Source organism: Pinus tabuliformis, chromosome 3_2 (assembly GCF_031772625.1).
Source record: "Pinus tabuliformis cultivar Carrire ecotype Pingquan chromosome 3_2, CPIR1, whole genome shotgun sequence".
Taxonomy (NCBI): Eukaryota; Viridiplantae; Streptophyta; class Pinopsida; order Pinales; family Pinaceae; genus Pinus; species Pinus tabuliformis.
The window spans coordinates 872,163,918-872,308,096 of record NC_142302.1 but is presented as its reverse complement, the minus strand read 5'-3'; positions in this window follow the sequence as shown (position 1 = coordinate 872,308,096).

The following is a 144,179-nucleotide window of genomic DNA, read 5'->3' as shown; positions in this document are numbered from 1 at the left end:
TCTAGTGGAAGTAGGTGGAGTGATTGAGTCCTTATAAGAATAACTCGACTAAGGAAAAGCATATGAATTAGCTTGTGTGGTCACATTCACGTCTTCTTTGCACATAAAGACAAAACATTTGTTGGTGGGATAGGAAAATGGCCCCTCATTGCCCCTTGAAGAGGTGGAGGAGGCTGGGAAACCATTTGTTGCTAAGGTTGTGTAGGAAATGGATGCGTTAAAATAATAGATTTTTGGGTAGACTATGGTGGTACAAGGAGCCTATGAACTTCATCCATCCAAGGCCATTCGTAAGTAAGATGTTCACCTTGACAAATTTTCCAATGGATTTTTATATTTTCACGATGCTCACTGATGCCCCCTCTCTCATTCTAGCGAGATGGTTTAGATTCTTGAAGACTTTTATTATTTTTTTGATTCATCTTGTTATTATTTCTACCACTACTTTGTTGGTTGTTCTTAGGTGTTGTGGACTTCACCATTAGAACATCGGTGGACTACTTAGAAGAGGTTCTTTAGTAGAGCTAGAGGCACTTTCTTGGGCTTGATATTTAATGATGAAGTGCCCAAGGTGGGTAACAAGTTGGATCATAGAATCAGAAACATACCCAATCACAGCATTAGCATGTGGTCCTAGAGTAGATTTCGGTGGGTCAATGGAAGGCCTAAGAGCATTAGTAAGAACTTCATATAGTGTGCCTGACTACGAATAAATTAAATCAAGTTGTTGGGTATCTAGAATAGGTTTCTCCTTAGTAACGGCTCAGAACATAGGCACATCCTTGACAATCTTAGTTCTTAAGGATCGAATGAGCCATTTACGTAAGATTTCATCCAGAAGATTGGCTCGAACCAACCTCTTGCGACAATGTCACTCATGAATATGGTCAGAAATTAGTGTTGCATCAACTTGTTTAAAGTTTGACAAGATGTTAGAATCGATATCATATCATGTGGGAAACTAGAAGTGTGTCAAGAATCTCTCAGCTAAAAAAGAGAAGTCACTGTAGGATTTTGTATCCAATTCAATGTACCATTTTGCAGCATCCCTAGTTAAAGTATGTTGGAACAACCGAAGCTTAATTGAATCATCTACAATAGAGTTGGATTAACATCACAAATTATATGTTATGATATGAGTGGACATATTCTCTCCAGGATTTCCTTCGAATTTTGGAATATCAAATGGAAACTTGGCAGGCATAGGTGGCCACTAAGGATCATATCTGATGGGGTCGCTAGTCAACTTAGCCAAATATGGTAAATCAAGAGAAGATAAAAATGGATTGTGAAGTTGATTGAATAGATCATAGGCAAGAGAAGGCACTAACCAACATTGCGGTCCCCCTATATAGGGATTATGATGCATGGATTGTTGGTGAAGGTATGGGTTTGCCCTAACATATGACTGTTACATGCTAGAGTAATAGGTGAAACGATCCCCCCCCAAGGGAGGAAAGGGACCCTAAGAGCATGATTTCTCATAAGGTTATAATCAAGAGGATAAGATGGACCAACCTATGTAATAAGACCATCATAAGATGGACCAGCATGGTTTCCTCTAGGTAAACTAGCCCCTCCATAAAAAGTATTGTTGGGTGGCATCCCTCCAAATAGTGAACGATACCAAGCTTGTGACATGCTAGAAGCAGAGTTTCCCCTAGGATGACTAGGAACAACTGATGATGCCACCAAAAAATTTCCAAAAGTAACCACACCTAACTAAGGAATAAGAATCATTGGTTGAGCAAAGTTAGGTGAAAATAATCCTGAACCTATCATCTCATTAGGAGAAATAACCATGGTCAGCATAGAAGCTGGAGTAGGCATGGAAACATTCAGGAAATTTCTGGGAGCAATAGATGATATTGTTGGGATTCCCGAAGAAGATGTGATAGGTGTATGTAGAGGAGTAGGTATGGCCCCACTAAGACGTGGCAATGATGAGATGGAAGCTGACACTGCCAATGGAGAAGGTAAATAAGTCTCAGACTCTGCCATAGGACAAATAAGTGATAATGGTAAAAAAGTATAAGCAGTTGTGGAAATGTCAGGGTTCAATTGCAACAACATAGGTCCTGCTAGATCGGTCAAAGGTGGATTCGTAGGAGCAAGAAACTTGTATGCCAAATTTTTAATAGAAATTAAGTCACTACTAGAAGTACCAGGTATAGAATCCAAAACTATGTGTTGATCTAAGTCTTGAGCACTAACAGGAACTCTCTCTGTAGGAGTGATGAGTCCACCTCATTTAGGAGGTAAATCATGAATACGATGTGACTGACGGTGAATAAATTTATGTAGGTTTAAAAATTATAAATTAACACAATTATGTTGATGCAAACACCCTAAGACCAAAATTATTGACTTGGTCCAAACAACACACATTAGAAACGTCCTTAAATATAGTCACACACAAACCAAAGTAAAAAGAAGCTAGCGGTGGAACAATTATACTAGTGACCTACGTCCCAACCCATTTAACTATGAATTCAGTCCAAGTGCCCTCACAAGTCGAGGAACAACCCCCCAAGAGGACTGAGAGAGTATGAATAATATATGTCCCAGGTACAAAGAAGAGGACCCCAACCCTACACCTGTGTGTGAGCCCTAAACAACATGCCAGTGTGGTCACCACCGACAATAACACGACTTGGGGGGACAGTCATAGGACAAGTCCAAACACATGGTTGGGACACTTAACTCAGTGAGATAAGACCGAAACTCCCTTGATATTTTCAACCCAAGTGATCCCCAACTGCTACAAAAAATGCTAATAACAACATTTGTATGCATGAAAATTACGTTATATCGCACCACCCGAAACTAGGCAAAATTGGTCATGTCACCCTGCCTAGCCCAAGTGTGAGCTCATGCTTAAACCTCCTTTTAGAATAGATTCCCAAACCACACTATTTCAAATGGATTTATCTCCCTACCGCAAGCTACTAAATTTGTTTTTTAGCCTTGAAGTAGTTGACTTACACACCTATCTCCAAGACCCTAGCCTAAGCTAGTGTTGGTGTACTATCAGTAAAAAAATAAGACGAGTCTAGTTTCTTATATTATCACATTAATTTTAAGTGGCTATTATTTACACAGTTGGGATATGGCATGAAAATTAGATGGTGTGAATGACTCTTGTTAGTAACCTTCATGCGGGTATATGCAAATTTTTCTTTTCACTTCAATGAATTGTAACTATAGGAGGGTAAGCGTTTTTCACAACACACCAATGCCTATGATAATGCACCTCTGATTAAATTCTTAAACATAAATACCCCAAATTTATAACAATGTTGACCTAAGAATCAAACCAAAAAGGAAGAGATAACCCAAAAGAGGCCAAAAAAGAGTCCCTAAGCTAGAACGTGAAGCACTTCAAAAGTGACAAAACAAGAAAACAAAGCCAAAGAATAAACCACACTGAAGCAATAAAAAGAAATCTACAAGTGAAAAAGTAAGGCAATGTAAACAAGCTAGGGCGATAATACAATGGCTCAGAAAAGGCCAATGTATACAAAGGTCAAAGCTAGACCCTAGACAAAGGAAGGCCTAAACAAGGTCAAATCAAAGTGATAAAAATCAATGGAAACACAGTCAGAAGAAAAATTTATAGATGAAAACTGCTCAACCAATCACAAAACTACCAATTGTGACAGGAGAAAATAAGATAAGAAAGATGTCACTTGAAAACAAGTGACAAAATCACACGAAGGCCAAATGGATATGGAAGTGAAACATGAAAAAGGTCTAAACAGTCACTGAAAGAAGCCAAATAGATATGAAAATGAGATATAGAGGCAAAATCCAAGCCTCAATCAAAAGCACATCAAAAATATTCAACAACGATCTGAAAGAAAAGGGTGATGGAATACCCCAAATAGAATGATCCATGATGGATCAAATCAGACCTAAGTAGTTGTTGATCAACAATAGAAAACCATAGATATAATAAATCTCCGATCGATCGGAAAAAAATCAAGAAATCAATGTTAAAAACAAGACAAAAAATTATTTCAGAGAAAGAAAATACAAGACAATGAGAGACCAGAAAATAGATCTATGTCAGAACCAGTAAGCAGACAAAAATCCAACTTAGATCCACAACAGAGAAACAAATTTCATAGGGTAAATATCAATTTTTCAGAACTAGAATTCCAGTCACTCGGATGTAAGGGAAAGGGAGTAATCGATCACTCAGATGTAAGGGCAAGAGAGTGACTCGAAAGCTACAACTGCTCAGATACAATGTTGTGCAAGCGATTGGGAAAAAAGACTAAACATTATGAAGAAAACACATTCAATTAGAGAAAAATAATGAATATCAAGCCAATTAAGCCCTGAAAATAGCCACAAAGAGTTAGAAAAATTTAAAGAAGGTTAGAAAATCAGAATAAGAGAGAAATCATCAAAAACCTAAGACAAAGCAGACAAGAACAATAATACTCTCATTACAAGCACTAGATCTGTTTCATTTAATTATGTGAAAGGATTACTGGAGAGTAAAAGGAAGATGGCTAATGGATCGATAGAAAATTCCCAACCCAATGCTCACATATGTAACACAAAAATAGATTTAGATGTTATGAGGAAAAGTGTGCACCTAGCCTCCTCGCATATCAATGAAACATTTTGAGCTTGATGTAGAATCCCATCGCTCTAATCGAATGATCTACTTTGTCCACACCTGATCTCAATCCCTGCATACAATCAAAAACATGCAAATATGACAAGGGATCTTCCTTGGAATATCATTAGCTCAAAACATCATATATATAGTAAGAAATATTGCTGCAAATATTTAGATACATAAAATGAACATGAATTTCTATTAAGTCAAAATCAAAGGATAAGTATATCTTTGCCTAAGGCCTCCTCTCCAAAAAATAGTACAGTCTCCCTACTACAAGAGGAAAAATATGGACTCCAACAGCATAACCCTCATAAGCTTTGTCTCACTTAACAACAATCTAAATCTGAAGCATAAACTCAGTATACCCAAGACTCTAACTCTCTATGTCTACCCTGACATTCTCAAGTGGTCCAATATAAACAGGATGAATACAAGTCCTAAGAGGATGAATGTGGATGCTCAGGATGATGAGAAGTTATGGAAAATTATTCATGATAAGCCCTGGCCACCTCAAATAAGTGATGAGTCAGACTGATCTCCTAGGAACCATGAAACTATAGAAGGATCCCTCAGTTGCAAGCATGTAATAGAGGGGAAAGGACTGTAGTCACTCCCATAATGTGGTCTTGTGAATGAATGAAAGATTCTAGTCGCTCTCACAGAGTCATCAGCTGTGTGACTGAGTGTCATGAGTAGGAAAGGAAGGTATAAGGCCCAAGTAAAAGGTCAATCATCATAATGTCTCGAAGTTAGAAACCATAGGGAGAAAAATAGGCTAATAACACCCTTAAATAAGCAAGTAAGTTGACATTGTGTAGCACCAATTCCAATTTCTAAAAGGAGACCTTCACGAGAGTTTGACAAGAGTGATCCTTTGGAGGGAAGTAGTAGTACTATCCAAAGGAGGCACGCGATAGAAAGGAAAGATTCGTTGATTAACCTACAAATTAGTTTACATGATAACAACAATTCACAGAAGCAAATACAACATAGATTCAGTCAAGATTAGTACCAAAGCCAATGAAGCGGTTCAATTTCCTTAGTACATATTAATATAGAATATAACACAAACATCCAAATAATAGTCTCAAAACATTTGCAATACATGCATGAAATTATGTTGGATCAATGAGCTTAAATATAAGGTGAAATATCCAAGCACATAGCTACAATGGTGAGGCACTAGTTCTAGTAGTGGAATATTGAGTCACTTATTGCTTCTCCAAAGAATATTTTTTCTCTCCTATGGAAAGTTAGAGAAGCCAAGACTATCTCTCCAAAGCCTAATACCCCAAAATCCCTTTGCTTGAGTTATGAGGTTTCTTTTATAATGAGAGGAATAATATTTCATATCCTCGTGACTCTTGGACTACCCTCCTGGTGCTTAGACTTCTAATATGACCTTTGGACTTCCAAATAACTCTTGAACTTCTAAATGAATTTTGGACTTCTCCTAAAGACATTTTTGTCCATAAATGAACCACACATTAGTTTTTGTCATTCTCTTAAGAATATATCGTTACATTCCACATGATTATGTGGTAAGCAACATGGACACATATGACAAAGTGATGACACTTGTACAAGTTACAACTTGACAATGATGCGAGGAGCTCATGATGAGGTGGTAATGCCAAGCAGCTCTCTTTATTGCTTTGACTTGCATTCTTGACGGAAACTCTAATATATGCTTCATATTCAATTAGAGATCCACTTTCTTGCTTATCTTCACCCTCCAAAGGGTCTTGGATTAGTATTGAAATATTTTGACTGATTATACAATGCCTTATTTTGTCATAGTCTAGGATCTACCTCACATCTTCATGACAGTTCTCTTTTCTACTTATTCTTTGCAAGTGCTTCTTTGTATCTCCTCCTTGACATCTTCCTTGAGCTCCTCCTCACTAGCTGGGATGATACACCTACCAATAAAAATCGCTTATGACATGGTAAAATAAATCTTGAATCTATATATCCTACCTCTAACTAGCTCATGGTATAAATTGTTTATGATAGGCCTATGTGGGAGTTGAAATAGAAAGGCTTAATAACAAAGGTGCATTTCAACTCAACAATTGCCTTAGAAGGCTGCACTATTCACTGTTACAGCATTATGTGTTATAAAGAGGGTTTGTTCTTGTTCCAACACATTAGTGAAGCTCAAGGGACAATGTGATGAGCTTGTTGCTTGAGGTTGCACCATGTACAAAGAAAGAAAGAGAGGAAGACTATGCCAACGTAGTTTGATTGGTCAAGGATTGAGAGGAGGCCTCCATGAGCCTTATTATTGCACCATGCCCTAAGAGAGAGAGGCTTGAGAAAGGGTTCAATGCAGAGGGGAATAATAAGGAACAAGGTTGAGGGCTTGAGGCTTGAGAGTATGATATACGCTAAAAGGAAGAGGAATCCTTAAGGAAAGCATAGTTTTTGTCAAGAAGGAGTCACTATTAATATGGAATGTGATTTTCCTCTTATGCTAGTGTTTTTTGGCCCAACAATGGCTGACTGTTCATCTGGAATGTGCTTTTCAATGAGGGAAACCATATAAGGGATGTCACTTTTCCTAGGAGGGTTTTCAATACACTATGAGAATAAGAGGGCCTTTGCGATGGATATATTTCTTTGTAAAGGGGATTGAAGGGGTCCTTACTGTTAGCTAGGAGTGATCATTATTCCATCCAAATCAGAGGTGATCAAAACTCAGTGCAATGAGTGAGTGTGAACAACAAGGGTTTGGTGACATTTCTTGCAAAGTTCTTAATGTGTACCAGTTTGAGGTGGCCATGAGAAGAAATTAATTCACAAGTATTAGTGATTAAGCATTCATAATTGATGCTTATGAATGGGATAATATATTCACCTAATAAGAGGGTTAATTCCTTCACAACTTTCCCTGGGAAGGAGGACCAAGAAGAGCTCCAAAATGCCTAAGTGTGGGACCAATAGAGTAAGAAAAGGAAATACATTTGAGGATGACTAAAACTTGGATCACACACCTAAAAGACATCAATAAAATATAGAAGGATACACAAGACTCATGGATAGAAATTGCACCTTGAAATGATAACAAAGTGACACTTATTTCTAAGTGCGACAGTTGAAATGACACATTACGACACTCAGAACAAAAGTTGTGACAAAATTGTTGATTGTGATAAAAAAGTGTGCTAAGTTTTAGGAATGTGCTTAGTGCAGATTCTAATGATATATAGAACCATGTAATGTATTTGTGTGCACTAGAACTAATTCTATTTATGTGCAAATGTTCGACACATACTGTAGTGAAAACCACAAAAACAACATTTGTGATAGGAAGAACACATGAAAACAAAGCTTGAAAATGTGAATGAAATTTAGAGCGACACATTCAAAAGTGAAGATACCATGAAAAATTAGTTATTAAAGTTTAAGTAAGAAAAAAGTGAAAACCACAAATGTGAAAGTGACACGTGTGAAAGCAAGGATGTGCCAAGTGACAACTAAGAAGGCTCACCGAAATAGAAGTAGAATTGCAATCTAAGTGAGGGAGACTGTAAATGGAAAATGTGCATTGACTTTTGATATGATTTGAACATTGCATCAACACTATCCTTATGAATCATGCTATGATTTTTCAAGTTTTCATAAAAGAAGCACACTTTTAGATTTAAAAAGGACTCAGCATGTGTTAGCAAGTGACTTTGACCATTAGAATCCAAGAAGAAGACTTAAACACTTTTCATAGCATCAATGGACAATGTAGTGACCATAGACAATATATTGTAAGATCCTCGGTAGGCTCCAAAATTCAAGAGTAGGCAAAATTTTGGAGGGCATTGATTGCAGCGTTAACACTTTCCAACACACTGGTAGAACTCCAACTTCTCTATTCAGGTTCCAACTCTATGTGCAAGGCCTTAGTCTTTCTATAAATATTCATTCACCATGTTGATTGCTTTGGATTTGATACTTATCCTAGTTAGTATCTCCTATTTCTTTCTCAACTTGAAACATGTTAGCATAGACTAGTCATACATCAACTATTTCGATAAGGGAAAGGATAATACGTATACCAATATTTTAAGCATATTCCCCAATGTTTCTCTACTACTAGCGAGCTTGAAAAGCTCCCCGATGGAGTCACCTCAAGGAACCATAAGCATTGCTTTGCTTCTAGTGAGCTTGAATAGTACCTAGGTGAAGTTTATTACTTCACCTCTTTACACAGGAATGCTTTCTCTTCTTCACCTCTTTATTTACTTACTAATACAATGTGAAAAGGCACTTATTTGTTTTGAAGGTGGAAGAGGGATCCAAACTTACTCAGAGTAGGAGAGGTTGTTTATGTATTTAAGGGATTCCAAAGATAACTAAAGTTAATATGCCTGTTTAAATTTTTTCTCTTTCCCTTCTCTACTTGGTTGAGTCGATAAGTAAAAACACCATTCAATACAAGTCTAAGTCATAATGAGGATACTAATAAAGATATATGCTTTGTAGTTTGACCAAAGGATCCTAATAAAGATATAGGCTTTGTAGTTTGACCAAAGGCTTTCCATCCAAAACAAATCCTATTTTCCATTCTGACATCATTGACTTTAAAGAGATATAAATCCAAGATACAGAAGAGGTAACATATTAGCCAAGCATTATTCATCATCACAATTTCCCTTTTAAAATTTTCCACATTTTCTTTTGAGCCAAAAGGAGCATATTTCATGTAGAGTGTTATTAATCAAAACATCAAAGAAAAACACGATAAAACAATGAAACAAAACAAAACAAAAAACACAACGAATGGAGGTTGAACTCAAAGCATCATGTAAGACAACAATAAGAAAGCACGGGAAAGGCTAAAGGGAGGAAATACATGATAAATGTGTAAAGACACTAAAATGTAGTTATAACATAGCTAGACCTACTTCTAACCTAACCAGCTAAAAGGTCGGGGCTAAGTGTAATGACATTTCCAACATATCCATCATAGTTCCTGACATGCAAACACAAATATACAAATAATTAAAAACAATATAACACATTGTGCAAAAGAAATGATAATAGATTGAAAAACTTGGACAATCAATTGAAGGTCCTCGAAAATGTGAGAATGGTATGCCATAGGAACTAACTCTAACCATTTCACAACTTTACCTTTTCTCTTAGAACCATAAACAAATAAACATGGAAAGCTTTTTGTGAATGTACTTGAATATGTGTTATCTTTCTTAGCAAAGATCAGAAAAGATCAAAACTTGTTAGAGATTTCCAAGTAAGACTTCTCTATCCATTCAATAATTGGATCATGATATTCATAACAACATAATTGAAAACCATGAAATTCTTGAGATAATGAACTTGCAATCAATCATTCAAATCACAAAGAGAACCTGCTGAGGGGAATTTAATCTGATCTTTCTTAGAAATATTGTTAAGATGGTGAAGAAAAATAAGTATCCGACAAACATCTGAACAATGAAAAGATGAATGAAAGAAATCAATGGATTTTACAAAATCAACCACTATAAAACAATTATCAACAACTATGCTTATAAGAAAATAATTAAGTGGGTGATAGTTGTTAGTAGCGGTATTATGATCATAATGGCTGGCTAACACATAATATTCTTTATTTTCCATTGGTTTCATTTGTATATGATTCTATACCATGCGAATAGTATGAAAGCTTAAAGTGTTTAAAAAATTTGTTGATATCGTAAATCCAAAAAACCAATCAGTGTTCTAAGTTGACAAGAGATTAGAAACATGTGTCAAATCAAACCTAATATTTGTACCAACACAAGGGTTTTGGTCTTCTAAATGATTGAAGCATTTACAAACACTTCATATGAGGAAATGTGCCATGAAATTGATTAGCTTCATGACATATACAAGAGAGATGAGAAGGTAATTGATCTTAGAAAGCTTAAACAGAGAGAAAGCTTCCAACCCAGAATGACCTTTATTTTGACATGATTTATGGCTATAAGGATCTACAAATGATGTTCTCCAATCCTTGGTCTGATGCCAGGGATTCACATGAAAAGGGACTAACCAAACAAGAATCCTTTATCAGATCATAATGTATATCTTGACGATTGGGAATATTGACCTTGAAACACTGAATGTCCTTTATGAATGATCTCATAACTAGTGGGTGAACGTCAAAGAAATATCTATGCATGAAACTATAGATCCAACTTATTTTGGAGAACTAAATAGGATGGTGTGATAAACTAACATAAGCATCAGCATGGGTTGAAGTGCCATGACTTCCTAAGAAGACTTTGAACATTCTAATGCTGGATTATCAAATCTGGGTGGCTTGGAAAAATTAATAGGTAGACATGCACTAGTACCATCATATGTATCAATGAAGACAATGTTAGTGCCACTGGTTTGATCATATTTGAGATGAGGCATATTAGACTGTTAATGGATAGATAATTTAAATACATTGATTAGATAATTCCCTCGATTAGATAGAGTTGGGACATCTTCCACCCGACTTATAAAATATTTGTAGTTCAGAAAATAATGAATAACATATTCAAGTTTTTGATCCTCTAATTGCAAGATCACACCATCCTATACATGATTGCAACCAAAATCACCTAGATAATGATCTAAAGGATTTATAAGGGCTCCTAGTATGACATGCTTATCAAACATATATGGGTACAATAAACAATGTGCTAAAAATAATGAGGGATTAAAAGACTCACGAGGAGGAGCACTAGATGTAACTAAATCATACTCAACTTGTAATGATAAAAAATAAATATCATCATCTTAAGTATAATGGTCAGAGATAGGCATACCAATGTGACACTTATATTGAGTAGGATATTCCAAATATTCAAAAGCCTAAATTCACCTCTTCATAATTGATATCTAAAGATGTATGAATTATAGGATATTCAAGGTCATTATGAATTGAAAGAGCATCACAATTCACAAATGGAGATTGTGAATTGTGAGAAACATATTCTGACTCAATACCTTGCAAATCCAAGTCTTGTGAAGAAGGAAAAACATCATCTAATGTATTTGGATATTCATCACCATATGTGTTATTGGAAATGGGGATTTCATGGTGATTTTTTTCCAAGTTCTTGACTTCAATGAAACATTTAGAATCACTTGACAAGTTATCAAGATTGTCTAATTCGTGATCAACTAAGAGTATATGATCAACACTCTGAAAGAGGGCAGAATGTCGAAACATATTTCAAACACTTTTCTCCTCTTCATATGAAATACAACTACTTTGCTCTTCATTACTTCTTTAAACAACCTGTTGAACACCATTATGAGTTGAAGTAGGTGAAACAAGAGGATCTTGAATTCAGGAATCATGACAGATAAGTGGTAAAGGTTTGGAGTATCCCTGAAGGAAACCAAGTTTACATTTGGATCAAATTCAAGATTGGACTTATGTACATTAATATGATCTTGAAAACCCAATGGACTAGATTTTACTTTAGGTTCCATGCATTTATTGAACCATTCCAAGTTTTCCTCAATAGGATGTGGATCTTGAGAAGTGGGTGGAGGTTGAATGGATGGATCAAAAGTTTGATTTTCAGGTTTTAGAACTTGATCATTATTACATAAAAGCACCCTGATCGATGTTAGAAAAGGAGGAGGACAAGTAACAAAAGGAATAGTAGGTTCCTCCTCATGGATTTGGAACATTCCATGATTCATGTAAGTTGGAATAGTGGAATCTGTAGGTTTTAAACCCGTACAGAAATTACCTGCATATGAATTCTAAAACACAGAAAATAAACAATGCGAGAGCATAACACATAAAACACATATACACAGAGATTTTCCCCTAGATCCAAAAACCAAGACTACCAGCTTGATTTTTCATTATGTTCCTTTCAATGTTACAATACATATTTATACATGTTGAAGCATCCAATACCATGGACCGAAAACCATCGCGTCCAAAACCATGGACCGAAAACCATCATGTCTAAAACCATGTGCGAAGATCATGCACAAAACCATAGGTGCATCTGCCCAACCTAACATAGGGTCCAAAACCAAAATTTTCCAAGGCGCTACCCCAGACCCCATAGAGTGGGGTTACCTGCACCCATCAAACCCCCTGTGACCCCCTCGCTATGCAATCGATGCAACGAAGGGGGGCTCCACTGCCCTTCTAACCCCTCGGTTAACTAAATGGGCTAGTCATGGAAAGAATATAACACAACCCAACATTCTCCCACTTGTTGTTTTCTTTCCATAGGGGGCCACAAGATAGCTTAGTCATTTATTCAGCCCTACAACACCCATTATTTCTCTACACCAAGAGAACTTCTCAGAGCTCATAGATTTTGTCAATGCATCTACAATATTCTTCAAAGTGTCCACCTTTACCAGAAACACCTTTTTGTCTTCTATCATATCCCTCAAAAAGTGATACTGAACATCAATGTGCTTTGTCTTTGAATGATATGCAGGGTTCTTTGCCAAAAAAATTGCACTTTGGATGTCACTGTCTATCCTTATAGTTCCCTATACTAACCCCATACTTGAACACAATCTCTGCAACCAAACTGCTTCCATGCTTACATGAGTGGCTACCATGTATTCTGCCTCTGTAGTTGATAGTGCCACTACAGATTGTTTCTTACCCTTCCAACTGACTACACCTCGAAATAGGTTAAAAACAAACCCACTTGTAGATCTTCTCTGATCCAGATCTCCAGCCTATTCTGCATCAACAAAGCCATGAATATCCAACACTCTGTCTAATCCTAGTCTTCCTTGGTACCACAAACCGTAATCACTAGTGCCATGCAAATACCTGAAATCCTACTTCACTACTGCCCAATGCACCTTTCCTGGTTTTGACATAAAATTTCTCAATACTCCCACTGCATGTGCAATGTCTAGTCCAGTATAGACCATTGCATACATCAGACTATCGACTGCACTTGCATATGGAGCACGGGACATGTCCTCTTCCTCTTCTTGTGTCTTGGGACACTGTTCAACAGATAACTTTACACCTACATGAATAGGAACCTTCACTGGTTCACTATCCTGCATATTAAACCTCTGCAATATTGTCTCGACATACTTCCTGTGGTTTAACCAGAGCTTCCTCCTTTCCTGGTCTCTTTTAATTTCCATGCCCAAAATATAGTTTGCAGCACCAAGATCTCTCATGTCGAATTTGGAGGATAATTGGGTCTTCAAATCTTGGATAATTTCTTTGTCATTTCCAACCAGCAACATATCATCCACATACAAGACCAGATAAATAACACGGTAACCAATTAATTTAAAACACACACAGTGATCTACATTGCTTTTGCTGAAGCCAAGTCCCCGTATAAATGTATCAAATTTCTGGTACCACATCCTTGGTGACTGTTTTAACCCATACAGAGACTTCTTTAACTTGCATACCAATTCTTTCTTACCCTTCACCGAAAAGCCTTCAGGCTGCTTCAAGTAGATCTCCTCTTCTAGATCCCCATGAAGAAATATTGTCTTCACATCCATCTATTCTACCTCAAAATCAAAAGCAGCAACAAAAATAAAAGTAATCTAATAGAAGTTACCTTGGCAAGAGGAGAAAAAATATCACCAATATCATTTCCCGGCACCTGGGAATAACCTTTTGCTACCAACCGAGCTTTGCACTTCTGTTATAGACATTTTTGTGCCTTACAGCATGAAGCATGAAATGTCAATAATATCAGGGATCCAAAGTCCCTAAACATGTTGTTCCTACCCCTAGAGGAACAAGGTCAGCAAACCACAGCACTGAATATCAGTTCTCCACCTGAAAACACTCAAAAACAAGCAAATTCTGGATCATGTCAACTGCTCCACTGAGCATCTGCGCTAAATGTCAACTGCTCCTCTCTGTACCTGCACTGAATGTCAACTGCAAAGAAGGCCACCTGCGCTGAGCGTACTTGGACAAGTGGCACAGTCATTCCTCAAGGTGTCAATGCCCAGGAAGCTTCCAAAATGACACTTGGATCAGGGAATTCGCCTAGTGATGAGTAAGAGGTTCTTAAACTCCAAGTGGAAGCAAGGATCTCCAAGTGGATTCAAGAACTGAAGAATAACTGAAGTGGGAGAGGACACTAGTCAGCGTCATGCCAGCCTCAAGCTGACTCATCCTTTCTCCAAAACTCCTATATATAGAGCTCTCTCATGAGGTCTAAGGAGGCTGGAATCTTGTGAATGTAAGGAAGTGTTGTTGGTTTGAGTTTAGAGCTATTGGGTGATTTGCTTTGAAGGAGGTGAAGAGGAGATTTCTTTCTGTTGGGAAGGTGATGCTGGATTGGGCCTCTTATGGTTGTATCACTTCCTGAACTTTAATTCTTCCATTAATAAAGCATTTGAGGTTCTTATATATGCATGTGTCTCAATGATGTATTGTCATACTTGTGTATTTGATTTATTCTAATCCTTGAATCAGTTATGAATGTATGCTTCTTGTAGTTTCCCTCTCTTGCCATTTTGCAGGATCTTGGTGTAGCTGGGCCAGTGAAAGAGCAAGGAGCTGGGAGCAAGCAGCAAGGAGAGAAGATTGGATCAACCATTAGCAAAAGACATCAGTTAGTGGATCTCTTTCTCCCCTATTTTACTTTCATAAAGAAGAAATCTTAGATAGCTTTGCTTCGATTGTTGCTGAGGTACTATCACCCTTAGAGTGGGATAGGGTCATTCTGTATTGGATACTTTTCCCTACAACAAATTGGCGACTCCACTGGGGACCGTATCTTGTTGGTTGTTTGTGTTTTTGCCATTCATTTCCTAAACACAGGGAGTACCGAATCGAACTGCATTTGGATCATTCAAATGCAAAGTAGAGGGCAGCTACTCTAGCTCAGTTTTTGGGCATGTTTATGATTTGAAGAGCTGATCCACAAGGACTCTGAATAGCTCTTAGTGATAGCTTTTCATCCTCCTAATTACCCTTTAGTGTGTACTTGACTGATAGCTTTTGATTTGGCCAAAAACTGTGAATTTTTGAGCAATCTGTGACCCGGAAACCAAGAGAAACGAGAGTTTCTCTCTTCATTGCAGGCACTGTGAAGGCAGTCTGTATTTCATCACAGGTCCCGAAGGGGCTACCTGCGCTGAATTTCAAACTGACAGTGTACTACCTGCGCTGAACCAGTTTTGCCTTGTGCAACTGGGGTTCCCTGCTGTTTATCGCCCTGTTTTCATCTTTGTTTTTGCAGCCTGTTATCAGTCAATGTACCTATCTGAAACCAACTTTCCTTACCACTATTCCGCCTCGGTTGTATAAATAAACTGTATTAGTTCTTTGTGTATTTCTTACATCATTTGCAGTTTCCCATAACGAAAGTGAACTAGTCTTGTTGTGGCCTTTTAGATCTAGACCTGTGATAAGTGTCGTTCTGATCTTAAGAGTTAGTTTGTTTGTTGTTCATAGCTGATTGAGCTTTTGCTTTCATCATATGGTTTGAATTTATGTATTTCTAGTGTTGAAACAAGTAAATCTTAAGGTGTCTTTTGATTTTGGACAAAGCTTGTTTGCTTTCACTTGAAATTGAATTCAAAATTATACAACAGCTTTCTTTTTGTAATACATCAACATTAAGAAAGAGAAAAGAAATACCTGCATTGTGCATGTGCATTTTGACAATTTGTATGTTGATTGAGGGAAAAGTGCATTAGTGTGTGCTCTATGATCTGTGTGAAAAGATGATGTCTTTCTTTTCCCTCAGTAGTTAAGATTTTCAAAGTTGAAAGATTGAAAAGCTTGCTTATCATCTTAGACTGCATTTAAGAAGTTGTATTATACATCTCGTGGTCATCCATAAAGGCAAAATGCTAAACAAGATCAACTTAAAATGAATTGAATTTACATAACAACGCTTTGAAACATAACGCAAACACATAGAGGTCTAAGCTAGAGACGTGTTCCGGCATCGTTAAACGTGATATCTTAGCGTTGAGTGGTTGGGTGATTCCTCCACGGTGAAGCGATAAGTATCAATACGGACTTGTGCTCCCACGTACCGCCGCGTATATATTGGGAGACCCCTATAGGAACAAAGCCTTTATCCATAGGAAGCCGTGTCGGCCACCCTACTGATCGCAATGCAGTGAACACAGCGTTCACGAAGATCGACCACCCGTACCGTAAAACGTATTCTGTGGTTTTGCGAAAGGTTTGGCACACCCTCTGCCTAGATCTCCAGAGCAGTTTCTTTTGGCCTTTTTCAAACTCTATAACTGAAAAAGTCCATCCGAGCATTCGTCACTTCGGGCTCGTTAAAACATCGAAGGAGACTAGAGTCATCTTTAGCTTTTTCTCGACTCTTAAAAAGTGAAAAAGCAAGTTGTGTCTAAAGCGTCGTTATAAAATTTATTTTAAATGGAACATAATCACCTCCTATTCCTGCGTTGATCTGTAGGTTGAGAACATGGAACGCCCCAACCAAGGAATTCCCCATGATGGAAATCCTAGTCCTTTCTCCTCTTGGGGAGAAGTTGGTGCACCCCACATGGCCACATTGTCGCTTCCAGGACTGACAATTGGCCTGCTAATTTGGCTATTCTCAACCAATGTAGTTCAGAACACCATGGTTCCTGAACAGTCGAGTCAACAGTTAGATCAGTCTAGAGCTGCCCACCAGCCTTCTACTTCCTATAACTCTTCCTCCAATCCCTCATCTTAGCAAGGCAGAGCCGGCAAAAGCCAAGCTCCCATGGAGAAGAAGGAGAAGAAGAAGAGAGAGAAGAAGAAGAAGGAGCCTAAGGCGACTGGGGGCAAGCAAAAGACATCTGACAAAAATCCACACACAGCACAGACCGGGTCTAAATCGCCATGTGTCATATGTAGAGGAGACCACTTCCATAGAGATTGTCCCTGTATTCCTTGGATACTAAGGGACTGGTCCCCTTGTTTGCACAATTCGGGAGCATCAACCTCTGATAGCCATGTTGAATGCTTACCGTCAACCAGCGAAAGTGAAGGTTCAAGACAAAGAGGGGGAGTAAGATCCCCCTGCAGACTGTGTGAAGGTGATCACGCCATCCACCGTTGTCCCTTCTTAGACGAAGCGAAGAGAGTTTTGGAAGATCGTCCGGTTTCACCGTTGAGACTTCCTCCTGGATACAAAAAACTCGTGCCAAGTCCTTTGTTGGTTGAGAATACAGCTGGCCCACTCAAGTGGTCGGCTGAAGCGTCAGTCACTGAAAATGAACCTACTGAATCCAGACCGGACGAAAGTCCAAAGGTTGAAATGGCAGTTGACCCGGTTCTCCCTTCAGAAGTTTCATCTTCAAATGACACCGTCACTGAAGACTCATCTTCAAATGACACCCTCACTGAAGAGAATAAGGATGACACCATCCAGATTCTTTTCATCAACACAGACTCTGATGAGCATCAGGGCAATGCGCCCATTCCTTTATCGCAGGAAGGAACATCGTCAGGGTCATATCCGGCCGTATATTCGGTCCCACCACCAAGCAACCTGGTTGTATCCTTTGATTGGAATCAACTAGGCAGACCCCGGTTGCCAGCCAGTATACCATTCAGAATCATAGTCCAAATATACAGAATGGTAATGGCTGGCACTATCATTGATGAAGGGGCATCTGTGAGTATCCTTTCCTCTATTGCTTGGAAAGCACTGGGTTCCCCGGCGCTTTTACCTGAGATAAGAAATCTCTCGGGTTTTGATAAAGGAACCAGTCGACCATTAGGGATCCTCCCCAATGTGCCTATTACATTGAAAGGGAAGACCGTTCAAATGAACGTGATGGTCGTTCAAGGACCCTTGGATTATAACCTACTCCTTGGATGAGACTATATATATTGCATGGGAGCAATAGTCTCCTCACTCTTTAGAGTAATGTGTTTTTCACATGAAGGAAGGATGGTCAAGCTCGTAGACCAACTTTCATTTTCGGGATCACGCATCGCAAATAGTCACATACCAACCCTGAATGGTCTATTCAATCAAGAAATGTCTCCACCCCCAGTCCTTCTTCCCGATGAGTGCGAGTGATTCAGAAAGATGGGACTGGAACCCTGGGGGCATGCATCCTGGTCTGCTTCGGGCAGAGAAAACCTTGGGTATAAGGTAGAATTTCCGTGAGAGAGTATGACTAGTCCGTACCCCGTCCGTGGATGGAAGAGGGGTTGTTCTGGAATAGGATTCTTTTGTCAAGGTTACGTGTTTGACAACAGTCATTCACCCTTGTCTATTTCGGTAGACAGTGCCGAGGAAATGTTTTGTTTGAAAGATTAACGAAACAATCTTTGGGTAACCAGAAAGAGGTAAGCCTCACCCTTTAAAACAGATGTTTTGATGGATAAGTAGGGGCAGCCTTGAAATTGTACTTTATACCTGGGGGCATGCAAACCTTTTGGAGTGCAAGCAAAGAGTGGTTATTTATCTATTTTTTGGATTAGTCATTTCTGAACTTGCATGAAGAAAGGATGAGATGGAGTAAAGCTTAGTGAAGATGAAACTCCTTAAAAAATAGAGATCTCACAGGAGACATTTCTTATCTTATGACTGGTATATCGAGCAGTTTTAGCATAAAGTTCATGCTCGTTAAAAAATAAACGCAAGATCCGAGCAGTTTTAACGCGGTCTTCATGCTCGTTAAAAAATAAATAAAAGCAGTGAGCAATGTTTCCCCCAGAGTTTAAGCTCATTTTTATCTAAAAAATGAACCTATCCCGGTAAATAACCATTGTGATCGTAAATTTATCAGCCATAAAAGCCTTGGTCTTGTTTGCACCTGCCACCTCCACCATCATTTGGCCGATCATTCACCTCCATATGATTGTTTACCCTTTTTGAGGAATAGCTGCGAAGAGTGATTTCACTTAGCCATCCTTGTGACACTGCCGTGATTGGAAAATTCCAACCTATACCTGGAACCTGCTGCTATCCCTGTTTATCACTCGTTCCTCAAAAGACGAGTCTTCTTTGAGCTCTTTTCATCTGACTCGTAAAATATGAAAAGTTTGCTAAGTTTTGGCCTTCCAGCTCGTTAAAGTGACCGGAAGAGCTATCCCTCCTCTAGATTTTAATCTTTTGGACCCGAGGGATTATTGCACAAAAAGATCGAGCGCTTGTTTTGTTCGGCTCGTTAAAAGTACCGAAAACTCATCCCTTCTGTATGGTTTTATACTTTTTCAGACTTAAGGGATTAGATGACGAAAAAGGAAGTTTGGAGTTAACTTTCTGTAGCTTTTCAGACTCTCTAAAAATGAAACGGACCGAGTTTTCCTTGTTGTTAGACTCGTTAAAATGATTAAATAGCGACAAACTTGTCTTTAGACGAGAACGAGTTTCCCTATCGCTAGGCTTGTTAAAACATAGCGATGGGCTTGCCCGAAGGGTAGGTTATAGAACAAGCATATGTTATCCTCCTCAAGCTTGACAAAAATAAAGAGGTACTGGTCAGAAATGACTGGGGAAAAATTGGGAGAACCTCAAAGCTTTAATGGTAGTAAGTCGCTCTTGAACATGACGCTTTTCCTCCGTACCACATCGGGTTGGGTTGTTTCATTCACCGGTCTCATCACCATGGTCTCGCCAAACCATCCATTTGGGGTAATGCTACCAATCCATCGCATCAGTGTCGTTATTTGTTCAAGAGATGTTGTTCAGAAAGAGTCAACCGTGTCCCATCCACTGCCATACATTATCCTTCATCCATCCATGACCGCCTCCCTGAATCATATGTCACAGATTGTTTTCACCTCCACTAAAATCATTAGCTCCGTTCCGTGTCACTGATGTGGGATTCATTAAGGCCCTCCTTTGACGGATCGCTTTTTGTCGACTTCAGCTCATTATCCAATAAGTTGATCTAGGAACAACCCCCTCAGTACTTTGAAGCTTGCATGCCTCAATGGCAAGTTTCTCACTTCCGGCGACAGGTATACATCAATGACCTTCGACCGAAAGATTTTACGTGGTGTTTGACGCCAAGTCCTTTATTCACACCACGTGAATTGTACTGCAGTACCTTGAGGGTCATTATCATTATCGGTGATTCCTCTCGCGCTTGTTAGCGGTTTACATCATTGACCGGTAATCAAGCGATGTCTTTCCATGTTCGACTTCAGCGCAATTCTCACATGGATCGACTTGTACTTAGAGTGAAGATCGAACAAGTTTGAAGACCCCAGATCTAGTTTCATCCATCTGGGTTGCGATATATATTCAGGAAATATAAAGACATTTGACACGTACATCATTGCAGCAGATGGTCATCCTACTCAAAGGATGATAATTTCAGCAGAGAATTATCAGTCTACCATCAGACGATCATCTATTCTATGTACCAAAATGAATTTATAAAGCTGAGCATGGGAATGCCCGCCTCAGCTAGATCATGAAAGCAGAATGAAAAATAATGTATTGTATTGTATTTTATTACAGGTCACCTCTCAGCGATTGAATGAACTTCGGATCCTCCGGATAAAGCATTTCACCCGATAAACGACCTCATACATTAGGGGGCAACTGTTATAGAAATTTTTGTGCCTTACAGTATGAAGCATGAAATGTCAATAATATCAGGGATCCAAAGTCCCTAAACATGTTGTTCCTACCCCTAGAGGAACAAGGTCAGCAAACCACAGCACTGAATATCAGTTCTCCACATGAAAACACTCAAAAAAAAGCAAATTCTGGATCATGTCAACTGCTCCACTGAACATCTGCGCTGAATGTCAACTGCTCCTCTCTGTACCTGCGCTGAATGTCAACTGCAAAGAAGGCCACCTGCGCTGAGCGTACTTGGACAAGTGGCACAGTCATTCCTCAAGGTGTCAATGCCCAGGAAGCTTCCAAAATGACACTTGGATCAGGGAATTCACCTAGTGATGAGTAAGAGGTTCTTAAACTCCAAGTGGAAGCAAGGATCTCCAAGTGGATTCAAGAACTGAAGAATAACTGAAGTGGGAGAGGACACTAGTCAGCTTCATGCCAGCCTCAAGCTGACTCATCCTTTCTCCAAAACTCCTATATATAGAGCTCTCTCATGAGGTCTAAGGAGGCTGGAATCTTGTGAATGTAAGGAAGTGTTGTTGGTTTGAGTTTAGAGCTATTGGGTGATTTGCTTTGAACGAGGTGAAGAGGAGATTTCTTTCTGCTGGGAAGGTGATGCTGGATTGGGCCTCTTATGGTTGTATCACTTCCTGAACTTTACTTCTTCCATTAATAAAGCATTTGAGGTTCTTCTATATGCATGTGTCTCAATGATGTATTGTCATACTTGTGTATTTGATTTATTCTAATCCTTGAATCAGTTATGAATGTATGCTTCTTGTAGTTTCCCTCTCTTGCCATTTTGCAGGATCTTGGTGTAGCTGGGCCAGTGAAAGAGCAAGGAGCTGGGAGCAAGCAGCAAGGAGAGAAGATTGGATCAACCATTAGCGAAAGACATCGGTTAGTGGATCTCTTTCTCCCCTATTTTACTTTCATAAAGAAGAAATCTTAGATAGCTTTGCTTCGATTGTTGCTGAGGTACTATCACCCTTAGAGTGGGATAGGGTCATTCCGTATTGGATACTTTTCCCTACAAAAACTTCTCCACCTTTCCTTCCACATTTGTCTTCTTCTTGAGCACCTATTTGCTGCCAATGAGTTTCCTTCCAGCTGACAACTCCACTAGATCCCAAGCCTCATTTTTGTGCAAAGATGCCATTTCATTAACCATGGCCTCTTTCTAGAGTTTTCCATCCTTTGAATTTACTACTTCCTTCACAGTTCTGGGATCATCATGAGTAATAGATAAAGAGAAATTTGAAAAGAAAGCAGATGGACTATACCTTTTTGGCTGCCTTCTTTCTCGAACCGATCTTCGCACACCCGGAGTTTGTGGCTCTTCATCTTCTAATTCCTCCTCTGCTGTAGAGTCTAATTCTTCCTCCTTTAGCACAAACTCTATCTTCTCAAGTTCCTTTAGTTGGACTTCATGTTTAATAACATCTTTCACCTCTCTAAACACCACATCTTGGCTATACACAACCTTCCTTGTTACTGGGTTCCAAAGCTTATAACCCTTTAAACCATCCTGATACCCAATAAAGATGCACTTTTCAGATTTACTATCCAACTTGGTTCGTTTCTCCTTTGGAACATGTACATATGCATCACATCCAAATACCCTGAGATGTGAAACAGAGGGTTTCTTACCAGTCCATACCACTTGTGGAGTTTTATCCTCCAACATTGATGAAGGTGATCTGTTGACCAGGTAACATGTTGTCTCCACCGCTTCTGCCCAGAATTCTTGTCCTAACCTGACACCACTAAGCATCCTTCTTGCCCTTTCCATCAACATCTTATTCATTCTTCCTGCAACTCCATTTTGTTGAGGTGTATATGGAGTAGTCTTCTGTCGTGATGTACCACACTTCTTATATAATTCTTCAAATTCCTTACTACAAAGCTCTCCACCGTTATCTGTCCTCAACACCTTTATTTTCTTCTCTGTCTGGTTTTCCACCAGAGCCTTGAATTATTTAAACCTGTCAAAGACTTTAGATTTCTTCTTAAGGAAATATATCCATGCATTCCTTGAGAAGTCATCTATAAATGATATATGGTACACAGACTTACCCGGTGATGGAACCTTCACAAGTCCAAACACATCACTATGCACAAGCTCTAATATATGTTTCACCCTCTTACCACCAATGGGGAAACTCAACCAATTGTGCTTCCCATATACACAATTTTCACAGAAAGAAAAATCCAGAGAGCTATTACTCATACCTTCTAGCATACCTTTACGATGAAGTATTCAAAGGCCCTTCTCTCCAATATGTCCAAGCGTTTGATGCCATAGCATGGTCTTCTCTCCAGAGACCACTAGATTTTCTGCTCCACTTTGGGGAACCACAGAAATGTTGCACCCATCAACAACCATGCTACCTTATAGCTTGTACAGAGTTCCAATCTGAACTCCTCGCATCAATAACAGTTCTCCCCAAACCATCTTGCAGGTATCCTTCTCAAACATTGTTTTAACACCTACATCATCCAACTTGCTTACAAAAATCAGATTTTTGGCCAATGCAGGAATATGCAGAACAATAGGAAGTGTTCTAACCCTTCCACCTTGCAACTTCAACTTTACTTTTCCGCGGCCAATGATTTTAGTGTTCCTATCATCCCCTAAGAAGACATCACCACCATCGTATTTCTCATACTCACAGAACCACTCTCTATGTAGAGTGAAGTGAAAGGATGCACCTGAGTCAATCAACCATGCCACATGATCTACATGTGTACTTGAAGAAGCCAAGTACACATCCCCACCTTCATCTCAGGTGGTTTTTGCCTCTGCAGAAAGAGCATCATCAGATCCCTTTCCTTTATCAGGAGCTTTAGACTTACAGTCCCTTTTGTAGTGCCCTTCCTTTCAGCATTTCTAGCACACCACCTTTATAGGTTTTCCTGGAGATTTATATCTCCCTCTAGATTTAGATCTCCCACTCGATGACTTAATTTTGTTTCTGTTCTAGGACCGTCCTCATATAGAAAAGGCATAACCATTCTAGCTCTCTATATTTTTCCATCTCATCACCTCTGTTAGCAAGGATGAGACTATTTCATCAAACTGCAAGGTAGTTTCATTACTACGTATTGCAATAACCAGACTATCCCACGAATCTGGTAGAGAACACAACAAACCAATGCACCTATCTTCATCTGAAATTTTAATATCAATATATGCTAACTGACTTGCCATAGTATTAAATGCATTCAGATGCTCTTTCACTGAGTCTCCATCTTTCATCCTCAGGTTATATAGCTTTTTCCGCAGGAACAGTTTATTCACCAGAGACTTAGATTCATACAAAGTACCTAACTTGTCCCACAAAGCCTTCGGCATAGCTTCCCCTGATACATTTAGAAATACTGAATCTGAGACACACAATCGTATTGTTCTGTTTGCCTTCCAATCCAACTTCTTCCATTCTTCATCAAACACTCCCGTTTGTTTAGTACCCAGATATATTGCAATCCCATGATCTTTATCCACCAATAGATCCTCCATCTTAAGTTTCCACAACACAAAAATATGACCATTAAATTTCTCGATCTCTATCGTTCCACTGCTCGCTATCTTCTTTCACCACCAGAATTGATCTTGCAAATCTCCCACTAAACAGGGTCTACCATAGGCCCGAGCAAAACCCCTCAGTAGCCAAGGCGTCCCCTTAAAACCAAAACAACTCTGATACCAAATGTAGGTTTTAACCACGTACAAAAATTACTTTCATACGAATTCTAAAACATAAAAAATAAACAATGCGAGAGCCTAACACATGAAACACATATACACAGAGACTTTCCCTTGGATCCCAAAACTGGAACTACTAGCTTTATTTTTCATTATGTTCCTTTCAATGTTACAATACATAGTTATACATGTCGAAGCATTGAATACCATGGATTGAAAACCGTCGTGTCCAAAACCATGGACCGAAAACCATCGCATCTAAAACCATGTGCAAAAATCATGCACCAAACCATAGGTGGGTCTGCCCAACCTAACATAGGGTCCAAAACCAAAATTTTCTGGGGCGCTGCCCCGAACCCTATAGAGTGGGGTTACCTGCACCCCTCAAACCCCTTGTGACCCCCCCACTACGGAATCGGCACAACGAAGGGGGGGCTCTACCCCTCTTCTAACCCCCCGGTTAACTACGTGGGCTAGTCATGGAAAGAATATAACACAACCTAATAGAATCATCTGGGGGTTCAGATACAAATGATTTGACCAAGAAAAAAATTAGGATTTGAAACATTTTGCTCATAAAATCATAGTCAAAATACTCTTTAGGAAACTAACAACATAGGTGAAGAAAATGACTAAGGAAACCATCTAAAGATTCATCTAAATTCCCTCTAAGCTGATCGATTCTATCACATACATCTTGATAATCATATATGTCAAAAGCTTCATGAATATGCTTAACAAGTTGCTCAAATGAATGGATAGAAGCAACATGTAATGTATGACACCATTTCTTGACTCAACCTCTAAATGTGAGGGTGAACAACCTTCCCATGACATATTTACAATGTATTCCATTAGAAAGATAGAAATAAGAAAATTGGAACATATGCACAAGCATTGTTAGTTCACCCTTGCCATCAAAATTAAAAGTAGACAAATTATGAATAATTTCTGTGGGGATGGTAAGACCAATATCTTTAGAAAACATCTTGGAATTATAATTTGGGAACGATCCATTTAAGATAAGCGATTCAAAATATATACAATGGACACAACTTGTCTCTTGGAACTCCTTCTAGTGCTAGAATGTTGACAGTGTTTGATACTGCCAACATATAGGGGGTCTCCTTGATGTGAAGTCCCAATCTGAACTCCCACTATTTGGAGTAGGATCCTCATCTGTAGTATCACCGACCACCATAACACAAATGTTCACCTTGGTTTCCATGAATAAGATAAGAGATTATATACATAACCCTTGAACAAGCTAGTAAGTTGACATTGTGTAGCATCAATTGCAATGTGTAAAAGGAGGCCTTCATGAGAAGGAGACAAGAGTGAGCCTCTGGAGGGAAGTAATAGTACTACCCAAAAGAGACATATGATGAGAAGGAAAGATTTTTTGATTAAACTATAAATTAGTTTACATGATAACAATGATTCAAAAAAATAAATAGAAAATGCATTCAATTAAGATTAGTACCAATGCCAAAGAAGTTGTTCAATTTCCTTAGTACATATGAATATAACATATATTGAAAACATCCAAAGAATAGTCTCAAAACATCTACAATACATGCATGGAAGTATGTTGGCTCAATGATCTACAATATTAGATGAAAGATCCAAGCACACAGTTACAATTATGAGGCACTAGTTCCAATAGTTGAAGATTGAGTCACTTCTTTCTTCTCCAAAGAATAGTTTTTCTCTTTTATGCCAAGTTAGAGAAGTGAAGACTATCTCTCCAAATCCTAAGCCTCTGAAATCCCTTTTCTTGAGTTATGAGGTTTCTTTTATTACATGAGGAATGAACTTTCATATCCCCATGAATATGGGAATAACCTCATGAATCTTAGTCTTATAATATGCCCTTTGGACTTCTACACAACTCTTGAACTTCTAAATGACTTTTTGACTTCTCCTAAATACTTGTTTCTCCATACATGACTATGTGACTCTTCATATTCCGCATGTGACTCTTGGACTTCCACACATTACTTTTTTTCCTTTTCTTGAAAATACATCACTACATTCCACATGATGATATGGCAAGACACATGGAAACATATAACAAAGTGATTACACTTTTACAAGTTAGAACTTAACAATGATTACATGGAGCTCATGATGAGGTGTAAATGCCAAGTTTATCTCTTTGTTCCTTTATATTTTATTCTTGATGGTGTATCTGATCTATGCTTCATCTTCATATAGAGATCCACTTTTTTTTTATCTTCATGCTCCAAAGGTTCTTGGATCCATATTGGAACATTCTAAGGGACCATGCAATGTATTATTTCTATCATTGTCGAGGATCTACCTCATCTCTTCATGATAGTTCTCTTTTGTGCTTCTTATCTGCAAGTGCTTCTTTGTGTCTCCTCCTTAACATGTTCCTTGAGCTCCTCCTTGCCATGCTAGGATGATACAATTTCCAATGAAAATCAATCTTAACAAGGTAAAATCAATCTTGAAACCATCTATCCTACCTCTACCCACCTCATGGAATGAATTTCTTATGATAGGATTGTGTGGGAGCTTAAAGATAAAGGCTTGATAAGGAAAGAGTAACTCAACTCAAGAGTGGTCTGTGAAGGATTCACTATTCATTATTACTATGATATGTGGTGTAAAGAGGGGCTCTTCTTGGTCCACCACAATGGGGAAGATCAAGAGACAAGGTGACAGACTTGTTGCTTAAGATTGCACCATGTGCCAAGAAGGAAAGAGAGAAAGATTATGCCAGCACAATTTAACTAGTCAAGGATTGAGAGGAGGCCTCCGTGATCCTTATTAATACACCATGCACTAAGAGAAAGATTCTTGAGCAAAGGTTCAATGTAGATGGGAAGAACAAGGAACAAGGTTGAGTACTTGTTTCATGAGCCTTGAGGGATGAGGCTATGTGCTGAGAGTATGATGAATCCTTAAGGAAAGAAAAATTTTTGTCAACATGGGGTCACTATTCACATAAAATGCACTTTTCCTCTTATGCTAGTGAAATATGGCCCAACAGTCGTTGACTGTTCATCTGGAATGCACTTTTCACTGAGGGAAACCCTAGAAGGGAAGTCACTTTTCCTAGGAGGGTTTTCACTACATTGTGATAATAGGAGAGTCTTTACATTGCATATTTTTCTTATGTAAATGTCATGGAATGGGTCCTTGATATATTATAATATTGCTTCATATTCCATGTAAATCAGAGGTGATCAAAACTTAGTGCAATGAGTTAGGATGAAAAACAAGCGTTGGGTGAATATCCTTGGAAAGTTATTAATGTGCATTGGTTTGAGGTGGCCTTAAGAATAAAATAATGAACAAGTTTTGGTGAGTAAGGTTTCATCATTGAGGTTCATCAGTCGGTTAATATCTTCACCTAATAATAGAGTTAATTCCTTCACAAGTTTCACTGGGCAGGAGGACCAAGAAGAGCTCCAAAATGGTTAAGTGTGGGACCAGTAGAGTAAGAGAGGGAAATGCATCCGAACATGACTGAAACTTGGATCCACACCTAAAATCCATAAATAGAGACCAAGATGATACAAAATACTCATGTATAGCAATCACACCTTGAAATGACAACAAAATAACACTTATTTTTAAGTGCAATAGTTTAAGTGAGACATTACGACACTTTGAACATAAGTTGCAAGAAAAGTGTCAATTGTGATCAAAAGGAGTGCTAAGTTATATGGAGGATATTATCACATATTGTAAGTATTTTTAGAACCATGGAATGCAAATGAGAGCGCTAAAAATAACTCTAGCGATGTATTAAGTGGCAACACATATAGGAGTGAAAACAATAAAAGCTACACCTGTGACAAGAAGAAAACATGAAAACGACACTTGGAAATGTGAGTGAAATTGAAAGTGGCACATGGTAGAGAAAATATATCATGAAAATGACACTTATTAAAGTGAAATTAAGCAAAAGAGACAACTACGAATGTGAAAGTGACACTTGTGAAAGCAATGGTGCTAAAAAACAACAGTTGAGAAAACTCACATAAATATATGTACAATTGCAATCTAAAGGAGGGATACTATTAATGGAAAATGTGCACTGACTATTGACATGAGTTGAACATTGCATTGAAATTGTCTTGATGGATCATGCTATGATTTTTGAAGCTTGCATAAAAGAAACACACTTGTATATTCAACAAGGACTAAGCATGTGTGAGTAAGTGACTTTTACCATTAGAATCCAAGAACAAGACTTAAACACTTATCAAAACATTAATTGACAATGTAGTGACCATATATGATAGATCATAAGATCCTAAATTGGCTCCAAAATTCAATTGTAGGAAAAATTTTGTAGGGTGTTGATTGCAGCATCAACAAAACACTATGACTTTGGGCTTATGATGTAATTCTCCATAGGTTTACAATATAATGCTGTGACTAGACACTAACCTTAACCAATATAACACTCCAGTGAGCCCTCTTTGGCCTATAAAGTATCACACAACATTGATCCTTGAGTCAAACACTATGACCTATGCAAAATAGTAAAAAAAAATTAAAAAATCAAGTGGGCTTATAATATAACACTATACCGAGCCTCCCTGCAGACTTGAACCAAAAACCACCACTACAAAACAATCCACTCATAGTCAATAAACACAGAGCCTCATAATCCACACTTGTTTTCCAATTCACCAATACTTATAATACTTATTTCTTGGAGTGAATTGTTTGATGATTTGGTCATGAGCTAACCTTAAGTGCCCTAACCGACCATAGAACCTTGCCACATGACCTTGGTCTTAAGGATCAATGGGCACTGACATGTTGATATGAACATGATGTCATCACACCATGTCGTGTCATGTGATTCAGCCACATGTCACCTAAATTCATGCTTATTGGAAGACCAAAATAGCCTTGTTTGAATTCCACATTGCAAGATGCCATGGCATCATCATTATGCCACATCATCATTCACTGCCATGTGAACCTATCACAAGTCATCAAGTGTATTGTCATTCCACATCATTAGGCTTAACTATATTCAAACTTCCACTTGTTGATAAATCATAGGTTCAAAGGGAGCATGCTCTACAACCTATATGAGATCTATATTGGTAGAGGTTCAATATTGTAACCTGTCGGTGACACTCACACCTCAAAATTTGTAGGTAATTTTGGGGTTTGGAAGATAGTTGAAGGCTTACATAGGTATACATATTTTCCTAAAATGTAAAATGATATAGGTTGATTTGTTAGAGGTTTCATACTTTTTTTTTATGAGTAATCCTAGTAACATAAAGAAATGTTTATTACTTCCTCTCTGTTTACATACAATAACTTTGGAGATATTTGTTTCTAGTAGTTGAAAGGATTAGAAGGATGTGGATTGTTATGTTTTATAAAGTGGATTTCATGGAATAAAGTGTAGACAACATGTTATTTGAAAATTTTTGGGTGCACTACAACATACCAAATATCATCATATATGATAGAGATACTAGATCTTTTAGTTCTTTTTGGTCTATGATTTGGGAGAATATGAAATCCAAGCTAAACTAATCAATAGAGAAATTGCTAGATAGAAGTAGTGAACCTGGAATTAGTAACATTTTAGAGTAGATAAAATTAGAAACATCCAAGGAATCTGGATGAAATTTTTTATTTATATTCCACACCATTATGATTAGTCCATACTTCTACTAATAAATTCCATTTTGAATTTTTTTTTATGTATCCACCAACTTCGCCCTTAGATGATGTTTATGGATAATTAGGAGAAGTGAGGGAGAACACCAAAGGAGAAGCATAGAAGGATGAAAAGTATTTTGATAAGATTAGGAAGATCCATTTTAAAGTAAATTATCCATTTAAGAAGTCATAATAGAACTACAATACCTCACATTATTAATGTAAATTTGTAAAAACCTTCAATGTGGGGGATAAATTTTAATTTTATCATAATAAAGAAAGGTACAAGGTTCTAGTGAGAATATTAAGGATATATAATGTGGCCTTTACGAAGTGTTGGGGATAATTCCTATGGATTTATTGTATTCCAATATGAAAATTTACTTAGGTGTGAATGTTAAGAATCCAAAACTATAGGTGTCTTCCATGTTTTAATAAGAAACTAATGATAAATTCTTGTGTAACATAAAGTATGTAGCACCACAATCTTAGACGAAGTTAACAAAACATATCATTTTGTAGAAGAAGTTAAGAACAAGTAGATGGGGTTAATACAAACTCTAGTAGGTAGGGTTAAAGTACAAATTCCAAGCAAGAAAAAAGGGTACTCTATACTAAATATAGAACAAAAAATTCCTCACCACCTTTAGTAGAAAATATTGGGAGCCAAAAGCCTCCCTAAATGTAGAGGGCATGATATACATGGATCATTATATACTTTTTCATCCATTTTGGTAATTTTTATGTTGAAAAGATGGATCTGTTGGCTTATAGGACCTATTTCAAGGGTAGATCCCACCATCGTGATTTGGGTTCCAAAAGAATGTAGAGAATACTTGAGGAATTAAGAAACAAAATTTCAAGTCAAATATTTGTGAAAAAACATTTTATCCTCTCATTAATGTTCTACAAATTGAGAGACTTCCAATATCAAGAAGATTGCCTCAAACCGAGTTTTTTTGCCAAGTTTATGACTCTCCCAACTTAACCCATCCCATTGACCACCATGACACTAAATGGAAACCAACTTAGCTCACATTACTCTAACATGTAGAGTTGGTCAAGTGTGGTCACTGAAGAAGATTCTAGAAGGTCCAAAACTCTAAAATGAATGGGGTTTGTGGTATAAAAAACCATATCCCTAATCTTAGACAACCATATGGCTCTTTAAATATTGGACTTCTATTATAGTAAAGGGTTCCATTTTAATTGTATTATTTAATATTCCATATCTAAATAAAACATATGAGACTAAGATATTGAAGAAAAAAGGGGAATTAAAAGATAGAATACCATGTTGACCATAATGCCCATGGTCAATATTGGTTCTGGTAAGAATATTAAGGCTCTATAATATAATATTTTTAAAGTGTTTGGGAATGTTGGTGATTATGCCTATATACTTAGAGCCTTAGTGTATTTCCATATATGAACATTTACTTATTTATGAATGAAAATAATCCAAAGCTCCGTGAGCCTTCCATATTTGACCAAGAAACTAATGAGAAAGTTTTACTTGCCATACATTATATGACACCATAAGATCATGAAAAACGATAAAAGGTATTAATTTATAGAATAATTTGATAACAACTAAATGGAGATAAAAAAAATCTAATAGTTAGGGTTGAAAGGACAATTTCGAGACTCGATTAGATGATACTCTATAATGAAGATAGAGGGAAAACGTTTTGTCCTTGTTTAGTAAAATATTTTGGGGAACCAAAATCCTCCTCTATATGGGGGGTATGATCATCAATGGATCATTATATACTTTTTCATCCGTTGTTTTACTTTTTGAGTTGAAAAATGAATCTATTTTCCATTATAGGAACATTTTAGGGATATATTACGCTTAGTGATTTGGTGTCCAAAACCATATAGAAATTAATGAATGGCTTAAAAGTTTTTCTCTTGGGTCTACGCTCTATCAAAATAAAGTTTTCATCTTCTCATCAATGCTCTATATGTTGACATCCTTCCAATAATGTGAATATTTCCTCCATTTGTGTTTGTAAGCCAAATTTATGCCTTGGGAAACTTGACTTGTTCCTTTGGCCACCATGACACTCTATTGATTCTATATTAGCTTAAATTACTCTCACATGTGAATTGTCAACAAGATTCTACAGGGTCCATCTCACTAACCCCAACACTACAAAAATATAAATCACTTTTAAATATTGGTCTATTAGTAAAGGAAAATGGTTCTATGTTAATTGTATTCTTTATTATTCACAGTTGTGAAGAGAATATGCGACTAGCTATTACTGTAATAAAATGAAGTAGAATATCTTGGAACAACTAAATTGGCCATCATGTCTATGTAAACTCCATAACACGAGGATTCATCTTTTTGACCAATATCTTACCACTTTCATTCATAAATGGTGTTTTAAAATTGTGAAAAATGGACTCCACATATTATTCTAGTTATTGGGGAAATATGGGTTATGGGGGTTTTAAAGTTATTGATGGTATAAAATAAAGTATTTATTAAAGTTACAACATATCTATAAAAAATAGAGCTTAATTTTATTAGAAATATATATTTGGAGCTTAAACAAAAGAATTTTGGGAGAATTTTATGCAGAAGTAATGAGATTAGAGGTACTCTTTAGACCCGATGCTATTTTCTTAATGCTCCATAACTAGTGGCTTTGTTTGCATTTTCTTTTCATAATTCAGGATAAAAGACCAAATCACGAGCATCATATTCTAGGTTGTATTTTCTCTATTGTGTTTCCCATGAAACATATTGTATTCATTATGCGGAAAATGTATTATTTTCTTAGCTGATTTGATTTCAATTCATACTTTTTTAGGTTTTTAATGCATTAATGGAGTAACATTAAAATGTAAAATGCAAGGTAAATAAGGAATAATAGTTATATATACCATAAAATTGTAACATTTGTTATGTCAAACAATTCTTCTTGACTAGCAACAATAGATTACACATTAGTGAATGTAATATAATTTAATGACCCACTGATGTTTATTACGGGAATATAATTCCAATACCTTCATTATTTATATGTGAAAAATAGTAACCCTTGATGAATCTAAAGGAAAACAATATTTAGTTACCCTCTTTCCTTATGTTTAAGAAATATAATCTTTTAACCAATCAAAAGCAATATTAAATCATACTCCAAAACAAGAACAAAAACAATAAATTGCTATGCTTTGCATTTCAAATGAAAAAGAGTCCTTAAATATTACCGAGCTTGTAAAACTAGAGTCCAAATGCTTTGAATTGACATAAATAGTGTAATCCATCTAATGAAATCATAAATTCAATAGAAATAGCTTCTAATTCATAGAAATAATTTTTAGAAAGGAGAAGTAGACATTATTGTTCACCAAAATTATGGTTAGTTATCTATTAGTTCAATGTTATAGTAAACATATAAATACAATAATGATGTCTCAAACACAAAGAATATCTTAATCATGTCGTGAGAAAATATCTCTACCTCACACCAATCTCACAAAACCAATTATATCTAACCATCTCCTAGAAACTAGGAAATGGGTAGAGATGAATTCTACCTAATCATGACCAATAATCATAAAAATCAAATAAGATAACACACATGACATATACGAGTTACATACTCTAAAAATCCACCTTAATCACTTCTTGTCACAATTTTTAATGTTGATCATATGAGGTGTTCTCCAATATGTTCTCTACAACAAAATATCCACTATGAACTAAAGAACCTCCTCATTGGAAATTATATATTTGGTCCAACCTAGCATTTATAAACATTGCCAAGTTGTTGGTGTAAATATAGAAGAACCGTCACTCATTAGACTACATGTCTAACCAATGCTACAAACTTCGGTCTAATAGGATATCCATTCATGTACATGGTTCATTCACCAATCATATCTTCATAATTGTACATATACCTTTAACTCCCACTACATTGTCATCATTAATTATCATCTTGGGTTTTCTATGCTTACCTGCAACTATGCTTGATGCATCATAGCCCTAAAGAACAAAAAATCCAGATGAACCCATATCCATGTGTTCCATATCACTTTCAAAAGTGTGTTTCTTCAGCATATCCTTAATGGTCACCTTGCTCCTAAACAAACCCTTTTTTCATGAATTGAATATTCTTGACTACATTCAATTGTGTTGTCAATATTTATGCATGTGAATAACCCTACATATTCATGTGGTTTCTTCTTACAAAAACAAAGCATGATGAAAAATGGTTATTAGCTTAAACTTGAACTACAAAGTGAGTTTTATATTATCAAAAAAATTGTGGGGGTGTACTTGCACCTCATCAAGCTTACATCATCATTTTACTTCAGTACATAAAATTGCAAGCTCTACTCATAGAGAAATAAGGTGCATACTCAAACATTCTAGGACTAATACATCAACTCAAACATGGCATCATATATTTTCTTGTAGACACAAATTCTTAGCATATTCTACAACAATCAGAAACATTTTACATTATTGACCATCATAATTTTACTTTCCTTTTGGGGCGCTAAATATAACATCTACGTCTTCTCATTTTACCTACATAAAAGTCATTATTACATTAAATTTCTGCTTATTCATGAAAACAATTTATAAATGTTATTCATGTACAAAGGAATAGCCAAGTTTGTTCCTAATTTGTAAGTGGTTGACGAACTTGTGAGATGTGAGAGATTTTCTAGAACAAGATATTTACTTCACTGGTGTGAGAGGTTGAGCTATTTTCTTAATTTTGGAACCAAAATAGCTTCTCTATATTGACATAATACTCATGTATTTATATATGTAACATTATTTTGCTTGGTAGAAAAGGATTTGGCATTTTTAATTTGGTATTACAATGGGTCAAGGCAGAGTCAGTCTAATGATAGGAAAATCCACTTTTCCTACACCTCCATCCTCTCTACTTTTGTAATTTCAATGAACTAGTGACATTAAGGTTCCCATCCATCTGTAACCACATCTTGATCTATTTCTCTGATGCTTCAATAAAAAACACACAAAATATCTACGCATTTACCAAATTATTCCATTATTCAATTGTCTCAAATCCCATATTAGGAATTACCTCCTTCATATGATAGATTTCCAGTATCTACCATTCATTCTAAATTCATACATTGAAGTTGAAGTTACAAAATCATGCAAACACATTCATATAATGAAAAATTAATTTCATTAACATAATTTGTACATATATCTTCTCAAAGCCTCTCCTTCCTCTCTATGGCCCAATTTCACATCCATTTGGCCATTATCTCTTTTTCTCACACTTACTCTCCTTTTCATTGCTCATAGACTTACAGTACAAAAAATTTAGAAATATCATAGATTTCCTACATCCTAAAATCACTCCATAAATCATTTTCTTCTAAATCCTAAAATCGTTGTATCTATCCCTAGAATCTCTCATGATTTACAAGGTATATATTATTTTAACATATCAACAAAATATTACCTATCCAACCAACTTTTAATCTCCTGACTCATTCACTTAGATTTCCTAGAATATGAATTCTTCTTGAAATGTAAAGACCCCATTTTGGAAAATTTTCCTCCAAAAGATTGATGGTTGAGAAGATCTAATGCTCCCGCATTAGAACCCCATAGTATAAAAGTCTATGACTTCATCTTCATAATACTTTGATGTAACAATCCTCTCTGATCCCAAACTTTGTGTTGTAGTTGATGATCCATTTCTTTGTGTTTTTTTATGCTCCTATTGTAGTTGTCCTCAATTCTCTAGGCCTCCAAATTCTATGATGGATTTGTCCACTTTTCTTCTTGATGCAGTCTTGTATAGTCACTTACTTTCGACTACTAAATTCCCTTTTCACATTAGTACTTACTTTTGACTACTAAATTCCCCTTTCACATTAGTATGGATTCTCTTAGGCATCCTCCTCATCTGCATCCATAACCTGTCAATTTCATTGTCCAACTTATTTTCTATCTCCTCTTGCTACATATCCTCCTATGATATAAGAGTGACAAGACTTTTACTAAATTTTTATTTAAATATATTATTTATGATCAATTGATCATTTTATGTAGCTTCCTTCTCACTATTGCATTTCAAGACAATTTCTTCCTTTGGTACTAGTCTATCCTCTTGCTCATACATGTTATTTCCTTGATAAAATGTGTTGTTGTTGTTGTTTTTCCATGATACTAGAGTCTAGAATAGAATCTTAAATCATTGAAGCTACCAATCCAAGTATCACAAAAAGACTACTTTACATAACAGAATAATATAGAACATTAAATCTCCTAGTGCAAAAAATATAGACAACATTTTACAAATTCATACAACAACGAAAATGTGTTATATTAATCAAAGTGATAATACAACAATCTAGGGCATCTATAGAGGGATAACAACCCTCATACATCCACTAATACAAGAGAATAACAACTAGGAATTGGTGTATGTTGCGATGACCATCAATCTACCCTAAACAAAGTACTCTAACCATCTAACTGATGTAGAGCTCCTCAAAGCTGTCTTGGTCATACCTTGTACACATCTTCCCATTCTTTTGACTCCCGATTTGCAACAACTCCAATCAGATTATATCAATGAAACAAATGCATTAGGTAACTGAACTTGGCTCCACTTGCTTTCTGATTGACGGTTAGTCATTTAATGCATCAACACATCTAGACTCATGCTGAGTTTTTCACAACTTCGTTTGTGAACAACTATAAACTTTCCACTGTTGATCCTCTTTCTGGACTATATTCCCACTAGTACCTTCATGTGCTTCCTAATGAAGACAAACTTAGGGCTGAATTCCTTCCCACTATCACTATCAAATTCCTTTCTCAACCAATGGACTTAGGTCATGATGGACTTCCCAACTTCTACTGTACATGTCCTTCTCCACAAGGCAAGTCTAGGGCTACAAAATTCTCCAGGATGCTCAAACCTATGAGCCTCTATTTTACCACTTCTAAAAATCCCTTAGTCCTTCAAGAGACTTGTTCCTTAGGGCTTGAATAAATCATCTAAACTCCTCCACAAGTTGTTCTTTACACTGCTCCAACTGTGCCTCTCCTAGTAGCTACCTTAGTCCATCAAGGTGCTACTCTATGACACACTTGGTCCACTCTCATAGTGCCATCTAATAGAGAATAAGAATCCAATACAATGTCCTCTTCTAGGGCCTTCTCATCGTCTAAGATTAAACCATCAACAATAAGTCATCTACAACTCATTGTTGCTCCCTTCTTGCCTTGGGATCTATGCTTCTAGCAGCTTGGTTAAGGCACACCAACAACCCTAAGTCCCTGATCAAATCATTGTATCTCCTTCTCCAACTGGAATTCCACCTTTATTGTCCACTCTAGGCTCCTAAAGAAGTGTATTAGGTCATCGAAGACTTCACAAGATACCCCATTGTATTTTATCCAAAATGGAAACATAAAACTATCGTCTAGAAAAGGAAGATAAAATTGTTTGAGTTGTGGCCTTCTTTGATTGTTGTGTTTAGCAAAGAGGGTCTTATTAGCCCTCTCAACCCTCTCAACATACCTCCAAATCTTTCTTAAGTAGAATCCTATCCCTACGACCCATAACAGTGAAAACGCCCACACATAAATACTACAAAACAATCCTAATGCTTACTGTTGATCTGCAGCCTCATTTGGAAAGAAAGTTGCACCGAAAAATAAGAGATAAGATTCCTAGATCAATCCACTTGGACTCCACATAAGTTTCCTTAGACCCATGAATTTTTTCACATCCTTCCATTATCGGATATGTAACATGATGATCCAATGAATAAACTAACCTACCAATCTGAATTCCATCACATGAAGCCATATAGATCATACAAATGTCATATGTGCTAAAGAAATCCTTGAGTTGTCCCAATTATCTCATAGGAAGTCCATGATCAACAAACTTCCCTACAACAAATTGTTGTTCACTAAGCCCACAACAAATCCACTAGAACTCCCATCCAACCTTGCTACCAATCCAGTCAAGACCAAATCTCTATGTCTTCAACTGAACATTCTGCTCCATGATCTAGACAATCACAACTCCCAATGAGTTGATTTGTCATGCACACTTTGATTCATTGATCCGTCAAAGTAGCTCTGATACCATGTTGGTCTTCCATGACACTAGAGTATAGGATAGAATATTAAATCACTAATGCTACCAATCCAAGCATCACAAGAAGACTAATTTGCACAACGGAACAATATACAATAGTAAATCTACTAGTGCAAAAAATATACACAACTTTTAAAATTTTATAGAAAAACCCAACTTCATTATATTAATCAAACTGATAACACAATGGTCTAGGGCTCCCGTACCAACAATAATGACCCTCATACATCCAATGATACAAGACAGTAACAACTAGGGCTTGGTGTATGTCATTATGACCACCATTCTACCCTAAAAAATGTACTTTGACTATCTAGTTGACCTAGATCTCCTCCCAGCCACCTTGGCCATACCCTATATGCATCTTCCTAGTCCTTTGACTCCCAATATGTAGCAACTCCAGTCTTCCTCTATCAATGAACCAACTTCATTAGGTCACTGAAATTGGCTCCACTTGTACTCTCATTTATGATTAGTACTTCAATGAATCAACACATCAGTACTCGTGGAACGTCATTCACAACTCCATTTATGAACAACTCTCAACTACCCACTGTTTCTCCTCTTTTAGGAATTTCTTTCCAACAATGCCTTCCTATGCTTCCCAATGATGACACACTTGTTGGAAACTAGAACACTCCTTGTGGGGGGGTGAACAAGTAGTGATGGATTTTATATTAATTTCAAATATTTTTACCACAATATCAAATATCCAAGCACATTCACAACATTAGTTGAACGCAACAATAAACTCAAAACATAATAACCACGAGAAACATCACCACAAACATGCATACATAAGAACACAAGTATTTTTGGTGGAAATCCTTTCAGGAGAAATCCACCCTATTGTTGTTACATTGCTGAATTATTTTATTATTTTGTTGAAAAATTTGTACATGGATTAGCTTACACCATAAGCTGGAAGAGTTCTCTTCCTTCATAGTATGATGGCACCTATGAGACAAGAAAATTGTTTCTCTCACTGATCTATAGAAATCAATCCACTCGAAGCTCTCATGAGCAATGATCCTCACCCAACTACCATTGGACTATCCAAATCGTATGGGATGGAGAAATCACTTCCATCTACTGAATCCTCCATATCACTGTCTACTTTGAAGCCTTAATGCCTTCACTTCCTCCATGCGAACCACATTTCATATATTTTGAAGTTGGGTTTTCAATTCACTTAACATGAGCAACCCATCAACACCATTGTTCTCCACATAAAATCTGAATCAAAACTCTTACTAGGAGGAGGGAAATTCTTCACTTCTTCTCATACCAAAAGAATTATTTTAAACACACAAGCTGCCAATTTTCTAACACAAATAACACATAAATTTTGAATCTTCTTCTCAACTCTATCTCTGATTTCTAGACACAATTCTCTGATATAACTCTACAAAAACTATGTGAGCAACTACTAGAATATCTACTCAGTCTCAGTGCCCTCACAATGTCATAATATTACAAACTCAATCAACCAACCAAATAGACTCAAGGCCTTCCTCTATTTGTCATTTTTATGTGATGGTTAACTCAACAAATGCTATAGATTATGGAGGTCTCAAAAATTCATTTCACGCACTTCATATTTGGTTAATATAGTCTTATTGACCAAATTAAACCACTTAATCCACTAGCCTTTTGATATATTCAATTGTAATTAGATTCTAGAGGTTCTATTTCCTTTTCTAACCATATGCTGAAAAGTTTTGATCCTAAGCTTCACTACAATAACAAAATTAGTTGAGTTTTGTGAGGAATGTGGAAAAAAAAATGTGACAAGGCTTAGTTGCATGCACAACACTCCACAAACTTGACTGGAGCTCCTTAGTCACTCCCACAAGCCTATCTCCTAGCAATTGGAGACTTTCAATCACTCTCATGACCCCTCATCCATGTGACTGGGGTAGAGGATGGTCAAAGTCATCATTCCTCATCTCAGAACCTGCCCAAACTTCTTCTAGAAATAAAAAATTCTCTGTAGGACCTATGGAAGTGACTGACACCTATGAAAGACTTCACTAAGTCACTTCCACATCACTATCATCATCATAACTCAATCTAGGTTGACTTGGATGTCAACCAAAAACCATACTAGCACATGGGCCATGAAACTGCTCCACGACAACTCTATCATTAGTATGCAGCTCCAAAACATGTCATACATCCTCCAAGACGTCTATAACCATCTCAATAATTCTTTTACAGTCATATATCCTCTCCAATTCCAATATATAACAACATCAACACAGGATACCTAATCCAAGACATGGATACCTAATCAACAAGGCTCTTCAATTGTAACTTCTATAGTAGCCACCAACACCTATATGCAGCAACATGATCAAGAAGATCATCATTAGAAGGCCTATGAACTAGTGCAACACACCACTATCCAACTCAATAGTAAAAAACATGATCATGAGGACCATGGCATCCTCTAATCACACTCTATATGCAACACCTGCAAGTCACATCTCGATGCTAGTAGACATACCAACATGTAGCCACACATACAAATGCATAACCAAATGACCTGCAACCCATGCTACCAATTTGACATCAATGCCAACTAACCAACACATCTGCACCACACATCAATGCAAACAATCTCCCCCTTTAACATTGATTACAATCTCAACCGAAAATAACCATCTAAAAATTGATATTCATCCTCACATTCCCCCCCTTTGACATGAATGGAAAAGGGCTAAACATGTCAAGGAGAAATGTTTTATGCTCCTCCATAAGAAATGCACTCCATCAAGAAAAAAAAATCCACTCAAAATCCATATGTATGTGATGACTAATGGAGTGTAATACTAAAAGATAAAATCAACAACAACACTCCCCATGAAAAATACGTGCACTAAGACCCCCCCTGACATAAGCTATGCCTAATAAAAAACAAAATAGAGAAACAATATACATCTCCTATTGGCATAAAAAATAAACTCTCTCACTCCCAAGGAAACATGACAATAACCAAAAAGAGTAATAACTGAAAAACATGCTCTCTTCCGTGAAGCAACAAAAGAATAATCATTTCATAATATTAATAGCAGATCAAATCGCCAACATATAGAAACAACAACATAATTTTACCAACTAGCAGCAACAACTTTGATCAACTCCATAGTAGAAACAACATATATCCAACCAATGCTGAAACAACAACATCAAATACATCCTCTCCACAATGTACTCTCCAGTAGCAGAAAACTCATATATCAACAAAAGCAATGACTTTCTAGAAGAAACATATTTTTGAAGTACACATGGTAGAAGAAAACACATGATGACATGTCACAAACATATGACCAACCATACTCCATTGCATGAAAACATCTCCATGGCTAAATGTAGACTGATATATATATATATATATATATATAGATAGATATATATATATATTCCAATTCTTCCTTGTCATATGCAAGAGGCTACTCCACATGGACTAATGACTATGACCAAATGATACTCAACAAAGTATTGGGCTTCATAGGCCAATTACATGGCTTCCAAAATGATAATACATGGTTGTACAATGACAACATAAGCCTATACATATGGTTGAATCATGAATCACATGACTCTCTCTCAATGCATGCATGAATCCATAGATCTATCCATGCATAATAGAGTAATAAGATAGGAAAATGACAATACATCACCCCAAAATGTCTCGACATGATAAGAAAGAGAGTGTAGAAGAATAATACATAAAGTACATGGTTGTACCAACACTACTAATAGTGAATACACAGTTGCTCCAACTCTCATGACTCACAATAAAACACATGATATTCATGGGTTATGACTCTATGTGTGAAACATACAAGAATGAGACTCTCTCACACATGGGTGTCATAACAATCCTCTCATCAATGCATGACTAATACGGTGTCATAATTCAAGTACATAGAGCATATGATCCAAAACATTTCCTATTCATAGAAGCAAGATAATGCCAATAGAAATCACAAAAGAGACATGTATCAACCTCTCCAAATCATCAACCATGGAATCAATATATGATCAATAGTGATCACCAACACATAACAATGTATAGTGGCCCAACAATAGCATATATTAGCAACATCATGAATACAAAATATAGCATGCCAATTAGCTCAATATATCAACCCTGTGTAGTTATATATGGAAACAATAATAACCATCATATGGAGCATGAACCTCTATAGGATAAGAAAAACTGGTAGCAACAATAAGCATTTAATGATGTAATGATAGCAACAACATCACATCAACAACCATACTTAGAAATATTGTTAGGTACCTATAATACTATTGTAGCCCCTTATTGTTATTATTGTGCCCTTACATTATTATTATTATATAGGGTTTGATTATATTGTGACCCCTTAGACTCCTATATATAGAAAAGAGGTTTTGTCATTTGAATCATCCAATCATTGTTCATTTATGTAACGTAAAGGAGGTTCCTCCCTCGAAGAGGATAATTTTAAAGTTGTTGATCTATCTATTTGTGAGCTGGTTGCATAACATTTGGTATCAGAGCATTGGATTCTTGGGTTTCATTACTTCAAACAGGCCATCATGGAATTTTGGCTATAAATATTTCTCTACAAAGATTTAGAAGCTGAAATTGCAACCACATGGATTCAGAATCTTGGTGAATTTTGTGTATGAAAATTTAAGAACTTGTATTGCTATATTTTAGAAGATATGATTTGAGAAAGTTAAGGTTTTTGCGAGCTCGATAATTCCTCAAACATATGACCTAAGTAAAATCATGATACCTTTCCCTCTGAGCATCTGATTTGAATTTTTTAAAAAATGATAGAAATATGATAGACTTTAGTTTATTGGATATAAATTTCATGGCTGAAGGTCGAAACAGTGACACCTGACACTCCATAAAAGTTCACTCTACTGAACCAGTCTATAATAAGGTCATCGTGGGAGATTGGGCATAAATATTTCTTGAAGAATCAAATATTGGTATGACTTGTTGGGTTGCAAGGATGATGCATAGGGATACTATAGGAAAAAATTTCATATAGTGAAGATTCACAATTACAGAGATACAATAGTTGCAATACCTAGCTCTAAAAAAGAAATAAAAAGGTGTGTATTTCTTAAAGTTTGCCTAAATTTTGTTCAAAAAGTTAGTGTGAAGTGATTCAAAGGGCATAGCTAAGTATATATATATATCATTGTTTTATTTCAAAATACCTTGAAACAAAAAAAAAAATTGACACACTTAGTAAGAAATTTCACTCTCACAAAGAGTAACCAAAACTAAAATAGAAGCTAAGATGGATGGTTTGAAGAATAGTTAAAATTAGACATGGAAGGTTTGAAGGTTGGCATGAAAGATGATATTGATGGTATTGAATAAAAAATGAAAGGCAACATGGAAGATTTGAAGAATGGTTTAAAAGCAGACATGGAAGGTTTGAAGGAAGGTTGACAAAGTTGCTACAAGAAATGATTCCTAATGGTGAAAAGGTATTAGATGAAACTCATTATGAGAAAAAAGGAAATGATAATCATGATTTCATAGACTCCAACATTGGATTGAATACCCACCATATTTTAAAGATCGATATGAGGAAGTTTTATGGAAATGATCCGGTAATATGCATACTACAAATGGAGCAATATTTTGATCTCCATACTGTGCAAGACACACAAAAGGTACGGAGTGAAAATTTATATTTAGAACCCAATATTTTGTATGGTATGAATGGAGTTTTTCTTGTAAATCACCTTTCACTTGGTTAATTTTTATGAAGGAAATGATAACACAATATGAGGATACAAAGAGAAATGCCTTCTTTAGCCAATTGATAAATCTCAAACAAAAGGTTTCAATGGCGGAGCACATTGAGGACTTCCAAAAATTGAATATAAGAGTAAATGATATTCCATAGGAGCATAGGATTGATGTCTTTAGATAGACTTTAAAGGATAACATCAAACATGATGTTCACCTTCGGGAACCTGATTCATTGGAGAAGGCATTCAAGTTGGAAAGAAAAGTTGAAAGTAAAATTATGGAAACAAGGAAGTCGGCCACTCACAATTATAAATATGGAAGTGTTGTTTCTCCTAGCCTTCCATGACCTAAAAGTTCGACACCATAATGATTGGAAGAAAAAAGAGAAAAAGGGATTTCCTATAGTTGTGATTGAAAATACACTAAAGGTCATAAGTGTGCTGAGAAGAAATTATTTTAAATAGATTGTGAAGAGGAGTAGGAAAAGGAACAAGAAGCTTCAAAAGAAGAGGATATACACCAGGAAATAACCCTAGAGAAAGAAGAGATGAGTCTGACCATATATTTTAACTCATTGGCAGGAATTACCACTCATCAAACTCTCAAGATAGAAGGACATATCAAGAAGAAAAAGGTAATAGTCCTAATTGATTCGAGTAGTACCCACTTTTTTATTAATTGTAAGGTAGCCAAGGAATTGAATTACTTCCTATACCCAACACCAGAGTGTCAAGTGATGGTTGCAAATGGAGTAACTCTAAATTTCTCTGTAAAGTGCCATAATATGAAGCTAACCATGGGGGAATATGTATTAAATATTCCAATGCTATATGTTCCAATGGGTGGTGGTGATGTTGTACTAGATGTCAAATGGTTACAATATTTGGGTACGATAACTTTTAGTTTTCAATAATGTTTCATGAATTTTTTTGGGAAGGAAAGGAAGTTGAATTAAGGGGTATCGCAGGGAAACCAGGAAAGATAAATAGCTCTAATAGCATGAAAAAGCTTCTAAAAAAGGAAAAACAGGGCACAATTTCACAATTATGCTCACCAGAGGTTCAAATAATGAAATCAACTATTTCTCTAGATCTCTAAAATGTCTTGGACAATCATTCCAATGTATTTGAGACTCCCAAAGGCCTCCCACCTATTCTTGACCATGATCATGCTATTCATTTGATTCCAGGAAGTGTTCCTCCAAACATCAGGCCTTATAGACATCCCTAAGCCCAAAAGAGTGAAATTCAACGTATGGTTACAGAAATGATAGAGGATGGTATAATTCAACCTAGTCAAAATTGTTTTGTCGAATCCAGTAGTATTGGTGCATCAGAAGGATGGATCATGGTGCATGTGTTCAGATTATAGGGAGATCAATAAGATCAATATTAAAGATAAATTTCCCATTCCTATCATTGATGATTATTGGATGAATTACATGGACAATTTACTTCACCAAGTTGGATCTTTGTTCAAGATATCATCAAATTAGAATGAATATTGAAGGCATTCTGAAAACAACATTTACAACTCATGAGGGTCATTATGAATTTTTGGTCATGCATTTTGGCCTTACCAATGCACCTTCTACATTTCAAGGTTTAATGAATTCCTTTTTCAAACCCACCCTTAGAAATTTTACATTAGTAATTTTTTAGATATACTAATATATAGCAAGTCATGGAAAGATCATGTTCAACATGTTGACAGGGCAATCAAACTATTGGAGGAGAAACAATTATATGCAAAAAAATCCAAATGTTTCTTTGGAGTACATGAAGTGGAATATCTGGGTCATATTGTATCTCATGATAGTGTTAAGGTAGACCCTAACAAAATTAAATCCATTAAGGAATGGAAAATCCCCACAACCACAAAGCATATACGAGGATTTTTTGGGTTGACACGGTATTATTGCAAGTTTGTTAAGAATTATGGGAGAATATCAACACCTCTAATAGGATTACTAAAGAAAGATGCATTTTTTTGGACTCTAGAAGGAACAAAGGCCTTTGAACATCTTAAAGAGGAAATCTGCCAAGCACAGGTCTTAACTACGTCGAAATTCACAAAAACAATTATTGTCGAATGTGATGCCTCAGGAAATGGAATTGGTATTGTTTTAATGCAAGAAGGAAGACCCCTTTCTTTTGAAAGTTGACCAATCAAAGGAAAGTATTTACAAAACCTATTTATGAGAAGGAATTTTTGCAAATACTACATGCAATAAAGCAATGGCAAACTTACCTAATGGGAAGACACTTCAAGGTAAAAATAGATCATGATAGTATTAAATACTTTTTGGAACCAATATTATCTTCAGAAGAGAAACAAGAATGGGTCACAAAATTGTTGGGTTATGACTTTGAAATCATCTACAAAAACGGGAAGAAAAATTTTGTTGCAGAGGCACTCTTAAGAAAGGGTGAGGATGTGGAAGGATTTCTTTGAGCAATTTTTATTATCCAACGAGATTGGATGACCAAAGTAAGGAATGAATTAAAGAATGATGAAGAAGTGTGGACACTCATTCAAAAATTATAGCAAGGTCCCAGTACATCTGATACATTCAACTAGAAAAATGATTCATTATGGTACAAAGACCGCTTATATATTTGTAAGAATTCCCAACTCAAACAAAATATTTTTTTGGAATTGTACACCTCTCCCTCAGGAGGGAACTCTAGATTTAAAAAAAATTACCACAAGGTCAAGAATGATTTTTTTGTGGATATCCTTAAATCTGATATTCAAAATTTTGCGGCGTAACGTTTGGTTGACCAACAAAATAAAGTTGACACAATTAAGACCCCGAGTCTATTACAACCTTTATCCATTCGAAGTTAACGTTTGGAGGAGGTTTCAAAGGATTTTGTCACAGGTTTACCCAAGTTTGAAGGAAAGAGTGTCATCATGGTGGTAGTTGATAGACTTACCAAGTATGCACAATTTTGTGCATTATATCATTCGTTTAAATCCATTATATTTGCTAATTCATTTATGGAAATAATTCAAAAGATGCTTTGAAACCAAAATATTATTGTAAGTGACAGAGATACCATTTTCACTGGAAATTTTTGGAGGGAATTATCTTTTTCCTAGGTACTTAATTAGCTCATAGCTCATCTTATCATCCTCAATCTAATGGGAAAACTGAGATAGTGAAAAAAATATTTGGAAGGATATATTTTTTGTTTTGTATCTGATAAGAAAACATAATGGGTGAAGTGGTTACCTCTCGCTAAATGGAGGTATAACACTTCCTTCCATACTGCAGCAAAAATGACCCCATTTATGGCACTTTGTCGATATCGTCCACCATCCATCACATCATATTTAAGAGAAAATTCTAAGGTTCAAGTAGTCAAAGATCACATTGAGCATCAAGAACATGTTCTCCAACTCTTAAAGGATAACCTCACTTTGGTGCAAAATTGAATGAAACAACATGTAGATCAACATCACAGCGAAATAAGTTTTGATGTAGGAAACTAGGTAGGTTTATGTCTATAAACATACAAATCATTGTCCCTTAAGAAAACTAAGAAGGATAATAAATTATCACCAAATTATTATGGTTCGTAGAAGGTGTTGCAAAAGATTGGTACTATGGCATACAAATTGGAGTTTCCTGCATCTTCCCGAGTGAACCCTGTTTTCCATGTTTCATGGTTAAAGAAGGTTATAGGTGACAAGATCTCAGTTCAAACAATATTGCCAGAAATTGATGAGGAAGGAAAAATCATATTTGAGCCTATAGTAGTCACGGAAACAAGGATTTGACAACTACAAAATCGATCAATTTCAGAGAATCTCAGCAAGTGTAATAACTTACATGTTGGAGATTCCACATAGGAGGATGAGAATTTTATACAACAGCATCCAAAACTACTCAAGCATTGAGGACAACACTTTTTTGAAGGAGAGGGGCATGTTAGGTCCCCATAATACTAGTGCAACCCCTTATTATTATTGTTGTTCCCATGTAGTCCCCATATTGTTACTATTGTGCCCCATAGAAGTCCACTATTATTATTGTTGTGCCCTTACATTATTATTGTTATGTAGGATTTGATTATATTGTGACCCCTCAGACTCCTATATATCAAAAGGAGGTTTTATCATTTGAATCATCCAAGAATTGTTCATTTATGCAAAGTGAAGGAGGTTTCCCCCTCGAAGAGAATAATTTTTATGTAGTTTATCTATCTGTTTGTGATATGGTTGCATAACAAATATAATCATCATCTACCATCACGAAAAATCATTAACATCACCATATGAAGCAGCAACATTAATATGGAAAACATCCATCATAAATATAAGCATTGTACTAATATTCATGCCACCAATACATGTATGATATCATCAAACCAAAATCCATGATACAAGCCAACTGCATATGTAGCATATTATCCATGCACAACCAAAATGCAAGCTCCTACAAGAAACTTATGCCAAATAATCACATAGGATGGAACATATAGTAAACTCCTCCAATGATGCATGATACCATAAATACCACTAAAATATTAGAAGCATATGAAGTTCTCCCCTTGAATAGAATCCATCTCCATTCATCACAATATAAAATATCCTGATCAAAATAGTCTTAGCAAAAACAACATTAATAAAAAAAATTTGTCAACAAGAAATCACAATCAATGACATAAGCATCATTAACATCACATCGTAACTGCATGCAAAACAACATGTGCCATATACTCCCCTTGAGTTTATGAAGGCATCATATTAATTTTGTAGTCTAAAATGTCAATCATGCAAGAGTGGACTTCAATATGCGTTGATCTTTTCTACTCCGAATATGAAGATGAAGAGTACTTCTTTGATATCCTTCCTTTGCTTGCTCTTCCCTTCAATACATAAACATTGTATGGTGTCTTAACTCCTTTATAAATTACCCTATATAATCCTTATTTCCTAATTAAACAACCTTTGGAGTTGAAGACCACTTCTTTACCTCCATTAACCATTTGGCTCACAGTTAGAATATTGTTCTTTAAGCCCTCAATGAGCCATACATCTTCAACATTGGTCGTCTTTTCACCAAGGTTGGACTTGCCACTTGCCAATACTCTCACTTGTTCACTCCCTTCAAAAACAAAAAGACCACTCTTAATTCTCATTAGGAACTGAAATTTCTCCTATGTCCTGACATATGATGTGAACATCTGCTATCAATGTACAACTTATCGTCCTCATCACATGAGAAAAGAGAAATACCACACTTTCCTAATTGTTCCTCCTTTTTCTTCCACATAGATCTTGGCTGGTTCCTTCATTGTGCATGCTTCTTTGACTACCACTTTTGTACCAAAGGTCTCATTGATCTAGGAATCTCGCAATCATTGTCCATGTGTCCAAAATTGTGACACATATAACGCTCTAAGTGACCAAGATAAGATGTAAAAGTGCCTAATATTTTTTTCTCATGCGATATTTCCATATTCTCGTACTAGATATGAATTCAATTACCTTATTGCAAAAAATGTTACAAGCATAACATAAACGATTAAACAAACGTGTATACCTAAAAGAAGATCCAATTCTTTGTTGTCGAAACTGCTACTTAGATGTGTCCAATTTTCTCCTACAAAAGATTGCCACGTGTCCAAACTGGTGAAAATTAAAACACTCAATCTTATTCGTCAAAGGAGTAAATTAATTTTGATTTCTCCTTTAAACTCTACTACTATCAACTCTAGGAGTGTATGATCTTATTGACATATAAGCTCCTTTCAAAATTCTACTTTGTTGCTAGTGGTGAATTTGTTGTCTCTTCTCTCCTATATAGCCATGGATGCACACAATATTTGTTGTATGCTTGTTTGAATATATTCTGTTAATATTTCCTACATCAAAACTTGCATCTCCTCTTTGAAGGTTAGAGCTAGATCTGTTTAGTGCTATGTTGTTCTTAACCTTTTCAAGTTATTGGTCTTTTTCTTCAAGTTTCTTTCTCAATTTATTTGCTACATTTTCGAGTGCTTCTACATAATATTTTTTCCTTTTGTTTTTTGCACATTAATTCTTAATTTATTTTTTATTCCATCAGTTGTGTCCTCAAGGTAGTGAGCTCCTCCTTGATATTTTTCTCCTTCTGATCACAAATTTACTACAATTCCTTATGATCCCTACATGCAGTTGTTAGACTATCCACTTGAGTAGCTAATTCTTTAATTACAACCATTTTTTATTCATATTCAACCTTAACATGAGCAACATCATTTTATTACTCACTACATAACTCAATAGAATCATTAGAATCATAATTCAAAAATGCTTTCAACATATTACCTCTTGACACAGCTACTTTGCCCAAGATCTCTAAATTTGCTACTTCATTTGGAATGGAATGAATCTTTTCCTTCCTCAAACCTCTTGTATTTGGAGACATTCTATTCTTGATTCTGGTCATGATCCATGATCTACTCTCCAAGTAGTGAAGCTTCACTCAAAAGCACCAGCTCTGATACCAATTGTTAGAAACTAGATCACTACTGAGAAGGGGGTGTGAATGAGTAGTGATGGCTTTTATATTAATTTTAAATATTTTTACTACAATGTCAAAATAACATACACATTCACAATATTAGCTAAAATAGGAAATAAAATCAAACCATAATAACCATGAGAAACATCAACACAAGCATGCACACATAAGAACACAAGTATTTCTCATGGAAACCCTTTCGGGAAAAACCACCATTCTGCTGCTACGCTGCTCAATTATTTTATTATTTTGTTGAACAAATTGTTCATGTATTAGTTTACACCCATAAGTAGGAAGACATGGATTCCCTCATAGTATCTTGGCATCTATGAGATAGGAAAATTGTTTCTCTCATGGATCTACGGAAATCAATCCATTGGAAGCTCCCACAACTAACAATCGTTTCCCAATTACCATTAGACAATCCAGTCAATATTAGATGGAGAAATCTCTTCCTTCTACTGAATCCACTAAAGCATTGTCTACTATGAATCCTCCATGCCTTCACTTCCTCCATGTGAACCGCATTTCATATATTTTCAAATTGGTTTCTCGACTCCCTCAACATGAGCAACCAAACAACATGATTGTTATGCAAATAAAATATGAATCAAAACTCTGACCTGAATGAGGGATATTATTCACTTCTTCTTACACCGAAAAACTTCTCTCAAACACACCACAAGCTACCAATTTTTTGCCACAAATAACTCATAAATTCTAAATCTTCTTCTCAACTCTATCTCTGATTTATGCACACAATTTTGTGATATAACTCTGCAAAAACCATGTGAGTATTTGGTGTAATCTCTACTCACTCTTAATGCCCTCGAAATTTCATACTCTTACACACTCAATAAACCAACCAAATGGACTCAAGGTCTTCCTATATTTATCATTTTTCCTGTGATGATTATTCCAGTAAATGCTACAAATTATGGATCACTCAACAATTCTTTTCACATGCTTCAAATTTGGTTAAGATAGGATTATTGACCAAATAAAACTACTTAATTGACTATTCCTTTTATATATTGAACATTAATTAGCTTCTAGAGGTTCTAATACCTTTTCTGATCATATACCGAAAATTTTCGATCATAAGCTTCACCACAATACCAAAATTAGCTGAGTTGCATGAGGAATGCGGAGAAAAACTCATGAAAAGGCTCGATCACACACACAACACTGCACAAATTTGACTGGAGCTCCTCACTCTATCCCACTAGCCTATCTCCTAGAAATTGGAGACTTTTAGTCACTCTCATGACCCATCATCCATGCGACTGGGGCAGAGGATGGTCAAATTAATCTTTCCTCAGCTTAGAACTTGCCCAAACTTCTTCCAGAGCTTGAAAAACCTATGTGGGACCTTTGGAATTCACTAACACCTCTACAACACTTGACCAAGTCACTGCCTAATCACTATCATCATCATAAGTCAAACTAGGTTGACTTGAATGTCAACCAACTACCATACTAGCACTTGGGCCATCAAACTGCACCACAACAACTCTGCCTTTAGTATGCAACTCCAGAACATGTCATACATCCTCTGAAACCCATACAACCATCTCAAGAATTCATCGACACTTGTATATCTAGGTCTCCAAGGCCAATGTATAACATCAACATGGGAGACCTAATGTGGTACATGCAGACCTAATCAACAAGGCTCCTTGATTTTAGCTCTTATAGTAGCCACCGACACCTGTATGCAACAACATGATCAAGAAGATCATCATGCGAAGGCCTCCAAACCATTTCAACAGGCCACCACCCAACTCAACAGTCAACAACATGATCATGAGGACCATGAAATCCTCTAATCAAACTCTATATGCAACACCTGCAAGTCACATATCCATGCTAGTAGACATACCAAACTCTAGCCACACATACATATGAATAACCAACTAACCTGCAATCCATGCTACCAGGTTGAAATCAATTACAACCAACCAACGCATATGCAACACACATTAATTCCAACAACATAGATTTGGAGGGCTTGCCACTATAATTGTTGAATGTACTTAACCAACAATGAACATAGTGCATGGAGGACTGCCCAAGTTCTGTTGTAGATGTCCTTCTCCACAAGGCACATTTATGGCTACAAATTACTCCTAGATGATCATACATATGAGCTCTTATTATAGCAATTCCTTAGTCCTTTAAGAGACTTGTTCCTTAGGGCTTGAAGCAAGACTCTACAATCCTCCACAAGTTGTTCTTCAAGTTGCTCCAAATCAGCCTCTCCTAGGATCCACCTTAGTCCATGAAGGTGCTACTCTATGACACAATTGGCCCACTCTGACGCTACCTTCTAATAGTCAATAAGTATCTAATACATTTTCTTCTTCTAAGACCTTCACATCCACTAGCATCCATCCATCGACAAGAAGTCATCAATGTTACAGACATATTTTGGCACTGCAACCCCAAACTCATATGTACATAAACTAAGGACTCCTTAAGTCCCTAAGAGTGTTGTTTCATACCCTAAAGGATCATGGTCAACTGATTACATCATTTCCCAGAAGTTCCACCTAAAAATCTACTCAGAACTGGTGAAGACTGGACCATACAGACTGCACCATGGGCAAGGTGCGATGCATACTGACTGCCAAACTGGCCATGTGTGATGCATACTGAACTTCTATGGGGTGCGATGAGTGAGAATAGACAAATGGCAAAGACAGTTTGCAAGGTCGATGATCATGAAATCTTCTAGAAACTTCTCTTGTGACACTTGCCTCTTCGAATTTGCCTAGGGATGAGTAAGAGATCAATGAAATCCCCAAGTGGAACCAAGAACTATCAGTGGAATGACACGAATCCAAAACCCAGAACTAACTTACACCCTTGCAAGACATCTATAAATGGATCCCTCATCTGAGAGATCTAGAGGCTGGAATTTTGTATTTTGTAAATAAGTGCTGTTGGCTTTTTAGTGAGAAGAGGCATTACATTGTTGGGTGATTTTCTTGTTCATGAGGTGAAGAGGGCTTCTACAACTAGGACGATGATGCTAGATCAGACAGTTGGGTTTTAATCCTCTCTTATGTTACTATTAATAAAGTTCATTGAGTTTTCCTCCATATAATCTTGTGTTTGTGAATCTTATTGTTTATGAATGCAATTGTATGGTCAATGTGTTTCTAATTCTGCATTGTTTATGATGTTTAGATAGAGTTTCTTTGATAGTTTGTTGTTACTTTGACTCTACAACTACTCTTTGAAGTGGGACAAGTAGGAGAGGAGTGGCAAATTCTATCACGGAAAGGAGAAATCAAGCTAGGATCAAAGTGGAAGATCCAGGTTGGTCCTCTTTTCTTCTCTTCAATCTATCACACTTAAAGGAATTCTTGAAAAACTTTCATTGTTTGTTTCTAAGATAGCTACCTATCTTAGTGGGACTCGCAGTTCGAATCGAAACTAGTTTTCCCTAAAAGAAAATGGTGACTCCACTAGGGAACGAATAGTTTGTTTTGTTTGTTTATTGTTTTCTTTATAAACTACAAATGGAACCTAGAGTTAGCCAGCTAGCCTTCGAAATGCCTTTGCTATGCAATTGCGAAGTAGATAAATGCTGCTTCAGTCAATCTTTGGGTTGGTTTATGAACTGAACATCTAACTTACAAAGCATTCTAAATGCACTTGTGGTAGCTCAGAACCTCATCAGATCTTACCCTTATGCTTTGTTTTTATTGTCCATCATTACTCAGCCTAAATCACTGAACTTAGCTCCCTGGCACTGTCTGTAACTGTGCAACCTGGATGCGTTGCACCTCCCATGTGTTGCAGGTGAGATGCATCTCTGTTTCCCTGTGTTGCAGGTGTGATGATTGAGTGATACTGCTTTCTTCTCTGAAATTTGGTTTTTTCCTCTTTGTTTTCAGCTTTATTCAATAGTTTTGTTGTTCATGATCAATACCTTCTTGCTAAAACCATCTTCCTTCACATTATTTCAGCCTCCATCAGTTAGGAATTGTAAATGTTTTTGTGATTTGTCAATCATTTACAATCTTCCTTTGTCGAAAGTAGCCTAATCGAACTATCGTTTTTGATGTAAGTGTCGTAATTGTCATTTTGAATCAAAAGAAGAGTGTCGTAAAGTCTTCCTCTTCTAGATAGTTGATTGTACTTTTGTCATTGTACTTTATTTGAGTTATTAGTATTTGAAGTGTCATTTTACAGTTTTCATTTCGAAATTGAAAAGTGTCGTCTTAGTCTTCCTTTCGTTATGAAAAGAAATTGTTTGAAATGTCACTTTGAAAGAAAATAGTTCAAATCTGTACTTAGCTTTCCTTTTGGCATTCACACATTAAGAAAGCAAAAAACAAATGCATGCATGTGCATCTGCATTTTGACTTCATGTGAAATTTGATTTAGGAAAGTGCATTTAGTGTGTGCTCTATGCTCTCTACTGAAAGAAAAATCATTATCTTCTTACCTTTGTATCAAGGATTTTCATTGCTAAAAGAACATAAATGACTGTTTATCATTTAAGATTGCATATTTAGGAATTTCACATCTACATCATGCAGTGAACCTTGAAAGACAAACTTCTAAGCAAGATCAACTCTAAAATAAACCTCAATGAACATAAAAATGATTTGGAAACTAACACAACAGATCTAGAAGTCTAGGCTAGAGACGTGTTCCGGCGTCGTAAAACCTGATAGCTATCATTTTCATCGAAGGCTGGGTGATTCCTCCTCTTTGATACGACAAGTGCTAGTACAGACTTGTGCTCCCCATACCGTCGAGTATATATTGGGAGACCACAATAGGCTCATATCCTTTATCCTTAGGAAGCCGTGTCTGCTACCCTATTGATCATAATGCACTGAACACAGCATTCGAGAAGATTGACTGTCGTACATAAGTCCTTGGTAATTTCTCTATCATTTACCACCAAGGTGTATTTTGCAGTTTTACAATTGGTTTTGGTAAACCCTTTGTCTATACATCCAGAGTAGTCACTTTCATTCCTTTTTGACTCCTTAAAAGAAAAGGTCCATCTAAGCACTTGTCACTTCAGGCTCATTAAAAATCGAAGGCGACTAGAGTCACCTTTAGCTTTTTCTCGACTTTTAAAAATTTAAAAAGCAAGTTGTGTCAAAGTGTCTTAAAATTTATTTTAATTGGAATAACATCCCTATTCCTTTGTTGATCTGAGGTTGAGATAATGGAGTCTACCAATCAAGGAATCCCCCTTGGAGAGAATCCTAGTCCTTTCTCCTCTTGGGGAGATATTGGTTCTCCATATATGGCTACATTGTCCCTTCCAGAAATCATAATCGGCCTGCCAGTATGGATTTTATCAACCTCTGTTGTTCAAAAAAATGTAATTCCTCAACAATCTAATCAGCAACCAGATGATACTGAAGTTACCCCTTCACCTTCTACTTCGTTTGTTTCTCCTTCCCTTTCTTGCTCTTCGCTTGGTGAAACTAGTGACACTAAAAACCATGTAGCTGAGAAGAAAAAGAAGGGGAAGGAGAAGAAGAGGAAGCCAGCTAAACAAGGGAACAACAACGCATCATCTAGCAAAAATCCACACACTAAAGTTTCCAAACCAAAAAATCCATGCGTAATTTGCAAGGAGAGACATTATCATCGAGATTGACCCTGCATCCCATGGATCTTGAGAGAATGGTCTCCCCATTTGCACCATTCAGTGTTATCAACTCCTGACGGTCAGGCTGACAGCACACCATCAACTAGTGAAAACAAAGTCAATAGACAGAAAGGAAAAGTTAGAGTTCCATGTAGGTTATGTCAAGGTGATCATACTCTTCACCATTGTCCTCTTTTGGATGAAGCCAAAAGCATTTTGGATAATCGTCCTACCTCACTGTAGCAACTTCCACCTGGATACAAGAAACTCTTGCCAAGGCCTTCACTAGTTGAAAACCCAATTGACATAACTCAATTGTCAATCAAATCACCTATCATTGAAAGTGAACCTTCTGAGTCCATACCCGACCAAAGTCAACTGGTCGAGATGGTAGTCGACCCAGTCTTGCTTTCAGAAAATCCACCTTCAGATGATATAGTTTCCAGAGAGAATGAGAACGACACCGTTCAAATTCTTTTTGTCAATACAGAATCTAATGAACTTTGGGGCAATCCACCCATTCCTTCACAACAGGAAGAGACCCCCCCAGTTCATGAAACTTATCTAGACATTTATCTGGTACCTCCTCCGAGCAGTCTAGTCATTTTCTTTGATTGGAATCAACTAGCGAAACCCCGCCTTCCATCTAATGTACCATTCTGAATCATAGTACAAGTTTACAAAATGATCATGTCTGGCACTATCATAGATGAAGGGGCTTCAGTGAGTATCCTTTCCTCAACTTCTTGGAAAGTGCTTGGTTTGCCATCGCTTTTGCCTGAGAAACAAAATTTGTCGGGCTTCAACAAAGGAACCAGTCGACCGTTAGGGATCCTTCCAAAGTTACTGATAAATTTGAGAAAGAAAAATGTTCATTTGAACGTGATGGTAGTCCAAGGTCCACTAGATTGTAGTCTACTCCTTAGACGTGACTATGTATATAGCATGGAAGCTATTGTTTCCGCATTCTTTCGAGTGATGTGTTTTCCACATGAAGGCAGACTGGTACAACTTGTCGACCAGCTTTCATTTCTTGGTTCAAACACAACTATGAATCAACCCTCATCCCTAAATGGTCTCTTTTCATCAATAATGTCTCTTCAACCTTCATCCCATCCACCTAATTACCGCGAGTAGTTCAGTGAGTGTGATGAAGGTTAGGGGGCATGCACCCTAGTCTGCTTCAGTAGACAAACCTAGAGGAAAAAAGAGATTTTCTTGAAAGGCCATAATACTTGGACCAAATAACATTCCCGTATAGGTTATGTAATCAATCTGACACAATTATTTCCTTTTTATGATCGTGAATGGAAGCTCACAGCATTTAACTTCGTACATTATGTGATTGGAAGCTCACAACAATCACCTTCGTCTATTCAATGGACAAAGCAAAGGAAGAATTTTTGTCTGCCGACAAAAACAATCCTGCCTAACCACAGGAACTTCCATTTGGTAACCTGGAAACTCTACTTTTACTGAAAGACCTGGGGGCATGCAAACCTTTGCATGCAAGTGAAAAGCGACCTTTGATTTTCTTAGTTTGTAGGTTCTCAACCCTTTAACCTCATAGCTCGGTCATTCTAGCTTGCATAAAAAGTTCATGAGCACATGTTATAGTAGTGTTCAAGCTCATTAAAAAATAAATCTACCAAGAGACATTATCAAAAGGCTGGTAAGAGCAATGTTACCACAAGGTTAAAGCTCATTAAAAAATCAACCTGCACTTAGCACATGTTGCCACAAGGTTCAGGCTCATTAAAAATTAAACCTGCCTCTGGTAAATAACCTTTGTGATCGCTTTGCTATCAGCCCTTTTGAACTCTAGTTGTGTTCCTTCCATCACCTCCATTCATTTGGCTGACGATATGCTTCCACTTGATTGTTTACCCTTTTAAGGAACATCTGCGATGAGTGATTCTAATTGCCACCCTCTTCACACTGCCATGTTTTGAGAAGTTCCAATCTTAGCTGGAACCAGCTGCTACCCAGAAATACCACTCGTTCCTAAAAAACGAGCCTCTTTTAAACTCTTTTTAGACTCATTAAATATAAAAATATTGTCGAGCTATTGGCCTTTCCAGCTCGTTAGAGTAAATGGAATGCCATCCCTCTCATATATTTTAATCTTTTTGGACTTGAGGGATCATTAAACAAAAAGATCGAGCGCTTGTCTTTGTCGGCTCGTTAAATCTATTGAAAAGACATCCCTTTCATATTATTTTATACTTTTTCGGACGTAAGGGATTATGCCACGAAAAAGGACTATTGGAGTCTCCTTTCCATCCCTTTTCAAACTCTCTAAACATGAAGAGGACCGAGTTATCTTTGTCATTAAACTTGTTAAAAACAATAGCGACAAACTTGTCCACCCAGACAAGAATGAGTCCCACTAATGCTAGGCTCGCTAAACACAAAGCGACAGGTTTTCCCAAAGGGAAAATTATAGACCAAGCATATGTTATCCTTCTTAATCTTTTCAAAAATAAAGAGGTACTGGTTAGCAATGATTGGGGAAAAATGGGAAAAAAAACTTGAAGAACGTTATTGGTACCAGGTCGCTCTTGAACATGACACTTTCACTCCATCACTGTGATTGAGTTGGGTTGGGTTTTTCCATTCACCATCACCATTGGTCCACCGTGCCATCCATGGGGTTAATGCTACCAGTCCATATCAGTGTCGCTAATATGTTCAAGAGAAGCCATTAAGAGAATTCACCATCCAGCAAATGCCTCTTCCACTACATTACATCCACGCTTCATTTTTCATTACCGCCATTCCTGAACCTTATATCATCAGATCGTTTTCACCTCCAAAAAACTCATTTGCTCCGTTTTACATCGTAGATGTGGGATACATCAAGGCCCTCCTACGATAGGTCACTTCTTGTCGACATTAGCTCATTATCCAAGAAGTTGACTTAGAAACAACCCTTTCAGTACTTTGAATCTTGCATGCCTCAATGGCAAGTTTCTCACTTCCAGCGATAGGTTTACATCAATGACCTTCGACCAAAAAACTTTGCATGATGTCCGACATCGGCTCGTATATTCACACCACATGAATTTTACTGTAGTACCTTGAGGGTCATCATCATTATCGGTGACTCCTCTCGCGTCTGTTAACAACTCACATTATTGGCTGGTAATCAAGTGATGTCTTTCCATGTTCGACTTTAGAACATCTTTTCACATGGATCTACTTGTACATCGGGCAAAGATTGGATGAGTTTTGAAGACCCCTGATCTAGCTTCATCCATCTGGGCTATGATATATTCAGGAAAATAAAGACATCAATTGTACACAGAAACTGCACAGATAGTCATCTAAGCCAGGGAATAGTAGATGATTGTCTGTCCTATGCACATGAAAATGAATTTATAAAGCTGAGCATGGGAATGCCCACCTCAGCTAGATTATAAAAATAATATGATGATGATGTATTGTATTGTATCTTATACAGGTCACCTTCTAGTACGAATACCTCAGATCTTCATGATAAAGCATTTCACCCAACATCAGAAGATTTACGACCTCATGCTTTAGGGGGCAACTGTTATAGACATATTTGGGCACTGCAACCCCGAACTAATATGTCCATAAAATAAGGACTCCTTATGTCCCTAAAAGTGTTGTTTCATACCCTAAAGGATCATGGTCAACTGATTACATCATTTCCCAGAAGTTCCACCTGAAAAACTACTCAGAACTGACAAAAATTGAACCATACAGACTGCTCCATGGGAAAGGTACGATGCATATAGATTGCCAAACTGGCCAGGTGTGATGCATACTGAAATGGCCTTCTGTGGGGTGTGATGAGTGAGAATAGACAAATGGCAGAGACAGTTTGCAAGGTGGATGATCATGGAATCTTCCAAAAACTTCTCCTGTGACACTTTCCTCCCTGAATTCACCCAGGGATGAGTAAGAGATCAATGAAATATCCAAGTGGAACTAAGAACTATCAGTGGAATGACACTAATCAAAAAACAAGAGCTGAGTCACACCCTTGCAAGACATCTATAAATGGATCCCTCATATGAGAGATCTAGAGGCTGGAATTTTGTATTTTGTAAGGAAGTGCTATTGGTTTGTTGGTGAGAAGAGACAATGCATCGTTGGGTGATTTGCTTGTTCATGAGGTGAAGAGGGTTTCTATAGCTGGGAGGATGATGCTGGATCATACAGCTAGGTTGTAATCCTCTCTTACATTACTATTAATAATGTTCTTTAAGTTTTCCTCCATATAATCTGGTGTTTGTGAATCTTATTGTTTATGAATGCAAATGTATGGTCAATGTGTTTCTGATTCTGCATTATTTATGATGTTTTATATAGAGATGCTTTGATAGTTTGCTGTTACTTTGACTCTACAGGTACTCTTTGAAGTGGGACAAGTAGGAGAGGAGTGGCAAATTCTATCAAGGAAAGGAGAAATCAAGCTAGGATCAATGCGGAAGATCCAGGTTGGTCCTCTTTTCTTCTCTTCCATCTATCACACTTAAAGGAATTCTCGAAAATCTTTCATTGTGTGTTTATAAGATAGCTACCCATCTTAGTGGGACTAGCAGTTCGAATCGACACTACTTTTCCCTGAAACAATCAACAACTCACTATTGATTATGTCTTTCCCTGGGATTTGTACTTCTAGCAGTCTGGTTAAGGCACATCAACAACCCTAAATCCCTACTCCATCCAATGTATTTCCTTCTCCATCTGGAATTTTACCTTCGATGTCAACTCTAGGCTCTGCAAGCACTATATTAAGTCTTGGAAGACTTCACAAGATACTCTATCGTGCTCTATCCAGAGCAACAACATAAAATTTCCCTATAGCAAAGGAATGTACCACTATTTGGGTTCAGGCGTTATTTTCATTGTTGCATCTAGGAGAGAGGGTCTTACTAGCCGTCTTGCCCCTCTCAGTATACCTTCAAAACTTTCTGTTGGAGCACCTTATCCTTGTAGCCAATAATAGTGATAAAACCCACACTTAAATAACACAAAATAGTCCCAATACTTACGTCTAATTTGTGGCTTGACCTGGCAAGGAAGTCACACCCAAAAACAAGAGAAAAGTTTCCCAAAACATTCCTCCTAACCTCCACACAAGCTACCATAGATCTACGGCTTTGTCTCAAGGATTTTTCACCGTAGAAAGAGACAAACCCTCTACAAACTAGGCTCCTTACCTCCCTTCTTTTCTTTCCTCAGTTGTTGCCCAAATCACAAAGGTATTCTTGGAAGAATATGAACTTAGGGTATAATCAATTAACCTCAATAAATCCTCTATTTATATCATTAATGTGTGGCACACCTAGCCCTCTTCTAGGGTTGTTCTAAACTGAGGATGACTTGATTTTGTGTGACTTTTCCCGCAAATAAACTTAAAAAAAATATAACTTGACTTCTAGACCTTAGATTTTCATGATTTGTGTTGCTCCTATTTTCTCTAGAGGTCCTCTATGAACTCCATTGGTGAAACCAACAATCCTAATCATGATTTCACACCCACATGCTCTGGAGGAAGCCCACAAGCTTTGGTTCTTAGACCATAAGTCACTTTTGTGTGCCAATTTCTCCAAAGCCACTAACCTAGGGTTTGGTGTCATTCCTAAACTACAAATCTCAATAGTTGTTGTTATCCATCAACTATTGCATCTTTTCCTCCTCTATGTCATTTTTGTATGAAACTATGATTTGTTCCACAAAATCATCCAAGTCTAAAAACATTCTATAGTTTTCAACACTTGCATCTCTTGCTAAGCAATTCTCTAATAACTACATTTCCTCTTGAAAATTCTCAAACATTAAATCTGAATGTTTTACTTGAGGTTTTATCTCATCTCTAGGAAATAACTTGTCTTCCATTTATTTAATTACAATCTCATGTTCATCTCTACTTTATATTCTTGCATCCTCATAACTAATTTGTAAATTAAAATTTACCTCAGCTTCCTCAAATATTGAAAACACATCCTCGTGGCTAGGCATTCATAAACATTCCTCCTATTTTCTTATCATTTCATATTTAGACTCAGATCTTGTCAAATACTTTTACAACAACTCTAATTCCTCATTGTCCTTCTTAAGAATTTCATTAAAATGCTTCTCCTAATTTCTATTGTCCCTCCCTTAGGATATCTCCATGATCCAACTTCGTCGCGTTTTATATTCACAAGTAGGTTCTTCTAATTTTATGTGAGTAATTGCATTACACAACTCTGTATCTGTCTCCATTTGTTTACCCTTATGAAACAATGGGGTCTCAGCCTCCTTCATCTATGTGACAACTTCAAATGATAATATTTCCTCTATTAAAGCTACAATTATACGAAAAAAATTATGTTTTAAAATCACAATGTCTTCTAGCCATGTTTGATTCCTCTGTCATCAAATATTCCTGATCTTGCTTCAAACTTTCAACATAATTCAAGATACTCTCACTAGGTCTCCTATGAGAATCATATCTAATAAATGCCGCTTACTCTGGTTCATAATAGTGAAGTCGTCCTTACGCCATGAACTTATACTTAAGCTCAAATCCCCTAAACTTCTCATTCCTTAACTAGGCATTCATATTTTGCCTTAGTTTCATTTGCAACAAATTCCACTTAAGTCCTATCTGTAGAGTCCATCTATACCTTTCATATTCGACACCTTCCTATATTAGTTCCATCATTACATCTAGCAATAATTTCACCGAATTTATTTGTCTATCAAATTTATCATGATTTAATTTCCTATGGCTTCCCTCTAAACCTTTAATATGACCATCAGTAGGCATACTTCTCCTTTCTCTACGACTTTTCTCTTACTCGTTATGAGTTGCAGTAAATCCTTTGTAACAATCCTTCTGTATTACTTTTTACTCAATACATTACTAAGATTTCTCCCTACCTCAGTCTTTTGGTATTTGTAGTTTCTCTCCACTGAAACCTCCTTCTTCCAAGCACTTATTACTCTTCTAGCTTCTACATTTATCTAGCTCACCTATTTGAGAACCTTGCCTATCCACCTTCTTCTAAATTTCAACTGGAAAAAGGTCCTTTGCCATAGTCTCCAAGAACATAACTTGTTCTCTTTTACACTCCCCTTGTTGTAATCATTTCCACACTACTACCTGTAATCAACCAATATCTTTCATAAATTAGCTGAAAATAAAAAGATTAAATTACCTCTTGTTCTATCTCTTTTGAACATGCATACTACTAATGCAATTTTCTACAATCCTTATGTTGATTATTCCATTGCATTTTTCCACTATCCTTCCTCATCCAAACAACATGCTTTCCTCCCCAAGTAGATTTATTTTCAAAAAAATCGAATGTTCTTTGTCCAAGAGATTAACCTACAAATATTAATTTGTTGTTCAAATCAAAATAATAATATAAAAAAATTTCACCAATTAGATTTTACCAAACCTAAACTCATGCAAGATATGCATGCTCTCTTTCTTCACTTCTTATACCACAAAATGTTTATATCTACAAATTAACATTTAACAATGTAAATAAACCATATAGGTCTTCATTATTAGAATGCATTTGATCTGCACTAGTTGACTTCAACACAACTCTACCCAACTTCTCCTGTTGGAACTTATTGTAGCGGCTACAACCACCCTCCAAAATGTTTCCTTAGATTCGTTTTGGAGCCTCCCTACCACCCTTTCATAACAGCATTCCTTGCTTCATCAAGTACACAAGCTCCAGTGATTTACTTGTAGAAAGGTAGCCTGTCTATCAGAGCTTGATGCATTCCCCGCACAGGTTGTTCCTCTGAACTTGGTCCAGATGCAAGCTGAGCATCTCCTTCAAGAAATTGCGCAATTCTAGAGGGAAACCAGCCTTCCCTCTAGAGATTGCACAATTCAGACTGGCATCCTGTTGGGCTCCATAATTGCGCAATTCTAGAAGCCAGGCTTCATCCATAAAATCGCGCAATTCTTCGCAGCAGGTTTGCTCAGCCCAGGAATTTCACAATCCTGGACAGTAGTTAGCTGCTCTGCCTAGAAATTGCACAAATCTTCTAGGTAGCCAACCCATCTCCCATCCAGAAATGTGCATTTTCTCCCAGTAGTTGATCAACCTCTTGCATGTGTAGTTAGGTTGACCAGTTCCACCCAGGACCAAGGAAACTTGACTTGCATGCATGGCTTGCTTTTTCCTGGAATAGCAAAAGGAAACAAGCAAAAAACATCCCTTGATTTAGGGAGCTATATTTAACAAGTGGAGGTTTCATGCAAAGATTGTTTTGGAATCATTCCTCCAAGTGTAGCTTTTTCCTAGATTTTTGGCATGCACGTCATGAGCTTCAAACTTCTTTATTCGATGTATCAGAGCTCACTCTTTGGCATCGATCTTGGATCTCAGACATCCAACATCACATCCAAGACTCTTTGACATATCCAGATCAACTATTCATGGGTAAGTGGTCTCAACTTTTCATTTTCAGCATTTCTGTCGCTTTTTGTGTTTTTTCTTGTGTGAGTGATGTTTGATTGATTTCTTTGAATGCTTGCTATTGTTTACATGCATACTAGCTTGTACTAGCACCATTCAGTTTTTGTTGCTATCTCACTGTTGTCGCAAGCATGAAACTGTTTTACACGAATGGTCACCGATTCGACAACCCACTTCACCCACATGCATGTTGTTCCATTTTCTGAATATTTCGTATAATGATTCCATGCATGATCAATCACTTCTACTTACATTTATATCACCATGCAATCACTTTCACATTTTCTTTTAGTTGCTCATCGACAGGTCTAGGTAGCCTTGGCCCAGACTCTACCTCACCAAGACAACATTATGCATTCCTAAGATTGAAGGGTCTGCCTTCCTCTCTAGAAACACGCATTTCTACCCAGTAGTTGTTCCCCATCCCTTCTTTGCACCATCCTGAAGGACAGTGACTGTTGGCCCAGAAGATTGTGCAAATTGCAGTCACTGAGCTTGCAGTCATTGTCAGTTGAAATTGTAGATTGTACAATTCCAATAGCCAACAGTCAGCCTGGATTGCATATTGTGCAACTTTAGTAGCTAGCCTTGCCTCCTAGATAGCCCAGACTGCCTTTTTGATAGTTCTGGTATCTAGTCACCCAACCTCCTAAAATAAATTGTGCAATCCTTGTCTATCAATCCCCAGGTATGTGTTATGTTGTTCGTCCAATTTTCTTTGGTTTTCGCTGACAGATTTCTTGCCACACATGTCTCTTTGTCTCTAGATCTATCAGGTGTTTGTCTGTGTCTTAAAAGTTCAATATCGATGGCCTCTAAGAGAGTAGGATCAAAGGACACTGACAGAAGTGCAACTAGGGCAGTAGTTGAGTGGGTGTCCTCAAGTCTACCGATCTATGAAGATACCAAGTTGATTATAGACAATGACATCAAACTAAAATGGCAAGAGGTTGATGATGCATTTGTAGGCACATTTGGGAATACCTTGAAGACCACCATCTATATATGAAAATTCAGAAGTCTGGCTTGTACCAGATTGCATGCAGATATCCCATGTTCCCATGCACAAACATGATACACTTGATCATCTTGTACACTAATCCCGAGATAATTACCTTGAGCAGTGTTAGGGGATGAAGATTGCAACCTTGAGGGAAGAGGATTGTGATGAGATCTATCACATGTTGGAGCTTGTGATTATTATGGAGACTCCCTTCAGCTTACCCAACAACAAGTCTAACTCAAGAGACATTATGAAGAACTGGGTAAAATAAATGGATAGGTTCAGGATGACACCCAACCAGATCTACAAGATGAAGATAGTGTGGAAGGCGTATCAATATTTGGTCATATTTTCATGTTGACTGTATGGTCAAGAAAGCATGGAAACCTTCCCACAAAGTTGGGTGACCACACTGGACCAACTGGAAAGAGAAGGAAAACCATGCAACTGGTCCAGAATGTTCGCTCATTAGTTGAAGGAATAGGTAGCAAGGGCTTGAAAGTCGCTCGAAGGTATGCAAGCAGAAATATACATGTCTGCCTACATCTTAGATGCAGTCTGTTCCCAACAGGAGTTCTCGGGCTTGAAGTGAGCATGGTCATCGGAGGAGACTGTTATGAACATGTATTATAAGTTTTTGTCCAAATGCATCTTCAGAGGACTTATCACATGGTTGTCCGGCCATTTTTTCACCCCAGTTTAGAAGATGATATTCGAATAGGATCCACCCTACATGTCAAGGGTAGAAATGGAGGAACTGATAGACATAGTTGATTGGTATGCCTCCCAGTCTGACACCTTCATACGTATGTACATCACGGAGAAGCCTCTGTATGTTCTACCAAAGTTTTCCTTGGACATACTTGTCATGCAGGAAGTAGCATATCACATCTCGGTAGGATTGACAGCTAGACCGCACCGAAAGAATAAGGCACCTTCGCCCACTCTTCCATTTTGGATTGGGTTATATGAGATTCGAAGCTTCAAGCATGCAGATGTAGAAGTAGAACAGATGAAGAATTACCCATTCGACCTCCAAAATTACAATCTGTATGACCCACATTGTCTTGTGAAAGATGACTGCGTGAGAGTATAGTTCAACTAGATCCATGGGACATTCCATTGGGCAAAGGAGGACCCATGGAGATATTGCTAGAGTTTCTTTAGACCCAATGAACAGGTTTGCTTTGCTGTGGAGTGGTTAGTGAAGCAATGTGAAGCAGCATCCCAGAGAGCACCAAAAGAAGCAACAGTAGTAGAGGCGAACATACCAGTGCATGGAAAGGGCAAGAGAAAGATTGTTGATCACATGGACGAAGAGAAAATTTGCAAGTCCAGAGTAGATCCACTTGTAGAGAAAGAAGCTATGGCTATAGAGGCTAAGTGGAAACAATGCGATAAGCAAATCATGTAAAGGTAGAGGGAGAAACAGAGAATAGAGGAAATAGAGAAGGATTTTAATGAGTTAAAGGAGCTATTACGAAAGGAGAAAGATCTGCACAAACAGGACAGTGAAGCGTAGTAGCAACAGGTATAACAGGAGGCACAACATGTGCAGACGGATGAAATAGTGCCTATACAGGTAGTGTACTCATCAAAATAGCTGGCATTAGGCAGACAAGGTGAACCATGATAGGAGCAAGACTTCACTCGTGAGATAGAGAAAGCACTTCAACAATTGGATATGGATATGGAGGAACAAGAATTGGAACAATACATTGACCTCATGCCTCATCACCAAGAGGTTGACTTACCTACTTCACTGCATCTAGAAGATGAGCAACTCTCAAGCAACCAAGTTGGCACTGAGATCCTTGGAGATCAGCCCAAAGGAGAGATGCACAACATCTCATTCGATGAGTCTCAGAATAGAGTTGTGCAGTCTTGCTAAGTGTCGACTAACGATGATCATACATCTCCTGTGCAAGTTGAGGAATGAGTGATCATGTATGGCATGCACAAACATCTAGAAGCCTTGGTTGATGCTACCAGAGTGTATTCCGAAGCCACTAGCTCAAGTGCTCACTTTCTGATAGCTGAGAATGAGCGAATGGCTAAGGAACTACAAACGGCCAAGCAAGGTGGAGAGTTCGTTAGAGCATCCACCCAAGAAGAACTAAAGAAGGAAACAATAGATGAAGTGTTGTCCCTTGACATATTCATGAGGGCATTGTATTCCAAGTTTGGTACTATGCACAAGTCAGTCGTTCATCTCAATGGATGGCAACAATGATGTGTTAGAAGTGTCGTCCATATAAATGATATATGTATGTGTTTTCTTACGCATACATGTATAGCTTTCTATGTATGTATGTATGAATCTTTTTTCAATGTGTTGTTGGTTTAACCATCAATTTGGATTGCTAGCTAACTCACCTTCCATGTTGTGATGCATCTTTGCTCATGTGTTCCCCTCTTAACTTCATGGTATCACAGGTTTCCAAGGGGTGGACTCATCTCAACCCCCATGTGTTAGAACCTCTCATGCACCTTCCTTGGCTCACTGCATATGTCACACCCTTGCTACCAACAGAGTTATCTTACTTTCCTTTGTGTGAAATCATGGTCAAGGCATTACCATACGACCCACTTCTATGACTCCTACACCAAAAGGTATGAGGTATAATTGGGACTTCTTACCGAGGAGATCCCCTGACATGTTGGTGAGTCCAGAACCATCAACATTTCTGGCACTAGAAGGAGGGCTAGATGACAAGATGTGTCCTCTCATCATGTTTTGAACCTTTTCATATCTATCATGGAGTCTTTCACTCTCCTCCCTCCATGATGTGTTTCGAATCACAAAGATGTCACTAGCACGAGGGAGTTTTTCATTCACTTTTCCACTTACACATATGATGGTGAAGTTGAAGTGGCCTGGTCTAAGTTCTTACATGACTTTCTTTCCATGCTTCATGAGAAGGATGGATGTTCTAATGAATAGGCCAACTTTCTACTTGCATACACACTTCATGAATCTCCACATCAGTGACTGTGCAGTCTACTAGCTGACAGCATACACTCACTTGAGAACTTATGTGATCTCATTGAAGACAATTTCTATCATTTTGATCTAGACCATCTTGACCAAAAACTGTTACAAAAATAGAAGGCTCCACATGAGTCAACTATGGATTTTTGGAAGTGTTTCATGAGTTGCTATTTCAAGCTCCAAAGAGCCAGAAGAATTTTTTCTATCTTTGGGACCGATTTGAGTGTTGTGTTAAGAAATCTACTCGTCCCAAGAAGAAGTTTGAAATCAAACCCCGCTCAGCTTTCTTTAGTGATGGAGCTATGCAATCACATATAGAGATGGTCACTATCACAAGTGACTATCGATCATCCCTTCATAAAAAAACTCCACCACCATAGAGTGATGTTGAAGATCATGTTTTCACATCTCTTCAGCTGTCACATTCTCCCAACATCACTTTGCTTAATTTTCGCGCATATTTGGTTGTGAGTCCATCAAGTTGTCATATGCATTTTGTTGCACAAACTCTATCTTCGTAGTCGGCTAATCCTCCAGATGATATTGTCTTGTGTTCTTCCATTCCAGACTCTACACTTGTTGTGAACGAGGATCAAGCCACTGACAGTGTTGGTGTTGCAAAACCAACATGCATTGCCATTCATGAAGAGTATGACTCGGAGCTTCAATATCAACACTCGAAAAAGGATGACTCCCTTCCATCTGAGCCCCCTCCATTCTTTCTTATCATCTTTGGTGAACCTTCCATCCATGATTCCTCATGTGTATCTTCATCCACGAATGCACCCATTGTTGATCATTTGTAGGACACACCAGATGTCAGTCCATCATCCGACAATGGAGAGGATAAGATATTAATTGAAAATCCACTTGATCTTTCATCTTCCTTTTCTGGAAACACAGATGATGGATTTGTTCGCTTTACATCTACCCCTTTGTTTGATTCATCATATCATGAGGATGCCAATGAAATCATTCATTTTTCTTATCGTGGCCGTCATGATCTATTTACTCCATATTCAATCACGATCATGTGTCTATCGTAGTTGATTTTTGGAAGCCACTAGTTTATGATGATCTATCTGACAATGAAGTTGAAACACCCAATATTGACGAGGAACTTCAGCCCAAGCTGATGGTTATGTCCGGCCCTCTCCCTCTTGGGGTTAGTTTCACTTCTGATGAGGAAATTGTTGAATCACCCAAGGATTCTCATCGCTCATTTGTATGCATTGAGTATCAATCTCACAAAAATATCATGCTTCCTCCACTCTAACCGCATGATCCTATCACTCATGCATTGGAGGAATCTCACATTGCAAGCACACATGCACAGTGCAAGTTTTCCTTATTTCTTTTGTTTGCTTGCATGTCAAAGTCAAGAGTGTGAACATGCTTCAAGGTTGCACGTAGTGTCGCACAACATTGTGACAAGTCCATGGACCACATGTCATGCAGTTGCACTCACTTATGTCACATGGACACTTTTAAACATAAAGTGTGTTTGTCTTCATTGTTATATCTTTCTTCCTTGCTGGTCCACACAATTCGGTTGCTCGCAAACCAAGCCTTCGCTAACATGGGTCAACCAATGCGTTAGTGGCTGCATTGGAAATATCACTTCAAATGATCAGGCCCATGCGCAATTAGCTTAGGAGTTGGAGTAGTGTTTTCTTTCAGTTGGTTTTCTTGCATTCTTGTTTTCTTACTTGCTTTGTTTGTTTGGCTTTTTTCTTTCTTGTTTGCTTACTCGCTTTGCTTTCGCTTTTTCTTTTGCTTTTGCTTTGCTTTGTTGTTTGTTTGCTTATTTTGTTCGTAAGTTAGTTCCGTATGAAACCATGTATGACTCTTGAAACAAGCTGGGTAAAGTACAAGAGGCATTGTACATCTATCACTGCTTAGTTATCTATCATCCTGCCTCTATATGAAGAGCTTGTTATCTTTAGTCCATGATACATCGAAGGAAAATATGTGTTGTTCGAGGTGAACCTTGGTGAAAACACAATTCTTGTGTGCTAACTAGTATCACGTACTCTGGTCGGATGTTTTTGGGTTAACCCTTGTCAGCACAGTCAAGTAGAGTAAGGTGAGGGGGAGAACCTTAACAAGCATGTAAGAGTTATATAATAAACTACTTTTCTGAAGGAACAACCTATTTTGTTCTCAATAAGTTGGGATCCCTCTTCTGCCTATGAAATGAATAAGTTCTATGCATAGTTATAAAATGAAAAAAAGAAAAATGAAAGTGAAAATTTTCCAAAATGACAAATGAATAAGGCTAAATAAGAGAAAGGCTTCTTGCATAGAGAGGTGATGCAAGTAACTCTACCGGGGTACTGACCAGGCTCACTGGTAGCAGAGCAATGTTTGTGTTCCTGCATGACTCCCGAGGGTACTATCTAGGCCTGCTGGGAGTAGAGCAACACCAGAGATGAAACTAAGACTCTGACGATTATATTGCTTGTGCACTAATATACCCCTCGACCCCAATCGAAACTACTATGTTTCCTTGGCTTGGAATGTGTGTCAATCGACCAAGAGTTTCACCAATGCTACATCTTATAAAGAGGCTAGTGTGAAACCAAGACAAGTTAAGAATTGGAAAATACTTCCGGAGGTGTTAGACTTGCTTTTCACAAACAAGGTCCATTCAAGGAGATGGACTTCTACTAGTGTGTCGCCAAGTGTTGTGGCGGCTACAACCACCCTCCAAAATTTTTCCTTAACTTCATTTTCTAGCCTCCCTACCAACCTTTCACAACAGCATGTCTTGCTTCATCAAGTACACAAGCTTCGGTGATTTCCTTGCAGAAAGGAAGCCTATCTATCAGAGATTGATGCATTTCCCTCAAAGGATGTTACTCTCGACTTGGTCCAACTATAGGCTGAGTAGCTCCTTCAATAAATTGTGCAATTCTCGATGGAAACTAGCCTTCCCTCAAAAAATTGCACAATTCTGCCTGCCAGCCTGCTACGCTCTAGAATTGCGCAATTCTACTAGTCAGGATTCATCCAGAAAATTGTGCAATTATTCCCAGCAAGGTTGCTCATCCTAGGAATTGTGCAGTTCTAGGAAGCAGTCAGATTCTCGGCCCAGAAATTGTGCAAATCTCTGGGGAAGTCAGCCTAGCTCCCATCCACAAATGTGCATTTTCTCTGAACAGTTAAGTAGCCTCTTGTATGTGCAGTTGGGTTGACCAGTTCCACCCGAGACCAAGGAAACTTGACTTGCATGCATGCCTTGCTTTTTCCTAGAATAGTTAAAGGAAACATGAAAAAATCATCCCTTGATTCAAGGAACTATCTTTAGCAGCTGGAGGTTTCATGCAAAGATCATTTTGGAATCATTCCTCCAAGTGTCACTTTTTCCTAGATCTATGGCATGCACATCATGAGGTTCAAACTTATTTATTCGAACCATCAGAGCTAATTCTTTCACATCTATATTAGAGCTCGACATCCCATAGGACATCCAGGACTCTTCGACACTTCTGGCTCAGCTATTCACAGGTAAGTGGTCTCAAATGATCTTTTTCAGCGTTTTTATCGCTCTTTGTGTTTTCACTTGTGTGAGTGTTGTTTTCTTGATTTATTTGAATGCTTGCTTTCATTTACATGCATATTATCTTGTACTAGCACCATTTCAGTTTTCTTTGCTATCTCACTACTGTCGCATGCATGAAATTGTTTTGCACGAACGATCACCGATTCGGCGAACCGCTTCACCCACATGCATGTTTTTATGTTTTCTGAATTTTTCATTCAATGTTTTCATGCACAATCAATCACTTCTACTTACATTTAGTATCACCATGCAATCGCTTTCACATTTTGTTTTAGTTACCCGTTGAGGGGTCTGGGCAGCCTTGGCCCAGATTCCACCTCACCAAGACAATATTACGCAATCTGGAGAGGAAAGCCTCTACCTTCCTCTCCAGAAATGAGATTTTTTTCCCATCATCTATTCCTAAGGCCTACTTTGTGAAATCATGAGGGATAGTGACTGTTGGCCTAGAAAATTTCACAATCTAGTCACTGAGCCTACAATCATTGCTAGCTGAGATTTCACATTGCGCAATTCCAATAGTCGGAAGTCAGCCTGGATTGTGCATTGCACAATTTCAACAGCCAGTCTTGCCTCCCAGATAGCCCAGACTGCCTTTTGCATAGTTCTGGCAGCTAGTCACCCAGCCTCCCAAAAGAAATTGTGAAATCTTTTCTTATCAATCCCCAGGTATGTGTTATGTCATTCCTTCAATTTTCTATGGCTTTCACTGACAGATTTCTTGCCACGCATGTCATTTTGTCTCTATATCTAGCAATTTTTCGTCTGCCTATTAATAGTTTAGGATCAATGGCCTCCAAGAGAGCAAGATCAAAGGACACTTACAGAAGTTCAACTGGGGCAGCAGTTGAGCGAGTGCCCTCAAGTCTACCGATCTATGAAGATACCAACCCAATTCTAGATAAGGAAATCAAACAAAAATGGCAAGAGGTCAATGATGCATTTATAGGTACCTTTGGGGAAGACCTCAAAGACCACCAGGTATACGTGAAAATTCAAAATTCCCGCTTGCACCAGATTGCTTGCAGATATCTCGTGTTCCCATGCACAAACATGATACATTGGATCGTCTCACACAGTTATCCCGAGACGATGACCTTGAGCGATGTCAGTGGGATGAACATTGCAACCTTCAGGGAAAAGGATTATGATGAGATGTATCAGATGTTGGAACCCGTGACTATCATAGAGACTCCCTTCAGCTTACCAAGTAACAATGCTAACTCCAGAGATATTCTAAAGAACTCAGTAAAGGAGATGGCTAGATTCAGGATGACACCAAACCAGATCTACAAGATGAAGATAGCACAGAAGGTGTATCAATACTTGTTCGTATTTTCATGTTGAATGTATGGTCAAGAAAGCATGAAAACCTTCACATAGAGTTGGGTGATCACACTGGACCAGGTAGCCAGAGAAGAAAAACCATGCAACTGGTCTAGCATGTTGGCTCATCAGTTGAAGGAAAACGTAGCAAGTGATCGGTAGTCACTTGAAGGTAGGCAAGAATAAATCTACATGTCTGCCTACCTCTTGGATGAGCTTTGTGTCTGATAGGAGTTCCTAGGCTTGAAGTGAGCATGGTCACCAGTGGAGACTATTGTGGAAAAGTATTGTAAGTTGTTGTTTGAATGCAACATCAAATGAGTTATCACATAGTTGTCTGACCATTTTGTCACCCTGGTTTACAGGATGATATTCCAACAGGATCGACCCTGCATTTTGAAGGCAACAATGGAGGCACTGATAGAAATAGCTGATTAGTATGCCTCACCATTAGGCACCTTCATACATATGTATAGTGTGGAGAAGCCTTCACATGTTCTACCAAAGTTTTCCTTGGACATACTCATCATGCAGGAAGTAGCATATCACATATCGGTAGGATTGGCAGTTAGACTACACCGGAAGAAGAAGGAACTTTGGCCCACTCTTCCCTTGCAGATTGGGTTATATTAGATCCAAAGCTTCAAGCATGAAAATGTCGAATAAAAATTGATGAAGAAGTATCCATTCGACCTCCGAAGTTACAATCCGTATGACCCACATTGTCTTCTGAAAGATCACCGTACGAGAGTACAGTTCAACTGGATCCACGAGGAATTTCATTGCATGGAGTAGGACCCATAGAGATATTGCTACAGTTTCTCTAGACCCAATGAACAGGTCGGCTTCACTGGGAAGTAGTTAGCGAAGCAATGTGAAGCAGCATCCTAGAGAGCACCAGAAGTAGCAGCAGCAGTAGAGGCGAACATACCACTACACAACAAGGTCAAGAGAAAGATTTTCGATCGCATGGAGGAAGAGAAAAGATGCAAGTTCTGAGTAGATCCACTTGTAGAGAAAGAAACTATGACTATAGACATGAAGAGGTGACAATGTGATAAGAGAATCGCGCAAAGGTAGATGGAGAAATGGAGAATGGAGGAAACAGAGAAGGAGTGGCATGAGTGGAAGGAGAAACTTTGAAAGGAACAAGAGATGCACAAACAAGAGAGGGAAGTGCAAAAGAAATAGGTAGAACAAGGGGTGCAACATGTGAATATGGATGAAATAATGCCTATATAGGTAGTGGACTCATTAGAATAGCTGGAATCAGGCAGACAGGGTGAACCATCACAGGGGAAATTCTTCGCTCGTGAGATAGAGCAAGCACTTCAACAGTTGGATACAGATATGGAGCAATAGGAATTGGAACAAGACATGGACCTCATCCCTCATCACCAAGAGGTTGACTTACCCACTTCACCACATCCATAATATGAAGAAGTATCAAGTGGCAAAGGAGGCACTAAGATCCTTGGAGATCAGCCAGAAGGAGAGATGCACAACATCTCATTCGACGAGTCTCAACATAGGGTTGTGTAATCTCACAGAGTGTCGACTCCTGATGATCATAAATCTCCTAAACAAGTTGAGGAATGAGTGATCATGTCTGACGTGCACAAAAATCCAAAAGCCTTGGACAATGCCACCAAAGTGTATGCCGAAGCCACTAGCTCAAGTGTTTGATTTCTAATAGCTGAGAATGAGTGAATGGCTAAGGAACTACAGATGACCAGGCAAGGAGGAGAGTTGGTTACAGCATTCGACCGAGTAGAACTAAAGAAGGTAATACTAGATGAAATGTTGTCCCTTGACATAGTCATGCAAGCATTGTATTCCAAGTTTGGTACCATGCACAAGGCAGTCGTCCATCTCAACAAATGGCAGTAGCGATGTGTTAGAAGAGAACGTATCTGGGTGAACATGCATGTTTCTTTTGATTACATGAAAATAAGGACAATGAGATACAAGGGATCCCCACTTCACTTTCCTAAGATGATGAATCCCAGAGCGATCGAGCTAAAGGACTGTATCCGTAGTCAGATATAGAACTATGAAGAGCTCCCACAGCTCACCACTACTATACAGGCTTCCCATGCAAATGTATTCAAGAGTATGGATGTTGTGGTGCACGTACATGTGATCCCATCTATTAGGACTCTCACTTAGGTGAAGACAAAGGCACAAATCTGACTAGAGCATGACTCGTAGTTTGACGAGTTGATGCGCATTGACACCAGCCCATACTTTCCCATCAGTGCGGAGATCATGCACAAGTATGTTGTTGGTCCAGTCACATTGAAGACAATGATGCGCATGCTTTTAGATGAGTTGGATAGAGGAGCCCGAGGAGTACACCCAGATGCTATGGAGGCAAGAGTCAGGTTCTAGAAAGATATCACCATGGAGCACACAAACACCATCGCAGACTACCAGTCTTGGCATTAGTACGCTACTGTCAATCACAATGAAGATGTCAAAGACTTGGTCTTCCAACAATTTTTTGAGTCATAGTGATGTCTATCATGGCTTGCTCAAGCCATTTTGTCTCACATGGGTACATGTGCATTGTAATGTAACATCTTGTCAAGTGTAAGCTCAAGTGTTAATAGTTGGATGTAATAGTCATAAAGTAGATGAAGAGTCATGAGGGTAGATGAGCTGTCACAAAGGGAATGTCAAGGGTCACCCCACCCTTTGCTATAAATAGACCCTCATGACTAATTGTAAGGGCTTTTAGTCAGCCAAGCTTCCAATAAGACTATATTGGAGAGAGCTTGGACAGTATTGTAACGAGCCTTGGCTTCTCCAATACAGAGAGCTAGTACATCTCTTTGGAGGAGTAGGGAGTTGTGGCTGTAACGTTCTGTTGTCGGAAATAGTGGTTCGACATGGATGTATTGTATGACTGGAACTTACACTTCTTAATATAACAAGAGCCAACATGTTTCATGCATATTTTGTATTGTACTCTATGCTATGGTTTACTCTAAATGATATATGTATATGTTTGCTTATGCATGCATGTATAACTTTCTATATATGTATGTATGAATCTTTCTGAAATGTGTTGTTGGTTTAACCATCACTTTGGATTGCTAGCTAACTTGCCTTCCATGTTTTAATTTATCTTTGCTCATCCATTCCCTTCTTAAATCTGTGATATTGGTGGGCTCCAGTATTGTAGCAATAATGCTACAACTCCTGGAGCTTCCTTCTCTAATTTTATCAACCCAGTAGTTCGTAACAAACTTGGAAGTGACGGTACTGTATGCACAAGTACTAGCTCTTGTCACAGCTGTCACTTGGTCAGCTGGCACAAGTCCGCTAGGGCTCAAGCCAACTTCTATGAGTTCTCAGAAGAAGCTTCTTAACCGATGAATGAAAGCTATCTCAAAGGAAATTAAGCTACTGTAGGAAGGAACTGAAAGTCAACAAGAAATGAAAACCCTACCAAACCCTAATTCTACCAGCTAGTCCTACTGATGCAAAGGTGGGAATGCAAACTACTGAAAGAGGTGCCATTACTTCTAGGAAGGTGAGATGCATGTGTTTAGACTACTTTGATCTAAAGAAAGCATATTTTTGTATTTTTTTTCAAGTTGTTGGAATTATTATGTGTGTGCTTCTAACTGGGTCTTGACTGTGCAGGGATAGATCAAGGAGGGAAATGTTTGGAAAAGGTCAGGAAGGTTCAGAGAGGGTCTAAGGAATCCCTAACATCCTTTTAGAGAAGTTCACAAAGTTTAGATGCCTGGCAACCTTGTTTACAAGCTTCTACATGAAGTCTGCAGGGGTTCTACAGGATGTTCAGAATTTCTACATGAAGTTCAGTAATTCCTACAAGATGTTCTGCAATAGGATTTTTGGGTGATGGATGAGTGGAAGAGGCTATATGGATGGACAGAGAGGTAGGAGGGGAGCTTTTGATGGCTTAAGGAGAGAAAGATGAGATGAAAAGGGGGTGTGCAAAGCTGGTTGGTCTAAAGGAGGTTAGAGGAAATGGAAGGCCGAAAAGGTAGAGTCACGTGGGTGATAGAAGAGTTAGGAGGCAAGTGGTCTAACTGAGAGATGAGTCGATGGCCTAGGCATGACTTAGAAGGATAAGGGAGTGAGGGAGTAGTACTGCACAGTGTAAATGAAACAAATCATCCATGTCTTGCACATAACCGAAATTTCATCAACCTATTCTAACTATTTTTATGGAACCACAGAACAGCAACATGATTTTGTAAGGAAACTCTTGCATGGTACTGAAGCAAAGATTCATTCCACAAGATCTGAATGCATGGACGCTGCTACAACCGAGAACATTGCATCAAAGCTTACATGAACATGTAAAACAGTGTTTTTGGTGGGTGGCACGGTCTACAATTCTAGTCCCTAAACAGAGGTGGAAGTGAGTGTGTAGTCAACCCTTTTTGGAACTCTGATTAACTCCAATCTCCTTACTCTAATCTAAACTACTGAAAGCAACTTTGTTCATAAAACTAACCTACTTAACCACACCAAGAAATTCAACTCAGTAAACTGTGTTTCCAAATGCATGTAAAGGAAAAGAAATACAATGCTGAAAGAAAGGTAAAGATACAAAGGAAGGAGGCCTATTGCTCTCAGGTTGGGCCCAACCCCGAGAGCTATGGCTCCTCTAAGAACTCAGAACTAAACTCAAATCTACCTGCTTTTCATTAAAAGATAATAGTCATAAGTCAAATAACATGCCAAAAATGGCTTACAAAGAGCAAAACAGAGCTATCAGCTCGTAGTTCAGAATATGCAACAAGGTTTCAAAAGTCCCCATCCAAGGCTACAACCTCATCATTTATACATTACGAGGGCCAAGCTGGCCTCCTAAATTAGTGGGGTTTGGCTGACCAAACTAAGAGTAATCTATTGCTTCCTCAAAATCCGTTTGGCTGCCTTCTAGCTCGGTGGTGGTGGCTGTTGGAGCTCGGAGTTGGGGGTGAAGATCACGAGGAAGGCCATTCAATGCTGTGGACAACCTTCCTACAAAATCTCGATCCCATCTTGGCTGTCTCCTAGCCCTCATCTGTTGGGTTTTGCTACATTAAATGTCAAAAATCCTGAAATAAACATGTGTTAGCCACCTAGGAATAGTGACTGCCCTCATTCGTACAAATGACATAAATATACTAAAAAATGATGCATAAGTTATGAAAAATGAAGGGTTGAGCAAGGGTAGTTAGGCCAAATGAGCCCAAAATGTTACCAAATTTGGGGCTCATCATCACCCCCCAGCTAAAATGATTGCTCATCCTTGAGCAACTAATCCAGCTCCTCATCCTTCATTACCTTTACTGCCACCCTCACATCCCAAGCTTCTGCAGCAGTGTCCTCTTTACTGACATGGAACCCAGCCTTTCTTTCCACCTCTTCCCACTGTTCATCCTCATCTGTCTCTGTGCTGCCTTCCATCAATCCTAACAGTAGAGGTGGGCTTAGCTTGAGGCCAATCCAGCTGGCCTGGAGGTTTTGCATAGATTTCTTATAAAGGGGCACCCGTACTAGAGCTTCCCTCATTCGAGTTGGAGTATGATATTCTCTAATTCTTAGACTGTGGGCCAATGTGTTCCATCGGCGGGTGCAAGCTTGAACATAGTTGTCCCCTAACAGTCTCTCCATATCCTCGAAATGTTCTATGGCCTGGGCCTGCTGATCCATATATTTCAGTGAAGCTTGAGGGTCGATGGATAAATGTTGGTGTGCTGATATTAATGCAGTTGGATCCCCTGGTTCTGCTCTAATTAGTAATGGCTCATTCAGCTCTTGGTTCATGACCGCTTTGGCTTCTGCTGCTCTTTTGTCTTCATGGTTCAACCATGAGGCAAATGCCATTAACTGCATATCCCCTAAGACCGTGTTGGGATCCCATGAAGTCACATTAGGAAGGGCCAAATTATGGAGGTAGAACTCCGATAGTTTGGCCTTATCCTCTGATGAACTGGTATTGCGTAATTCAGTGAACTGCTGCGGGTCTTGGAGCTAAGAGATACCCCTTTGCGCCAAGGTATTGATTTGAAATTGTAGCCATTGGTCTCTCCAGTACAGGCCGTAGGATTTGGCCGGCTGTCTACATTGTATAGCATCCATGGCCCAACTGGCCATGCAGGCCAATTGTGCCTCTTTCTGCTGCAGCTGTTATTTGAGAGCTTGCACCTCAATATGTGCTTGCAGTTCTGTTTCATGTAGATGCGTGGTTGGCTCCCCAAGACCAATTTGCAGTTCCTTTCTGCCTTGCTGTTCTGCTGTGATGTCCCCTGAGGATGTGCCTGTTCCTCTCCTCAGCTCCTGTAGCTGCAGTCTAAGTTTTTCGTTTTCTTCCTATAGGAACACCCGCTGGCAATTTGCCACGTGTTTAGCCATAGCTAATTCCCTTCTTGCCAACTTGAGTTGCTCCTCCAAGGGGCCTATGTCTGCCACACCTTTTGATTTGGCTATTTTCATCCACGTGTGTGTTCGTACTCTCTCTTCCTCCAATGCAAAGAATAGTGCCACAGTGAATTTCTGTGGTATAATTTTGCCAGCTTCTAAGAAGTTATAATATGAGCTCAGACTTGGCTGAGGGCTAGGCTCCGGAATATGCTCTTTCTCTTCCTCTCTTGGTGGCTCTACTTCCTCCTCCCTCGGTGGTGATGAGGGTGCCTCTCCTTCCATCCTCTCCGTTTCCTTAAGCCGGGCTAAGGTTTCCTGTAGAGCAGCCTCAGCATCCTGTAGCCGGGCTTTTGAAGCCAATTGGTCTAACCTTTCTTTCCAAGTAGTTGTTTTCGGGCTCCCCCTCTCATAGGTGACTGATATCTTTGAGGGGGACCTCTCCCTGGGTGAATTAGGGGCATCCTCTATAGTGATTGGGCTGCTGGATGGAGGCTGTGGCTTGCCCGTTTTTATTCTCACACTTCTCCAAGCTTTAAAATATAGAGGGGCCTCCCTCTTTCTCTTTTCCTTTGGCTTAGGAGGTGTACTGAGGGTGGCCAGCATGGCTGCTGCCTCCCTTGCAAGAATGTCGGCTTTCTTTTCCTTGGGTTTTCCTTTCTCAGGGCTTCCTGTAGAAGGCCCTTTTTCAGCTGATTTCTGGCTTCCTGTAGAAGCCAGTTTTGGTTTTCCTCTAGAAACAGGTGGCACCGCTTTAGTTTGCTTTGCTGAGGGTGTTTTGCTTTTTGACTTGGTCGAGGCTGCTGTCGAGGTGCCTTTGCTGACGTGGACCTACTCAGTCTTGTCCACCCTGCTTTGTAATCTTTTCTCTCTGGGCGTTAATATGGGTGTGTCCTCCTTCTCTTTGGCACCCTTTTTCTCTTGTTTCTCCTTTTGCTCTGTCTTCGGTGCTTTGGCCGTGGGTCTCTGGCCTTTTTCTTTCTTCCCTGCGGGTACTGACTCCTTCTCCTCGCTGCTGGAGGAACCAAGCTCTTCAGTCAACATTTTTATATCGCCATCCTTAGTCAAATTTCGGAAGGCTTCCCATGAGAGAGGGACTTTGTATGTGTGGAGTGCATCCTCCACGAGGATCTTAATGAGCTCGTGATGAGCTACCTGGTCTGGTGTGCCTTCTCTCAACTTGGTGGCACATTCAGTCATAGACTGCAGTAGAAAGTAGGGAATACTTAATTTGTTCTCTGCAGGTAGGTCCATCTGATGCCTTCATTCTGTGAGTAGCCGAAAATGGTACCCATACACAATGCTAAACCGACCTTCGCAGGTGATGTATTTCATAATTTGGAGGCTGACTTCACTCCAAAGTGGCAGTAAGCTAGTTCTGCGAACCCCGTTCTTATCTTCTGAGAACTGCTCTTCTAGTGGAAAGAATTCCTTCTTAGCCTTTTGGCCTAATTTCCTCTCTTCTTTGTCCCATGGTACCCCCATTGGGAGCTCGGTAACTCGGCTGATGAACTGTGGGGTGAGTCTAAGACTCAAACCCCTAAAATTGACGGTGGCCCATGTTTTTTATTTTGGCTTCAGAGCTCGCAAGAACTCCTCTGCCACCTCATCATCATACCCTTGCAATTTGTCGCAGAACAACATCCATTGCACGCGAGTGAACAGCTCTACCACCTCAGGGTTCTCTCTTAGTTTCTTTGATTTGGTTGGTTCCTTTCTGATGAACCCACCCGGCATGGTGAAAAACTGCTACGTTAGCTGGAGGTGGCGGATGCGAAAAAAATAGCCTTTTGGGACAGAGTGTAGAATTACGCCTCTGCCACGCATACAATTCACGAAGACTATCTCCAGATGAGCCTTAACAGGGCTTAATTACAAATCATATCCTATAGGAAACTTTACATACACTTCGATGACAATTCATGCAAACGGCAGACAACACTTGCAATTTTTATGACCAGACTGTAGAACGTCGACTCCGCCACCCTCGAAACCAATTGCATGGGAGGCACAGGTTCAGGCTTACCTTTTTAATTCGCCACCTTTGACGTGAAGAGCCCAATTTTCCTCGTGGCAGTGAGCTTCCTGTAGCGGAGCTTTCCTGTAGAAGCAACGCATGGGTTCTGGAGAGCACTGCAGTGGTTCTGCAGCTTCTTTGCTGCTATCAGACATTCGAATGGCCGAAGACTTGGAGTGTCGAGATTCAGAGGAATTTGGATGCTCACTCGACTTCTAAACGGCTGATGATAAATCCGTGGGGTGGCGATCTAGCCGATAGATTTGAATCTGGCGGAATTCGTGGCGCGGGGGTGAGCTGTCCCTGCCGGACAGTTGGACGACATCACTTAATCATTCTACTGCAAGTTCCCTGACTGCCGCATCATTCTCCGTAGATTCGCCGCCGTCATTTCTGTTAAAACGCGCTTCTCCTCGACTGGATGGTTCTCATGTGTCCACTACCCATTCTTCTTGCCAAGACCACCTTTTACACATCCGACTAGACCATCTGACTGGTCGACATGGCCAGTCGAATGGCCATACAACCGCTCAACCCATTGATTTCATACTTGCAAACATTTCAAAGTAGTATTCATGTAATTCGATGAAAGATAGGGCGAGGCACTTACCTATGCGGCCGCGACATGATTTTCCAGGCTTCAGGACGACGATGACTAGATTTGCTTGCTGCTGCTATTTGCACAGGCCCAAAGGTTCTTCTTCGCAGGCTGCTGATGATGAAGCTTGTGACTCGGCTGCATGTGCCCGCTTTATTATTGCATGCTGCAGGCGATTGAATGGTGTACACTCTAGTTGGCTTAACTGCTACGGGATTCCTGTAGGATGTCCTGTAGCAGTTTTTCCTCCTCGGGTGCATGCTGAACAGTGAAGATAGTGGCATCACGATCACGCTCGTAGGGCCCTTGGATAGTTGTGATGAGTATTGCATGGCATCTCGGCATCTTTTGTCATTTAGTAATCGCTTCCTCTTGATAATCCAATGATCTATTTTGATTGTGCATGTACTTTTATTGCATGTCAACTGGGGTGGTAGAAGGAGGTGATAGCAGTGTGTGATGGAGAAAATAGTAGCTTGCATGCCTCCATGTCGAACCTTGGTCATTAGATCTCCCCACACAATTAGTTCTGGGCCGTCCAAAACTTCTACAGGAAGTTTCCTATAGAAATACAGAACTTCCTGTAGAAAGTCTGCAGCTTCCTGTAGAAGACTAAGCTGTGATGAAATCATGCCCATACCTTGGAGAAGATGAGTGTTTTCGGAGGAGGTGCTGGTGAGGTCACCTGGTAGCGTGACAAGGAGCCTTGACTTTGAGTTGAGAGACCTCCTCTCCTTCATAGAATACCTGCAACCTGCATGCATTGCCACATTGTGAACTTGCTGTCCCTGTTTTTCTTGTTTATTGTTTTTTTTCTCTTTTTTTTTTTCTTTTTTTTTTTTTTTTAAAGACAACAGGGGTGCCTCAACGAGGTTTTCACCCTTGCCATCTGCCTTAAGCTCCTCAGAGAGGTTTTCACTCAAGGGTCTTTTTCAAATCTCTTTTTTTTTTTTGAAAGACAGCAGGGGCGCCTTAATGAGGTTTTCACCCCTACCATCTGCCTTGGGAGCCTCAGAAAGGTTTTCACCCAAGGATCTTTATTTTTTCCTTCTTTTTTTTTAAGATCTTTCAGGGTATGCCCAAAATAGAGGCAGAACCCTTCTCTATGACCAACACTGATTTCTCCACAGTTTTGATGAACTCTTGTCTTGAGAGAGGTTTCCTGTAGATCTTCAGTCGATGCCCATTGACAAGCATGGGGATGGCCTCCTCATCAATGGTCCGAATAAGAACAGATCCATTGTCATGACATTTTTCCACTGCATATGGTCCCAGCCATCTAGTTCTCAGCTTCCCCTTGAAATCTTTATGCCTGGAATCATACAACAGCGCCCAATCTCCTGGCTGAAATTGCTTGTCATTGAGGTGTTGGTCATGCCACACCTTTCTCTGAAGTTGAACCACTTCTGAGTGAAGGAGGGCCTGCATTCGGTGCTCGTCCAATCCATTCAGCTACAATAACCTTTCTTGTTGGGCATGGCTGAGATCTAGGTCCAGCTGAGCTGCCATCCTCAAAGTGTTGTATTCAAATTCAATAGACAGCAAAGCTCTCTTCCCATAGACCAACTCATAAGGTGTGAAGCCGGTTGTGGTCTTCCAAGTGGTGTTGTAAGCCCATGTGGCCTCAACCAGGCGATCTGCCCAATCTTTCCTACTGCTGCTCACCACCTTAGTCAAGATCCCTTCCAATGCTCTATTGGTGACTTCCACTTGCCCATTTGCCTGAGGATGATAGGGGGTGGAAGTCCTATGCTTGATTTTGTGATGAGCTAGTAAGTCTTCAATTAAGTTGGATGTGAACTAGCTTCCTTGATCGGTGACTAGCTCTCTTGGGTAGCCAAATTTGTAGAAGATGTTTTCTCTTAAGAACTCAGCCACCTTTTCTTCTGTCGCTGCTTTGATTTCCTTGGTTTCTGCCCACTTTGTCAGGTAGTCGGTGCACACAATGATGTAAGACCTTTGCCTCAAAGGAGGGTTGATCGGACCCACAAAATCCATACCCCACTTCTCAAATGGCTCATGAGTCACTTGAGGTTGGAGAGGCATTTCATCCCTTTGAGTCGGTTTCCCCATCCTTTGGCATCAGTCACATTGGCTGATATACCTTTTGACATCTTGATGAAGTGTGGGCCAATAGTAGCTTGCCTGCAGGATTTTGAAGGCAGTCCTCTTTGCTGCAAAATTTCCTCCACAAGGCCCATTATGACAGGTGAGGAGGATATCAAAGACTTCCTCCTCCCTTACACAATGCCTTAAGATCTGATCAGGGCCAAGCTTGAATAGGTTGCCCCCGATCCAAGTGAATGAGGCACTTTTTCTGATGATTCTGCTCTTCTCTCTTGAGGATAGGTGCGGAGGGAACTGTGCTGAAACAAGGTAGTTTGCTATATCAGCAAACCATGGAGAGAGTACTGAAATAGCAAACAGATGTTCATCGGGCATCTGGTCATCCACTGTTCCATCCTCATCTACAGATAAATCCGATCTAGACGAAAAGTCAGCAACAACATTTTCTTTACCTGGTTTGTCAACGATAGTCAAATCAAACTACTGCAACAAAAGTAACCATCTAATAATACGAGCATTCACATCTGGTTTATTCATTAAATATCTAATTGCAGCATGATCAGTATGTACAAATGTTTGATAGCCAGTGATATAATGTCGGAACTTGTTCAGTGCATGGACCACGGCCAAGAATTCTTTCTCAGTTACAGTGTAATTCAGTTTTGCTTTGGATAAGTTTTTGCTAACAAAGTAAATGGCATATGGAAGTTTTTGTTCAACTAGTCCTAAGGCTGCCCCTATGGCTTTGTTCAAGGCATCAGTGTGGATGTGGAAAGGCAGACACCAACTTGTCCTTTAATTCATTCAGAGCCCTCTGACAATCGTCAGTCCATTTAAACTCCACATCTTTTGCCAAGAGGCCAAACAATGGCGAGGCTAGCTTGCTGAAGTCTTTAATGAATCTCCTGTAATACCCTACTAATCCTAAGAAACTCCGAACATCCCTTACCTTTTGAAGAGGTGGAACCTTCTTGATGAGAGCAATTTTGTTAGGATCCACCTGTAACCCTTGGCAAGAAATGATATGGCCTAGCACGGTCCCTTCAGTCATCAAGAATTCACATTTTTCAGGACTAAGGGACAGGTTCATCTCAATGCATTTGGTTAGGACTTTTCCCAGGTTGGACAATGCTTCCTGGAAGTTGGACCCATAAGGAGTGAAGTCATCCATATAGATTTCCACCGCATCATGGACCAGCTCAGAAAAGATGCTCAAGACGGCTCTCTCGAAGGTGGCAGGAGCATTGCATAGTCCAAAGGTAAGAACTCGGTAGGCAAAGGTACCCCAAGGACAAGTGAAGGTGGTCTTATCTTGGTCTTTTGGGCTGATTTGGATTTGGTTGTACCCGCTAAACCCATCTAGGAAAGAGAAAACCTTCTTTCCTGCCAGTCCATCCAACACTTGATCTATGAAAGGTAGAGGAAAATGGTCTTTCTTGGTAGCTTTGTTCAGTTCTCGGTAGTCCACACAGATTCTCCACTTCCCATTTTTCTTGGGAACCAACACCAGAGGGGACACCCATTCGCTATCCGAGATGGGGTAAATGAATCCAGCATCCAACAGTTTTTGCAATTCTTCCTTGACGATGTCCTTAAGGGCTAGATTCATTCTCCTCTGGGGTTGCCTAACTGGTTTACAATCCTCTTTGATGTAGATGTGATGGGTACAGGCCGAAGGATGGACTCCTTTCATCTCCTTATAGCTCCAAGCAAAAGAATCTAGATGACTGGCCAACAGACTACACAGCTTCTTTTCCTGGGAAGGAGATAGGGAGGAGCTAATCTTTAACGTTCTCTCAGGGCCGAACTCCACATTTTTGACTCTGCGAGTGACAGGGTTGGTGGTACAAAGGTCCACTAAGGTGCTGGCTTGGGTATCCTCCACCAATTCCTCTAAGGACAGTGCACTGGGAGGTGGATTCTGGATCAAGGTCTCAATCAAATCATCCTCGGTTGAGGGATCTCCCCTAGTGGTGTCTAGGGTGCACAAAGGTGCTGAGTACACCTCATCCTCTTCTCCTTCCTCCAACCAAAGTGGTAAGTCATGCTCTAATGAGGGTTGGGCAGGAGGGTATAGGACTAGCTGCTTGGACATAGGACCATTTTTGATGGTCATGTTTCCTGCACGACAACTTATGTAGGCATCTGCAGTGGCTAACCAAGGCCTTCCCAAAATAAGAAGATATCCAGTAAGCTTTGCCTTTGGTTGCAGAACCAAGAAATCTGCGGGGTATTCCCAAGAGTCAATAGAGACTAAGACATCCTCCACAATCCCTTCGGGAGTCATGGTGGAGCGATCTGCTAGTTGTAGGACTGTCGAGGTCTTCCTCAAGGAACCCTGAAGGTTGAGTTTGAGCATGGTATCTCTGGTCATCACATTAATGGTAGCCCCCAGATCAATCAAGGTGTGAGGTATGATGGTGCCATTGATGTGGACATCTACTACAGGACTCCCAGGATCTAGATACTTTGGGCAGATGACTTGTCCCAACATAAGGTCAGACAGTTGTCCTATGACATTGATGGTTGAAGCATCTCTCTTCCGCCTGCCTGGGTGTCTGAAGAACCTTTCCTTAACCAGTTTGTTCTATATTGGTACATCTTTGATGGCTTGGAGAAGTGGTATTTTCACACACAATTGTTTGAGCTCTCCCAGAAGCTCATCCTCCTCTGGGTTGGGTTGTGTGGTGGCCGTTAGTCTCTCAGGAAAGGGTGGAATAGCCTTTGGTTCACTTTCCTGTTTGTCTTCCTCGTCCTCTGGGGGAGGAGGTTGGCGATCCGAAAGAGTCTTTCCAGACCGCAGATTGATCTCCTGGATCTCCACAGCATAGGTAGGGCATGATGTTTCCCCAGTATATACCTACTGGGCTTGTCTGTTGTTGGGGTTCGGGTTCGGTTGAGCAGGCATTTGAGGTTGCCTTGGAGGAGCAGGAGGTAATGGTTGTGGTTGAACTGGTGGTGGAGGCAAAATGGCGGGAGGAGTATTGCACTGGGGCCTCCACCCCGATTGAGGTGCATTCCACTGAGGCTGTGGCTGGGCATGTGAGTGATACGAATGAGTAGTGGGTTGAGTATGGTACTGAGGTGGGTAAGACCATGGAGGAGGCATAGACTAGGAAGGATGAGCAGGGGGACCCCAGGAAGGCATAGGAGTAGATTGGTTGGGGCTGTAATAAGCTTGGGGTGCCCCTTGCATCCCCTGCTGGTAAGGTCTAGGTCCTTGTGGCCTCCTTTGGTTGAGGAAATAGAGAGGTTCGGTGGGGGCTTCTGTCCCTTGATACATGGCTTTAAGCCCAGGTAAGGTTGGACATTGGTTTGTGGGGTGGTCCTCCTCACAAACAGAACATACTTCAACCGAATGTAATGGGCATTCGTTCTTAGGGTGTTTCCTTGTACACCTAGGGCAGAAGATAGCCAAGGCCCTCTCAGCTTCTTCCTTCTTCTGCTGGATCCTGAATGTATCAAGTTGCATGGCAATGGTCTATCTCACCTCACTCTTGAGATCCTCTAATTGATTTGCAAACTCATGTTTGGAGAAAGGAATACCAGCTGAGAGGAGGTTTCCTCTACCTCGTTTCCGGGCTGCCCTAGAGTGGTTTCTAAGCACAGTCTTTATGTCCTCATAAGGCAGTTGGTAAATATCTCCTCCAGCTAACATGTGAAGGGTATCTAAGAGGTCTTCAGGGACTCCTCGGAGTAGGACCAACTTGAGGGATTCAGGGTCAAGTGTGCACCTGGCCCTTTTATAGCTAAGTTGGAACCTTTCCTCGTAATCCTCTAAGGACTCATCATTTCCCATGGTCATCCGAAACATTTCTCACTTGGTTTCCTTGGACCTACAGTAGTCCCGGTACTTAGTTTTGAAAGCTTGCTGCATCTGAGCCCAAGTGGTGATACTGTTCCCAGGTAAGCCCATGAACCATCGTAATGCTGCATCCTTAAGGGTTGAGGGGAAGAGTTTCAGCTTCTGCTCATCTTCAGTATAGTCATAGGTTCGACAAAGGACAGCAAACTCAAACAGGAAGGTATCAGGATCTTCAGTAGTCAGTCCATGGAAGTGAGGTAAAGCAGAAGGGCTTATGTTCTTCATTTTCATGTCTCCATTGGTCTCTCGGATGGGGAAGGCACCTTCTATTCTTTCATCTTCTCCCCTATTGTCAGCCATAGCTTCAGATGGAATGGTCTCTAACTCTTCTTCTGCTATAGGATCTTCGTATATCTCAGGAGGTTCACCTATAGGTTCTTTTGGATCACTGTCACCAAAGAAGAGAGAAGGGTGACTTAGTGATGTGGTGGGGGTGTTGGGTAGGAATTTGCCTATTTTATCTTGATTCCTACGAGGCATGAAATGGAAAGACTTTTGATTGCTTTTGTTTTTTTTTCCTCTGCTACCTGCAAAACTGAAACAGATTGGTCTACAACTAACTATCTTGCTGAAATGAAAATGCCGAATTGAAATGAAAGCAGGAAAGAACTAATCTACTTTGCTCAAATGAAACTGCAGGAATGGAAATGCTAGTCTATGCTTGCAGAATTGAAATGCTAATCTACGCTTGCAAAAATGAAATTGCGGAATTGAAATGTTAATCTATGAAAGCAGGAAATGTCTATGCTACTTTTGCAGAATGGAAATGAAATAAACTACTTGGCAGAAGGCGAGAGTAGGAAAATAGAAGAAAAGCAACAATTACTAATACTTTGACGCTTCCCCGGCAATGGCGCCAAAAAGATGGTGGGCTCCAGTATTGTAGCAATAATGCTACAACTCCTGGAGCTTCCTTCTCTGATTTTATCAACCCGGTAGTTCATAACAAACTTGGAAGCGACGGTGTTATATGCACAAGTACTAGCTCTTGTCGCAGCTGTCAGTTGGTCAGCTAGCACAAGTCCGCTAGGGCTCAAGCCAACTTCTATGAGTTCTCAGAAGAAGCTTTTTAACCGATGAACGAAAGCTATCTCAAAGGAAATTAACCTACTGTAGGAAGGAACTGAAAGTCAACAAGAAATGAAAACCCTAGCAAACCCTAATTCTACCAGCTAGTCCTACTGATGCAAAGGTGGGAATGAAAACTACTGAAAGAGGTGCCATTACTTCTAGGAAGGTGAGATGCATGTGTCTAGACTACTTTGATCTAAAGAAAGCATATTTTTGTATTTTTGTTCAAGTTGTTGGAATTATTATGTGTGTGCTTCTAACTGGGTCTTGACTGTGCAGGGATAGATCAAGGAGGGAAATGCTTGGAAAAGGTCAGGAAGGCTCAGAGAGGGTCTAAGGAATCCCTAACATCCTTTCAGAGAAGTTCACAAAGTTTAGATGCCTGGCAACCGTGTTTACAAGCTTCTACAGGAAGTCTGCAGGGGTTCTACAGGATGTTCAGAATTTCTACAGGAAGTTCAGTAATTCCTACAGGATGTTCTGCAATAGGATTTTTGGGTGATGGATGAGTGGAAGAGGCTATATGGATGGACAGAGAGGTAGGAGGGGAGCTTGTGATGGCTTATGGACAGAGAGATGAGATGAAGAGGGGGTGTGCAAAGCTGGTTGGTCTAGAGGAGGTTAGAGGAAATGGAAGGCCGAAAAGGTAGAGTCACGTGGGTGATAGAAGAGTTAGGAGGCAAGTTGTCTAACTAAGAGATGAGTGGATGGCCTAGGCATGGCTTAGAAGGATAAGGGAGTGAGGGAGTAGTACTGCACAGTGTAAATGAAACAAATCATCCATGTCTTGCACATAACCGAAATTTCATCAACCTATTCTAACTGTTTTTATGGAACCACAGAACAGCAACGTGATTTTGTAAGGAAACTCTTGCATGGTACTGAAGAAAAGATTCATTCCACAAGATCTGAATGCATGGACGCTGCTACAACTGAGAACATTGCATCAAAGCTTGCATGAACATGTAAAACAGTGTTTTTGGTGGGTGGCACGGTCTGCAATTCCAGTCCCTAAACAGAGGTGGAAGTGAGTGTGCAGTCAACCCTTTTTGGAACTCTGATTAACTCCAATCTCCTTACTCTAATCTAAACTACTGAAAGCAACTTTTTTCATAAAACTAACCTACTTAACCACACCAAGAAATTCAACTCAGCAAACTATGTTTCCAAATGCATGTAAAGGAAAAGAAATACAATGCTGAAAGAAAGGTAACAATACAAAGGAAGGAGGCCTATTGCTCTCAGGTTGGGCCCAACCCCGAGAGCTATGGCTCCTCTAAGAACTCAGAACTGAGCTCAAATATGCCTGCTTTTCATTAAAAGATAATAGTCATAAGTCAAATAACATGCCAAAAATGGCTTACAAAGAGCAAAACAGAGCTATCAGCTCGTAGTTCAGAATATGCAACAAGGTTTCAAAAGTCCCCATCAAAGGCTTCAGCCTCATCATTTATACATTACGAGGGCCAAGCTGGCCTCCTAAATTAGTGGGGTTTGGCTGACCAAACTAAGAGTAATCTGTTGATTCCTCAAAATCCGTTTGGCTGCCTTCTAGCTTGGTGGTGGTGGCTGTTGGAGCTCGGAGTTGGGGGTGAAGATCACGAGGAAGGCCATTCAATGCTGTGGACAACCTTCCTACAAAATCTCAATCCCATCTTGGTTGTCTCCTAGCTCTCATCTGCGTGGTTTTGCTCCATTAAATGTCAAAAAACCTGAAATAAACATGTGTTAGCCACCTAGGAATAGTGACTGCCCTCATTCATACAAATGACATAAATATACTAAAAAATGATGCATAAGTTATGAAAAATGAAGGGTTGAGCAAGGGTAGTTAGGCCAAATGAGCCCAAAATGTTACCAAATTTGGGGCTCATCAGATATCACACGTTTCCAAGGGGCGCACTCATCTCAACCCCCATGTGTTAGAACCACTAATGCACCTTCCTTGGCTCACTGCATATGTCACACCCTTGCTACCAATAGAGTTATCTTACTTTCCTTTGTGTGAAAGCGTAGTCAAGGCATTCCCATATGACCCACTACTAGGACTACTAGACCAAATGGTCTGAGGTCTAATTGGGACTTCTTACTGTGCAGATCCCCTGACATGTTGGCGGGTCTAGCACCGTCAAAAGAAATATTTTCTTTGTCTGCAAATCTACTATTTCAAATTTCATTATCCTTCAACTACAAAAAACAAATATGCTTCTACACCCAAAGTAGAAAAACCCTTGTATATCCTCAAAGAACATAAGTGTTCTTTATCAATATTCCCTTTAGAGCTTAATCCATGTAGTCATTGATCCTCTATGGCAATATAAATTACAAAGTAAAACACATTTACTTCATCAAATTCTCCAAACCTAAGATGTTGCAGCCTTTGAATCTCCTCCAAAGAGTGTATCTCTACTCTAATTTCCTTTTCCAAAAGGCACGTCCACTCTCAGACCACTTAATTCAGAAAAATCCACTTTTACTGCATCTTCAAATTTTCTAATCCTGGAATATCAATGTGCTACTAACATCAATATGCCCATACACCTTTAACCACTTCTTGATCTGGTTCTGTGTACCTCCAATAAAACAAACACACCAAATATCTATGCATGTACTCAATTCTTCCCTTACACAATTGCCTCAAATCCCATAACAAGAATTGCCTCCTTTCCACTATCTACAATTCATTATGAATTCATACATTAAAATTTGAATTAACAATCATGTAACGAAAACTTCAATGCATTAATATAATTTGTACATGCATCCACTTAGAACCTCTCCTTCCTCTCTATGGCCTTGTTTCACATTCATTTGACCATCATCTATTTTCTTTGCACTTACTCTCTATTTTATTGTTCATATGCTTACAATAGATAGAATTTAGAAACATCAAATATTTTTCTAGATCCTAAAATCACTCAATCTATCCCTACAACCTCTCATGCTTTACAAAGAATATTTTCTATCAATAAAATCTTACCTATCGAAAAAAATTATAGACTCATGACTCATTTACTTAGATTTCATATAATAAATCAACTCAATATAATATTTTCATAGAAGAATATGAATTCCTCTCAAAATGTCAAGACTCTCTTTTGGAACTTTGTCCTCCAAAGGCTTGATGGTTTAGAATCACTAATGCTACTACATCACACTCACTGGAGAACCCAAAAACATGCAAAGAGTAAATAGTGTAATGTGAATGTTTTTTTTTTCCATTGATTCATTGGGTTTATTGCAATGAGATGAATGTGAGTGTGGTATTTCATAATGGGAAACCACTATGTGAGTTAAACTTCATATGGGTGTTAGTGGGAAAAGTTCCCTAAGGCAAGGGTTGAAAACATCAACAAAGAAGGAGAAGATAATCAACAAAAATCACTCAGACAAGCATGCCAAGCATATGAACTACCAAATATGGATTTGGAAACATGCCCAAAGGTCCTACATTTCATGATGTTCCCATAGGGTCCAAAAGCTCTTGTTGCTCCACGATGTACAAACCTGCAAATCAATCATAGAAGCACATACATAATAGATAATTCAATGTGCATACACAATGATATGTTAGATCCTCGTATATAAGCATATAAGCCATCATTCATAACATGAAAACATATATAAGGAATAATACATGAGCATATTTATTGATTTATAGCAGTAAGTACAGGAAAGATACAACCTGATCCAGGACAAAGGCACCGACGAAGCCTTCCTCTAGATCCGTTCAGCTCGAGCCACAAATATAGCCTCTCTAATAGGTGTAAGTAGATGCTAGATAAGGATGTTAAGCATATTTTCAAAGGAAACTAGGGCTTCCTAAAGACTGGGAGTGTAGGAGGCACGAGAAAAGAAGACCTGATCTGGGACAAATCAGGTATAATTTCAATATCCTTCTTCTTATATGTATTAGGCTGGCCCAAGGGGTGTATAGATATCACGTCAAATTGGTTATTACAATTAGGCCACAGGCTCCTGTAGGTGGATTGTCGGTAAACCCCGTAAATACCACTCGAAGAATATAATTCTATTTTATTTTTTCATCTTTTGAAAGGTGTACGTAGGTATGATGTTATGGTACCCACGTATGTACGTTGTTTAGTAAGGGAAAATTCACATATGGAATGTGAGATATGTCTTTTAATATAAAGTGAAGTCTTCATAGAGAAAGGGACTGATCGGGGCCATAAAAAAACATCAAGTCTACAAGAGTGTTGAATTATGCTATAAACGATGCCCCCTAATATATGAGGTCAGAAGGGGAACATTATGGCCAAAATATATTAAGTATAGAGAGAGGAGTTATACGAAAATCCTAGGAGGAGATATTCATATTCTAGCGCATCGAATACCTGTGGAAGGAGTCAAAAAGAAAACTCATGTCTGAGGTGGGAATACCCATGATTATAAATAGTAAAGTGTGTCTATTGGCAAATTATAAAGTGGATCTAGAATGTATACATAAGTGTAAAGAAGGAGTTGAAGAATACATAGTGAATCATCAGATCATAGCCACAAAATAACAAAGGCAATTGATGTCTCAATATCACATATAGAATAATATCCTATCGATGATAGTAGAAGACTGTCTAATTAATGGTCATGCATAATTGGTCCACATAAAAGTACCATTTCATATAGGTGGAATATTGGTATTGCATAAACTCGGGTGCCAACATATAAGATGTTGATGTGAAAGACTACAACATATAAATCTGATTGGTGTCACTGGCATAAATTTGAAGGAGTTGTCAAGTGAACCAAGATGTTGACACAACCCAATGTCTTCACCAACAACAGATGGTACATTTTTACACAATGGGAATAAATGAGCTGAAGTCGACCATGTGAGAAATCATTTAATTACCGATCATAGATGTATATCGTTAAAAAATGTGAGACAACTTACCAATAATGATAATGAATGTCAACATAAACTGGTAAAATCTAATAAATGTGAATATATGTTTTTAAGTCGAACATGAGAAAGAATATTTCAATCTAGAGACACTGATGTATTCTCACTGTCGATAACAAAGGAGTCTGCCATTGATGACTACAAACCCTAAGGCACTAAAAAAATAAGTCTAGACCTTGTTCCTAGAGCAATGAGTTGGAGTCGATGCATTAAGATACGCTGGAAGGAAGGCATTATGGCATCACATATCAATCAGCATGAGTGTAACCCATAGGCCAATAATTTGGAATAACTCAGATGAAGAGAGATGAAGTAACCATTCCAAAGTACATTTCCAACCTACACAATATGTGGCTAGTGCATTATAGAAGTCCTCTAAACCAAAAAATAAAAACATGACCCACAGGTGAGGAATCCACTAATAGGGTCAAATGGAAACAAAGGTACTTCACAAATCCCAATGTGTGATAATGTAAGTTGACATTGAACATAAGGGAAACCATTCAGTCAAAGACCCATATTGTTGATTGATGTTGAGTACAAAGTCACCTATCAATGATGTAAATAGGCCCACGGTGAAACTCTAGGTCTACCCTCAGAGAAATTTATCACATTTGATAAGACAAGACCTTCCATTAAGAAGTCAATCGGGACTTTCTTAACCAACACAAGTAAAGGACAATGTCATTGACGTGATGCTGAGAAAAACATGACAAGGCGAGTATGGCCAACAGAAATGAGTCAATAGACACCACAGAATGACTGACAACATGTTTACTTCCCTTGAACAAAGGAATAACTTGGCGTGACTTTATGGCAACATAAAATAACCTTTTACAAGTTTGCAATGCAGGAGGAATTAACAAACTCTTCATATGATTGGAAGAGATAACCAACTGATGGAGGACTAACTCAAGAACAAGGTTATGGTTTCCCTAAATTCAAAATAAGCCCCATCCCGATAGAGGAAAGATTCATTTTAAGTGCTTTGTTCAAGGGCGACACAAATAAGTCTTGTTGCCATCAAATGGTGAAGAAATTGTCTCGTTCTCACTCTTTTTTTGGAGTATTTAATTTTTTTGTGTTTTTCATATTTAAAGCTTGAAAAATAATAAAAGAATGCATATGCTAAAATGGAGAGAACAAGTGTCAAGGGAAAGTGTACTAGCTCATGGGATTGGAACATTCCTATGCTCAATGAAAGGTGGCAGATACTAGTCATCGACACTTATGGGATGTTCCATCCAAGGAAAAGGGTGTCAAGTCACAAATGCTAATGAATGCATGGTTCAAACTTGTAGAAACGTCATGGCCAAAAGTGGCTTATACGCGAGTCCAAATGAAGTCAGCTTAAGGGAAATAAGAAGTGAAAGTGGTAAATATGCAATGAAATGGTACAACTGAACACATGAGAGCCTCTAGGGTATAAAACTAGAAAAATAGTGAATAAGAAGAAGAATGAGGCTTCAATGCATAGTCATGGCGGGACTAAAAAAGACTCCTGAGCCTAAGAACAAAAAATTAGCATGGATTCTGTTAAGTTCCTATACAAATAGGAGTCATAATTTTTTAGTAGCTAAGGCCAAAACTTTAATATGTACATACGTTTACTTTATGCAAATGCTTTCCATATTCAAGAAATAAAAAAAAATAAAAAAATGTAAATAGGGTATGTCATAAAAGAAAAATCAAAGGACAAAAAGAATAACAAGGGACAAAAGGAATAAAAAAGGTAAAAAAATATGAAAAATGAACCCCAAGAAAGAAAAAGGACCATGAAAGTGTGCAAGACAAAATGCCACTACTATTTACTTTTGATGCAGAATAAAAGATTGTGTGCAGCTTGTTACATTTTCCACAATCCATGGTAATCAAATAGTTTAATCTTGGTTATTCCATGTTTTCAATTTCATGTTTATTGATAGAGAATAAGATCTGACCAGCCTGTTTAATCTTGGCAGATAAGTAGATAGGTAGAGTAAATAAAAGGAGCTCAACTATTTAATCTGAGCCCTTGGATATAATAAGGTTAGACCTAGATAGATTACTTTTGTGAAACAAAAGAAAAATGTTTTGATAAGGGTTTGCCAGCTTAAGTGCACCCTAATAAAGAGAAGAAAAAATGGTAGGATGAGTAGACGGGTAAGCAGTTGAATGGTTGCAAAATTGTGATGATTGATTAGATAAGATCATATCATTTACCTTCATCATCAAATTTGTAAAGTATGGATGAAAATTTAGCATTTACCAAAGTACACAAAGTCAATTGATTAACCTCCCTCATTCACTACTTTTTTTCACTTAACTAATTTCCCATAAGCAAAGTCTTAAAGTACCTAAATATTAAGTTAAAGGGGCTCAAAGAATTTCTTTGACTTCTGAAGGGACCGGACCCTCGGCCCAATAACTTATAGGTCCTAAGTACTAAAAGACCCCCCAAGCAAACCCCTTTTCACAAAAAACCCACAAATTCATACTTAGCCTAAGTTTTTATGTTTTCTATGTGAAAAGCAAAACAAATTGCAAATAACTCATTCTTGTACTTAGCACTAAAAAAACATTATTTTCCTTTATTTATATTAACTTTTAACTTTATTTATGTATTAACTCCCAAAAAATAACCCTTTTCCCCTATGTATTTAATAAATCCCTTTAATATTAAATACCCCGTCCCTGAAGTTTGAAATATAAACTCTATTAATATCATTAATGGGTTAAAATTAGTCGATCAGCGGCTAATTAAGAACCAAAACCCTCCGCCAAATAAAAGAGATTAATTAATCAATCTGTGGTTAATTAATAATCAACCCCCACCAATGAAATCATCCCCGACACCCTTAATCCTCCATAACCCATGATTAATTAAAAAATGCCGCTTTTAAAACCCCGCCAGGCCCCTCCATTAAACTTCATGTCAAATCCCCGCCCCGATCACCGTACGATCAGGTCCCATTTGATCCGATGGTTGATGATCATATTGGGCGGCCTCTGAAGGCTGATCTTTACTTGCTCGATATGGGTGGTTTCACTATTCCCGCCGCCACTACATGGCACCTGATGAATGGCATCAGGCAGCCTTCCTCCAAAACTGCTCCAGCCCAAAAGCTATGCGAAATGAAGCCACTTACCACCTCCCACTAGATGAGAAAACGTCTCATCCCGCACTTAACTCTGAATGTACCTATCCCCATGTACCCACCAAAAAAATTGACTTTACAAATAAAACTAAAAAACTCATTTCTTTTAGTTTTATCATGAAATATATCACTCACTTCCATGCAAGCACCAGAGTACATGCGACCGTCAACCCACGTCCAACTGCCAACCTACTGAAGCTGCTGAACTTCCAAACCATCCTTCAGTCACGTGTGCTTCTTGCAAATCGTGCACAATCACCCATCAATCTATTCATAGCCAAAACTAGGTATTTAGCCAAATTCACTGAGAAACCCTGTTTAATTCCCAAACCTTTACTCAATTGCTGTAAGCTATTAAGTAATTAAGTAAAGCAAGTGCCCAGCAACTCCAAACCATTCCGAACTAAATCAATTGGCCCCCAATTTTATAGAAAGCCCTTTTTTCCCCCATCCTTGAATCCACAAGAACCAAGGATGGCTGCGCCAGTTGCATTGAATGTCCTACCCATTTCTACTCCCCATAGGGATTTAGACCATCTCCCGTTAGCAGATAAAGACTTTCAAATTCAATACATATCTGTTGAAGAATCCCCATTGAAATTGTGCTGCAGGTATAGAGACCAGTACTTGAACCATGCAGACAAAATAGGTCTTTGGGAATCAAACCTGCCCAAGTACCAATTCCCCAGCATCCATATCTTCCCCAAAAATTTTCACTATTGTCATGTGAGCTACAATCCCACCTTAAGAGCGGTGATTTCCATGGACCAGAAAGTACTTTTCACCATCACCATTGAATCCATAAATGAAATGTTGTGATTGCAACCTAGTCAAAATCTTACTCCCCTTTCTATTGGAGACTTGCTTGACAAATTCCCTAAACTCCCCCTTTCCAAGATTGCACAAATACTCTAGACTTTCATTGTAGAAGAAAAACACATACCAAAGGATCCCCCTCCTTACATGTCATCATTTTTTTCTTAGCTTGGCAAAGACATCATATCAATGATATCTAGTATTCTTCGCTATAGTACTAGTGAACATGTAGATGAGATTATTCTTGCCTACATGTCCATTTTCACTCCTAGGCAGCCCCCTGCCATCATGTTTGACTATGCAAAATTCATCTCAGAAAAAATGCATGATCAGTTCATGAGATTGGAAAATGAGAGAGTAATCAAATACTCATTAGTATTGTATCATCTCTTTCTTTATTATCAAGTTGACAAATTTCCCTTCACTGTTTAGAAGCTTGACACCAGAGGCAATCCCAGATCAGTAGTCTTCTGGACCCCTTTAATCCACAAATATGAATCTCCATACACCTATATAGATTTTATAGATATATTTGTGCATCCAGTAGCTACCATGATGATAGGAAGTCCTCCTCCAAGAATCAATGCAGATATCAGGAGGGTCCTACAGTTGTCCAAATAGTAGAAAGTGGGAGATTGGTACTTGTACCAAAATCACACTGAAATCAGAATCTATGGCTATGAATTGGCACCTTACAAATTTCCAAGATACCTCCCAATGAGATTATTTTCTCTGGATTACTACAGGAAAATAATCAACTCTGATGAGGTACATTTTGTGAAAAAGTCACAACTCCGAATAAAAGACCAGCTAGGCCCCTTTGTGTGTAACAATAGAGAAGCTGGAAGAGTTGCAGAGGAAATTCTTCGAGGGATCAAAATCAAACAAAGTTTCATGTGGAGATATGACCCCTTTGATGTCATCTGTAACAGAAGACAAAATCACAAATTTTCTCCCTACATCCACCACCGAATTCCTCAAATAGAGAAATATGGAAATCAACAAGAATGGTTGGAGAACACTCTAGTGGACAGGGATAGCATAGAAACTGCTGTCAATAATGTGTTTATTGATTTAGAAAGAAGACTTGATGAAGATTCCTTTGTACAGGTGCCAGAAGAATCCCAATCCCAAAGGGAGACACAAGAACATAGTGAGCAACTACTAGAAAAAGAACTTCAAGAGCAAGAGGAATCTGAATAACCAGACATATCAGAAGATTTGGCTCAGCCAAAACACACAATGAGTAATCCTCCTATTGTACGGAGTCCTATAAATGAGGATAAGAATCCCAAAAGAAATACAGAGGAGGTTAATCCTTCTAGCAGACCTGTTGCACAGACTTATGTTAAAAGGCAAAGGTTGAATCCATTTTCAGAACAGGAGTTCACAGAGGAAACAGCTGGAACTATAGGTAAAAAAAGAGCAGAAAGTAGGTAGACCACTCCCTTTGGAGGTACATAAGAACCTTCCACTTCACAGGCTCAAATGCTGGAGAGACAACAGAACATGGAAGTATCCTCCTTCAGGGCTCCAATAGGTCAGAACCAGGACATCAGAGAGAAATACAAAGAAAAGAAGGCTAGGAATGAAAGTTTGAAGGCCCAAAGTTATGCACAATACCTTAAACTAGCTCCTACCAATCAAAGAAGGCTAATGTCAGCCTTTGATGTAAAAGAAGGTAAAATGCAAATGACTTTCATGAAGCCTACAACACTACACCCCAGGTCTATATCAGATTATTTGAAGACAAAATTTGAGGTGTTGGTTAAGGATATTCATCCTATCGACCAAATAGAATTAAACAAATAGACTAGGGAAATGGTCTATTCTACATTGACTAGCAAGGCCATTACCGCACACCAACTCCAAAATTCACTGAATAATATATCAGTGCAATTCCAGTTACAGAAGGCCTCTTCACAGGGCAAGGGTACCAGGATAAATTCCTTAGAGCACTTAATCATAGAGCTTGGGCATGATCCTAAGGATGTAAAGGCTGCAGAAAAGCTAATTAAAAAGAAAAATGATGACATAGCAGCATTGAAAAAGCAGCTCAAAGTTCCTCCTCTGCATCATCCCCAAACAGCTAAAGTATTGGAAACTCAGAAGGAAGAGGAGCTTATGGACTTAGTACTTAAGCTGAATGAGCAACTAAAAGAAATAGAGAAAGAGTTGGATAACTTGATGTAGTCTAAATAGAGTGAGTTGGCCACCACTCCACAGACTGTAATTCTTACAGTGCCTACAACAGTGCCCTCCACATTGGCTGCTTCCTTAACACCAACAGTTCCACCAGCTACAGCTCTGCCATTCATATGTACATCTACAAGCGCATGTACATCCATAGAAAAGATAGCTGAATTGGTAAAATCCATGGAGAAAATTACCATCTAGGCTACTGAGCTCAAAAAGCTTAGAGAAAAAGTGTCAAGTTTGGAAACTGATTGCAAACTTGCACAAATACAACAAAAGGAAGAAGCTCAGAAGAATCAAAGAATGGGAGAAAGGATAAAAGTCCTTGAAAAGGACTTGAAATTGGAACAACCACTAGGAGATATGAAGGAAATTCTTTGGGACAACATCATTGACTCTGTCAAGGATGTTTGGCCATCTATTCGGGTAATGTTCGAGCAAATTGAACAGGTAAAAGTGGCCACAGAATCAATTCACAAGGCAATGGAAGAATTGGGAGATAAACCTGAAGAATCCAACCAATTGATTGAACTTTTGAACAGTAAAAACAGGTATCAGCTAGATGAACTAGGCATAGAAGATAGAACAGGGACCATTATAGAAATCAAGAAGATTCTTACCAAAAGGAACCTTATGCTCAATCTTGAGAAAAAATTCCAAAGCATCCAAGATGATATTGATAGATTGATGACAAAGCTTGATATTTTAAAAGGAAAAGGACTTCCCAATCCTATGGTAATCCATGACAAGCTTATGACCCAAGATGATTACATTGAAAGAATAAAAAAGCTGGCTAGCAGCCAAGCTAGTACTTCAGAGGTAAAATCTCTGCCCACAAGAAAGGTGTTATATGATAATCTAGAAAATCTGTTTTTCCCAGAGCATGAGGTAAAGCACTTGTTCATCAACAGGCCGAATTTTTCCATGTATACCGAAGCTGATGAAATATATAGAAATTTGATAAGGATGAAATTTCCTGAATGTAAATGGTCAATGAAATTGACAGATTTACTATAAAGTTACTATAGTAAATCTATATGGCAGCCAGGCAAAATAGGTAAAATAGAGTTAAAGTTTAGCAAGTAAAGAGTATCAGTAGATTGAAGACATAAAGTTACTCTAGCACATAGGTATCAAGCAACCGAAAGAGCCAAATATGAATTACAACAACTAGCACAGTCACAATAAAAGGGACATCAAGAAGATAGTTCTCCTTCTGTCTCTATCTTCATGCTTGAAGATATTTTCAGTTTCCTAGAATAATTCTCATATTGTTATGAGATATTTTGTAACATTTTTTTGTATAAATACTTCACAATTTGAAGTAATTAGGAGGATTAAAATACATTTCTGTAGACATTTTATATCAAGCTAAGGAGCTATCATATTCAAGACTGGACTGGTTTTGCTGGGTCATGAAATAAAGCTAAAGACATTTCACTGGATTCTTGTGCACAGTTGGAACCAAATAAGTATTATCTCTTCATGTTCAAATATTGTTTTCTCATCATGTTATAAATATTCATATGTTTTGTCTATGAAATATGAATAGTAAACAAGGAATGATATCTCAGACTTAGCTTAAATGCTCTCTGTTTTGACTGTTTACTTTCTCTTTGTTTTCTTCTAAACTATCTTGGTCTTGGAATTCTTAATTTCTCCCTTACTTCCATAGTTTCCCCCCTTTAGGTCCATAGTAAAGGATTCTTAGTTGTCCTTTGTTACTGATCTCCTTCTCTTCTTCATCTTGATCCCAATTTAAGGATTCTTCATTTCCCTTTTACCCTGGTTAGGACTACCTCATCCATTTGAACCTATAGATTTCCTTTTTGCTGTGGTAGCCTGCCCTGTGAACTCTTCCTTTAGTAATTGATCTGATCCAGTTAAGCCACTCTTTGATTGACTCCATAGCCCAATGGCCTAAATACTTGTTCTGCCCATCTAATTCCTTAAGTCCACCACCCAATCAAAACCAAAACATCATGAGCACTAAGCACTAGCCCGAAATCCTGCTCAAAACAAAGTTAAATTACAAAGAGAGAGCCCTCTCTGGACTTCAGTTGGCTAGAACCCAAGTATAAAAGATTAGGTTTGTGGTTATCTCAAATTATTCCTTCTTTTTCTAACTTCTAGGGAAGACTTCTAAGTGATAACATAGTGGCGACCACACTGGGGAACAAACCGAGAATCTCTGGTTTCACAGACCAGTGTTAATAAACCTTTGAGAAATTGAAATTTTTATTTTCAAGCCTCTTAAAGGGTTTATTAGAAGTTATTTCTAAATTTCACAAAAAAAAAATAATTAGAAAAAGCTCGAAATATGGCTTCAAGGAGAACTCACTATACAAGGGCCAACCCTGATCCAAATCCTCCCCCTGTATTTGACAATCCCAACCTTATTCCGAGAATAATTAGAAGACAAGAAGCCCAAGACCTTTATTTAGATCCAATTCCTACCCTAGTGAGTGGTTGTTCATAGAAGACCTCCATTTTGACGAGTATTTTGACCTTTCCCTATTTAGAACCAAGTTTGAGAGTGAACTTGAGGACACAGTTCTAGATCCAGAATTCACAGTAGAACTTGAAGTCTCAAGAGAAAACTTGTCAACTGATCAGTACCTTCTGAATTCCCCTCAGTCATCCCTTACTACTGATAGGATCCCTGAACGTTCTGAAACAACTTCAACTTCTTTTATTTCACCCTCATTTCCTCACACTTCTAAAGTTCATTCCTCATATCCATTCATACATTTGCTTCCTTATCAGCCTATCACTACCCATCAAATACCGATTACCCCTGTTACCCCAAATTTCCCTATTGTCCCAAATCCTCCTGTTACCCCTACTCCTATTCTTAATCTTGTCCAACTTAGAGCTATGGCACTCAGATATGCCCCTCTTGTGATGCCTTCTCCTCAAGGTGTCTTATCGGCACACTATCATAGTAAAATTGTCCTATTTGATGGAGCTGGATCTTACACAGCACAACAACACACAACAAAAATGACAAATTTCTTTGAACTGCATGAAATTGACATAGGAGATGTCCAATTGAGAATTTTTGCCCAAAATCTAGCTAGAGAAGTGAGAACATGGTTTAGATCTCTACCTCCTAATAGTATAGATAGTTTAGAAGTTTTTTACCAACAATTTTTACATAGGTGGGAGAAGAAAAAGAACCCTCTTCAAATTCTTTATGAATATGAAAACATCAAGAGGGGATCAAATGAAACCATTCAGGACTACTGTACTAGATTTAACAATGTATATAATGCAATACCACTTGACCTTAGACCTCCACCTGGCTTAGCCCTGATAAAGCTTCCAGACGTATTTGACACTGATATGGCTTTCCAACTAAGAGAAAGGAATCCCCCAACCCTAGAAGATATGCAGAGTGTAGCAGTTAGTGTAGAAGCCAATCTGCTATCCAAGAGAGCTAGGGTTAGAAATGAAAGAAGAACACCCTTGAAAGATGAAACCTCACCCTTTGATCAAAAAATGGATGCTTTAGCCAAAGGAATGGAGAGATTAATGGATAGGATAGAATTCACTGAAAGGAAACCTCGTTGGGATAACCAACAGGCACCTCTAGTGAGGAATCCAAATTTTAGGAAGAACCAGAACCAAAATACTAGTAAAAATGGGCCTAATCAGAACATTAGACCTCGTTTCCAAGAGAACTACGCTAAAACTTCCAATTAAGAAGACCTTGAGCTAGACATTCAAATTAACCTAATGGGGTTAGATGATGAAGAAATAGTCTTTCTGACTTAGGATGATCAGGAATTATACATGCTTCAGCAGTTACAAACCCAAACTGGGGAATCTTTCGACTACAAGTAAGGGTATGATTCTGCTATCTTCGAAGTGCATAAACAGTGCAATTTGAGGAGCATAAAAAACACTGATGTTCCCGACCAAAACAAGAAAGCAGTACCTAATTAGCCTAAGAAAGTGAAAGCTACTCCAGTTACAAAAACTCTACAAATCCTTTCTAGATCAAATTAGAACCCTCCCAGTGCCACCATTGAAGATGTAACTGATGACCAACCTTCCAATGAGCCACCTTCCACTTCAGTTCCCCTCAAGGAAATAGTGGAATAGTCTCCAGAAATTATATTAGAAAATCCAATTAAAAATATTGCAAACATTGAAAAAGAAGAACAAACTACTCTAAACCCTATTGCTAATATTTCAAATGTTCAAACTGACAAATCCCCTTTGCCTTTCAAGTTGGGAGAAGAGGTGGAAAAACTCAAAATCTTGGTTCCTTTAATAGAACTGGTTAAACATGAAACTTAGAGATCTCAAATAAGTAAATCTTTAAACTTCGTTGAGAATGAAGACTCTGTTAATTTATTTTATGTTCAACCTAAGTCAATTTTTGGTCCTAATGTTAATGGAAAACTAGTGGAAGGAGGGATACCACCCTTCCACATTAGCCTTAACATCCATGATAAGATCCTACATAATGCCATGCTAGACTCTAGGGCTTCACACAATCTTATGCCTAAATCTCTGATGGAGAAGCTAAACTTGGATATCACTAGGCCTTATAAGGACTTGTTTTCATTTGATTCAAGCCAGGTTAAGTGCCTAGGACTAATAAAAGACATGTGTGTTTCCCTAGTGCAGTATCCTACTAAGACCATTCTTATGGACATAGTTTTTGTTGATAAACCACCAAAATATTCCATGCTACTGTCTAGATCGTCGGGTGCCAAACTCCAGGGATCTCTACAAATTGACATGTCGTATGCTACCATATCATTCTTTGGACATCGTAAAAAACTGTATAGAGAGACTTTGATGAAGTATGTAGTTAGTACCCAGGAGAGACCTCAAAACTTTCCTATATATTCAATACATTCTATATTTATTCTTTCATTCTTTACAATGCTAAATCGAACCAAAAAGACACTTCAGACAACATTATTGTAGAACCAAAAGAAATTACAGTAGCAAAAGACAATCAAAGTATCCAAATTCAAGATATTTCAGATAATAAGGATGACCTAGATACCTTAGTCAAAGAAGATTTTGTACCCCGAGACAGTAAGAATTATGAACATGAAATTCTATGGCATCTTGAATTCGATGGGTCAGTAAACAAACTAGGTGCAAGAGTAGAAGTATGGATTTACAACTTAGAAAATGATCATTTAGAGGGTCATGCCTACAGATTGAACTTTAAATGTACAAACAACATGGTTGAGTACGAAGCACTTCTGTTAGGTCTCAAATTGGTCAAAAGGTTAGGAGCCATAAGAGTCTCTATTATGGGAGATTCTGAGTTGGTAATAAAAAAAATTAACATTGTTTATATGACTAGGGATCCTAGGTTAGGATTTTATAGAGGAACAATTGTAGAAATACTAAATACTTTTTTAGAAACCAAGCTTGTTGTTATTCCAAGAAAACACAATATGCAAGCTCACAGTTTAGCTATGTTTGCTAGTACTTGCAAGTTTCCATTTCAGCCCAACCATCAGTACACTGCTGAGGTTAGGCACAGACCTGCTATTCCTAACAACTTAAAGAACTGGCAAGTGTTCAATAATGATCAACAAATTAACAATTTTCTAACTTTAGATGATGAATTTGTAAATAGCAACATAGACACAGACACAACATTAGATTTGGATTACAATGATAAAATGGAAATTAACAAAATAGAAGGTGAGAGGATAGATAGATTCCACCCCACAATGTTTACTAAATGAGATATTTGGAACCTAAAACAAATTGAAATTGATGAAGCAATCGACGAAGAATCTGAAGTCATCAATCTGAAAAGCAATTTTTTGCCCAAAGGATTAACTCCTTTGGAGGACTTATTTGATTCAAACGATGTCCCTTAAAAGGCAAAAATGGAACCCTTAAAATCAAACATTGAGGAGTGTAACATAGGCTCTAAAGAAGATCCCAAAATGATAAAACTTTCAAAGTCTTTACCTCCAAATGAAAAAGTGAAATGCATACAACTGTTAAAGGAATTCCAAGACATTTTTGCTTTGAATTATGAGGACTTTAAGTCCTATAATACCAGCATAATACAACACACCATTCCCTTAAAAGAAAACCAGAAGCCTTTTAGATATAAGCTTAGAAGGATTAACCCCATTCTATTGCCTTCTATTGAAAAAGAAATCAAAAGAATCTACAAAGCTAAGATCATTGGACCAATTAGATTCTCATATTGGGTTTCTAATTTGGTACCTACAAGAATGAAAACTGGCGAAATTAGACTGTGTATTGACCTTAGGAATTTGAATAAAGTTTCACTTAAGGATAACTACCTTCTTCCTAAAATGGATCACATATTACAGAGGGTAGTAGGTTCAATGAGAATATCACTGCTAGATGGGTTTTTTGGCTATAACCAGATTTTAGTCCACCTAGATGATCAGGCAAAAACTACATTCACTACTCCATGGGGCACTTTCATGTATGTGAAAATGCCTTTTGGGTTAAAAAACATAGGGGCCACCTTTCAAAGAGCAATGGAAATAGCCTTTTGTAAGGAAATCCATGACTTCCTGGTAATATACCTGGATGATATCACAGTATTCTCTAAATCAGATTAGCAACACCTGGATCATCTCAGGTAGGTCTTCACTAAGTGTAGGAAGTATGTAATTTCATTGAATCCTAAAAAATATTTATTTGGGTTGGAAGAGGGAAAATTACTAGGCCACATTATCTCCAAAGATGCTCTTCAGATCGACCCAACAAGAATTGAAGCCATTTTACATATACGACATCCTAGGAACATCAAAAAACTACAAGCATTTTTAGGTAAAATAAACTTTTTGAGAAGATTTATCTCTAACTTAGCTAAACTAATTAGATTATTAAACAATATGTTAAAAAAATATTCTACTATTAAATGGACACTAGAGGCTAAAAGGTCTTTTGAAGATATAAATCTAGCCTTGACACAAACACCAGTTCTCATCAATCCAATGTTTGATAGGGATTTCATCATATTTTCTTTCGCCTCAGAACATAACATCGCTACAGTTCTACTGTAGAAAAATGATCAAGGTTTTGAACAACCAATAGCCTTCTTTAGTAAAGCCCTAAGAGATGCACCTTTAAAGTATAATATAATGGAAAAGAAAGCTTTTTCTCTAGTCAAGGCTATTAAATATTTTATAGTTTATATCTTGTATTCTCATATAGTAGCTAATGTTCCCAATGCTGTAGTCAAAGACATCCTAACACAGGAAGGACTATATGGAAAGAGAGAGAATTGGATAGCTACCATATTAGAATATGACTTAGAAATTAAGCCTACAAAATTGATCAAAGGCCAAGGTTTAGCCTAGCTTATGGCTGAATCGAACTGTCAGGCCCTAGACATAAATTTCATTGCAGAATTGGATAATGAAGACGAGATGGCAACTCTAGAGATCAGCCAAGCCTTTATTGACTCACCATGGTATGCTGAAATTATATATATTCTACAAAATCTTGAAGCTCCTCCAGAGTTATCCAGGACTAAAAGTAGGTTCTTAAAAATGAAATCTTTGAAGTTTTACATAATTGACAATGGTTTATTTTGGAAAAATCACAAAGGCATCCTTCTTAATTGAGTGTTAAAGGAAGAATCTGACAAAATATTACAAGAGTTTCATACAGGTGACTGTGGGGGACATCTTTATTGGAAGATCATAGCTGATAAGATCTTAAGAGCTGGTTTTTACTGGCCCACTCTATTTTCTAATGTAAAGAAATTTGTAACCTCATGTCAGAAATGACAGATTTTTGAAGGAAAAAGAAAACTATTACCATTACCTTTGAAACCAATATCTACTGAAGCACCATTTCAAAAGTGGGGTCTTGACTTCATTAGTGAAATTCACCCCCCTTCCTCTACCCAACATAGATGGATCTTGACTACCACTGATTAGTTTACAAAGTGGATAGAAGCCATACCCTCAAGACAAGCTACTGATACTATCATAATAGGTTTCCTTGAGGCCAACATTTTGTCTAGATTCGGTTGTCCAACCAAAATCATCACAGACAATGCAGTAGCTTTTAAATCAAAGAGGATGATTGATTTTTGCAACAAATATCATATAACTCTAGGTCACTCCACAACCTACTATCCCCAAGGAAATGGACTAGTAGAGTCTTCCAACAAGAGCTTAGTGAATATCATCAAAAAATTGTTGGAAGATAACAAGAAAACCTGGAACAAGAAGCTAGTAAATGCCTTGTGGGAAGATAGGATGACCACAAAGAAATCCATTGGGACTAGTCCTTATCAGCTAGTTTGTGGATTGGAGGCTATTTTCCCATCTTCCTTGGGAACACCAGTGATGAAATTACTCCAAGAAGCATAGGTTGAGCCAAATGATATTCAAAGGAGGATCAACGAGACAATTCACTTACAACAGACCAGGGAAGAAGTGTATATCAGATCCCAAATTGTGCAGGAGAGAATCAAGAAAGATTTTGACAAAAGAACCCAGGCAGAAGATTTCTATCTAGGACAGGGAAAATTTTAAGAACCCCCCCTAAATTTATAAATATAATAAATGGGCGAATCTCCATGGTATATAGGAAAAATGGAAGGCGATTTTATCAATAATATAATATGTATATATAATTTTTTGGCGAATCTCTCACCAGGCATGGCGAATATTTTACTCAATTATAAAATCTTGTAAGATCTTGGCGAGTCTTTCACTAAATAATAAAACTTTGTAAAGTCCTAGTGAATCTTAGCATAGGCTACATGCTGGTTTAATTCCCCCATTTAAATAGGCTATATTCCAGGTGAATACCATGGGTCAATACCATGTGCCATTTTGGTGAATACCATGGGTCAATACCATGTGCCATTTTTGTTTTTATTAATTCTAATATTAGGTTTAATAATGGTTTTTTTCATGGTATTAATAACAATCTAGTCCATGTTATTTGTCCCATAGTATTTTGGCCATAGGTTTCACCTAAATATAACCCATTTTTTGAGTGTGACTATTTGTCCCATAGTATTTTGGCCATAGGTTTCACCTAAATATAACCCATTTTTTGAGTGTTCCTAAATATAAGGTGACTTATGGAGTAAATATGAAAAAATGTTTTATTTGTTTACCATACCTCTCGTTTATTTGTATTTTTATTAATTTACCATACCTCTTTTACAAATATGGTATTTCGCCCATAGGATTCACTTAAATAAAACCTCTTTCTTGAGCCTAGAACGAGGGTTATGGACCAAATATAAAAAGAGGTTTTATTTATTTACGATACGTCTAGTTTATTTATATTTTTATTTATTTACCATACCTTTTGAGTAAGTATAAAAAGACGTTTTATTTATTTACCATACCTCCACTTTACTTATATTTTTATTTGTTTACACCCTTACATGTATATAAGGTGACTTATGGAGTAAATATAAAAAACGTTTTATTTATTTACCATACCTCCACTTTACTTATATTTTTATTTGTTTACACCCTTAGATGTATATAAGGTGACTTATGGAGTAAATATAAAAAATGTTTTATTTATTTACCATACCTATCATTTATTTATATTTTTATTAATTTACCATACCTCTTTTATAAATATGGTATTTGGCCCATAGGATTCACTTACATAAAACCTATTCTTGAAAATGGGCGAATGGAAGGTTGTAAGTCCTAATTTCAAGGGCTAAATTTACTTTTTTTACCCTCTCCCTTAAAATAAGGTAGGCTATTTGAGGTGATTTGTAAAAATGTACTATGATACAAAATATTCGCCCACTAAAAATTTAAAACCCCTTAATTTCTCCAAAGGGCGAACATTCGCCCCTAAAATTATCCTTAATCTAGGAGATAAAGTTTTGAAATGCGACTCAAGAAGGGAGGATAAAGGTAAACATGGAAAATTCGACTTCCTATGGAAAGGCCCTTAAATCATTTATGCTTTCAGGGGTAATAATGCCTTTTTCCTCAAAGAAATGGATGGTGTAGAAGTAGGAGGATCAGTTAATGGTCAAATGCTTAAGCACTATATAGACCCCAGTCACCAATTTCACTAATCACTTTTACATATTCTATTTTGTCAAAAAAATTTAGTGTTGATTGGATAGTGAATTTTTTAATTTGAATCCCAAAGAGAAGGCCCTAAGCTTCAAAATTTTCCCTGTCATAAATGTCAATAAAGCAACAAAGTAAAAGGGAAAAGTTATAGAGTAAAATCATAGTAATTCAGAAGACCATTGATCTACTAGCTCTTGACATTTCACCAGTGTTATAGACATTTTTGGGCACTGCAACCCCAAGCATAAATGTCCATAAACCAAGGGCTCCTAGGTCCCTAAAGGTGTTGTTCCAACCCCTAAAAGAACAAGGTCAACTAATTACAGCATCTCCCAGAAGTTCTCCATGAAAAACTACTCACAACTAGTCAAAACTGGACCATTTCAACTGCTCCATAGGCAAAGTGCATTGCATCCCACCTGAATACACATAGTAGGTGCGATTCATGTCAAAAAGCCCTTCTATGGGGTGCGATGGGCGAGAAGGGACAAATGGCAGGGTCAATCCGCAAGGTGGAGGAGCATGGAATCTTCTAGAAACCTCTCCTGTGACACTTGCCTCTCTGAATTCGACCAGGGATGAGTAAGAGATCATCAATCTCCAAGTGGAATCAAGAACTATCAGAGAGAAGACACTAATCAAATCTCAAAAGCTGACTCACCTCCCTTGTAGACATCTATATATGGATCCCTCATCCCAGAGATCCAGAGGCTGGAACTTTGTATCTTGTAAGGAAGTGCTGTTGGTTTCTTGGTGCAATATCATAGTGTTGGGTGATATAAGCTTTTCATGAGGTGAAGAAGGGCTTTCTTGCTGAGAGGATGATGCTGGGTCAGAACAATTGGCTGTAATCCTCTTTGCTCTTTCTTGATTATCAATAAAGCTATTCAAGTTTTCCTCCACATTCTTATATGATTGATGATTTATGCATTTGTGTGGTCAATGTACATCTGATCCTATATTGTTTATGATAATAGATCTATGTTCTTGGATAGTGTTATGCTGCTTTGATTCTATAGGTGCTCCTTGAAGCTGGGTAGATAAGGAAGCGAGTAGCAAAGACCTACCAGAAGAGAGAGGAATCAAGCAAGGAACCAAGCGCAAGACAAAGGTTGGTCTGCTTATTCTTCTCTTATCTATTGCTCATAAAGGAAAACGAAAGTAGTTTTTAGTGTGTTTGTTTCTAAGGTAGCTACTAGCGTTAGTGGGACTAGCAGCTCTGCATAGACACTAGTTTTCCCAATAACAAAATGACGACTCCACTGGGGAGCGAGTAGATTGTTTGTTCATCTACATTTGTTTACTTTATAAACTTACAGATGGAGCCTGAAGTCAAGCCAGCTAGCCTTTAAACTGCATTTGGTATGCAAGTGCAAAGTAGATCAATGCTGCTTCAGTCAATCTCTGGGTTTTGTTTATGAATAAATGATTGATTTACAAGCTTTCTAATTGCCCTCGAGGTGGCTCTAGTAACCTCCTTAGATCTACCCCTGTGATTGATTTACTGATTACCACTTGCTCGGCTTAAATCCCTAAACTGAACTGCAAACAGTGACCCGGAACCCAATCAAAGTCTCGTCCCTAGTCCAGCGCATTGTCTGTTCTATGAACTTCAAATGCAGTGCACTTCCTGAGTGTAGTAGGTGCGTTGCGTTTCAGTTTCACTGTGTTACAGGTGCGCTGATCAGACAAGGCCTTGTTCCTAAATTTTGGTTTCTGTGTTCACTCTTTTCAGCTCTATTCAGGAGTTTTGCTGCCTGTAGTTAGTAAACCTCTGTTTGAAGCCCCTTTCCTTGCTGTTATTCCGCCTCCATTGTGCAAAGAACTGTAAATGTTTTTATGTATTTTTGAGTCATTTTCAGTTCTCCTTTACAAAGAAGTAGCGTAATTGTACTGTTGTTTCTTGATTTGAAAGTGTCGCAAGTGTCGTTTTCAGTTATAGAAGAGAATCTGATTGTTCTTGATAGTAGATTACACTGTTACTCTTGTATTTGATCTGAATTAGTAGTTTTTTCTAGTGTCGAAAGCAAGTTTTCAATTCCAAATCGCAAAGTGTTGTCATTGTCCTCATTTTGTTTTGAAAAGAAACTTGTTAGTAATTGTTGCTTTGGAAAACAATTCAGATTTGTGCTTAGCTTTCTTTTTATCATTCACACATTAAGAAGGCTGAAAATAAATACATGCATGTGCATTTGCATTTAGACTGTTTGTTGGTTTGATTTAGGACAGTGCATATAGTGTGTGCTCTATGCTCTTTGTTGAAAGAATGCCATCTCTCTTTCCTTAGTAGCTAGGATTTTCATTGCAAAAAAAAGATTAAACGACTGTTTATCATCTTAGATTGCATTTTAGGAATTGTACATCTACATCACGTGGTGAACCTGAAAGGAAAATTTCTTAAGCAAGATCAACCATAAAATAAATTTAATGAATCTAAAAACGCTTTGGAACCTAACACACAACATCTAGAAGTCTAGGCTAGAGACATATTCCAACGTCGTAAAGCCTGGTAACTATTGTTTTCACTGTTGGTTGGGTGATTCCTCCACTTTGAGACGATAAGTGCCAGTACGGACTTGTGCTCCCACGTACCATCGAGTATATTTTGGGAGACCACAATAGGCTTTATCCTTTATCCATAGGAAGCCGTGTCTGCCACCCTATCAATCGCAACGCACTGAACACAACATTCGGGAAGATTGACTATCGTACCGTAAAAAGTATTCTGTAGTTTTGCGATTGGTTTGGTAATCCCTCTGTCTAGATTTCTAGAGCAGTCCCTTTCATTCCTTTTCAGACTCCTTAACAGAAAAGGTCCATCTGAGCACTTGTCACTTCAGGCTCATTAAAAATCGAAGGCGACTAGAGTCATCTTTTGTTTTTTATCGACTCTTAAAAATTGAAAAAACAAGTTGTGTCAAAGTGTCTAAAAATTTATTTTAAACGGAATAATCATCACCTTTCCTACGTTGATCTTAAGTTGAGAAAAATAAAGTCCACCAACCAAGGACTTCCCCTTGGAGGAAATCCTAGTCCCTTCTCCTCTTGGGGAGATGTTGGTGCACCCCATATGGCCACATTGTCTCTTCCAGGATTGACAATCGGCTTGCCCGTATGGCTCTTCTCAACTTCTGTCATTCAAAACACCGTAATTCCTGAACAATCAAGTCAGCAACTAAACGATATTAGAGTTACACCCCAACCCTCTACTTCGTCCAATTCTTCCTCTCCTCCTTCCTCTTCGCTTGATGAAGTTGGTAAAGCCCAAAATCAAGTAACTGAGAAGAAGAAAGAGAAGAAGAAGAAGGAGCCAAAGGCGAAAAGGGGCAACCAAGCCTCGTCTAGCGAAAATCCACACACTGCACTGACCAGGCCTAAATCGCCATGTTTTATTTGCAAAGGAGACCACTATCATCGAGATTGTCCTTGCATCCCTCTGATCTTAAGGGACTGGTCTCCTCATTTGCACAATCCGGTGTCATCAACCTCTGACGATCATGTTGAGCATACACCGTCAACTAGTGAAAGTGAAGCCCCTGGACAAAAAGGAAAATATAAATTTCCTTGTAAATTGTGTGAAGGCAATCACGCCATCCACCGTTGTCCCTTCTTAGACGAAGCTAAAAGAGTTTTGGATGACCGTCTGGTTTCACTGTTACGGCTTCCTCCTGGATACAAGAAACTCTTGCCAAGTCTATCACTAGTTGAAAATCCGGCTGACACGCCCTTGTGGTCGGCTGAAGTGTCTATCATTGAAGATAAACCATCTGAATCCATACCAGATGAAATTCAAAAGGTCGAGGCGGCAGTTGACTCGGTCGTACCTTCAGAGGATCAATCTTCAGATGATATAGTCACCGAAGAGAACAAGAACGACACCATTCAAATTCTCTTCGTAAACACAGACTCCGATGAACATGGGGGTAGTCTACCCGTTCCTTTACTGCAGGAAGGAAGTTCGTCAGAGTCGTACTTGGCTATCTATTCGGTCCCACCTCCAAGCAACCTGGTTGTTTCCTTTGACTGGAATCTACTAGGCAGACCTCGTTTACCGGCTAGTGTACCATTCTGAATCATCGCTAAAGTATATAGAATGGTTATGTCTGGTACCATCATAGATGAGGGGGCTTATGTGAGTATCCTTTCCTCAACTGCTTGGAAAGCGCTTGGTTCGCCATCGCTTTTGCCTGAAATGAGAAATCTAACAGGCTTTGACAAAGGAACCAGTCGACCGTTAGGGATCCTTCCCGATGTGCTGATAACATTAAGAAGAAAAACCATTCACATGAACGTAATGGTAGTCCAAGGACCCCTGGATTATAATCTACTCCTTGGACGAGACTATATTTATTGCATGGGAGCCATTGTCTCCTCACTCTTTAGAGTAATGTGTTTTCCGCACGAAGGAAGAGTGGTCAAGCTCGTAGACCAACTTTCATTCCCCGGTTCACACATAGCAAATAGTCATATGCCAACCTTGAATGGTATTTTCACGCAAGGAATGTCTCATCAATCCCCAGTCCGTCCTCCTGATGAGCACGAGTGATTCGGAGGGCATGACTGAAACCCAGGGGGCATGCACCCTGGTCTGCTTCGGTAGGAAAACTTCAGGTATAGGGTAGGTTTCCGTGAAGTATATATGACTAGCCTGACACACCTGTTCGTTTAGGAAAATGGGATTAGGCTAGAATAAGATTCCCTCATCAAAGTTATGTGAGTGGAGGCGTCTGCGCCACTCACCTTTGTCTATTTCGGTAGACATCGCCGAAGAAGTGTTTTGTTTGTGGTACAGATAGAGCAATCTTTGGTAACCTGAAAAAGGTAGGCCTTTCCCGATAAAAAAAATGTTTTGTCTACAAATTGAGGGGTAACTTGAAAAGGTAGGCCTTTGACGATAAAACAAATGTTTTGTCTGCAAATTGAGGGGTAACCTCGAAACTCTATTTCACTATACCTGGGGGCATGCAAACCTTTTGGTATGCAAGCGAAGAGCGACCATTTATTTTTTAAATTTATAGGCCTTCTAGCCCTTTAAACTCGTAGGATTGATCGTTTCCTAACTTGCATAAAGAAAGGATGTGGGACAAAGCTTGGAAATAATGCCATTTTTATATATGAGACATCCTTATCATGCGACTAGATTAATCGAGCAGTTTTAACGTGGAATTCAAGCTCGTTAAAAAATAAACATAAGCAATGAGCAAGTGTTTCCCCCAGCATTTAAGATCATTAAAAAATGAACCAATTTCCGGTAAATAACCATCGTGAATGTATTACTTCAGCCTTTGAAGCCTTGGTCGTGTTCTCATCATCACGTCCACTCTATATTGGCCGATCATTCACCTCCACTTGATTGTTTACCCCTTTTGAGGAACAACTATGAAGAGTGATCTTGTTAGCCATCCTTGTGACACTGCCGTGATTGGAAAATTCCAAACCTTACCTGGAATCAGCTGCTACCTAAATCTATCACTCGTTCCTCAAAAAAAGAGTCTCCTTTAAGCTCTTTTCAACTAACTCGTAAAATATGAAAAGATTGCCGAGCCATTGGCCTCTCCAGCTCGTTAAAGTGACCGGAAGTGCTATCCCTCCTTTAGATTTTAATCTTTTTGGACCTGAGGGATTATTACACAAAACGATCGAGCGCTTGTTTTGTTCCACTCGTTAAAATTACCGAAAATTCATCCCTTTTGTATTATTTTATACTTTTTCAGACTTAAGGGATTAGATGACGAAAAAGGATTTTTGGAGTTTCCTCTACGTCCCTTTTCAAACTCTCTAAAATTGAAAAGGACCGAGTTATCTTTGTCGTTAAACTCATTAAAACCTAATAGCGACAAACTTGTCCATAATAGACAAGAACGAGTTTCAATATCGCTAGGCTCGTTAAAACATAGCGATGGGTTTACCCGAAGGGAAAATTATAGAACAAGCATATGTTATCCTCCTCAAGCTTGACAAAAATAAAGAGGTACTAGTCAGCGATGACTGGGGAAAAATTGGGAAGAAAACTTGAAGAAACTTTGTTGGTAGCAAGTCACTCTTAAACATGACACTTTCACTCCGCATCCGAGTCGGGTTGGGTTGTTCCATTCACTGGTCACATCACCATTGTTCCATCACACCATCCACATTTGGGGTTAATGCTACCAATCCATCATGTCAGTGTCGCCGATATGTTCCAGAGAAGTCGCTCAGAGAATTCACCTGTGTCTCACCCACTATAATACATTTTCGCTCCATTATTTCATGACTGCCACCCTGAACCGTATATCGCCAGATTGTTTTCACCTCCATTAAAATCATTTGCTCCGTTCCGTGTCATTGATGTGGGATTCACTAAGGCCCTCCTATGATAGATCGCTTCTTGTCGACAGCAGCTCATTATCCGAGAAGTCGATCTAGGAACAACCCTTTCAGTACTTTGAAGCTTGCATGCCTCAATGGCAAGTTTCTCACTTCCGGTGACAGGTTTACATCAATGGCCTTTGACTGAAAGATTTTGCGTGGTGTTCAATGCCAAGTCCCTTATTCACACCATGTGAATTGTACTGCAGTACCTTGAGGATCATTATTATTATCGGTGATTCCTCTCGCGCCTGTTAACAGCTTACATCATTGGCTAGTAATCAGGCGATGTCTTTCCATGTTCGACTCCAGAACATCTCTCACATGGATCGACTTGTACTTAGAGTGAAGATCGAATGAGATTGAAGACCCCGAATCTAGTTTCATCCATCCGGGCTGCGATATATATTCAGGAAAATAAAGACATCAAATGTACATCATTACTGCACAGATAATCATCCAATCTAAGGGATGATGGCTCTACCAGAATCATCAGTCTACACTGAGACGATTGTCTGTCCTATGTACATGAAAATGAATTTATAAAGCTGAGCATGGGAATGCCCGCCTCAGCTAGATCATGAAAATAATATGAAGATAATGTATTGTATTGTATCTTATTACAGGTCACCTTCCAGCTTGAAAAAACTTCGGATCCTCATGATAAAGCATTTCACTCGACATCAAAAAGATTAACGACCTCATGCTTTAGGGGGCAACTGTTATAGACATTTTTGGGCACTGCAACCCCAAGCATAAATGTCCATAAACCAAGGGCTCCTAAGTCCCTAAAGGTGTTGTTCCAACCCCTAAAAGAACAAGGTCAACTGATTACAGCATCTCCCAGAAGTTCTCCATGAAAAATTACTCAGAACTAGTCAAAACTGGACCATTTCACCTGCTCCATAGGCAAAGTGCATTGCATCCCACCTGAATACACACATTAGGTGTGATGCATGTCAAAAATCCCTTCTATGAGGTGCGATGGGCAAGAAGAGACAAATGGCAGGGTCAATCTGCAAGGTGGAGGAGCATGGAATCTTCCAGAAACCTCTCCTGTGACACTTGCCTCTTTGAATTCGACCAGGGATGAGTAAGAGATCATCAATCTCCAAGTGGAATCAAGAACTATCAGAGAGAAGACACTAATCAAATCTCAAAATCTGACTCACCTCCCTTGCAGACATCTATATATGGATCCCTCATCCCAGAGATCCAGAGGCTGGAATTTTGTATCTTGTAAGGAAGTGCTGTTGGTTTCTTGGTGCAATATCATAGTGTTGGGTGATCTAAGCTTTTCATGAGGTGAAGAAGGGCTTGCTTGCTGAGAGGATGATGCTGGGTCAGAACAATTAGTTGTAATCCTCTTTGCTTTTTCTTGATTATCAATAAAGCTATTCAAGTTTTCCTCCACATTCTTGTATGATTAATGATTTATGGATTTGTGTGGTCAATGTACATCTGATCCTATATTGTTTATGATAATAGATCTGTGTTCTTGGATAGTGTTATGCTGCTTTGATTCTACAGGTACTCCTTGAAGCTGGGTAGACAAGGAAGTGAGGAGCAAAGACCTACCAGAAGAGAGAGGAATCAAGCAAGGAACCAAGCGGAAGACAAAGGTTGGTCTCCTTATTCTTCTCTTATCTATTGCTCATAAAGGAAAAAGAAAGTAGTTATTAGTGTATTTGTTTCTAAGGTAGCTACCAGCCTTAGTGGGACTAGCAACTCTGCATAGACACTAGTTTTCCCGATAACAACCACGAAATGCCATCCCCAAGTGGAGCCACTATTAGATTCCTATACCAATAGGAGTCATAATTTTTGAATAGCTGAGGCCAAAATTGTAATATGTACATACCTTTTCTTTCTACAAATGTTTTCCATATTCAAGAAATCAAAAAAAATTAAAAAATGTAAAGAGGGTATGTCCTAAAAGAAAAATCAAAGGACAAAAAGAATAACAAAGGGCAAAAAGAATAAAAAAGGTCAAAAAAGATGAAAAATGAACCCCAAGAAAGAAAAAGGGCCATGAAAGTGTGCAAGACAAAATGCCACTACTATTTACTTTTGATGCAGAATAAAAGATTGTGTATAGCTTGTTACCTTTGCCACAATCCATGGTAATCAAACAATTTAATCTTGATTATTCCATGTTCTGAATTTCATGTTTATAGATAGAGAATAAGATCTGAACAAACTGTTTAATCTTCGTAGATAAGTAGATAGGTAGAGTAAATAAAAGGAGCTCAACTGTTTAATCTGAGCCCTTGGATGTAATAAGGTTAGACTTAGATAGATTACTTTTGTAAAAGAAAATAAAAATGTTTCGATAATGGTTTGCCAGCTTAAGTGCACCCTAATAAAGACAAGAAAAAGTGGTAGGATGAGTAGATGGGTAAGTAGTTGAATGGTTGCTGAATTGTGATGATTGATTAGATAAGATCATATCATTTACCTTCATCACCAAATTTATAAAGTATGGATGAAAATTGAGCATTTACCAAAGCACACAAAGTTAATTGATTAGCCTGCCTCATTCATTACATTTTTTCACTTAACTAATTTCCCATAAGCAAAGTCTTAAAGTATCTAAAATCTTGAGTTAAAGGGGCTCAGAGAATTTCTCTGACTTTTGGAGGAACCAGACCCTCTACCCAATAAATTATAGGTCATAAGTACTAAAAGTCCCCCCAAGCAAACCCCTTTTCACAAAAAACCCACAAATTCATACTTAGCCTAAGTTTTTATGTTTTCAACGTGAAAAGTAAAACTAAATGCAAAGAACTCATTCTTGTACTTAGCGCTAAAAAAGCATTCTCTGCCTTTATTTATATTAAATTTTAACTTTATTTATGTATTAACTCCCAAAAAATAACCCTTTTCCCCTATGTATTTAATAAATCCCTTTAGTATTAAATACCTCGTCCCCGAGGTTTGAAATATAAACTCTATTAATATCATTAATGAGTTAAAATTAGTCGATTAGCGACTAATTAATAACGAAAACTCTCTGCAAAATAAAATAGATTAATTAATCAATCTTTGGTTAATTAATAATCGACCCCCGCCAATGAAATCATCCCCGATGCCCTTAATCTTCCATAACCCATGAATAATTAAAAAATGCCACTTTTAAAACCCCACTGGGCCCCTCCATTAAACTTCATGTAAAATCCCCGCCCCGATCACCATACGATCAGGTCGCATTTGATACGACAGTTGACGATCATATTAGGTGACCTCTAAAGGCCGAACTTTACCAACCCAATATGGGTGGTTTCACATTTCTACCCACTACTACGTGGCACCCGCTGAATGGCATCGGGCGGCCTTCCTCCAAAACTGCTCCAGCCCAAAAGCTGTGTGAAGTGAAACCACTTACCACCTACCACTAGACGACAAAACATCTCATCCCCCGCTTAACTCCCAACGTACCTGTCCTCATGTACCCACCAAAACAATTGACTATCCAAATAAAATTAAAAAACTCATTGTTTTTAGTTTTATCATGAAATACACTGCTTTGACCTCCATGCAAGCACCAGAGTACATGCAACCGTCAACCCACGTCCAACTGCCAACCTACTGAAGGTGCTGAACTTCCAAACCATCCTTCAGTTGCGTGTGCTTCCTACAAACCGTGCAGAGACACCCATCAATCCATTCAGACTGAAACCAAGTATTTACACAAATTCACTGAGAAATTGTGTTTAATTCCCAACCTTTACTCAATTGTTGTAAGCTATTAAGTAATTAAGTAAAGCAAGTGCCCAACAACTCCAAACCATTCCAAACTAAACCAATTGGCCCCCAATTTTACAGAAAACCCTTTTTGTCCCCGTCCTTGAATCCACAAGAACCAAGGATGGCTATGCCAGTTGCATTGAATGTCCTACCCATTTCTACTCCCCACAGGGATTTAGACCATCTCCTGTTAGCAGATAAAGACTTTCAAATTAAAGACATGTCTGTTGAAGAATCCCCATTGAAATTGTGCTACAGGTACAAAGACTAATACTTGAACCATGCAGTCATAATAGGTTTTTGGGAATCAAACCTGCCCAAGTACCAATTCCCCAGTGTCCATATCTTCCCAAAAATTGTTCACTATTGTCATGTGAGCTACAATCCCATCTTAAGAGCGGTGATCTCCACTGACCAGACAATACCTTTCACCATCATCGTTGAGCCCATTAATGGAATTCTGCAGTTGCAACCTGGTCAAAACCTTACTCCCCTTTCTATTGGAGACTTGCTTGACAGATTCCCTAAACTCCCCCTTTCTAAGATTGCTCAAATACTCCAGACTTTCATTGTAGAAGAAAAAAAAATACCAAAGGATCCCCCTCCTTACATGTCATCCTTTTCTTCTCAGCTTGGCAATGACATCATATCAATGATATCCAGTATTCTAGGCTATACTACTAGTGAATATGTAGATGAGATTATTCCTGCCTATATCTCCATTTTCACTCCTGGGCAGCCCCCTACCATCATGTTTGACTATGCAAAATTCATCTCAGACAAAATGCATGATCAATTCATGAGATTGGAAAATGAGAGGGTATTCAAATAATCATCAGTATTGTATCATCTCTTTCTTTACTATCAGGCTCACAAATTTCCCTTCACTGTTCAGAAGCTTAACACTAGAGGCAATCCCAAATTAGTAGTCTTCTGGACCCCTTTAATCCACAAATATGAATCTCCATACACCTATACAGATTTTATAGATCTATTTGTGCATCTAGTAGCTACCATGCTAATAGGAAGTCCTCCTCTAAGAATCAATGTAGATATCAGGAGGGTCCTACAGCTATCCAAACAGTACAAAGTGGGAGATTGGTAATTGTACCAAAATCACATTGAAATCAGAATCTATGGCTATGGATTGCCGCCTTACAAATTTCCAAGATACCTCCCAATGAGATTATTTTCTTTGGAGTACTACAGGCAAATAATCAACTCTAATGAGGTACATTTTGTGAGAAAGGCACAACTCCGAATAAAAGACTAGCTAGGCCCCTTTGTGTGTAACAATAGAGAAGATGGAAGAGTTGTAGAGGAAATTCTTCGAGGGCTCAAAATCAAACAAAGTTTCATCTAGAGATATGACCCCTTTGATGTCATCTGTAATAGAAGAAAGAAAAACAAATTGTCTCCCTACATCCACCACCGAATTCCTCAAACAGAACAATATGCAAATCAACTGGAATGGGTGGAGAACACTCTAGAAGACAAGGATAACACAGAAACTACTGTCAATAATGTGTTGGTTGATATAGAAGGAAGAATTGATGACGATTCCTTTGTATAGGTGCCAAAAGAATCCCAATCCCAAAGGGAGACACAGGAGCACAGTGAGCAACTACCAGAAGAAGAACTTCAAGAGAAAGAGGAATCTGAACAACCAGAAATATCATAAGAGTTGGCTCAGGAAGAACACATCATGAGTAATCCTCCTATTGTACAGACTCCTCTAAATGAGGATAAGAATTCCAAAAGAAATAGAGAGGAGGCCACTCCTTCTAGTAGACCTTCTGCACAGACTTATGTTAAAAGGAAAAGGTTGAATCCATTTTTAGAACAAGAGTTCATAGAGGAAACAGTTGGAACTACAGGTATAGAAAGAGCAGAAAGCAGGCAGACCACTCCCTCTGAAGGTACACAAGAAACTTCCACTTCACAGGCTCAAATGTTGGAGAGACAATAGAGCATGGAAGTATCCCCCTTCAGGGCTCCAACAGGCCAGAACTAGGACATCAAAGAGAAATACAAAGAAATAAAGGCTAGAAATGAAAGTTTGAAGGCACAATGTTATGCACAATACCTTAAACTGGCCCCTACCAATCAAACAAGGGTAATGTCAGCCTTTGATGTAAAAGAAGGTAAAATGAAAATTACTTTCATGAAGCCTACAACACTGCACCCCAGGTCTATATCAGATTATTTGAAGACAGATTTTGAGGTGTTGGCGAAGGATATTCATCCTATCGATCAAATAGAATTACACAAATAGACCAGGGAAATGGTCTATTCTACATTGACCAGCAAGGCCATTACTGCACACCAACTCCAAAATTCACTGAATAATATATCAGTGCAATTCTAGTTACCGAAGGCCTCTTCACAGGCCAAGGGTACTAGGATAAAGCCCTTAGAGGACTTAATCATAGAGCTTGGGCATGATCCTAAGGATGTAAAGGCTGCAGAAAAGCTAATTAAAATGAAAAATGATGACATAGCAACATTGAAAAAGAAGCTCAAAATTCCTCCTCTACATCATCCACAAACAGCTGAAGTATTGGAAACTCGTAACGAAGAGGAGCTTGTGGACTTAGTCCTTCAGCTAAATGAGCAACTAAAAGAAATAGAGAAAGAGCTGGATAACTTGATACAATCTAAACAGAGTGAGTTGGCCACCACTCCACAGACTGTAATTCTTACAGTCCCTACAGCAGTACCCTCCACATTGGCTACTTCCTTAGCACCAATAGTTCCACCAGCTACAGCTCTGCCAATCATAGGTACATCTACAAGCACTAGTACATCCATAGAAAAGACAACTGAATTGGTAAAATCCATGGAGGAAATGACCATCCAGGCTATCGAGCTCAAAAAGCTTAGAGAAAAAGTGTCAAGTTTGGAAACTAATTGCAAACTTGCACAAATACAACAGAAGGAAGAAGCTGAGAAGAATCAAAGAATGGGAGAAAGGATAAAAGTCCTTGAAAAGGACTTCACATTGTAACAACCACTAGGAGATATGAAGTAAATGCTCTGGGGCAATATCATTGACTCTATCAATGATGTTTGGCCATCTATTCAAGTAATTTTTGAGCATACTGAACTGGTAAAAGTGGTCACAGAAGCAATTCACAAGACAATGGAAGAATTGGGAGATAAACATGAAGAAGCCAACCAATTGATAGAACTTTTGAACATTACAAATAGGTATTAGCTAGATGAACTGGGCATAGAAGATAGAACAGGGACCATTATAGAAATCAAGAAGATTCTTACCAAAAGGAACCTTATGCTCAATCTTGAGAAAAAATGCCAATGCATCCAAGCTGATATTGTTAGATTTATGACAAAGTTTGGTATTGTAAGAGAAAAAGGACTTCCCTATCCTATGGTAATCCATGACAAGCTTATGACCGAAGATTATTACATTGAAAGACTAAAAAAGCTGGCCATCAGCCAAGCTAGTACTTCAGGGGTAAAAGCTCTGCCCATAGGAAAGGTGTTATATGATAATCTGGAAAATCTATTTTTCCTAGAGCATGAGGTAAAGCACTTGTTTGTCAACAGGCCAAATTTTGCCAAGTATACCGAAGTTGATGAAATATATAGAAAGATGATAAGGATGAAATTGCCTGAAGGTGAATGGTGGATGAAATTACAAATTTACTATAAAGCTATTGTAGTAAATCTATATGGAAGCCAGGTAAAATAGGTAAAATAGAGTCAAAGTGTAGCAAGTAAAGAGTATCAGTAGATTGAAGACATAAAGTGATTCCAGCACATAGGTATCAAGCAACTAAAAGTTCCAAATCCAAATTACAATAGCCAGCACAGTCACAATAAAAGGGACAACAAGAAGATAGTTCTCCATCTGTCTCTATCTTCATGCTTGAAGATATTTTCGGTTTCCTAGAATAATTCTCATATTGTTATGAGATATTTTGTATAAATACTTCACAATTTGAAGTTATTAGGGTGGATTAAAATACATTTCTGTAGACATTTTATATCAAGCTAAGGAGCTATTGTATTCAAGACTGGACTGGTTTTGCTGGGTCATGAAATAAAGCTAAAGACATTTCACTAGATTCTTGTGCACAGTTGGAACCAAGTAAGTATTATCTCTTCATGTTATATATTGTTTTTTCATCATGTTATAAATATTCACATGTTTTCTCTATGAAATATGAATAGTAAACAAGGAATGATATCTCAGAATTAGCTTAAATGCTCTCTGTTTTGACTATTTACTTTCTCTTTCTTTTCTGCTAAACTATCTTGGTCTGGGAATTCTTAATTCCTCCCTTTCTTCTGTAGTCTCTCCCCTTTAGGTCCATAGTAGAGGATTTTTAGTTGCCCTTTGCTACTGATCTCCTTCTCTTCTTCATCTTGATCCTAGTTTAAGGATTCTTCATTGCCTTTTTACCCTGGTTAGGACTACCTCATACATTTGAACCTGTATATTTGCTTTTTACTATGCTAGCCTACCCTATGAACTCTTCCTTTAGTAATTGATCTAATCTAGTTAAGCCACTCTTTGATTGACTCCATAGCCCAATGGCCTGAATACTTGTTCTGCCCATCTGTTTCGTTAAGTCCACCACCCAATCAAAACCAAAACATCATGAGCACTAAGAACTAGCCTAAATTCCTACTCAAAACAAAGTTAAATTATAAAGAGACAACCCTCTCTGAACTTAGGTTGGCTAGAACCCGAGTCGAAAAGATTAGGTTTGTGGTTACCTTGGATTATTCCTTCTTTTTATAACTTCTATGGAAGCCTTCTGAGTGATAACAGATTCCAAGTGACATCAGGGGACTATCTAGGGTGTCCATGATAAGGTAGGCTCCTACCACACAAGTTATGATAGTTATAAACATTGAGAATGTTTCATGTCACATCTTAATGGGGTCGATCCTAAGGACAAAATGGAAAAGGAAACTAATAATGCATAATGCAAGTGGAGAACTTAACCTATATGCCAGTTTCAAAAACCAATACCAATAAGAGTGGATCAACCATAAAAATACTCAAGGAGAAGCCTTCAAATTTCTATGGACATAATTAGGAACAATAGGCAAGAAGTTAATACATCCCATATATAAACTTTAGATAAAATCTTGTGTTACAGAATACAAAACTTGAAAATGTGTACCTTATATATACAATATATTATAGGGAACCACGCAGCCTTGTGGCTTACATATAATAGTTCTTCAGGACAAGCCCCTTGTGGGACTCAGGCCAAGCATTCCTTTGGTAGCTAAAAATCATGGCTTCGAAAAGATCCTCCTGTGAAGGCAACTCAACATCCAAGAAATCATGAGAACTAGAAGGATCGAAACAGGGAAATAAGGGGTCCCATGCCCGCATGCGATAAATCACTCAATCAAGTGCTAGGACCAAGTCTCGAGAAGGAAAATAATAATTCAAAGGATCCCTGTCAAAAGAAATTTAGCATTGAGGATATCATGCCACATAGTTCACATGTGGCAGGGCATAGTCTACTCGAACACTTGGAACATTCCAAGGAGTGTTCTGATTCAAGTTCAAATTTAGGATGGTGATTATCAGATGCAAGATGATTAATAGTGACAATACTTCTGTTATGAGGAAAATACATCACTCGAAAGAGTGAAGGAACCACAAAACTCATAGCATAGACATAATCATGCCCAAATAGCATGTCAAAGTCTAAAGGCTGATCAACTACCACATATCGTTTAAGACTGCCTTCTCGCCTAAATAATAGGAAATTGAGGAAGAATACCCATAGATTCACAAGGTCTTCTATCATAGGCTAATAACTGACTATTAACTACCAACAACTTTGGAGAACCCAAATCTTTCTAAACCGAGGAGGATATAACACTTGAAAAGGATCCTTCGTCCACCATACATCAATAGACATTTGTGGAATTAATTCTAACCCTTATTTGGAAAGGTGCCATAGAAGGAAGACAAGGCTCAAAAAATTATCCCAATCAAGGGAAACACTCCTAGAACTATTAAAAATAGCAACAAGAAATTCCAATTTAATTTTTCCTTGAATTAAATTGTAATTCTATTCTCATATTAACTTGTGATGGTTAATTAGGTTAAACTACTTAATTAACTTAGGAAATTCAATTTGGAAGTATATATAGATTCATGTAGAGTGATCCCTAAATCTTAGGAGCCTAGGTTGAGTTCTTTGGAGTTGTAATTAGATAAGTTTGTCTAACTGAGTTATAGTCAGTTAAACTAGTTCTAACTTTTGGAGGATCTAGTCGAGGTCTAGTAGTGGAGTAGTGCACTAGTGCATCACCAATACCACACCAATTAACTGAAGATTCACTCTTAAATATCTCATGTATGTCATTTCAGAGGAAGCCCCTGTTGAGATTAGAGTTCAGGGACAGTGTATTATTAGTTGTATAATTTTCCGAGTTTTACAAATGGTGCATGCAATCAGTTGAGGGCCTATGTTTGGATTGTGCACAGAAGTAAGGGCTTAGTAGGCAACATAATTCACTAAGTGTTGGCTTGATATGGTTTGTGAGGAAGAGAGTTAGATTTTACTAGTGTAGGAGTTGTTCAGGATGAACAAGCATTATATTTTCTTCTTAGATCTTCTGGTTAATGCAATATAGATCGTCAGGGTTTTTAGCAGTTTCATTCCCAAGAGAAATATTGTGTTATGTGGAATTAAAATTATTCCTTTTCTTCTTATAGTTTTCACCGATCAATTTTAGTTTCCAATTAAGAGTAGAGTATATTCTTGTCTTCTTTTTTAGCATATCACATAAGTTGTTGAATCTACATGAAAATATACATGGTATCAAAGTTGAATATAGTATAGAAGAGGATAATTTGAGTTTGTTGTGCAGGTGAAAATCGAATTTACAAGTTCATACTTCAGAGCACCAATATGTCATTCTGCGATTTGTGACTTGAGTATGCCTTGGAGGGAAGCTCGAATTACATAGCTTGGAAGGACAGGATGGAGGGAGTGCTGGAAGACAATGGCCTCAAGGAATTCATAGATCATGACATTCCTAAGCCTCCCACATCAGATGCTAAAGATATGGCTCAATGGAGAAAGTATGTGGCAAAAGTGAGAAGGATTATCCTGTAAGGAGTTCGAAACCACATTTTCTTGAGTCTCCATGGAAAGGATACTCCTTAATCAATGTGGAAGGCATTGACATACCAGTCTCAAAATAGTAGTGACCATAGGAAGTTTGCACTGAAGGAAGAACTCAGAAAGATCAAGATGGAGAAGTGTGACTGTATTTTGAAGTATTCGACCAAGGTCACTCATTGTCGAGATGAGCTTGGAAGTATCGAGATTACTATTGCCAAAGAAGATATGGTGAGTCTATCTCTCCTAGGACTTCCTAAGAGTTGGCATATCTATTAGGACTCTGTCAATTTCAGGGATAAGCTACCCCATTGGGAATGGTTGTGGTCGAATTTGGTATAGGAAGATATTCAGAGGAATACCAGAGATAGATCCTCATCAAAGACTAATGATGGGGAAAATTGTACCTTAGGGGGTAAGGCAAAGAAAGGGACGAGGAATTCATCTCATTCAAAATCATATTCTTGTCATGGCAGCAAGAAGAAGGACATGTTGAAAGTCAAGTGATTTCATTGTCATGGGATGGGAATTTTTTCCACAAAGTATCCACTCAACAAGGTCGGTAAGAAGCCATCAAGAGGAGTGGCAAGTGAGGCTCTTACCTCATAATTTGAACTTGACTTTAACCTCATCGCATTTATGGTGTCATTGATGATGGGTAGTGTATGGTACCTAAACAATCGAGATTCTTTACAAAAGACTAGTAACAAAGAGCTCTTCTGTAACTCGGAGACGAAGGATATCTAGATGCATATTGAGATGGACAATGATGTGAATTATAGAGATATTTGGATTAGTATAGTTACCTTTCAGAGGGAGTCATGTTCTCCCATCACTTTGTGAGATGTTATGCATGTTCCTGGTTTGAAGAAGAACTTGGTATCTATTGTCATGTTGGAGAACAGAGGATATGACATGATCTTTACTAAGGGAAAGGAATTCCTTCATCACATAGCCATGGGATAGGTGAAAAGGATAGGGGTTTGACTAAAGCATCTCTACAAGTTGGAGGTAGATGATTGTGCATCCTTGAGCACAAAAGCTAAGAATATCCATAGTTGAGACATCGGTGAGTTGTGCCATAGGAGTTTGGGTCACTTGCATGATGGCGCTTTGAAAATCATGCAACAAATTTTTAGGGTCTTCCCAAGGGTACACTTGAGCAAGTTGACACATCCAAGGGGTGTACATTAGCACAGTACACCCAGGCTTCCTTTCATGACAAGACAATGGAGCACAGGCGATCCTCGATCTAGTCCATTGAGATGTGTGTGGACCATTCTCCACAACATCCAAGGCAAAAAATAGGTATTATGTTATATTTTTTGATGATTTTTCTTGTAAATGTTGGATCCTCTTCATGTAGAATAAATATAATACTTTTATGAAGTTTTGTGAGTTTATAGCATTGGTCGAGAAATATACTAGAAGAAACGTTAAAGCTCTCAGGAGTGATAACGTTGGAGGGTGTGTGTCGAATGAGTTTAAAAACCTTTGTGTTGCAGAAGACATTCAATGAGAGTTGAAAACACCTCCTAACACACAAAAAAATGTGGTGGTTGAGAGGAAGAATAAAAGCATAGTAGGGGCAACACAAGTGATGTTGCATGATAAGGGCCTACCACTACACTTGTGGGCTGATGCATGGAACAAAATTGTTTATTTGCAAAATGGAATCCCTCATCAAATTCTTCGGATGAGTACACTAGAAGAGGATTTTTCAGGGAAGAAACTAGATGTGGGTCACTTCAATATTTTTGATTCATCAGTCTACTTCCATGTTACCAAAGATGCATGGAAGAAGCTTGAGCCAACAACAGAGTTGGGGATATTTGTGGGGTACACTGATACACCTCACAACTATCGGGTGTCACTCTCGACCAAGAAGATGACAATGGTTCAGAGGGATGTAAAATTCAATGAAGATAAGGCCATGAGATGTTTCCTTAAGAGGGAGCTTCAAATACATGTAGTTGAGGGCCTTTTAGCTCCTAAGGAGGAAACTCAGAGTGATGTGGAGTAGCCACATGTAGAGGATCAAGGACCGAAGACACCTACTCATACAAAGTCTTCCAGAGATGAGAGAAGGCACACTAGAGAGGATGACATGTTATTGCATGATTCTAGAGAGAATGTGGGAGCACCCACATCATGGCACAAGCAGAGGCGGTCACCAAAGAGGTATACTGGATACATGGCTCTTATGAGAATATCTGTTGAGACTGAACCATCCTCTTTTGAGGAATAAGTGCAGAAAATGGTTTGGAGTGATGCCATGGTTGAGGAGTATGGATCCCACTAGTAGAAAATGAGAAATTAGTGACTAGGTGACTAAAAATGAGCAATCTTAACTAACCGAACTAAAAACGACTAACATAAATCACTAATTTAGTCGCAGGTTAAAATATGTGACTAGCTAATAATTAATGCAACTAAAAATGACTAATATGAATGACTAATTTAGTCTAAGAACAAGAATACAACTACCTAACAAGTACTACAATAATATGAATCAATTTTTTATGTTAGTCATCTTAATTGTGTCAAGCAATCTAAACTTACAAGTGATAGGGGATTGAAAGGCTATTAAAGATTGGTTGAAAGGTTATCCTTCCTTAAACACTTCTTCATCCTCACATGGTGTATAGGTGAGCTGAATTATTTATCTCTAATAAATTGTATTTTTAAAAATATATTTTTTAATAAAAAAATATTTTATGTGTTTTTAAAAAATCTATTCATTGAATCTAATTGGATATAGTTCCAATTTGAAGAGAAATTTTAATTTTTAAGACTATAATATCAGATAAAACCTACTTTAATTTCATATTTACCAGCCTAGATCCATCTTAACCCCGGATATATCAAGAGCCGAGTGGGATCCAATCTCTCATGGTGCAAACTTTTTTTCTAGTGAAAAATTTGAGGAAATGTTTGCACCTCGAAAGATTTGATCCCTCTAGGCACTTGATAGTTATAGGTTTAATATGGATCTAGGTTGGTTATATAATAATATATAATATCTATATTTTTATTTGTGTCTCTTTGTTATTCCTGTAGAAATTATGATTACAGATTAACCTGATTATGCAATATAACTAAAGCAAAATACTTAATCTACTTCAACAATCAAACTTGCAGAAGCTTAATAGATTTGATCAAGATCAAGCAGAACACATATAACAGAGAAGAAAAATCAATACACATGAAACACATAAGAATACTATGGGGAAAGCCTCAGCTAAAAACCCCGCTATCTATATTATCATACAAGTGGAAATATCTCAGGATTACACACAGCTTTAGCTCTCACAGCTATCTAGCTCTCAGTACAATCCCTTACTGCTAATCATAAATAGAATAGATCACTCATATGCCTTCTCCTCAGCCCTCCAAGCCTACTATTTCTTTGCGCAGTTTTCGCTGGGTGATCCAGCTGTAACCTTGTGTGACACTGATCTCACACACTGCTCCAACAAACTGTAAAACTGCACAAATCTCAAGGAATGAATTCCTTCTGCATGCAAGAGATTTTCTTATAGGAAAATTCTTGCAACTGATAGTAAACTATTTGTGTCTTTAATCTAAACTAGGTCTTTGTTTGAATAGACATGCATGAGTTATTTATGAGAGAATCTTTAGTTATCTAGAGTACACTAGTTGCATGCATGCATGCATTAACTGACTGAACTCACAATTAGTTCCTTAAACTGTTTGGAACTAATTTAACTGTACTTAACTTAGTTAACTGAGCTACCTAATTACAACTCAAATGAAACTCATCCTTATCTCTTTAATTAAGGAATAATCTCCTTAATTTAAGGGATAATTGTTGCATGACTTCACAAAGACTTCTAGCTTGAATTTCTCCAACTAATTAACTCAATATGAAATAATTAATTATTTTCCAAGCAGTTGGTGACACTAAATTCGAATTTTAATTCTCAATTTTAATTCAAGGACAACTTAAAATTGGAATATTATTGTTTCCACACTTCAACACTCCCTCTCAACAAGAAAGGGATTATCTGCCACCCCGATCTTGTCTCTATGGAACTCGAATTTACACATTGACAATGCCTTAGTCAAAATGTTAACATATTTCTCCTCAGTCGAAATATACTGCAACAACATGATCCTGCTCGCCACACAGTCTCTGAGATGATGATACCAGATGTTGATGTGCCTGGAACTATCATGAAATATTGGATTCTTAGAGAGTTTGATACAACTCTGATTATCACAATAGATCATAGTTGGATCCATCCTCTGATCAAACAAACCAACTAGAATTTTCTGCATCCAAATGGCCTCACATGCTTCCTACCTTGGAGCCATGTATTCAGCCTTTACCAAGCTGAGTGCAACCGACCTTTGTTTCACACTGTACTAAGAAACTGTAGCTGACCCAAGGTTTAAAATTCCTCCTGATGTGCTCTTACGATTTGATGGACTCCCTGCCCAATCTGCATTAGTGAAGCCTTGTAGCTTCACTCCCTTTGTCTATCCGTACCATAATCCATATTGAGATGTGCCTCTAAGGTATCTCAAAACATGCTTGGTTTCCTTCCAAAACATCTTGGTAGGCTGAACCATTGGTTGACGTAGTTGGTTCACCGCATAGCATAAATCTGGTCATGTGTTCACTAAATACATCAGTGAACCCACAAGCTGCCGATACACAATAGCCTCTACTACTTCTCATGAAGTAGCATCCTCCTTTGTGCAATTACCTGGTAGAGGAGACTGCATGGGCTTGCACTTCTCCATGTGGAATCTCTTGAGTATCTCATTGACATACTTTCCCTGACACACAAACAACTCCCCATCCTTCTGCCACACTTCCATGCCAAGGAAGTAGTGCATGAGACCCATGTCTTTCATCTCGAATTATCTTGCAAGGTCCTCCTTGAAAGACATGATCAACTAATCATCACCTGTTAATATCGGATCATCAACATAAAGAACAATGATCAATGTCTTACCTTTCACAATGATGTGATATAGGTTCGCATCTACTTCACTCTTTGTGACGCCCAACCCGGTGAAGTATTTATCGATCCTAGTGTACCAAGCACGAGGTGCTTGCTTCAACCCGTACAAATCTCTCTTAAGTCAACACACATGCGACTCACGATCGAAGGTCTCAAAACCTTCCAGCTACTCTATGTACACCTCTTCCTCAATCTTGCCATTGAGGAATGCAGTCTTCACATCCATCTGATGGATATTCCAACCCATTTGTGCTGATAGTGCCAACATCAATATGATAGATAATTACCTTGCTATAGGAGCAAAAGTCTCATCATAGTTGATCCCCTTGACCTTTGAGAAACCACGGAAAGCAAATCTTGCATTATGTTTCTCCACACTACCATCAGTAGCAGGCTTTACCTTGTAAAGCCAATGGGAACTCAGAACTGACTTGTTCTCTGGTCTTGGAACCACATCCCTAACATTATTACAAACTATGGAATCATACTCCTCGACCATAGCATCAACCGAAATCGATTGTTGCACTACTTCCTCAAAGGAAGATGGCTCAGACTCAATACATTCCCCAACAAGGGCCATGTATCCAGCGCACCTATCAGGTGACCTCCTCTATCTACACTGAGAAGATGGTTCTCCCACATTCTATCTCGCATCTGACAACAATTTGTCAGCTTCTCTTGTGCACTTCCATCCATCTCTGGAAGACTCTGCTTGAGTGGATGTCTCCACTCCTGGAACCTCTACATGCGGCTGCTCCACATCAGTCTGAGGCTCCTCCTCCTTAGGAGCCAAAAGTTCCTCCACAGCCTATCGTTGGAGGTCCCTCTCAAGGGAAACTCACATGGCCTTCTGCTCATCAAACTTGAGATCTCTACAAACCACTGTCCTCCGATTGGTAGGCAAGTACACCCGATAGTTGGGAGGTGTATCAGTGTACCCCACAAGTATTTCCAACTCATTTGTTGGCTCAAGCTTCTTCCATGCATCCTTTGTCACATGGAAATATACCAATGAGCCAAAGATCCTGAAGTGACCCACATCTGGTCTCTTACCAGAGAAAGCTTCCTTTTGTGTTTTCATTCCAATTATGTGATGCGGGCTTCTATTCTGCAAATAGACCAATGTGTTGCATGCATCAGCCCACAAATGAAGTGGTAGGCCTTGGTCATGTAGCATTGCCTGAGCTGCCCCCACAATCGTTCTGTTTTTCCTCTTGGCCACCCCATTCTTTTGTGGGTTATGAGGTGTGGTAATCTCTCGTTTAATTCCTTCCACTGCACAGAAGTGCTTAAACTCTTGAGAGACATACTCTCCATCATTGTCGGTTCTCAAGGCCTTGATCTTTTTCCCTGACTCTTTCTCAACCAAAGCTTTGATCTCACAAAACTTTGAGAAGGTTTGGTCCTCCTTCTACATGAAATAAATCCAGCATTTACGAGAAAACTCATCAATGAAAATCACATAATACCTTTGCTTCGCGGTGGATGCCGTCGAGAATGATCCACACAAATCAGTATGAAATCACTCTAAGATTTCTTTAGCTCAACTGTCTCGATCACGAAAGGAAGACTTGGTGTACTTTCCCAGGGTACAACCTTTGCATGTGTCCGCTTGCTCAAGTTTTCCTTTGGGAAGATCCGTAGAGATCTGTTGCATTATCTTCAAGGCCCCATGATGCAAGTGGCCTAACCACCTATGCCATAACTCGCCAATGTCTTGGCTTTGCACCAATTCTGCTTTTGAACTCAATGAAGCATAGTCATCTACCTCTAGTTTATAGAGATTCTTCACTCGAATCCCAATCCCCTTGGTTTGAACCGTGGCTATGTGTCTCAGGAACACCTTTCCTTTACTAAAGACAACATCGTAGCCTTTTTCCTCCAACATCGCAACCGATACCAAGTTCTTCTTCAGTCCAGGCACATACTACACATTTGTCAAGGTGAGAAGAGATCCATGCTCCCTCTGAAATGCAACCATGCCCACTCCTGAAACATTGTACTTTCTGTCATCACCCATCTCTATGCACATCTTTAGGTCTTTCTCCTCCAAGGTATTCAATAAACTTTTATCATCGGTCATATGGAATGAGGTTCCATTGTCAAGATACCAAACACAACCCACCATCGATGAAACCATGCATGCAATGAGGGTAAAATCCAATTCGAACTGAGAGGCTAATGCCCCACGTTCTGATCCTTTCGAGGGTTCCTTCTTGGATTTCTTCAATGGGAAATTAGTTGCATAATGGCCCATCTCATGACAATTAAAGCATCTCACTTTAGATTTGTCAATCTTCTTCCCTCCGTGAGAAGAATTAGATTTGGAATGGGAAGCCTTCCCTTTCCTTTTCCTTGCCTTACATACTAAGGCCAAATTTTCTGCGTCATGATTCTTTGATGAAGAACCATCTTGAGTGCTTCTCCTAATCTCCTCTTGAATGAGATCTGACCATAGTAGTTCCCAATCCGGCAGTTTCTCTCTTCCATTCACAGAGTCCTGGTAGATATTCCAGCTCTTTGGAAGACCAAGGAGATCAAGACTCACCATATCATCGTCGGCTATAGTTATTCCAACACTACCAAGCTGATCTCTGTAGGTGGTGAGCTTGTTCAGATATGTAGAAATAGTATTTCCCTTCTCCATCTTGATTTTCTGAAGCTTATCCTTGAGCGCCAATTTCCTCTGGTCACTACTATTATGATAGAGATCCTTCAATGTCTTCCACATTGAAAACAGAGTCTCCTTCCCATGGAGACTCGAGAAAATATGGTCTCGAACTCCCTCCAGAAGAATCTGTCTTTCCTTCGCCACACACTTCTTCCATTAAGCCAATTCTTATGCTTTAGCTACAGTTGGCTTGGGGATTTCTTGATCAATGAAATCCTCCAAACCATTTTCTTCTAATACCACTTCCATGTGATCTTTCCATGCTATGTAATTCAAGCTGCCATCGAGAGCATACTCGAGTCTCAAGACATTGAACACGATTGGTGAACTTTAAAGTATGATAAGAATTCGATTTTCCACCTGCAACCAAGAACATCAACCTTTGAATTTTCGTTCTCAGTATACTCGTTCACAGCTTTGATCACCTTTGCTCTGATACCATGTAGAAATTTTGACTGTAGATTAACCTGATTATGCAATATAACTAAAGAAAAATACTTAATCTACTTCTACAATCAAACTTGCAGAAGCTTAATAGATTTGAGCAAGATCAAGCAGAACACATATAACAGAGAAGAAGAATCAATACACATGAAACACAAAAAAATACTCTGGGGAAAGCCTCAGCTAAAAGCCCCGCTATCTGTATTATCATACAAGTGGAAATATCTCAGCATTACACACATATTTAGCTCTCACAGCTATCCAGCTCTCATTACAATCCCTCACTGCTACTCATAGACAGAATAGACTTCTCATATGCCTTCTCCTCAGCCCTCCAAGCCTTCTATTTCCTTGCACAGTTTTCCCTGGGTGATCCAGCTATAACCTTGTGTGATACTGATCTCACACACTATTACAACACACTGTAAAACTACACAAATCTCAAGGAATGAATTCCTTCTACATGCAAGAGATTTTCTTATAGGAAAATTCTTGCAACTGATAGTACATTGTCTCTATCTTTAGTCTCAACTGGGCCTTTGTCTGAATAGACATGCATGAGTTATTTATAAGAGAATCTTTAGTTATCTGGAGTACAGTAGTTGCATGCATGCATACATTAATTGACTGAACTCACAACTAATTCCTTAAATTGTTTGGAACTAATTTAACTAGACTTAACTTAGTTAACTAAGCTAACTAATTACAACTCAAATACAACTCATCCTTATCTCTTTAATTAAGGGATAATCTCCTTAATTTAAGTTATAATTGTTGCATGACTTCACGAAGACTTCTAGCTTGAATTTCTCTGACTAATTAACTCAAGATGAATTAATTACTTATTTTCCAAGTAGTTGGCGAGACTAAATTCGAATTTTAATTCTCAATTTTAATTCAAGGACAAATCAAAATTGGAATATTCTTTTTTCCACATTTCAACAATTCCCTCTCTTTATTTCACCCCCCAAACATACACACACACTCTCTCCCTCTCTTCCCCATCTCTATCCTCTCCTCTTCTTTCTCTTCCCTCCTATCCTCTCTCCCTCACTCTCTCTCCATATCTCCCTTCTCACCCCTCTCTCTCTCCACCTCTATCTCTCTATATATTTTTTCTTTCCTCCCTCTCTCTCCCACTCCAACTCCATCTCTCTCTCTCTCTCTCTCTCTCTCTCTCTCTCTCTCTCTCTTCCTTCCTCGCTCCCCCTCTCCCACATCACTCTCTCTGCCCCCCATAACTCTCTCTTTCACTCTCTCTCTTCCCTCCAAATTTTTCACTATCTCCCTCCCTCTCTCCATGCCCTCCCCAACTCTCTTTTAAATTTGATCATGTTGTATTGTGTTTAAGAAATTATCTAAATTAAAAAAACTTAATTGGTTGTAAAATATTAAACCTATATTTTGGATAAATCATGTTAGAGAAAATAAAATAATGAAAAACTTTAAAAATCATGCACTATATTTAATATATTATAATTAGTCAATTTGCTTTCTCTCATCCCTTTGATCCTTAGCTAAGATATATATATATATATATATATATATATATATATATATATATATATATATATATATATATATATATATATATATATAAATATATATAAAGAATCAGCATAGACCCATCTTAGCTTAATTTAATTTCTATGGGAATATTTTTAGTAGTCGTTAGGATAGAGGATTTAGATATATCTCAAATTGTAACATTTTCTCTTCTAGATTCAATTAAAAAATGTTGTAAAATAAAATTAAAATAATTTATTTTTACTATGAAATAAGTTATGTTTTTTTTGGCATGTGGTATTCATAAGCCATGGTATTGGCCCATGGTATTGTCATAAAGCTGATTTACAAGTTAATATCCATGGTAAAGTGAGGGTGAATATCCATGGTTAACAATCTTGTCATATTGTTATAAAAATATTTTGATTGCAAAATAATTTATGTTTTTTGGACATGTGGTATTGATAATCCATGATATTGACCTATGGTATTGTAACAAAGGCTATTTTTTACCATAATGTGGGGGTGAATATCCACGGTGAAGAATCTTGTCATATTGTTATAAAATATTTTGGTTGTGAAATAAGTTATTGTTTTTGGACTTGTAGTATTGATAAGCCATGGTATTGGCCCATGGTATTGTAACAAAGCCCATTCCTTTTTTTTTTTTGTTAAAGAAAGAGTGTTTTTTGATTCTCATTCAAAGGTTAAAAAAATACAGAACTATGTTACAAGTCCCGGACAAAGTCAACGGGCATCACCGGGGTCCACCTACCCTAAACAATGGGCTGCAAACCTTTACAACCAACGACCCACTAACAAACAAACTTCCGAACACATAAGGAGAAAAGACTCCAAACAAAGAATCAAACGGTTCCGCCCGGGGGCTAAGACTCATGCGACTAAGAGTACCACCCTCCAGGAGTCCACACGTAAACCTCAAAAAGCACGAAGGAAAACTCCCTGAACTAGCTCGACGTACTAGAGCCATTGATCTTCCCTTCCCGAATCCAATGGCCGAGGAGAATATCGCACGGAGAAGAAGCACGAGGATAACCCGTGCGATATGGGCAGTATTCTTTCTCCACCCACTGCCACGTGTTGATTGATGAATGGCATTGGAGGCAAACCTTGAAAAACCACTTTAGGTCTCGGATGCACGCGATAAACCACAAAACTGCTTTACCTTTGCATCCTCTGTGAACGAAACTACTTGTTCCTCTCCTCCTGCCATCCAAAAGAGAGCCTTCAACCAACGCGATTGGGAGCAGAGGCTAGATGAACCCTGGTCCGCCATTCTCTTCCCTGCCTGACTTGAGAAAAAACTCATTGTCCGCGCGAGCCAGACTGTAGCATTCTTCTCTCAAATTCCCCGCAGGCATCGTTTCCCAATTATAAAAACTGTATTCATTCTTACAGAGCACCCCTTCATTTGCCAGCCAGTCCACCACTCTGTTGGCATTTCTGCGCACATGAGCAAAGCTAAGGGTTCTCAGGATTCTCAGATGTGATCGAATGCACCGATAAACCTGCAACAGTCTCCAGTGGTGCGAGACTTTCTCAAGGTCTGAGCCATTAGCAATTCTTTTTATAGAATTGATTGTTAATTCAGAATCAACTTCTATTATGGAGTTCTTCATGTTGAGATTTCTCAGAATCTCTAATCCCTGTTCTATGGCCATCAGTTCTGCCATGTTGTTGGTAGCATTCCCCAAGTAGCTGTGAAAGATGATTATTAAATTCCCCTTATCATCTCTGATGGCACCTCCATACCCTGCTTCCCCTGGGTTACCTTTCGAGGCTCCATCTGTATTTAGTTTTAAGTACCTAGGGAGGGGGGATGCCAGAAGTCCTGCCTCATGGTAGCATGAGATGGAATCTGGATTGAGCTCTGAGGGACCATCTTCTATAGGCCCAAAAGATGAAGAATTCGGGCATCCTGATGAGAAGGCAGATTCTCAGTAGGGTGCTTCTGAAACGTATTAATAGTCTCTTTGAGCTGCCTGAGGAGTTGATTTATAATGATTTGGGGTAGGCTGGATTTGTCCTTGAAAATTTTGTTATTATGCTCTTTCCAGACATTCCATATTAAGAAGCTTGGGATCAGGGTCTAGGCTGAGTTGACAGTCTCATTCTCTGAGAGCTTATCACTCCAATCCCTTAAGGTTTTTGAGATATTGTTTTCATCACTATGAGTTTGTCTAAAGATACAGGCTGTCAAATTCCATAGGGTAGAGGTGAAGGTACAAAGGCTGAGAAGGTGATCCCTTGTCTCTTCCTGGATACCACATAACTGGCATCTGGAAGGTCCTACAAAACCTTTCTTTCTGAGATTCTCCCAAGTCAAAATCTTTTTGTGATGCACCATCCACATAAACAGCTTGATTTTCATCCATTGAGGTTGCTTCCATAGGTCTTTCCAAGTGTTATCCAGGTTGGAAAAATTGTATCCAGTGACCACATCTTTGGCTTCTTTGAGGTTGAAATTACCCTCACTACTTCTTCCCCATCTAAGTTGATCTGGGGATGACGAGATCAAAATTTTCCTCTTTTCCAGGATTTTGGCAAGAGTTTCTATCTTGGTCTTCAGAGGAGATTCTTCACTATTAATTGGTATTTTCCAAGTTCTCCACTTGCCACTATTTCTGGTTTTATCCCAAAATTCGCTAACCTTTTTAATTCCTTTGTTAACAGTTTCCTCTCTGAGAATGTCTAGTCCTTCTCTACTTAAGTTGGATTCCTGCTGCTAGTTATCCTCCCAAAACCAGGCAAGGTTTCCATTCCCAATCTCCCAGAAGCTATGATTTTGAACTAAAGCTCTGTTCTCCCATGCATTATTCCAGATATGAGAACCCCTTATTTTCCCTGTCATTCTAATCAAGTCCCCCTCTCTCTAGTTTTTTGCATATTTCTCCTTCCAGAGCTTGGCCCAAGGGTTGCTAGATTCCTTCAGCCATCTCCACCAAAGTTTGGCCCCCAAAACGTTTTTAAGAGTTTCCGAGTCATGGAGACCTAGACCCCCATGAGGTTTGGGCATGCAAAGTTTGTCCCAAGCTACCAGTGCCCATTTCTTCTTTTCCTCACCTTTTCCCCACAGAAAGTCTCTTTGCATGTTCCTGATTTGCTGGGCAACTCCACTAGGGATAGGAAGAGTCGACAACATATAAACTGGAAGAGACTACAGGACCATCGTTGTGAGAACAAGCCTGCCAGCCAGGTTTAAAGATCTACTTGTCCACTTGCAGATTTTGTCCTTTAGTTTGTTGATCAAAGCTTCCCAAACCTCCTTGTTCTGAGGTTTGTTAGTGAGAGGTATTCCCAGATATTTGGAGGGGAGTTGGTCTCTCTGAAATCCAAGAATTCTGGAGAGGTTTCTCTGAATTGCAATATTTGTATTGAAAAAAAACACTTTATATTTTGAGATACTTACCTCTGTATTGGCTGCTAAGGCGAAATCCTATAGGATTTTCTTGTAGGCTTTGGCTTCTTTAACCATTGGTATGCCCTGTAACATAGTGTCATCTACAAATTGCTGATGAGTTAATGTGTTCCCTTCCTATGTAAGCTTGAGACCCTGGATAGTGCCCTCCCTTTTGGTAGAAGTGATTGCTTTGCCTAATCCTTCCATCATCAGAATAAAAAGAAATGGTGAAAGTGGATCTCCCTGCCTGAGGCCTCTCGAGGGCCAAAAGGATTTGGAGGGAGAGCCGTTGAGGAGGATGGAAAAGCTGGCTGAAGTTACCAAAGCCATAACCCATCTTATCCAATTCTGGTCAAAGCCATAAGCAATTAGAACTTCTTCGATATATAATCATCTTAGTTTGTCATTAGCCTTCACAAGGTCCAGTTCAATGATCATCCCTACTTGTTTATTATTCTTGAGAGAGTGGACAATTTCAGGTGCTTGAATGATGTTGTTAATAATTTTCCTTCCTTCCACATACCCAGTTTGTTCCTCCGACACGAGTGTTGGTAAGAGGGGCTGTAGTCTATTTGCAATAACTTTGTAGATGATTTTGTATATCACATTACAAAAGGCTATGGGCCTGAACCGATCCGAAGCCATTGCCTTATCCTATTTAGGAATGAGGGCAATGAAAGAGGTGTTTAGCACTCAAAGGAATGTTTTTGAAATCCTTGAGTCCTCCACCACATCCAAAATATCCTTTTTGACTATATCCCAGCTTGCTTTGAAGAAGTCTACGTTAAAACCATCTGGTCCAGGCAATTTCCCATTGTGCCTCTCATTTATTACTTCTTTTACCTCTTCTTCTGATACTGGTCTGTTGAGATTGTAGTTGTCTTCCCTGGACACCAGGTTTGGAATATGCTTCGTAAATTTCCTTATAGCTAGTGATCTGTTTGAGATAGGCTCCTCTGCTATTTTTTGAAAATGTTGTACCAGTACGTCCTCCATATCTTTGTGTGTATTGAGCTCTCTTCCTAGCGGATCTAAGAGCTTTGTGATCCGATTATGGGCCCGATGTTCCATGGTAGATTTGTGAAAAAACCTTGTGTTTCTTTCCCCTTCTTTGAGCCATTGGACTCGTGATTTCTGCTTCCAGAAGATTTCCTCCTGCTGACATCTGGTGTCCCATTCCTGTTGTAGTGAGTCTGCTTGCAGTTTCCTATCCTCAGTGAAGCCCTCCTTGATGAGAGTTTGGTTGATATTCTGAAGCTTTTGTTCCACTTCTCTTTTGGCTTTAAAAATATTTCCAAACTCACTGTTGTTCAAATCTTTGAGTTTAGTCTTGATGTGCTTGAGTATTTGTTACAGCATGAACATTTTTGTGCCTTAAACTGGTAAATCCTCCTTCCACCGCTTGTCAATGTTGGCTATGAAATTAGGGTGAGTAAGCCAAACATTTTCAATCCTGAAGGGTCTGTTCCTTGAAGTGCCAATAAAGGAAGATTCTAGTTGAACTGGCTAGTGGTCCGACCCTCCAAAAGGTGGGATAAAGGCATTCAAGTTAGGCCCCGAGAGGAGGAGGTTCTCCGAGATTAGGAACCTGTCTAGTTTTGAGGCAACCTGTGATGCACCTCCCCTCTTATTGTTCCAAGTGAAGATTCCATTTGTTGTTTCTAAGTCCACTAGCTTCAGCTTGATGAGGAAGTTCTAAAAGGCAATAGAATCCTTGCCCATAAGTCTAGTGCCTCCTTTTTTTCTGTAAGAGATTTGATCATGTTGAAATCTCCACCCAGAATCCAGGGTATTGTTGGGTGTCTCTGTCTAAGCTCCTCTAGTGAGGTGAGAAGCTTGAGCTTGTCGTCAAGATTTTGAGGACCATAGACATTAGTGACCAAATAAATATCCTTGTCACCTAAAGGTTGGATAACCATTGAAAGATAGTTCCTAGATGCCTCCGCATCCAAAATGTCAAATTTCTAGGGATTCCAGAGAGTGAGAATCCCTCCCGCTATATTATTGGCTTTTACTTCTAGGTAATCATACTTACTGAGCCATTTACTATGTATCTTCTGGACTTTATCTATTGAAAATTTTGTTTCCTGTATGAACACCATATCTAGGTTTTCTTCTTTTATTCTACTGCTGAGATTCCTCTATTTTCTTTTACTTCCTAGACCCCTGATATTCCAAGTTGTGAGCTTCATGATGATGGGTTTTTGAAAGAGTAACTGGTAATATCTTTCATCTTACTTGAGTTGATCAAGAGCTTTCCACACTCTATTAGCAGTTCATTTTGACTCTTTCTACCTCTTTTCCTGCCTGGGTTCCTGGCTGAGTGTCTTGATATTTCCTCCATTGATTTGACCCCTCCCTGGTCCTGTCTTTCATGGCTTCTTTTGTTTCCTGAGGTATTTATCTGAGATCGCCAGAGGAAAAGCTGTTGTACTCTGTCAAACTCCTCTTGTGGTAGGGAGTCGATTCCTTTGTTGGTTCCCTAGTTTAAGAATTTCTCCAAATCAAGATTCTCCCTCTCAAGTATTTCATATAGTTCTTGGTCCTCAGTCCCAACTTCACTAGGGGTCATCTCTTGATCCCTGCTTTGTTCCATGCTGTTTGGTATACCTTCCTATAGTTTGTTATTATCCTGTATTATTTCCATGTTGTCTTCCTTTTCTGTCTCTTTAGGATGATTGTCTGGAATTACATCTTTCTCACTTTTCCCCCCTTCTTCTTCTAAAATCTCAAAACTATTGCGATTTGCTACTTTGTTATCACTCTGTTTTTTCTGATACCTTCTTCCTCCGCCTTTCCCTCTACCTCCTATCTTGGTGAATCCTTCAGAATCTTTGTGTATGTT